We start from the raw sequence: 118,094 nt of genomic DNA, 5'->3' as shown, positions 1-118,094 counted from the left end.
GTTTGTAGTTCTCAACATAGTAATGGAAGTATCAAATGATTAATTAAATTTCAGTTAGGATTGAAATAGAATTTTGGTTCAAATTGATCACTAATTAAATGAATATGTTTTCTCCATTTTTGTAATGCGAAATTGAAGACTAAAATAAAATATTATGGCCTCTAAGTTTGAGTTTTGTGTATACTACAAAATTGAGACCATTATTTGATTTTCTATTTTAAAAATAAAATTCATACAATTTCAAAGATAAATCACATTAATATATTTCCAAAATTTTATCAAAATTTAAAGGTTTTTGTTATAGTTAATCATTTTATAAGTGACATTCATGTATGTTTGGGAGATTTTAAGATAGAAAAAAAAAAGAAGAAAGAAACAAACCATTCACACTTAATAGGAAAAAAAAAGGAAAAAATAAAGACAAAATTCGTTGAATAAGATAAACTTTGTAACCAATCACAAATTTTCACATAATTTACTAAAAATTGGTATGTGTCCAAGTTAAATTTAAAGACAATGTCTTTATTATGTCAATTGGATAAATTAATTATTTTGATTTAATTAAATATTATTTACTTGCACTAAAATTCAATTAAGTCCAAAATAAAATATGTCATGTGATTGAGCCCATGGGTATGGTTCATGGACCAAACCAGGTTCAAGTCCATAAAAGCGCAGCAAGTAATTCTATAAATAAATAGGGGAGTTCGAAGAGGAGAATATACAACTTCAGAAGGAAAATTTTTTACTTCAGAAGGAAAATTTTTTACTTCAGAAGGTCTAGAGAGAATTAGTCGAACACCCTTGAAGATGTCGAAGTCCGCTCCTTTGAAGATACAAGCTTCCTTCGAAAACTCTTGAACATTCTCGAAGATTAAAGCTACAGTCTTTCTTCCAAGATTCCAACTTCAAGAACACCCTCAAATATTAAAGTTTTTTTGAAGATACAAGCTTTCTACTCTAACTTAAACAGCCTCGAGGATTGAAGCAAAATCCAAACTTTCTTCCAAGACTCCAACTCCAAAAACATAAGCATCAGTCGAGAGAATCAGAATCAAATTCTAGAGATCGGACCAAATCAACGTAAATACAACATCAGAATTAAGTTTTTGGGTGAACATTCATTAATTAAATATCAAATTAATTCTCAAGTATTAAAATTGTATATTTTACTAAGTGATTTTAATAATTTAAAATCACTAAAAAGAATGCAATTAAGGAAGAAAGAGTGATTGTAAATATAATTTGTGATTAATGAATTTCTTTGTTTTTATTTTTTAAAAAAAGAAAACCAAACTTAAAATAATTATTGCAAATCGATATTGTATAATTCAATAAAATCAAAGGTTTAGGATTAAAATCAAATTCTGTAATCCTAAAAAAGAAAATAAAATAATTAAAAAAAGGAAAAGTTAACACTAACAAAATAAAATAAAATAAAATAAAGTAATATTTTATTTGCAGTCATCAAAACACTTAAAAGAACGTAAATAATAATAATAATTTTCTTTCCTAATCTAAAGAAAAGGAGATACTTGTACATCAAGCTATTATGATATCCTTGTCGGATTTTTATTTTCTTTCTTTCTTCTTCTTCCTAATGCATTAACCAAAATGAAATCTGTTTCACTTCGTTATTCTTCTGCTTTTCATCAAAATATGGATATCCACGACGACGATTATCATCCATCTATCAATACTAAGCGAAAAGCTCGGGAGTTCACTGTAATGGATGCTCCTCAGGCAGTAGTAGATTGGTACATGATTGCTCTCGACAAGAAAGCTGCAATCAAGAAATCGACAGTCAAAGACCTTGCCTTAGGTCATTTATTGAAGACGGGATGGGAATTTTTCTTTGCTCAAAAGAAAAATAGGCTGGAGTTGCGATACAGAGCCCCAAACGGTAGGGTTTATAATTCACTTAGAATGGCATGCAAAGCCTATATGGAAGAACAAGGTGTTGTAGTTTCCGATCACATGGCTCAAGTGAACGATCCACAACCAGAAAAAGAAACTCCGTCTGAGCAAGAATTGGGAAACGAGAAACCGCAGCCAAGAAAGGCGGCCAAAGGCACTTCACCGCGGAACCCACCAACGACGGATTTGTCAGTGCATTACAATGTAGCATCGAAGCCGGAAAAACAAACTCCGCCAGAAAAAGAAACTCCGGCGTCCTCATTTGAAAACCCTAAAGACGAATATGAACTCGTTACATCACCAGTACTACCGTCTGAGCAAGATCTGAGGAACGAGAAACCGCAGCCGTGGAAGGCGGTGAAGGGCAGTTCACGGCGGAATCAACGAATGGCTCTGTCATATTTAATGGATCATAAGTTAATTTCGCCTGGAGATAGAGTCCATTATAATGTGACGAGGGACGGTCGATTAGTGACTTGGCGAGGATCGATTACAAATGAAGGCTTTATTAAATGCGACTGTTGCTCTAATCTGTTCCCCATCAGTAAATTTGAGGCTCATACAGGTAGTACAAAGCATAGGCCGGCGGCCAATATCTTTTTGGAAGATGGGCGATCCTTACTTGACTGTCAAAAGCAATTGGTTCAAAATAATGATCAAACTCAGAAGGAGACAAAAGCCACTGAGAAAAAGGTAAACCATAATGACAATGCCGATTCTGACACTCACTGCCCGGACAAAAACGACTGCATCTGTTCCCTTTGTCATTTTGGGGGTGAATTGATTTTGTGCGATCTCTGTCCAGCTGCTTTTCATGGAAGTTGCCTTGGTATTAAAGGCATCCCATCTGGGAATTGGTACTGCCCTTCATGCTGCTGTAAAATTTGTGGTCAAGTTTCATATGATTTTGATGATCAGGTTTCTTCTTTTGATACATCTTTTGTTAAATGTGTACAATGTGAGCAAAACGTTCATATTGGTTGTGTAAAAAGCATTCAAGTTCTTGAAGGTTCAAATCAAATAACCATCGATAGAGAAAACTGGTTTTGCACAAGAAGATGTGAAGATATCCACATGGGTTTACAGAACCTCTTATGGAAACAAATCCCAGTTGGGGATGCTCGAGAAAACCTCACATGGACATTAATGAAATACTGTCCATATAAGGTGAGTGAACATAACAGGAAGAAGCTGAACGAAGCTCTTGGTGTAATGCACAAGAGTTTTCGTCCTGTGAAAGACCCCGTCACCAAAAACGACTTGATTGAAGATGTTTTCTTAAGCAAGAGATCAGAATCCAAAAGCTTGAACTTTGAAGGGTTTTACACAGTGGTTTTAGAGAGGAAAAACACGGTAGTCTCAGTAGCAACAGTGAGAGTATATGGAGATGAAGTGGCTGAAATTCCTTTAGTTGCTACACGTTTGAAATACCGCAGACATGGGATGTGCCGTAGATTGATGGAGGAGCTGCAGCATCAGCTTGTTGAAATGGGAGTGAAGAGGCTGACATTACCTGCTGTTCCTGAAGCCCTCAAGACATGGACAAAAGGATTTGGGTTCACCCAAATGACAGATTCTGATAGATTAGAGCTCATTAAGTACACATTCTTGGGATTTCAGCATACTGTGAGATGCCAAAAGGATTTATTAGAGAAGATAAGGGTCTCAAATAATAAAAAATGGTGGCTTTGTTTAGACCATGAGTTTTCTGATAACATGTGTTTAGATGATTGGAACTCGATTTCAGAGGCCTTTTGATTTTATTCAACTAATTAGTTATTTTGAATTGTGATATTCAATATTATTTTTTGTATAGATTGATGATTTTCCCATGCCTTTTTCTTTCTAGATCTAAATGTTAGAGTAGAGCATGATTGGGGAGCTGTATATTGATCACCTTGGGGCTATGCTGCCATTATAATTATATTTTACCTTGATCAAGTTGTGAGTTTCAATAATTAAATTACATGTGTATAATTAAAAGATCAAATGAACATGAATAAGTCCTTTAATAGTGTATTAGCTGTGTTTAATTTAGAGATCATTTTAACCCTGCATGAAATAATAAAATAAGTCCAGGTTTATACTCGATTTGTTCACAGTTTCCAAACTTTTATTAATCACTATGCTAATTTCAGTTCATATTTATTAATGACAAGGACCAAATACATTACAGGTTAAATTTTAGAAAAAATTTAATACTAACTTCTCTGTTAATTAATTTAAAAGAACTCTAGCTAATAAGTATGATTAAATAAGTTTCACCATTATATTTTTCAGGATATTTAAAATTAAATTCAAACTTTCATTTCATAAATATTTTCCATTATTTAATACACATATATTGAGGGAATATTTAATGACATATTGAAGTAGTTAAAAATGGTAAATTATTAATTAAACATATTAACAAACTTAAAACAAAGCTCAATTGTTATGGTTAAAATCGTAACTATTTCATTTGAATAACTAAAATTACAATATTTTAAAAATCAAGAAACAAACAAAAATAGATCCAAAAAAGTTTTATGGTTCCTACATCCATTTTTGTACTTTAACCTTCTATTTTTAAATTGGTTTAATGGATAAATTTGTTACTCATCTCTCTCTCTATATATATATAAATTGACATGACAATAGAATTGTGCATTTTTTTTCCTTTTTATGATTTATCCATATTTAAAATTAATTCTGAAATGTACGTAAGAAGAAAAATACAATAAGCAATGGGAAAAAAAATATTTGGCAGTCTGCTGTCTTTATAGGATCTGATTAGAGTGCAGGCCATAAATTTAAAAATAATTGGGGTAACCTAAGTTAACTCAAATTTTAAATTATAAATTTTGGCATGATAAACTTTTATTTTCTTAAAATGAACAAATTTCTTGAAACATTTTTTTTTTCTTTGTGATTAATGAATGTCATGAATTAAAAATTTGTAGTTTTAGTTCAACAAAATATTTGATTATCATAAAATTTTTCTGTTCTAAAGAGAGATAAAAAAAAAAAAAGGTAGAAATTCATATATTAATTCTTCATTTGCTATTTGAATATGATAGGTTATTATAATAATATAAAGATCAATATATCTTTGTCAAATTTTATGTACACGTAGCCAAGAATTTCATACCAATCAAAATTATCTGCATAATCCAAATTGTGAATTTTTTTTTTTGAAAGTAATGTTGATTATTCTAATTTAAACAAACGGAATTGATGGGATATTATCCAATAATTTAACATTAATTAAGTTATCTTATCTTTTTTTTTTAATAAGTATTATAAATCAACGTGCTTAAGGTTTTATTCTAAAATTATCATCATCCAATTAAACTATATAGAATATAACTCATCTTGGCTCTTTCTCAAAAATTTGATATCAAACATTATTTTAATTATATATATATATATATATATAATTATTCATTTTCTAAAAATATCTTTAAGAAAGAAATAATTTGAACAATATATTTTAGATGAGCCAAATGATAAGGACGTTGAGATTATGGAACTTAATTAAAAATTAAAATATATATGATTGCTTCTTCTTCATTCTATCGATTAATCTTTAATTTTGGTCTCAAGTTTGGGGCCATACTGATTAGGTGTTTGTATTTCTCAACATAATAATGGAATTCTTCAATGATTAATGAAATTTTCCGTTAAGATTAAAAAACTATTTTTTTTTTTTTTTTTCAAATTTTAGTTTTGACTATTGTTTCTAAAATTGATTAATTTTCGATTTCATTTTTTAAAAATGAGTACAGAGTGATTTTCAGATAGAATAAAGAAACAAATTATTTTTTTAAAAAAATACAAAATTCGTTAAACTTATTTTCTTTTTATGGGGTAAATATTTATGTTAATTTTTTTTTTTTATTTTTGATCATTTTCATAGATTAAATCACTTTGCTATTTTTAAATTTATTTTTAAACACATCTTTAGTTTTATTTAAAATTTATTTTTGATGATATACACTTAATATTATAAAATTAAATATTTAAATTAATTTTTCAACTTTTAAAATTCTATATTATAATGATTTTCTACTTAACTATGGTGATTCTAATAATTTAAAATCACTTGAAAAGAATGTACTTAAGGAAGAATGATTGTAAATATAATTTGTGATTAATGAATTTCTTTGTTTTTTTTTAGAAAAGAAAACAAAACTTAAATTAATTAATTATTGTAAATCGATACTATATAGTTGGATAAAATTAAAGGTTTAGAATTAAAATTGATATTTTGCATCAAAAATCAAATTCTCCCTTCCCTAAAATAAAATAATTAAGAAAAGGAAAAAATTAGCACTAACAAAATAGAATTTAATCATAATAAATCCAAATCATCCAAAGGTGAGAAGGAATCTAACACTTCCTTTTTTTTTTTTCCTTTTTTTCCTTTTTTGGGTGAGAATCAGTAATATTTTCTTTACATTCAAAACACCCAAAACCACATTCACAAAACAAAAAATAAAATAAAATAAGATAAAATAGGTTTGGTATTCATGTTTTTAAAAACCATTTCACAAAACAACACTCCTAAGTAATCTATTTTCGAAAACAATAAATTATCGTTTTTGTTTATTTTAAAAAATTGTAAAAATGAGATAGACAGTTGCATTTTTTAATCCACGACCAAACACAAATTTTGATTTTTGGATTCGAATTTCAAAACTTTAAATTAAAACCACCAAACGTGTTTTTTCGAATACAATGACAAAGTTGAAATTAGTTTTGTTTTTCATAAAATTCTTTGTTTTCCAACATAATTTTTGGAGCACGAACCAAAACGGGATCTTAAATTCTTTTCTACTCTTCCATTAAAAATTTCCAATTTATTGTTATTATATGTTTGATAGACATAATTTCCAACTTAAGTGCATTATCGTTGTGTTGTATATCCACGTATACATACACCCTTAAATCCTATATTGACCCAAAATTTTAAAGATGGTATTAGAATAAGTGGTTCACGGAGGTTCGTGTTCTAGTCTATGCATTGTTTCCTCTCTATTTAATATCGATCTTTCCATATTGAGTTTTTCTTCTAAGGAAAAATGTTAGATATTATATTAAATTTACCTTCACCTATTAACTAAAACTTTAATTTTAAGCCAATTAGTGATTTAAGATAAGATAAATCTAACATTATATCGTTTATAACCCCAAATATTTTGAAAGGTCTAACAAGTAAAAATCAACTTCTAACTGGAGAGAAAAATAACATTGTTGAGCTTAAAACACAACATAAACTTGACCATATACTCTAAAACCACTCATGTACCTTTAGAATCAACTTAATGTATTATGATAGGCATTAAATAATAGTTCATTGATAAACAATTATATTTTATAAATAATTTAGAGGTTTGAGCTTTACATATTTCTTAAAGGTTGAGAAGTTAGAGATGAGTACATATAGATGTTTCCGAATAATTTTTCAAAGAGAAAAAACATCAAAAACACGTTTGGAAGGGGAGGAGGAGAATCAAACAAGCAGGATGGTATCTAAGAGTGATGAAAACGAAGCAGATTTGACATTAATTACAAACCATTGAAAAAGTCATACTCAAAACTCTTAACTACTCATTGTCATTAATAATTAATCAACGCAATAGAGAGAAGCTTAATTAGTAAGCCCATGCTCATTCTTAACAATTCTAATTAATTTACATTAATGACCATTGATTGAAATGGATCGAAATTTGGACCCAAACCCATCAAAGATACAAAATTAACATGAACAAAAAACTTAACCCAGATTTTTGGTTTTTACAAATCTTCACCCAGTTTTACGATGAGCTTGAGTTGGAGATGAAGAAGAAGAAAGAACAGCGGATGCTTCTGGTTGTTTCTCCATCTTATTTGAAACGGAAATCCTTACCTTTCCCTTTCGTCTTGATTTTGATAAACTCTGTTTCAAAACAGGCACCAAATACCAAGCAATACAAGTGCATAAAATGGTTACCGATCTCCCAAAAATACTCAACAAAAACAGAACCAAAATCACCACTGCAGCAATATAATAAGATGGTTTGTTCAATCTCCTCAAATTTCTCGCTCGTACGAGGTTGTTGTTCTTGTTTGTCGTTGATTCTTTGCTATGTTTTGGCTTCTTAATCGCCGTGGCTTCTGAATCACTCGTGTTCTTCTCTTCTTTCTTGTCCTTCTGTTTCACAACAACAGGAACACATTCATCTGAATTCTTGTAAGCAAAACGAACCATAACTATTTCTTCAGGGTCAGTTTGAGAGTAAATTTTCTTCCTTTTTTCATCAAGATCCGTTAAAAGAGCAGAGAATTTGTCGAGGCCACGGTCAGAGTAAGGATTTTTCTTGTCTTTGTTATGGGTTTTGTGTCCATTTCTGGACTTTTGGGGTGTGGAATTTGGAGATACTGATTCATGAAGAGCCATTATTGATGGAGAAGAAGAAAAAAGAAAAGGTTGACTTGTTAAGAAAAAGAAAGGGGTTTGTACTTTGTGTCGAGTGAAAAATGGAGAAGAAAATTGTGGGTTTATATTGGGAAACTTTTTTGAGTAATTTATTCAAGATTTATAGAGGGGATGAGAAGACCAGATCCAAGCTAAAATGTTTGGTCAAATTAAAATCTTGATTTTAATAAATACAAATAGTGTAGAAGCTTCGTGAGGTGTTGATTTGTTTGACTTTGATGGAGAAGGGAGAATGGGTATGATGTTTGCTTAATTAAATAAATTGATATTGTTAGCTTGGAGAGGAGGTTTTAATTCGTCAACAAGCAAAGCAAAGCAAAGCAAAACATATGATATGATCATATAATAATTCGTAAGTCATGAGAAAAATAAAATATGTAGCACTAAAGTTCAACGCATAACTTGAAATCTTATTTTAAGATTTAATAATAGATTAACAAAGTTATGTGCAATTTTAAAAGAATATAAAGAATTTAGTTTTTGAATATTTGAAAATCGAATTTTGGGTATCTTGGAATGAATTTCATTATAAAAGAATTTGAAAAAGACAATTTTCTTTGGGAAATTATTGTTAATCCATTAGACTTTGATTTCATCAATAATGTACTGAATTCCCCATGGTAACGTTAGTCCTTTTGCCGTCAGAAATTTGGAGAGAGAGTTTATTATAATAATAACAATAATAATAAAATAACAAAACAAAAACAAAAACAAAAATTCAACCATTTTCAATATGTCATTTGTTGAATCTAATGATCGGGAGAAAAAAATAAAAGTCGTACAATCGACGAGGTTTGTCGATTTAGTAAATATTCAAATTGATTTCAATCGTAAAATTATTGGTCGATTTTAAAATTTCTATAAAAACATTGTCAATTAGACAAACCGTTCTAATCATGCTTATTATGGCATTAATTTTGTAATAAAACAAAACATTTAAAAACTTAGTTCAATTATTCTTTGGTTTTTATTATTTGTTTTTCCAAATGTTTTTAAAGCTAAACAAATTCAGAAACCTCATTTTTATTGTCTTAGTAATCATAAGTAGAAAAGTTACCTTCTTAACCAAAATTCAAAAATAAAAACAAATTTTTAAAACTGTTTTTGTTTGGCATTTCAAAATCAAGTAAAAACATGCCTAATTAATAGAGATTTGAAAGCAGACACGTTTTCAAATATATTGTGTTTGGTATAGGTTACAAAAATTGAGTTCCATTGCCCACCAAATATTGTTTTATAATATCATATAATTTATGAAGCATTATATGATGCATATTCTATAGTAAAAACAAAGAACCGATTGAGTTCAATGACATGAAATATCATATTTGTTAACATTTTTAAATTTCTTAACATAATTCTAGATTTTAAAATTCCAAATTCCATATGATTTTTAGAATTTACACTATTTGAATAAGAAAAAGAAATGTTTATTTGAAGAGAAGAAGAAGAAAAAAAAAAGATAACCATTGTTAGAAAAAAAAGAGGAAACAATAAAAAATTTCAAAAAAAAAAAAAAACAACGAAATCATTATCAAATGGAACTTTTAAGTATTTCTAATTGTAGAACTAGCATAAACCAAGAAATACTTTCTAAAAAGAAAAGCTAAATTAATGGAGTAGAAGAAGAAGAAACGATACAAATACCATAAAATAAAAGATAGAAAACGATGGTGATAGATTCTTAATTGAGCCGAAGGGGCAGGTGAGAGACTGAAAGAAGAGGCAGTACATGCATGTGTTGAAAAGATTATGAACGTAAAGACATTGACAAATAAAGAACGCAAACGCATAACCACCACATTCCAATAGATAACGACCATTCGCCATTAAAAACAAACTTCTCAATGAACCCACCAACTGAGCAATAAAAACACACATTCATAATTGACCTATGAAATAAGAGGGAGGGCAAATGCATTAATCATCTACTGTTTTGAAGTATGAGAGTTTGATGAATTGAATAAAAAACACAAAGTAAAAGAGAGGAAAAATCATAAATAGGTGCCAAAGGATTAGGCAATAGTTGTTCAACTCTGACACACACCATGGAGCATAACAGACAGAGATACTCAACAAGTGACAATATATAGTAGTCTGGATCACATGCTTTTAAAAGCTATCTGCAGGGTATTTGCACATTTATAATTCTCTCAACACCTTACCAGTTTGTCATTTAGCAAGCGGTCTACATGGCAATCCAGGCGCCATAGCTGAGAACTTGAGAGGAACATTAGCAGCTGCACAGCACAAGAGATTAGACACTAGACATTGCTGCAGTTCAACGGCCACCACTGGGAACTTGTGCACAATCAATGCAAGTGAATGCGGGGGTGACTGGTTTCACCAATACATGCACTTCTTCAGCAGAAAATCTTAATCTTAGTCATCAGTCATTGAAGTTGAGAGTTTCATCATCCATGTATTTCTCTTGCACTTCTGCAACTGTGAGATACTTAGTTAAGCAACCATTTCTTTAATCAACTCACGATGCATGACTTAGAGAAACAGAACAACCCTTGAGCAGTTGAGCCTATACCTACTTTAGAAAAATAACCAAGTTATGGTATATAGCAAAGAAAAGAAACCACCAAAATGCTAATGGGCCATGGCAATGGCCTTCAGAAATGAACATCTCCTTTTACATTACTTCATGATGTGGCTAGCTTGGCAAGAAAACATTCTCTTGGATCTGATTTTTAGATCAAAAAATAAATGTTATTTTACCAGCCAACTCAACCGGTGAGTAGATTGTGAAATTTTAGAGTGTGGGCAGGCAGGCAGGTTATTCAAGTAAATTTCAAAATCAACATTAACAAGAGAGGTGAAGAGCAAATAAGACGATCACAACCAATCGTGTGTTAGAGTAGGAGGTCGTGTTCGAATAGAATCCTTGTAAAACCATTTCATTCCTAATTAATATTTTTTTCACTTGTTGGGTTTAGGTCTACTACCAAATTTCAACACCCACAAGTGAGAGAATTGTTGAAGTTAACATAATTCAATGGCTCAAGCTTTTGGGTTAATTGATGATTTAACAAATTGAAAATAAAACGAATTATATAAAAAGAAATTGTAGGCAGAAAAGGATATCTGTAATAGTCCCAATCTGTAGCACCAACTGCAATCTTGCTAAACTCGACTGCACTTGCTTCCATACCAGCAAAAATGTACCCATTGGTCTTGTCTAATAGCTTAACAAGATTTCCTACACTCTCTTTATCCTGTGAATAAGAATCTGAGCAGTAAGCCCTAGGATAGACCCAATGATACGCTAAAAGTAAGGATGGAATGGCTTGCCTGGATATCTAAGGTCGTAAAATTGACTAAACCAAAATCTTCGATTACACCACAAAGCTCCTTAGTGAGTTTTCTGCAATAAAGAGAGAATAATTCATATAAGAATAGAGATACTAGATTTACAAGATCACTGAAATAAAGAGCCATTGATGTACATTGATTCTATAGATCAAATTAATATAAAATCTGCACACCACCTACTTTAATATTATTGAAAAGAAGAATACAAGATATATATGAAAAACCCTAGTACAATGAGAAAAAACTGCTCTTATTATTTTCTAATAATAAAAAGAATACAAGAGGGGAGAATATATATAGGCTATAATAAGCCCTAACAAAAGAGGAAATAAAACTAGGGTACAATATATTACACAAATATTCTTGGGCTATAAACACTCCACTAGCCCCTAATTTCCAACAATTATAATGTTTGTACAAGTTACAAGTTACCGCCCATTAACTTTCAACATGAATGATATAAAATATCAATAAGACCTGTGTTTGACAGTTTAAAAGCACTTGTGAAGCTTTGCAAGCTAATCTATCTTCCAGAGATTGGAGACATTTGTATCACAATATATTATGCTGAGACAATATGGAATTTGCAGTCATTAATGGTAGCTTTTATTTTGGAAGGAAAAGGATTAGAGGATAGATCGATAATAAACGTATCAGTATTATTTTGAAAGACAGGGACTACAATGAGGAAACAATTAGATCAGTGCTCTAGTTAGATAAAAGATCAATGAGACTGGCAGTTAAGATAACAGTTATACTTCAATTAATCATCAATTGTAAAGTGAAAAGATCCAAAATTTGGATAAAAATGCGGCAATCAACATCAAACCTGTACTTGGCAGAGCGAGGATCTTGGTCAAGATGATGTTGTAGATATGATAAGTCTTGCACATCCGTATAGAAGTCAAGGTTAAAAGCTGTAATATTAAAAGGAATAAGCAGCAATTACAATTATCAATGTGATCAGCCTTCACCTGGCACAAACGTATACAATAAAACATACCTAGTCTTCCATAGTTCTCAATTAAATCAATCTTAGATAAGACATTAACGTGTGGGAGCTCCAGATGCAACATGGTTGATAAAGAGAGTAGCAGTGCACTTACATACTTCCCAGGGTCACTGCAAAGATGAGCATCAACTAAATGCACTGCAGTCAACTGTAGAAGAAGGAAAATCTTATTAAGATGTTTTTTATAGCATTTTGCAACAAACTAGGGCCCATTTGACAACCATTCATTTCTGATTTTCTGTTTTTATAGTTTAGGCTTGTTAACCAATAAATATATTTGTTTTGTTTTTACTTGGGAAATAAAACTACTTTTTTGGTTTTTATAATTTAAAAGGATTTTAAATATGTTCTAAGCGAGAGAGATAAGCTCATTTTCTAATGACAGAAAAGTAGAAACCCAATGTTATTAAATGGACCCTAAAAATGAAAGAAAAGTTCAAAGAAACATATTTGATCAGAAGCCTGTACCCTCAGATTCAAATTCTTAATGAGTTTCATTATAACATTCTTGGCATTAGAGTGTAGGGAAAATAATTCAACTTGTCCTGGAAAATCGAATAGGAGGTAATGATCTGCAAAAATTTAATAATATTATCAGGTGGAATCCGAAATTCTGAGCCAAGATGCTAATTAATATAGTAAACCAATGGAAATGGAAAAGTCTAGACACAAACAAAAGACCAATTAAACAAGAAATCACCTGTACTAAACTTTAAAAATTCACAATCAAATGAATAATCACATTGTAAATGTATACACTTACATTGATGAGCAGCAGACAATTATTATGAGCAAAACAAATGAAAAAAAAAAGGTGCACTTAAAGATAACTATAATCGGTAATTCAATAACATATAAATCCTCAATCTTAATGTTCATGACACACATCACAGAATCGCATATGCAAAAAGCATAATCAAAATTCGTATATAACGTCATGTACACAGATTTCCTTGATATTTTGACAAGATTTTAAGGAAGGTGGAAAATGGATTGATCAACCCAGTTGTCAGGAAAAAAAACTGATGCACTATACCAACCTTTCAAAAGAGGTGCCAATCTAGCTTGCAACCAATCTATATTTTTCTCCAGATAATCCATGCAATAAACCAAGCCTGTAAAACATATAAATATGTAATTCCAACAACTATATAAAAAATAGGAATACGTTGGTCAATAGCTCATCATATAATCACCTACTACTATGTCTACGACACTTTACAGAAATCTCTCAGCCAAAAAATTTTCAACGTCAGAGAAGGACACTGTTTCCCCTTTTTTTTATATTAATGACCAAAGGTTTTTCATACAAGACAAGATTTTCTATGGTCCGTATCATGATCTCTCATCCATAACTTATCAAGTTTTACACAAGATGTTTTATTCACCATCCATTAATTAGACTTCTAGGGAATGTGGCATAATAATCTTAGAATAAAAATAGATGAACAAAGATTTTTGTCTACCTACCTCCATTTGGACCAAGAGAATGTTCCATCATCACATCACTTAACTTGATCAGATCCTCAATGTTTACAGCACATTCATAGCTACATTTACGTCAAGGATACCTTTCACTTAAAAAGGTTAGACTCAGAGAACAACAGATTGGGAAGAAAAGCCATTAGTGAGGATACGGTAACGAGTCATTAGCAGGATCCAAGTTGATAACAGCAACCTTCCTACAAGCAAGCAAGCAAGAAGTCAAGAACGTAATTGAAAGAGAAAATACTCAAATGCCATACAATGCCCTAAGTTCAATCAATGCATTACTACGCTAATAAAGTTGGTACCTTCCGATTAGTTGCAAAAACTGAGACATGCCATTACAGTAGGTAGTCTTTCCTGAACCAGGCGGACCGATTACAACTTGCCCAAACACCATCTTCGTTTTGCAACCCCTCTACCCTAAAAGAGACCAACTTACAGAGATACGCACGAATTGAATCAGAGTGAAAAGAGAATCACAAAAGAGACCAACCTTAGAGAGATACAAATGAATTGAATCAGTAGAAAATCACAAATACAACTTCTGTAATCACGCTTTCCCGGCGAAGCCCCGCCGATATTTGTCAGGTGGATGACCCCTTTAAATAGTTTCAAAAGTACAATAATATTTCCCTAATAAATTTTCAAAACAACAATTTTTATATAAATTTTCAAAAGTAACAAACCTTAAAAATAAATTGAAAAATTAAAAAAGAAATTGAATTTTTTTTTTATAAATTTGAAAATATAGAGGACACACCTTTTTAAATAACAATGAAATTGGAAGGTCTTTTAAGTTAGAGATAAAAAGATAAATTGTTATTATATTAAAAATTAAGAATTTGATTTACCTAAAATAAAATTTAAATTTAAATTTAAATTTAAATTGAATAAAAATTAAAATTTAAACAAAATTGAAAAAAAAGAAAAGAAAATTTTGGCTGAAAGAATAATAGACACCAAAAGCGAAAAGAATAGTTTTGATAAATAGTTTACTAAATTGTAATATTAATATAAATTTTGGTTTGAAGTTAATGGAAAGAGAGACGGAAAAAAAATAAAAAAAACTGTTATTAATTATTATTATGTTTGTTCCCAAACTCTTCTTGATCAAATAACTAAAAATAATTTTTTTAATTATTTATTTTGGTTTTAATGGTGATTTAGGTTATCAAATTGCAAAAATTGATGTTTTAAAATTATTTCTACTTTTATTATTTTTTATATTTGTTTTATTGTTAATTTTTTGTAAAGACTATTAATAAAATGGATTCATAATCAACTATACTTTAATCCTATTTTTGAGATTGGTTCTTATTTGGTCACTCCAACAAAAATCACTTAGAATGAAATGATTTGGGTAAAAAATGATTTTGTCAATTACAAAACTATAGAGTTAGTTTAGCAATGAACTAATAAGTATGCTTGAATTAATGTAAAAAATGATATGTCTGAATTGTCGTGAATTCAACTTATATATATAAATAATTATTCATTTATGTCCGACCTCGCCACCTCCAATTTACATCTCTATTAAGAGACAGACCCACCTCTCGAACTATCTACAAACTAATAATTACTAACAAACATCCAATCAAATTAGCATGATAACTAAGGCAAAGTTTCAAATCTTTTGACTTTCTATTCTTAAAAGATATGTGATTTCTTTCTATTTAAAAAAAAAACATAAATACTTGTCCAAACACCACATTCCTTTTACTATCTTTTCCTCTACCCTAAAAGAGACCAACCTTAAATACAATGAAGTGAATCATTATGATATTAGAGCAAAGGAGAGATTCACAAATATGACTTCGTTCGACCTTTGTATTCAACTATCCACTCTCAAAAATCGGTACCTATGATTTCTTTTACCAAAATTGGCGCTCTCCCAACGAATCCCTTCCAACGCTAATAGTAATAGCTAGAGATCGCGATAACATTGACGAGATGTCGGAGATACATCAATTTTTAAGTAAGAAAAATAAAATAGATGTCGTGCATTTAAACATATTATATAAAAGAATTCTAATTAAAAATATCAAAATAACAAGTTTAGAGCCATAAAACATATCAAGGGAAAATGGAAGAAGAGAGCGTGAAGAAATCTAATAATAATAAAAAAAACATATTAATTAGGAAAATTGCAATGACAAACAAAAAAAACTCATAACACCTAACGAGTAATAAGATATATCTAAGTGATATAGACGGTTATTCGACATGGGTCCTATTATCATAAAAAAAAAATTGTCATTTTTGCAAACGTCCGTATTAACTATTACCATTGGGCTGAATAATGGGTTGGATTATTTTCTCAGGTCATGTCTGGGCCGTGTAAAGGTTGTATCGGAGACATGTGCGAAATTAAAAAGAAAATCTACAGGAAAGTTGACGTGTTGGAGACGTGTCAAAGGTGTGTTGCTGTCGGAAATGTGTTACATTGATACTTTGCCATCTTAAGAACGTTTATTCTTGATAGGCAAGAATCATGGTTGGATTACAAGGTTGAATGTTATGAAATATGGATTCAAAATTAATGAATAAGATATGTGAGGACGGATGAGCAATTGAATGAAAAAGTTAGGAGAGTGATTGGAATGTATTGGTTGTGCCAACGCAATCATTCCATGGCTACCCCTTCTTCTTTCCTTTTAAATATTCCTCGACCAATTTTGAAATGGTGATGTCTAAAAATCATTCCAATTTTGCTGAAAATAAATAAATATATATTTAAATTAATAAATAAAATATCTATATATTTTAAATTAATAAATAAATATTTTACATTTAACCATTGATTAAAATATTGTTGTGCAGAAATAATCTTTCTAATTTTCAAAATTTGATTTGTTTTTTAAATTATTGATGACGTGTAGATAAGAAAACAAAAGATTAAAAGAAGAGAGTGGATTTGAAAGCTTGAATTAGTTTGATAACTATTTTTTTTTTTTTTTAATTTGACTAAAAATTTAACTTGGAATTTATAAATATACAAATTCTTGTATAAAAATGAGAAGAAACATAACTTAATTTTAAAAACCAAAACCAAATAATCAATGAACCAAATGGTTAGTCTAACTATTACTCTTAAAAATACCCAACATATGAAAATGATGAGAAAGAGCCAACACAGCACCAAATGAGATCAGCAAAATGGTTGGTTTTCCTAGAATCAATAGTCTCAGAAATCAAATCAAAAGCAATACCTCTCCCTCCCCACCCATGATTAATTCTTACAAACTTGTAAACAGGGAAGGAATCTTTCAATTCCATTTCAATTATTTTTTTCACCTCTCCACACTGTCATGGTCCCATCCAAATTCCTTCACGTACCTCTCCACATCACACCCTCTACAACACAAACAAATAGGCACTTGTTACGACATAAACATAGTTTAACCAATTTAGGTGGTATAATTATTATAAGGAGTAAGCTCAACTCAAAAAAGCAATGTAACTTGGAATAGCATAATGCATGGTTTTCTACATTATCTTGTTTAAGCCAGCAACATTAGGTCTATATTCACGTCAAGGTGAATTGACTCCTTTCTTTATAGAGGATGTGTAGTATAACTTTTATACCATAATTACAAGTATGGTTAATAAAAGACAGCTTCAATGTCACTAAGTGGTATTATCTAATGACTTAGCCCCGTGACAAACTTAGTTTTTACTCTGTAACATTGAAATGATACTCGATAGATTAGGTAATTTCAATAGAAGTAATAACAATTGAATTCAAAGAACTAAGGGGGGAAAGTGGGGGAAAAAATCAAAGAGGGAGAGAGAGGGGTGGTTGGTTGGGTTGGATGCTTGCAAGTCCAGACAAATTGATTACCTTTTATGCCCTTCAACTTTAGATTTGTCTATTTGAATCTCTCTACACACACCCATATCTTTTACATCCACAGCCCAACTTCTATCTCTCTGCCCTCTTCCTTATCTCCTTCACATTGTCTTCTTCTTCCTCCTAACACCGACTCAAATTTCAACACCAAGAAACTATAGGATTCTTTTGCAATTACCATGGCTTTTGCAGGAACCACCCAGAAATGCATGGCCTGCGACAAAACTGTCTATTTAGTAGACAAACTTACTGCTGACAATCGTGTCTACCACAAAGCTTGCTTCCGCTGTCACCACTGCAATGGAACCCTCAAGGTAATCAAATCTCTGATCTGTTATGTCGTTTCACTGTAATCAGATTTCAGATCGCTAACTGGAAAGATTAATTTTGGTGGGTTGTGGTTAAAATTAAACGATTCACTGATTACAGATCTGATTTGCAGTTAAGTAATTACAATTCGTTTGAAGGAGTGCTTTACTGTCGGCCACACTTTGATCAGCTCTTTAAAAGAACTGGAAGCTTAGACAAGAGCTTTGAAGGTATTCAAAATTATGCGAAAATTTCACTTTAAGTCATTTCTCATTAGATCAAACAACCAACATTCTTATCTTGATTTTAGGAACACCAAAGATTGGAAAACCGGAGAAACCGGGTGATTCTGAGGTAGCTAATTAATTGTATCATGCTCTCTGTTATGCTCTGTTTTGTATTAATTTCAACTTAAAATACATATTTGACAGAAACCAACGGCGACTAAAGTTGCAAGTATGTTCATCGGTACTAAAGATAAGTGTCTTGGCTGTAACAAGACTGTTTATCCAACTGAGAAGGTAAATTTGAGGTGGAATAAAATTTTGTCAATGAAGAAGCTCTGTTTCGAAGTGGGTAAAATTTAATATCATTTTTAAATGTTCATTTTTTCAGGTTTCAGTGAATGGAACTTCGTACCATAAGAGCTGTTTCAAGTGCTGCCATGGCGGATGTACAATCAGCCCATCAAACTACATTGCACATGAAGGACGACTTTACTGCAAACATCACCATACCCAACTCATCAAAGAGAAAGGAAACTTAAGCCAGCTGGAAGGAAGCCATTAAAGAACCTTACACTCGTAGGCCTTGTTTTTTTTTTTTTTTTTTTTTTTTTTTTTTTTTTTTTTTGTGGTTATGTCCTCTGCTTTCTTCCTTATTTTAGTCCTGCTTTTACGCTGTTCCCTTTTTGAACTTTAGCAACCCCTCTCTTTGAAATTTGAATTGTAAAACAAAAGAAGTAATCGTGTGGGTCTCCCTCTGGTTTTTGTTTTGGTTGGTGATTCAAATAAAACTTGCAAGTAAGAGGCCAACGTATTAATTGATCATCCGTTATTTAATCACACATCAACATGCTCCAAAAGAGGCCGTTTGTTAATTTGTCCATCTCTGGACGTCACAAATTACAAGACAACAACTGTTGAAATTTCAACCTTAAACAAACATTATGTATATATTTATGATTAATAGCTTCTAATAACACTAAGATATACATAAACATTTACCGATTATACGTTATTTCTACATATGGTTTCCCAAAACTAACTAAGCTAGGCTAAGACTAAAGGGTTCTTTTTTTCCTTCATCTTTGTACATCTTGATTTGATTATCAAACATTGATACAAATGGGGTTGGAAGCATTATTGTTATTGTTATGATTATTTTTTGTTTGAGTATGGAACCTCCACGTGAAGAGGTAATCTCGAGACACGCAAGAAAGTTTGATAACATCGCAAAAGGCGGTGACGGAATTTTTCTTTCCGTCACTGTTTCCCCATTCAATCCTCACCCAACAAGAGAACCCATTTGAGGAATGAGGCACAGCCGCCGCATCGGAGAGGTGGAGCATCACTTCACCGCCGATTCTTCTACCTTTGAGCCGTTCATCTCCGGTAACCATTGAATCGAGCCACAAGCACTCTGGTTGGCCAACCATTTCCTTATAAGCAGAATTTGCCATTCTCACTCTGTTATTCGAATCCGATATAACCGCTGGCAACACCTCGGATTCAACTTCCTTTTCCACTTCATCCGGTTTCTTCGGCAGCTGTGGAGTATTATTGGAGTGGACAGGGTTTTGAGCTTCATTGATACACCCAACGCGAATGCTGGAACCAACGGGACGAACAGGGTGCGGAGTTATAACATTTGAAACAGAAACCGGACATTGAAGTTGCTGCAACAAATCCTTCTCTTGAGGAATTTCAGAGACAACAGCACTATCAACATTGAATTCCACCCCCTTCTCTTCATCAAAAGACTTAATGAAATTAATCTCAGAAACAGGGGTGGTTTCAGTTTCATCAGAAACAGAAGGAAGAAGCGGAAGCGTGACAAGATTAGAATTAGAAGAGGAATCATGAAACCCAGAATTAATAGAAGGAAGAGAAAGATGAGGAAGTAAAGAAGAAGGAAAAGGATGATGGAGGGAGAAATTAGGAGGAGGGGTAATTCTTGCTCGTTTTAAGGAGTGAGGGGAAATGGGTGGAGGACGAGATCTCTTACGAGTACGAGTGGGTCTAGCTTGCAACTGAGGCCACACATTTCGAAGAAAAGAGGAAGAGGAAGAAGAAGAAGAGGAGGAATGGGGAATGTTGTTGAGAGAGTGATCGGAGGTGGGGAATGGGGATTCGGGTTTGGGGGCAATGGGGCGGTATCTGGACATGATCTCCGCCGTCTTGTCGGTGGAGGGGAAAGGAGGGAGAGTCTTGATCATGGCGATGGGGGTAGAGGGAGGGAGGGAGGGAGGGAAGGAGGGAGGGGAGGAGGAATGGAATGGAATTGGGGGGGAAGGGTTTAAGATGGAAGGGAAACGGTGGGGAGTGGCGAATAGGGGAAGGGCAAGGGAGTGACAGGTGGAAGAGGAATGTGGGGTACGTGGAAGAAAAAAGGACATGTGGGAAAGGGAGTGGGGCCATGCAAAAGCCAACGCATAACCAATCCAAGTTTAAGTTGAAGAGGAAGAGAGAAGAGTGGGAATGTGAATTCAATGGGCAGTGCCACCAATGAGAAGAGTGGAACGCGTGTGTGGTTGGCTCGCATGCGTTGATCCATCTATCACTATTGGTTTGGTAAATTCAATAACAAAAGAAAGAAAAATACGATTATTTAGGCCATCAAGTAACAACAATTCCACAACTAAGCGTTTGTTACTGCTTTTCTTAGAAGTATTAGAAAAGGGAAGAAGAAGTAGTTTAGTAGTATTGTAATAGTTGAGAAGGTGGGTGGGGGCACGTGTGAGGGGGGAGGGGGTTGCATGCAAAGAGGATTGGAGGAATGGAGGGGGAGACGTGGCGGGCGGCGGTGTGGGGGCGTTGGAAAAGGAGCCTCATGTCGAGGGTTTAAATTAGCAATAAGTATACACATAGGAGGGTATAACTGTAAAGGTAAAAGAGAAAAGAAAAAAAAAAAAAAAAAAGCACGCAAAGCAATGAAGAAGAAACTGAAAGTGAAAACCCCTGGGTTGTGGTTGTGGTTATTGTGTTGTGTTGTGTTGGACAAGAAAAATAAAAACAATTATTTGATTTGAGAGTGTGTTTGTTTCTTCTTTATTATTCCCATTGGAGTTTGGGGACTCCCAGTTACGATTCTACCATTCATCTCTCTCTCCCCCCCTCCTACCTTTTTCACTTTTCTTTCTTTTTAAGTTTAATATTTCCCCTTAGAATTATATTATTAAGCTCCAATTGCAAAATTATTGTTCAAATTTTAATAATTAAGCCACCAAATTAAAATCGGATAAAAAAAGTTATATGAGATTGAGAATTCAAATGCTGTAAATTTCAACGATTAAAAGATAAAATCTAATTGCATCAACATTGATCACACTATTTGCTCTTTAAACTTTCATAATTTTTTCTTCTATTTTATCTTTTTATTCAAATAGTTGAACACTATTTCATTCATAATAAATAAATAAATTTCATGTCCATCACTTAGATAATTGACTAAAATTTCAAATTAACTTCAATTTTGTTTGGAAAAAATGTTTTATTTTTTTTAAGTATCATCAAGTATATCGAATGTATAAGTGTATATCAATATTGTATCGAATGAACAGTGGGGATTTATTTTTATTACTTATAAAAGTAATAAATCTAATCTCTAAGTGTACATTTTAAAACTAATTTTCATAAATCCGGAGAAAGAAAAGAAACCATTTCATAATTTTGGTGAGAAAAAAAGGCGCGCTATTCGCGAAGATACAGAGTGAAGAACAGAACAGAGTGACGAGCAACCACCAAAGCTTATCAATCATTTTTTTCATTCCTTCATCGTGGGTCGTTCAGAATTTCCAACAAATTGTCCGTCCATGGCCGGAGCTTCTCGCTTGTTTTGTTGGCGGTGCTGCAACTACCATTACCCTACGGAGCAGAGAGGAAGAAGAACTTCACTCTGTAATAGAAGAAGTACTCTGTTTTTTTATTTTTTTTCCCTTTCCAACGCGATTTTTTACAAAACCCCTCTTTAATTTCATCAAATACGAAATGGTAAAATGATTTGATTTCGGTAATCAATTTTAGAATGATGGGTTTTAAATGTAATATTATAACGGTTTCATAGTTTGTAACTGTCCGATTTTGTTCAAATTTGGGCTGTTTCTCCTTTCTCTTTATATATAGTTTCCGTAATCCTATTGTTTTTAGTGGCGGAGAAATGACTAATAAACCTGCTGAAGATCCGCTTCAACCTCACCCAGTGAAAGAGCAGCTACCCGGAATTCAGTATTGCATCAACAGTCCTCCTCCATGGCGTTTGTGTTCCTACTTATATTCATTTATTGTTATTTTGTTCGATTTTTGTTGAATCTTTCACTGATTATGTTTAGTCCTTTATCGTGAATGTAGCGGAGGCCTTTGTGTTGGGTTTTCAGCATTATGTATTGACACTTGGTTTCAGTGTTCTGATTCCTAGTTTGATTGTTCCTCAAATGGGTGGTGGCGATGTAAGACGATCTTGAATTAGGTTTTTGGAATTTTTGAAATTTCTCAACATTTCATTAGCTTATTGGGTTTTTGGAACTCAGGTTGAGAAGGCCAAAGTGATTCAAACTTTGTTATTTGTTTCGGGATTGAACACATTATTTCAGTCTTTGTTTGGGACTAGATTACCAGTTGTGGTTGTGGGTTCACATGCTTATCTTATTCCTACAATCTCCATTGTTCTCGCTAAGAGATACGCTTCCTTGACAGATCCTCAAGATGTAATACTTTGTTACTTTTCTCATTATTGTATTGGTTCTAATGCTCCTGAAGGGATCTGAAACAATAATGTTTGGCATTTACTTGTCGTATATACTTTCAGAGATTCATTCAGACTATGCAAGGAATTCAAGGAGCTCTCATAGTGGCTTCATGTTTTCAAATGGTTATGGGTTTCCTTGGCTTTTGGAGGAATACTGTGAGGTGGGTAACTCTCAACTGTTTAGTTTATGTGTTTCTCAACCATGTTGAACTTGGTTATCTTAGACGAGTACATAATTTTTTGTAATGACTTTTGGATTAGGTTTTTTAGCCCTCTTTCTGTGGTTCCCTGTGTTACTTTCACTGGACTCGGTCTGTATCATCTGGGTTTTCCAATGGTAATGCAATCGATAGCCTTTTGCTCTTCAATCTTACCTTGCCTATTGATTTTTTTCATGTTATTCATACTGTTTTTTGCTATTTTTAGCTGGCAAAATGTGTAGAAATTGGACTTCCTGGATTGATTATTATAGTTTTCATCTCACAGGTAAGTAAAATCTCATATTTTAGCCTCACTTCACGGCTTCACTTTTTGCATTTGAGGGTATCACAAATTCTTCTTGATTGGTTTTGTGGTTTTGCAGTATCTTCCTCATTTATTGAAAACAAAAAAGCCAATCTATGATCGATATTCGGTGTTATTTTCAATTGTAATCATCTGGCTATATGCACAACTCTTAACTTCAAGCACTGTTTATAATCACAAGCCCGCAACAACCCAGAAAAGTTGTCGCACTGATCAAGCTGGACTTTTGAGTACTGCTCCTTGGTAAAACTATAGCTACTGAATCAGAATGTTCCTTTCAGAATTGTTGGAGAGTTCTTATATGGTTTATATTATCTCATTTCATTGCCTGCAGGATTTACATTCCCTATCCATTTCAATGGGGAGGTCCAACTTTCAATGCTGGAGAAGCCTTTGCAATGATGGCTGCTTCTGTTGTTTCCCTCTTTGAGGTCAAGTTCTTTGACTTCATATGTATTATATCTATCTTCTTTTCCATGAGCTATTTACCTCCTAGTCATCTTAGTTCTAATAATAAGATATTTCAGAGTACCGGAACATTTTTCGCTGCATCAAGATATGGCAGTGCGACTCCAGTGCCTGCATCCATCATCAGCCGAGGTAGCGGTTGGCTGGTAAGATGTGCCATGAATGTCTAATTTGTGCTAGAATTCTTCTTTGGCGTCTAATTTGTGCTAGAATTCTTCTTTTGTTCTTTACTTTTCTTATTAGCTATGAAATCTTATTTTCTCATCAATTCTTCTTTAATTTCAGGGAGTTGGAGTTTTGCTCAATGGCATGTTTGGTTCTGTCACTGGCACTTGTGCATCTGTGTAAGATTAGGATATATTTTACTATTTCGCATGATTTAAATATGGTATGGTTGAGAATGGTTGGAATCTAAGATTTTGTCCAAAATTCTTCAACAATATCACAAGATCAAGTTGGTTGGCTATTGCTGCTTGAAATACATTTTAGCATGTGCAAACCATCAGATACAGTAAAATTGGAAGTGGGACATTATATATGACAGGAAAATGGATTGGATTGGATTCTTGGTAAAAACCAGCCTCATTTATCACATGTTGTACTGTTCTTCTCTGATGTGTTTTAAAAAGTGTAGGGAAAATGCTGGTCTATTAGCTTTAACAAGAGTTGGTAGCAGAAGGGTCATCCAAATATCAGCTGGCTTCATGATTTTCTTCTCTGTATTTGGTAGGCTAGCATGATTGTGACTAAATATTGATATATAATTTTTTAGCCTTGGAGTTACTCTACTTTGCCTTCCTTTTTGCCTAACAAATTTGACTCCAATATCAGGGAAATTTGGAGCACTTTTTGCCTCAATTCCTCTTCCAATTATTGCTGCCTTGTATTGTGTCTTTTTCGGCTATGTCTGTACGTACTCCCATCTCTCTAACCATATGTGAAATCTGATTCTAAAATTAACAAGACTAGCTACATGGTTTGCAATTTGTCAACGGTTCATATCTTTCTAGGGTTATTTTGCCTCATTATAATCCGAGTGTTATTTTTTCTTTTAATTATCAATGAAAAGTGTTGTTTCCACTTTTCAAAAAATGATTGTTGAAGATTAGACACCGCTGACATTGATGTAATTTCCTACAGCCTCTTCTGGGCTTGGTTTTCTCCAATTCTGTAACTTGAACAGTTTCAGAACAAAATTCATCTTGGGCACCTCCTTCTTTTTGGGTTTGTCAATACCACAATACTTCAGAGAATATTATCACCAAGATTTGAATCCATCAGAGCACATTTACTCTGGCCAGGGATGGGTAAGCAAGCTGGAAGACACAAAACAAAGAATCAACTATTTGAATATTTTAACTTCATTCTGTTCGTCTATTGAATGCTTGTTCTTATTCTCATTGCAGTTTAATGATGTGATCATCGTGATCTTCATATCTCACGCAACAATAGCATCTCTGGTTGCTCTAATTTTGGATTGCACACTTTTTCGAGAAAACGATGCAACTCGGAAAGACAGTGGGTTACATTGGTGGGAAAAGTTTTGCTTATACAGTTTAGATGTAAGAAATGATGAATTCTATGCATTGCCATTCTGCTTGAATAAGCTATTCCCATCGGTATAAGGCCTTGGATTGTACTACTAGGAAGTTAATATTTTTTCATTCAAAATTAACAAAAGAAATTTGGAGATCAGTGGAAGATTTAGTTCATTATCAACTGAGTTATTGTATTCCCTATCAACTTCATTTGCAAAGCTTGGATTTTCTGCAACTATTAAATCAATCCAATCCATAACAACACAACTTCCAAGAAAGAAGCTTTCCAAAATTCAAAACCAACTTTCTGATTTTGGAGCTATGATTAAGAAAATGACAGATGAATGGAGATTTAACTCTACTAATCTAACAAAGCATTAATGGATTCCATTATTAGCAGCAAGGACTTTTTAACATCAAGTAATTAATGCAAAAGCAAAAAAAGGGATGTTTGACTTTAACTAAGCTAACACATACGGATGTCGGATTGTTTGTCTTTGCCTTGAAAGGGAAAGAAAGGAATGGAAGTATGTGAAGGAAAGAATCTTTGAAAAGGTGAAATAATGAGAAGAAATGGTGATTTAGAAGGCAACTGGCCAATGTTTGACCTTTACTTTTCTCCCATTGCTTTTAGGGACCATCTTCTTTGCAACCAAAGTCCATACTTCTCTTAACCTTTAAAATCTCAATAGCAAGAATTTGGTGGGGTTTTGGGTGACTCTATAACACTCAGACCACTCACCTGCAAGGCCGTTTTGCTTGTCATGGGAACTAAACTGTGACACATAACAGAGAGAGAGAAGGAGAAGAAGGATTATGAAAATGGATGAGATTTTTCAGTCAGCATAAACATGGTCCAATGGAAAACGGTGACCAAAATCGATCTCCAATGCAAGAGAGTTCAACGACAAAAAAGGAGTCAATAATTTGGCAATGAGAGGCTTCCACTCGTGGGGACTGCAGAATCTTAGCTTTTTGAGCGATTTTTCAATAAAGACGAAACCTTTTGGCTTTTCAGAAGATATATAAATGAGATTGGAGGCTTAAAAGAGAAGTATAAACAAATAGCAAATGCAGTAAATTCCTTCAAAAAAGTGAACTCCATAACATTTCAAGCTCTCCATTGTACCGTTCCTAACCCAGTGAAGAAGTAGAAGAAGAAACCAAGGCGATAGGATAAGACAAAACAGGAATTTGTTAACTGGGATTTGCAAGATACATAATTATACGGTTGTCTGTCGGTTGTTTAACAATAAATAGAAGTCTAAATTCTACTTTAACATTCAATATCAAACAGCTGGTAAAAAACAAGAAAGATAAGAGAAAACAAAGGATACCCAGAAGAGGATAATATGAAAAAGGGAATTGTTTTTATCATCTTCTTTTCCTGATTGAGAGAAAAAAGGCAGCAATGATGGGTCAACAAAGTGAGATATAAAGGAACTGATGAAGAATAGTCAAAGAAAAGGTAAAACCCCAAGCTTAATCAAAAGCACTTAAGCTTAATAAAAAGGAAAAATGAAAGGTGAGTTTGTTCCAAAGTAGGGTTGAATTTTAATAGAAATGACAGCACCACCATTGTACACATTTGCAGGGGGGCCTACTGTTGTTGCACATCCAAACGTTTGTCGCTTTTGATATCATCATTGTTGTTGATTTGCCCATTGTTCTTGCCAACTGGCATCTCTGATGTGTCCACAAACAGATAAAGAAAGGAAAGGCCAAAAGATAAAACGAGGGATAAACTAAGTCCAGGATTTTAAGTGTCATTGTTTTGATCCCTTTTTCCCCTTCAATAGAAATCCCACAACTCAGAGAAATTGGACAGGGACTTTTTCTTTTCTTTTTTTTTATAAACATTTCAATCTTCATAATCTCTTCTATTACCTGAAACCAAAAATTCCCTCAAAACTTAACCACTTTATTGCCACCATGAATGATTGGTCTGCTACACATTATTGCAGTGGAAGTGAATCAGGTTGGACTATGTACTTAGACCAATCCTATACTTCAGACCACCGTTTCAACGGCGGCAGTGGCGGCAGTGAAAATTATAAGGCAAAAGAAGCAAAAGCGAGAACAGAGGAGGAGGAGGATGAAGAAGAGGATTTATCAATGGTGTCTGATGCTTCTTCAGGTCCACCGCATTACATTGAAGACAATGAAGAATTGTTTTACAACAATGGGTATTCTTCTTATGCCATTTCAGCTTCAGAATTAGAGAGAAAGAAGAGCCAAAAAGGCAAACGAAATGGGAGAAATCAGCAACATTCTTACCTTGATGATACTGCTAGCTCCCCTGTTTATGGCTACACCAAAGCAAATGTAAAAGAGCAGTTCCATCATATTCTTCTTTTTAAATTCAAGAAAATATATATCGTTCTTATGTTCGTTGAATGTTTATTGTGCAGAAAATCAATACAGCAACAAGCAACAAAGCTTTGGAGGAGAATCCAGTTGATTTTTCACAGGGATTCTCAGCAACCCATTTTAAGGTAAATTCATGATCATCTTCTTCTTCATTTCTAATTCAGTAATTTGGGAGATCATAAAATTAACCAAAAATTGAAACTTTTAAAAACAGAGAAAATCTGCATTGAGGAAACACCTGGGCTTTTATCGCTCGGAAAAATCAGCACCGGAAGAATGAGGCTATAAGCGATTCCGCCGCAACTTCCAACCTTATTTTTTTGGGGACGTCAAGTAAATGATAACGACATGTTGTTATTATATATATCAGAGGGATATTGTTCCTTTTGTTATTATTATTATTGTTTCCAATTTAATTTTCCCCACGAATGTTTTCGGCTCTGTGCCCTTCTCTTTTCCACGTTCTTGTCAATGCAATGGGAAACAGGAAACGCTAAAAATGGACCAAAAGATAGTGAGAAAAAAAGTTTATAGCATATATCTTAGATCCTAGCTACTATAAACAGAAAATCCCACTCAATGAATATATCAAAATTTTGTATTATTATTATTATTATTATTATTTTAGTACAAATATGAGAGTGGAGATTTAAATCATCAAGTTTCAAAGAAAAAAGAAAAAGATAGATGTTATGCTCATTAGATTAAAAAATCTTTTTTCAACTATAAAAAGCAAGTCATCCTAATTTCAACAATTTCCCTCCTATTTACTATTGGCTTTGATAAATTTGAATTTCAAACACTTCACACAAAATTATAAATATTATTTTTTATATATATACACTCGTGAGCGTCCCTCAAACACTTCACGCAAAAACTAGAAAATTAATTCTAAAGTGGTAGATTCTGTCTTGTAGTTATGAAATTATAAATATTAATTAAAGAGAAAAATAAGAAGGGAAGTGGCTAGAAAACAAGGGAGGTGGCACCATATTTCCCACAAATAGAGAAAGGAATAAAGAAAGAAAAGGAGATGATTGAGCAATTATAACCAATAAAAAGGGCCACAACTCAAAAGAGAAACTTTAGTTTGAGGGCAATGGAAGAAGACAGGCTAGCCAGCCTGCTTAAGTGACCAAACAACATTTGATAATTGAAGAGAAAATGGGAAAGAAAAAAGCAAAATGAATTCGAAAGAGACAAAGGTGTTGGAAGGAAGTCGAAAACGAAGCTTCATTTCAATTCAAAACAGAAACGGACAACAAATAAAACAACCCCACCACTCTTTCGGACAGCTACCGACTAGGAGGAATATGATCCATTAAATGAAACAGCTGCAATTATTGATTTCTGTTTTCTTTTTCTTTCTTCTTTCTTTTCTATAATAATATTAAAACAAAAATTGTTCCCACATCTTGGAAAAAAAGATATGGATTCTAGGTAACAGACCAACTCTTTTCCTCATTCTTCGTTGATTGTTTACATTAGCAAACCCTTCAAATTCCATATAAATGGAGAAAAACAATCTAAGATGTGATATTACACTGTACAGAGAGAAGAAAAGCAATGTTAATGTGCAATTTTATCTAAAATAAGTTTCAAAGCTCTGTACCTTTGTCCAGGAGTCTTTAATTGAATAGGGGCCAATTGGACCATTGCAAGCTTCTTGGGCCAAGAGCTATGGTCACACATGAACAGTTGGTTTCACTTATTGGGAATTACATTTCTGCATAATATCGTTCTCACCACACTACCATTTCAGCTTAAATGTTAAACAAACACAATTAATACTTTTCGCGGGAACATCAAGAATTTATATGTGCTTAGCTGTAATTGTTAGTACACAAGAAATCAGCAGCATGTAGCATTAGGACTTTCACCTGCCTGACTGAGACTGCAAGCAAGCCAGATCAATTTTCCATTGAAACTCCACACTAGTATATATTATTATAAAAGATAAAACCTGGAAAGTTGTATTAATGCTCCACCAACTGTTCTTCATACTGAATTAGCATCTGCACTACTAATAGTAATAACACAAGTATGACACACTGTTTTGATTGGGGTATTTTTTTTCTACTATTATTATTTGTTAGGAAAGGGGAGGGGAGGGGGTATTCAAGAGCTTTGTAGACTAAAAGAACTACTTTTAAGTTCAAGAAAAAAATTCAATAATACAATACAACACTGCTGCTTTAGACGCTCAGATTACCCCTCTCCCGAACAAAATTGTAGAAATCGAAGAGATGTCATAGAAAGAATGGTGGATTCCAACATTCAAAAAAAACCTAGAAAACTCCTTTAATATGAAGACTTAAGTCCCATATATATGTCTGTGCACAGGTGCGGTATCGAAAGTGTTGGCCACTTCTAACCATGGTTTTTCTATAATCAATAGCGAAGTTTTGGAGAGGTGTCCAATAAGTAAAACAGGATCTCTAAAAGGAAAAATTTCAAAATTCTTTCTACCGTGTGGTTTACCCTCTATTTGGCAGTCTCTTAACTTACGTTTCAATTTCTCATTTATTGGAGTACCCCATAAACTCTTCACCGTTGAATCTTGTCCACTTATCATGACATATTCATCATCTTGATCCACTGACATCTTGAAGTCAATCAAGCACATTGCCCTACAAATTAAAAGAGATTTTTTCAGTCCAGCTTCAAAAATTTATAGTAAAGGGAATGCTAGATCAAACAGAACTAAACATGAGCAAAGCGCCAAGATTTCCTAACAAGAAATACAGATCAATAATTCTAGAACCAACAAATGACGAGAACATGCTAAAGAGTGAAATGTGTTTTCAAGACCCACAAGGACAATGATTGATATCAGAAATATTAGGAAGGATAATGAATAACCACATCATCAAACAAATTTCAGCAAGCTGTGAATCAGCACATGCTCACAACTAACTGCCAGCCGGAAAAACGAGCTAGTAATGAAAACCCACACTAAAAAGGAAAAAAAGAAAATGACTTGCAAGTTGCAAGAATGAAAGTATCCGTAGTAGTTTAGACTTAGAGCACCACACTTCTTTCAACATGCTGCCGGGGTATATAATAATAATGGCATCAAAATTGGTCACAGTAAACTAAAGTACATCTATAGCACTTTGCGATATACAAATTCAAAGAAACAATTTTATTGAGGATGAGAATGGCTTAGTCATAACGTAATATCATGAAATGCACGGTCACGAGAACAAGGATTTGATAACATCATAGTATATACCCAAGTACAGTACCCATTCCTGGAAAGTCCAGAAAGGATACAAAAGAACCAAAAGCTCAATAACGTAGTAACTAACCACATGACCGTGGAAGTCTTATCAATTTCTATTCAATAAACCAAATTTCAATCTTAGAAGGGAATAGTTGTTCAAGTACATTTCACTTCAGCACATAAAACAGAAATGTAGAGCAATACCTGGAACTATACACAATAACAGGCAACGAAGTGGCAGATGGTGGGAAAGAGAGACCAATAACCTCCCCTGGAAATTCTTGGAATCTCTTAGGGAGAGCTTGTGTATGTCGCATTGACCAGTCTCCTAATTGTTTGGCCTCAACATCAAAGGCATAAACCTGATTTGAAGAAGTAGTGACTACGAGCACATTGTTGTTCCATTGAGGAAAGCCTCCAGCTGTAATCGAGGCACCATCTAGTCTTGAAATGAACCAGTGTTGCCTGTTACAAGAGAACAATAGCTCATGCATAACTTTCTTGGAAACTATAATAATGTAGAAAGGGCAAAGATAAGCTGTGATTATGATGAAACAATATATCAACACAAGATAACAAACCTCATAATCTCCATATTAAATACGTATATATCTCCAAAGCAGTTGACTGCAGCTAACCACTGCCCATCTGAACTTGTAAATATTTTTGTTATAGGAGGTTCAGTGGGTGGCAATGTATCATCCTGCAGCTCCCGGAAAGGCGTAAAACTATGTAAAACTTCCAAACTACCCACATCAACAACCTGTTGCCAAAAGAAAATACATTCATACAGATCAGGCACTGTATCATAGATAAAGAAGTCAAGTCTAAGCAAGCACAATTTCAAGCATATCAGAAGGTGAAGCTGGAGGGTGAATGCATTTTATAAAAAATACAGAAAACTAAACTCAATGACATTGTACCAGTAAAGCAACTTACATATATCCTTTTATCATGTCCTGCTATGATTAGTCGGGAAGAATCAAAACTGAAGACCATAGAATGGGCAAATGGTAGCTCATTTGGAAGTTTTCTTCTACCAACAGTCCAAGAACCTTTGCTTCCTCCAGATTTCTTCAGTTCAAATAAGTTGGGCTTGGTATGATCAGAATATGCAAATAGCTTCCCGGAGTTAGAAATGGTACTGCAGATAATCTTTCGAGATGCCTTGCTCTTAACTCGAACCAATAAATCTGCCCTTGTATGTCCCTTAGAAGGGCCACAGGCCTTATCTCCAAAGGAACCACTTTTTGGGCGAATACACAGGATGTCCAGAGAATGGGCACCCTGAACAAGTAATAACGGTGCTTGGTTAAAAACTGTATTAAGTACAAGTTGCATAGGTACCCTTTGAGGCGCAGGACAAATATCATGGGGAGAAAATTTGGTAAATTCCAGAGCAGAGTATGCAAACAGCTTCGTATCATCACCGCCAGACATTAGCATTGGAACTCCCAGATGGGCCCACTTACGATAGCTAAAATCATTAGGTTTCTTCTTATGACGGATTCTTTTTACAACATCATCTTGCAACGGCTCTGCCAATAAGAAAAGTAAAATTTAAAAAGTCAAGAAAACAAAAAGGCCCATACAAAAACAAAAACGAATAACGAATAAATTCAATCTTGATTATAAACTTAAGCTTTAACCCGAGTTCTCCCCCAGATACATCTGATGAAAAAAACTCAACTTTCGTATTGACAAAAATAACAGTGAACAATAACTAACAAAAGTACCTTCTCGACAAATTGGTACTGCAACAGTCAAAGCCCTGATATCGTGAGTATGAGCCCTCACATGACCAACATAAATCCATTTCTTCATCATTTCAGAAGAACACTTGTCTTCACTAGACCCAACATTCTCGTTAGAGAGCTTATAGAGGATAACCTATAGACAAAATATATTCACAAAAGACAAGCATTATGGAATTTGATTAACCATATAGATAGATCATGCAAAAACTAACTTCATTCCTAAGCAACTAAGTCTGTAATTTAGGTCAACCATGACTCCATATATTGGTTAGGACAATGTGATGACTTGTACAATTCGAAGGCATTATTCTAAACAAGTTTGAATTTAACCAAAAGCTACAATAAGGAAGCCAAATTTAGACAAGCTATCAACTGATAAGCCATAAAAATAGTTAAGTAACAAACTAACCGTTCCTTGTTCACACAAACAAATTTCAACAGCTCATAAAACTACAACACAACTACTGAAACCTACAGGCTTCCACAATATACAGAAGTTATGAAATCCTTTAGCAACATGAACTACCTACATGATCAACCTCTAAGAGTTTTAAATTTCAACTCTAAGCACACGGTCTCATTGGCCCTCATCTCCCAGTCACAATCACAGTAACAAGCTACAGGGTAGACCATATCTTGGGGCATAAATATTTCATTTCTTTTGTTCAATAATCTGAAAACTCGAGAATAAAGAAAAGAATTTGTGATAAAGACATGAGAGCTAGGTGGTGTACATGCATGAAAATGTACACAAGGGCTATCATGACTGAGGAACATGCATGAGTTGTACAAAAGCACAAATATGAAACCATAAGAATGACCAAAATCAGTACCTGACCATCAGAGCCAGCAGAATATACTCGATTGTGATTAGGGGTAGCTGCAAGTGCGTTCACATCACCCTTATGTAGGGTGTGTGCTTGCAAAAGAGTTCCATGATTACTGTCCCAAAACTGGACACTGCCAGTACTATCTGCACTGACGAGGGTACCACACCTGCAGTTACAAGAAATACCAAATGCCTTCAGAACAGAAAAGAATAATTATTAATGGTAGAAAATAATCACCTAACAACTATGTGATCACAAGAGGTACGTGATTCATTACCTAAGGGAAAGCAATGACCATACACAAAGTTCTGGTCCACTGCCCAAACCTCCAAGTCCTGCAGTAATCCTATAGATCTCATGCCCGAGACTAGCATTCCAGCATCGAATAAACCTGACAGTAGTATATATGGAAAAAAAGGTGTGGGGAAAGCAGAGTGAGGAACGCACAAACGTGGGGTAACTGTAATTTAGCAACGAAATTGGAGAAGATTATGTTCATAGTAATTAGTACATTATATAGATTTTCATTGCAAGTAACAATTGGTGGTACATGTACATACCCATCACTGCTCCCTGAAAATATACGTTCTGCATCGTTACTCCATGTTACACTTAAAACCCTGCCTGTGGTTAGCAGCAAGACAAATAGTGTTTAATTATCCAGCTAATGGCAAAATAAAAAAATGGCATATCAGCAACATATCTAGGAATAGATTCTCACCACTGACCCTAGACAACGATCTTTTGTAAATAAACTCTTCTTCGTCACCTATATTGTAAATACGCACACAACCATCATCACAAGCAATTGCTAGAGAGGTATGGCTAGATTGGACATGAAGCTCAGATAAATCAGAATCATCTTCACTCTCACTACAATCTTGACAATCACTTTCATCCTCAGTTACGTGCCCATTTTCAGTGTCTTGTGGCTTTACCTCCTCCCTGTGAACCTCACGACTACTAAAGGATGCTGCAGCAATTTGCCAGATGGAGACACCAATTGACTCTAACACAGACTGCAAAAACAATAACCATCAATCAAAAACAAACTTCTTAGGATAACGACAAAGCAAAGGGTTGCTTCTCAAACTATATACAGTACTCCACAAAGACCCAAAGTCACATTGAGATATGTTACTAACCGCAAATTTCACCATTCTGGCAATAATTTTCGTACCAATATTCAAATATCTTCAGTGAATTTAAATCCTACACTCATTGTGTTTCAGATAGCATTTAAAGAAGAATGAATATTACATAAACGTCACTGCAACATTTAAATGGACATAGATGCTTTGTTGAACATTAGAAACAACACATTAACCCATTAACGTGAAGTCCGGAAGACTAGGACAAATGAACAGAATTTCTTTGAGGAAACAAGAGTGTATACCTTCTGCGTTAAATCAAACAAATCCCACTCCGAAATTGAACCATCAATGCTGGATGAAAATAAACGACCAGAAGGCCTATCTTTTGAACCGGCAGAACACCAAACAAGTGATGAAACCCTAGAAGTAGGGTCTCCACTAATGGTCTGCATAAAAAGCACAATTGAATCAGACTTCAAAATCAGTTAGTTGAACCAAGAATCCAATAAAGAATAGTGCGACCATACCAACTGACAGTGCCACCCAACAGAACCAGGAGAGACCAGCCAAATCTCAAGCGAGCCGTCTTCTCGGGCAGCTGCCACCTGAGAATCATCGGCACTGGAGGCTAACGCAACTACAGGAGAGGGCTTCCATTCAATTGAAGAATTCCGATAAAATTCAATCATTTTTTCTTCCCAACAAAAATAAAAACTAAAAAAAAGTTAGTAGATTGGTGTCTGAACCGACCAAGTAAGAACTTGGCGGAGGAAATAGGGCATCGAAAGGGAGGCAAGGGGAAGGAAATCGATGAGGAAGAGGAAGAGGAAGACGAAGTGGCGTCTAGGTTTAAGGGTTTAAGAGTATATATCACCGGTTCATGTTTCTGGTTCTTTCCCACTTCAATGAACCGGGTTTTATATTATTGTATTCTTCATACAAAAATAATAATCTATCTTCCTAAAATAAATACTTTTATTTGAACTTTAAACCTTTTTCCTTAATAGAGTTGTTCAATAAACTCCAAATACTCTATAATTTTCACAATTTCACATTTCCACTTATTTCACGTGGAAACTTTGTAAAATTTTGAGAGGTCTTCAGACCATTTTAAACCCTAATCTTCCGTTTGTTTTTCTGTAAGCCTTCGTACCTTATGTTCCCTTTAGGCGATTTCATCCCTTCAGCATTCGTTCAGCGTTCCTTCTTCACACCATTTTGAACCCTAATCTTCGGTTTGTTCTTTGCAACCCTTCATACCTTATGTTCCCTTGAGGTGAATTCGTCCCTTCAGCATTCGTTCAGCGTTCTTTTGTCCCTTAAGCATTCAATTGATCGGGGAATAAAGTTGGTTTTGCAAAGCCATTAAAAATTAATTCAAAACATTTAAAAATAATTAACTAAAAACAATTATTGTAAATATTATTAAATCGGGAAGATTTTAGGAGAATGATAAACTTCAATTTAAGTTGATTTTGGGAAGCGAAATAAAAATAAATTCAAAATGTGTGAAAGAAATAAAGTGAAAACTGTTATACTAAATTATCATTAAACAATCACGATTTTAGGAGAATGAATGAGCCGAAAATTCAAATGATTATCTTTAGAATCATTTTAGGATAAGGTATGATATTTGAATTCAAAATAACTATTTGAGTTTAGCCTCATTTTAAGGATAATAAGTCTCAAATATGTATTATGTATTATTTGTAAAATTATTATTATGTATGAAATTTATTGTTATTTTGCCATTATTTTAGGTATATGAGATAAAATTTGAATTCAAATTGACAATTTTAAGAAGGATATAAAATCTAAATTTAATTTTATATTAAAAATATGTATTATGTATTATGTGTTATGATATTGTTTAATAAAGTTTTGATAAATACTATGAAATATAAAGAATTCGAAGGTATTGAATTTGTATTTGCTATTATTATGTATTATTTTAGTGGTATTATCTAAAATTTAAATTCAAATCGTTTATGAATTATAAAAATATAAAAAAAATTGTTAATTAATTGATTTAAATCTTAATAATTCGTAAATTTAGTTGAAACATTCTTTTAGAGATATTGGTAGGGTATATTTATTTCAATTAATTGGTATTATTTTAGGGGAGGATCTAAAATTTGTAATAAATAGTTTGGAATATAAAGGGTATGTGAATTTATCTCTGCCATTATCTTATTATCTTAGGGATATGATCTAAAGTTCGGATTCAAATTTTAATTGATCATGTATATTTATGAATTATCAAACTAAATTGTTAGTTAATTGTTTGAAATATAAACAATCTGGAAATCTGGAGAAAATATTTGCATTATTTTGGAGGTTGTTGGTGCAATATTCTTTAGTAAAGAATAGCCGATTTAGTTAAGATTTATCAAATCTAAATCTTGTTTGAAAAATATACTGTCTTTGCGACTCTGTGATATTCTGCTTCATTTTTTGAAATATTGAAACACATTGTATATGAAATAAATGGATTATCGTATATTATGACTATAATGAAAATAAACGTGTATTAACGTTACCGAAAACACATCTCAAAATAATTAACTGACTATGTATATAATTAAATATTATTATGCTAAAATATTATTAATTTGACAATATTTAATTTTCAGCACAATTGTAGGACAATTACATAATCAATTTGAATAATTATCTTAAATTATTATTTCATAAATAATGCAATAGAAGTCGTAGGTCATCTTTAGAATATAGTTTGTTATTTTTAGCATTTGAATCATCCCAATCAATTAATTATATGTAGCATCATTTTAGGGATAACGTATAAAATTTGAATTCAAAATAACAATAGTGATTATATATTATTTATGAAATTATCGTTAAATCAACATAATTTTGGGAAGAATATGTTGTAAATGAAGTTTGTTATTTTTGCATTAGATCATATAATTCAAATTTAAATTTGGTATTTTTGTTATAAATTTAGGGATTCAAACTAATGCGTAAAATTTAGATTTAAAAGTAATGTTAACATTTTGTATTAAAACTAACATCGTGAGGTGAGATATATATTAGAAATATATCGAATATTATTATGCATTATTTAAGCTCAAAACTCAAAAGGTTAATAAATATCAAATATGTATTATGCAATACTTTTGTCTATATTTTAATAAATATTTTGAAGAATTAAAAAATACAAATGGTTCAATTTATCTTTGGACTTATTTTAGGGATACGAGGTAAAGTTTGAATTCAAATTGAAAATTTTATCAAGTTTAGGGGATGATATAAAATGTAGATTGAATTTGTTATTAAAAGTGTGTAACATGTATTATTTAATAAATTTTTGATAAATAATATGAAATATAAAAAATGGTGAATTAATTAAAGAGTGAGGAGTCGGAAGAATATGCAAGAGATTTAAGTTTTGAAGAAAAAGAACAAAACTTAGTTTTTAATTTAGGTTTATTTAATTAAAATGTGTTAATTATATTTCATTTCCATGTTTGCATGAAAGATTTATAAAATAAATTAGCAAGATTTACTAATTATTTATCGTTTTAATTAATAAAAGATGAATCTAGAAGTTAGTCATTCAAATATAGAAAGTCAAGCCATTATTCCGTTAAAGAGTTAACTGAATTTTAACAATAAGAAAGAACCACAGACATAAATATTGAAATTTACTTCATGAAACTTCGTTAACACACAAAGGAAACATTAGTGTCTAAAATTGTAATCCTTGGTGGCAGCAAACTTTGAAAATTTAAGTAGAAATAGATATTCTTGGATACTTATGAATATGAAGTTCACAAGGATTCTCCCACTATCCATCTCTTAAAAAATATGCTAAATTCTTCTCGTGAATATTCTGGTGTATGTCCTCCACCCTACAAATTTTACGAAAAAATAGCAAACAAAATCCGTCATTCGTTATACAACTAATTGCTAAAATCATTATTTTCTCCAGAACTTAGGGTTAAAAAAAAGTTCGATTCAAAACAAATATTTTTCTTACTTTTACAGTTACAAATGTCATATTGTTTGCAAAACTTCTCGTGTACCTGCACGCAAAAAAGTTGCTACTAAGTTTTTTCAAAATTTAAATTATCATACATTATAATACAAATAATAATTACCCGCCAACTTCATCCTCGATGAACCAAGGCCTCCAATCATCTACTATAGAATAATTTAAAGCTTTGATCCATGCTTGAGTTTCCATATGCGCCACTCCCATATCATGATCTCCGCTATATTCAAAACCACCATATTACACAATAATTTATTAGAATATAGTAATTATAACATCGTATCATATTTAACATACAATTATGTATTACCTATAGATTAATGATCGATAACCTTTAGAACTAAGGTTCACGTGATAAGGAAAAACACTGGTCAACTCATAATTGTAATGGTCATTGTCACGACATCTAATCCATTCTTCGATACTTCCCTGATAAAAACAAATAATTACTTTTGGTACTCCTTTTTTTTAATTTCCTAAAATAATTTAACCATCCTCTTGAAATATTTTGTTATTGTACCTCATGTATATGAAGTGCTTTTTGAACTTGGTCATTGTTGGCCCAATAGTAAGCAAGTAGGTAATCATATTGCTGTTTAAACCAACGAGAACATCATATTTGTGAATCTTCTCAATAAAGGAATAAGTTGTCCTTAATCATTATATAAGTGAAATAATTAAGAACTGACGTGTTTAATTATTTCATAAAGTAATATAAAACGGTACAAAATTAACATATTTTATGATAAGGAGAAGAGAAATTACACGACATTTTCGGATGACAGAAATGCTCTTGAGAGATCTTCGATTGGATATCATTTTTGGTTCTTCGAAAGATGGGCATTTGGGCCATAATATACATCCTACTCCAACCGCAGAAGTACACTTAAAAGAAAAGACAAATTGGAAATAATAATTAATGTTCATAAAAAAATAAGCGAGCGTCAAAACAATACATAGTTATCATGATAATCATTGGTATACAAATTACCTTTGTATATGTATCGTAATGTTTTAAGCACTCCACATTGTTAGGATCGATGTTTACATATTCTCCTTGACAACTACTTTCCAACGACTGTAAATGACGAATTAGTTGAAGGTCTCCTTGTCGATTTGATGTGTAATTTTTCTTTAATATATTTTGTTTGTTTCATTACCTCATACAATTCATCTGAGATGAGGGCCATCTTATGAGCAAATGGAATTTCAAAATTTTTATTTGCATTAGGAGTAGTGATAGGATTCCCCAATATGTATCCCTAACATGAAAACAAAAACTACCTATTAATATACTAACTTATCAAATAGTAAAGATAAGTGTACTAATTGATGAAATCACTAACCTGGAAATTTATAAATGAAAAAATATGTTTGTAAGTTCCTGTCACCTTAAATGAATTAGGAATAAACATAGCAATTTATCTAATTCTATCGTTACTTTTATCAACAAAAAATAAGATTATATACCTTCTAACATTGCAAGAGCAACCACCGGAACAATCATACCAGCATAAGAATTTCCAGCAACATAAAATGGATTAGATATAAATTCTGGATGATCGTCGAACCACTACAAATTCCAATTCATTAAACATTTTATTAATTACTCACAAAAGGAAATACCAAGAAAAAGAAGAATGCATGTATGTATATATTACCTTTTTCAGAAATTGAAGGCAATGTTGAGCTTGTTCGTGATCTCCTGATTTATGATTTTTTGAGGTTTTAGCATACGAAAAACCCGTGCCCGCCGGTAAATCTAGATATATTATACTGGAGTTCTATTGATCATGACATTCACCATGTATGATTGAAGATAATTAGTAGTATAGAATTAAAGTAGTAAATATATATATATAAAAGAATGACACAAGAAAGTGTGCAGAGAAGAGTAGTAATTAATTATATTGTTCACCTGAGTCCATGAGTAAGGGTTTATGAGTACTTGAGGAAGGCTCCCCTCCTTCAGCTCTCCCTCAAAATTGATTGGACCTTTACATATATATCAATAAATCAGAGATTAATAATAATCACACAATTAAACTTATATTATTTTTGCTCATATCATATGTTTAAAATCAAATTTTGGCATTTTTAAAATGTTATAAATTAAGAGTATTTTCAAATTATTTTTCTGTACATTTATTCTAACTATTCATTATCTTTTAAAATATAAAATTAATAATATAAGTTATGGTAGTATTTGACCAATAATTATATTTTTCATATTTTTATAAAAGTTTTACATAATTTTGAAATTAAGAGAGAACTTCATCTCATGATTTTTGTTACTTCTACTTGGAATTAATATTTTTCTGTTAATTATAATTAATGATAAAAACGTTTTAAAATTAATTTCTATAAAAAAGTGGATACAACTTTTTATGTTCCTATTATTATTATTATTATTATTAAAGTTGACGGTTAAATTTGTAACATGTAAGTTTAAGATGTTAAGGAATGGAATTTGAATTGTGCAAACAAATCAAATTCAAAGATACATTCAAAAGATGACACAATTGTCTCTTTAATGAATAAATTTATTTTTCACTCATTACGATGTGAATATAAAAAGAATATAATATAAAAACATTGAAATAATTGTTTCAAGTTTATAAAGTTAAGTTAAAACTATAATTTTTTCAGGTGTGATTTTTACATGTATCGTACGTGTTGTTTACTAGTATATATATAAAGCAAACTAAAAACTTTTAAAGATATCCATAAACCACTTGCTATTCATTTAAAATTACATTAATTACTTTAAAAAAAAATGTTAATTTAATTACTAACTTTTCTCATTGTAACTACAATTTACAATGATATTCATTATACCCATTTTTAATTTAATTACAATCGTCTAATCATGATAATAAATAAAGTGATCATAAAGTGAGAATCCTACAAAATTGCATTTAATTTAAATAATTCCACTATTTTCACTCAATTTCAATTATAATTAAAGAGTTACACTCTTTAATAACATCCTATATAGTTTTATTGATTCTAATGTTATGTTTAAAATTTTTTAAAATAAAATTTAAAATAATTATTCAATTTAATTAAATGCATCAAAATAATATTTAATTTACATTAATCTTTATTAAATTTCAGAACAAATCTAATGAATAGCATCTTATCTAGATTATCTGAGGAAAATTGTCCTGGCTGATAAAAAGACAAAACAATTTACTCAAAAGAAAATTTAAATGATACAATTCGATAAATTTAGTGGATTTTTCTATATTTGTTTGTTTTCTAAAAATATCTTATTATTCAAAACTACTTTATATATTTAAAAAAAAAAAAAAAAAAAGCACACATGCATGGCACGTGGTAAAAGTCATATAAAAAGTAATTAAAGTAAGTCATTATCATTATTGAATGTCTGTACTAAACTAAATTTGTCTAAATTAATTTACAAGTTAATTTAAGTTTTTTTTTTTTTTTTTTTTTTTTTTTGCTATAGATTATTTATAAGTTATTAGAGAATTAACTAATAATGTATGTTAAAAATGGTAATAATTTGATTCATTTAACAGTTTTCGAGTGTTCAGAAAATAAGTACTCTAAATTTATAAGAACTCACTGAATATGAACAAACGAAGAGAGAAGGATGAAGAGGAAGTGAAGATAAGAGGGAATTAAATAGAGAAAAGAAAATACCACTTTCAAAGGCGAGACCGGAGAGAGCAGAGCAACGAGGGCCTCCGGTGAGCCACAGAATGAGAGGATCCGTTTTGGGATTTGAATATGACTTTATAAAATAATAAAACAACTGAAATTCCTCCCGATCTCCCACTCCTACATATCTGTTTTGTTCATTAATATCATTACATATTAATTTCAATCTTCTCAATAAAGTACAATAATAAATCAATGAACATTGTAAAACCAACCCAGTTTCCAGCGAGAAAGGAAGTTCTCCTCCTGAGAATCCCGGCAAAGACTTCACCGTCCAGTGGGAATCGGCGGCGGCGGCGGCGGCGGAGAATGCATGAAGAAGAACAAGAATGGAAAAAGAGAGGCGGAAGTAAAGGACCATTTGCTCCTCCTGCTGTTTACTGTTTAGTGGTCAAGGGAGAAATCATAAATGGAATTACCAATTAAACCAATGGATGATGGGTTTAGATTAGATCCATTTTTGGGTTTATAGGATTTTTGTTGCACTCCTATCTCCAAAATTAAACACTGGTGGAGATATTTCCAATCCTGTGCTTATCTCTGACTGTCTTCTATACATTGAAATATGCAAAGAAAGAAAAGAAAAAAAACGTGTAACAAAGTAATGTATATATGGACAAAAATTGCTCCACGTCCTTCTAATAGATAAACCTTTCTATCAAGCTGTCTATATATATATATTATTACAAAAGTCGAAATCCAACCAACCAAGGGATCCACATCTTAAAAAACATCATACGGTGCCTCCTCGTCTTTTCTGGTAGAAATTTCACGATTGATTTGATATGTATGTATGAAGGGCATCTCTTAATGTGAATTATTCGAACAGTAGATGTGAATAATTGAATATTACAATGATATCGTACAACATGAAAACAATAAAATAGAAAATCTAGGTTGAGAAATTGTTGAGATTGCAATCTTATTACAAATCACCGAATTGAAATGAATTTTGTATCACAAATTGAATTAAAAAAAAAATGCTCAATTCGAACTCATCTCATTACAAAAATCACCAAACACTCCAAAGAGTAAATCAACGTCCTTTTAAAATAATATATGAGTGCAAATCAGTGTTTTTATGCATTTCACTTTTAACAAATACATGCTATACAAAATATAAAATATTTCAAGAAAAAAAAAAAAAAAACGAATGATATTCGTCTACGATAACATTAGGATTAAGATTTTCCTAATTCTAATATTATGATAATACTTGTTCTCACTCCGGTTTTCCTCTTCCTCACACCCTTCTCTCAGTAAGCTCCAAATATTTACCAAGTAAAAATAGAAGACTAAGCAAAAGCGGAAATTTCAATAATTATAGCCACCAATCATAATTGTATAATTTAATTGCGTGGGATGCATAAAAATAAATGATACCAAAAATACATTTTAAAAAAACTTCACTAATAAAAAGTACAATATAGATGGTAATAAACATTTTAACTTTTTTTTTTTTAAATTTATATTTATAAAATTCTTTGAAATCGATATTTTGTCGATATTTTTATAAAATTATTTTGTTACTACGAACATTGCACTCGATGTGTGAAGCTTAAAAAGAGAACCAAATTATATAATAAATACATTAATTGCCTATGAACTTTTAGGAGCTATTTGCCTTTAGGATTAGAGAGGAGTTAGTCCACTCCATGTTTGGCCTAGTAAAGCAACGCCGACATAAACTGAGATAATAGTTGGCACCCAAATGCATATTATTATAATCCCTAGACTATTATAAGTTAATCCTTGCTACAAATGCACCTTTATTGTTTATTGTTATTCTTCAAGGCTTTATTTTAAAAATATTAAAGAAAGAAAGTATGCCTTTGGAGACTTTTCAACTGCTTTATTATCTTTAGTTGAGAAAAAGAAGAGAATTAAATAAGTTGAAGATAATCAATTAAACATTCAGTTAATACTAAAGCTAATGACTGTCGTGATAGCTAGAGGGACAACAGAAGAGAAAAACACAAGAAACTTTGGTAACCCAGTTCGGCCAATGTTGTCTACATCTGGGGAGCTGTGCATAGCCTTGATGAGTAATTTTATTAAGATTCACTTTAATCAATATACATTTCAACTATATGACAAAATAACATGCTTATTAGCTTCAGACTCCAGACTCCCTCGAATGCATAAATAACTGTGCATAATGATGTTTGACTTCAGGCTCCCCTGAATGAATGAGTGAATGTCTTCAACGATATCTTTATATACTTCTAAAGATTACTGTGACCACACAGACTATTGTCTCGTCCCTTTCATTACTCATCAACAATTTCAACTTAGATCAACATGCTGATCTTATAGACATAAGATCATACTACATTTTCGTTCTTGTAGCTTCTGCATTCAGTTCTTCGTTAACTTTTAGCCGTGAATAATTTTTTTTAATGTTTTTCCGCACACATACCCTATCTTCGAAAGTCCTATTTATAGACATAAGATCTGTATGTATAAATCTTATTTCTTAAAAAATAATTAACAAGTTTCCTAAAATAAAGAAGAATATTTTTATCATTTAATTATTTTATCTTTTAAAAAAATAATCTCATGATACAATATTTGTAGACAAAATCTTCAAACATAGTCTTTTCATTTCTTTCTTTGTCGCCATGCAACCAGAAGCTTTCTTCCCCCACAAAAATGTTATAATTCTCTCTCTTTATTCAAAAGAAGCAATCGCAGAAAATTTCAAGCAAAAGAAAGATAAAATCACAGAGATTTAAGGGAGAAGAAGATACACACACAGATTCAAGTGTTTTGGGCCAAAGAAGAAGCCTACGTCCACTGTGAAATCGGCCATTGAATGACGTTCTTTCATTCAAGGAGACTTTCAAGAAGAAGATGGATCTTCTAATAATCGGTACAATTTCTCCTCTCTTTTCACTCTAATCTTCCCTCACTCATACATGTAAAATAAATTACAGCTCAATCAATTTATACATTTCTGAAAACACAAACAAATTACTTAAGTTATTGTCAACAGAAATTAATTAACAATCTCTGTTTTCTTGATGTTGAGCAGTTTGGAGTGGTCTCAGAGGAGAGGCTTCAACTAGTTAAATATATCAAAGTTTCGATTGACCATATAAGTAATTGATTAGAGAGAATTATAGTGTCCCAAACATCAAGCTTTATGGAGGGTAGCATGACCTTATTATTCCCTATAACATAATATATATGCATGTGTATGCATATATAATTAATTACCTTTCTCAAAAATTGATGAGAATGATGAACTTGAGTAAGATCTCCTGAGTTGAGAGCTTGTAAAGTTTTACCATAAGAAAATTCAGTGCTCACAGGAGAATCTAGAAAATACTGTACTGCAATTCTAATATCCATGATGATCACAACAACAAATGAAAACACAGAAATGAGTTTATGAACAAAGCCAATAAAAAATGTTTAAGAGTTAGATAATTCTGTAACCTTGGTCCTGCAGAGTAAGGGTTTAACTGTAGTTAAGGTAAACTCCCATTATATGTATATTCCTCTACCAAACAGTTAACCCTGTTTCGAGTGAGAAAGGTATTGGCATATGCAGCGATGTGTATCTTTTCAGAGATGGAAGGAATACCGCAATCATCCTAGAGAAGGAAGAGAATATCACATATTCAATTTTATTCTATATTTAGCAATGTATAGGATACAGAATATAGTGTGACAGATGTAATTTATTTTTTCCTAAGATAGCTACCATAGCTGATAAATAAGTGATAGAACATGAGAAGAAATGATCTGAATATTGTAATAGGTTTTAACCTCTGATCAATAATATCTGGGCGGGAGGGGAGATTCTTGGGAGTCTTGTGTTTTGTATTTACTATTCTGATTTTTGACATGGTATCAGAGCCAAGTTCGAAGGGCTCCATATCCGTTCCTCTCTCTAAACGATAACCATGGCAGAAGAGACGAATAACCAGCAACTCATTGTGGATGGCAATACTGTGTCGTCCAAGTTCATTGAAGATCTCACCGAGAAATTAACCAAGGCGATGTTTCGAAACTTTCAACCGCCGCTTGGTCCAGCCACAGGACCTGAGGGAGGGCTACCACCAATGACGATAGTGTTCAACGGCCGTAACTATGGTGTATGGTCGCAAATGGTGGAGGTGCTCCTTGCATCTAAGGACAAACTCGGCCATATCAATGGCGAACGAACTCAACCTGCGTCTAATGACACAGGCTACAAGCGATGGATGTCTGACAACTCCATGGTAAAAGGTTGGATTCTCAGCTCCCTTGACCCTAATTTGATTGGGAATTTCATACGGTTTTCTACTGCCAAGGAGGTATGGGATAGCATCAAATTAACCTTTTTTGATGGTAATGACAACACCCAGATCTATGATCTTGAAGTAAAGGTTTATGGGTTAAAACAAACCGGTACACTAGAAGATTATTTCTATACTCTGCAAGGACTTTGGAAGGAGATTGAGTTTAGAAAACCAAACCCTATGACCTGTCCCATAGATATTGAGAAATATAACAGAGTAGAGCAAGATAGAAAGGTGTATATTTTCCTTGGGGGTCTTGAGGACAGATTCGATGGCATTCGGGCCGAGATCCTTAGGATGACACCATTACCAACTGTTGAAGAGACGTATGGACATGTGCGTCGTGAAGATGTGCGTCAATCTGTTATGGTTGGCAAGAGCACGGATTTGTCTAACTCAGTGGCAATGATTGTGCAAGGTGCAAAACAGGTTGCTGGTGTTCCTCACATCAGTACTAACTCAACCCATGGGAACAGTAACAACTCGGTTCCAGGAGATCCACTGTCTCTGTCATCGCAGGTACAGGGAAAGGAATCCAGTTCTAATCAAGGTGCTGTACACTTTACAACACGATACAACAAAACTGAAGCAGTTCTCAAGTGCACCCACTGTGGCGGCAAAGGCCATAGTAAAGACACCTGTTTTAAAATCCATGGGTACCCAGATTGGTACAAGGAGTTGAAAAAGAAGCAAGCTGAGGCAAAAAGAGGCAAGGTCTCCATTGCAGTATCGGGTAAGAATGGTGATGATTCTCCAAGTGAAGGTATAATCTTTCTCTCCTCCAACTTGTCTAATGATAACAGTACATGGATAGTTGATTCCGGTGCATCTGATCACATGACATTCACTAAAACTGATCTTACTGCTGAGTGTGTTACAAAGAAAACTGAGATATTAAATGCTAACAGAATCTCCTATCCAGTGAAATGTGCAGGAAGTATTAAAGTAACCTTTCAGTTAAACTTATCAAATGTACTGGCCGTAGTACCATCTCTGGCTACGAGGCTAATGTCAGTCAGTAAATTGACAAAGGACAGAAATTGTGTGGTAAAGATGTATTCTGACTATTTTATAATCCAGGACATCCTCACGAAGGAGATCATTGGGCGTGGTATTGAAAGAGATGGGTTGTATCATCTTGAAGATCTTAAAGCTGGAAGAGCAAATTTAGTGGTTGATCAAACGGAAGTGCAGAATAAAATTTGGACATGGCACCGACGTTTGGGTCATCCTTCTCTTGGGTATATGAAGAAACTTCTGCCTCGTTTATTCAAGAATAACAATCTTACTGTGTTTAATTGTGATACTTGCATAAAAGCAAAGAGTCATCGTGTGTCGTACGTACCAAGTTCAAATAAAAGTAATAGTCCTTTTGATTTGATTCACTCAGACGTGTGGGGACCCGCTCCTGTAAGCTCTATAGATGGAAATAAATGGTTTGTGTTATTTATCGATGACTGTACAAGAATGACATGGGTTTACCTGTTAAAGAGTAAAGATGAAGTGCCAAGTGTTTTTAAAAAATTTTATACCATGATTAAAACACAGTTTGGAAAAGGGATTAAATTTTTTCGGAGTGATAACGGCGGGGAGTTCATTGGAAAAGTACTTAAAGATTTCTTTGTTCAAATGGGAATTGTACATGAGACCTCGTGTGTAGGGACACCGCAACAAAATGGGGTCGCCGAACGGAAAAATAGACACATCTTGGAAATGTCACGAGCACTGTTGTTTGAATATCATGTTCCGACAAAATTCTGGGATAAATCAATCCTTATGGCAGTATATGTATTAAATCGATTACCCACAAAGATCAATAATTTCCAAACTCCTCTAAAAACATTAGAAAAGCATCACTCCATTCCATCGGTTCTTAGTCTGACACCAAAAATATTCGGGTGTGTTGCATATGTCCACGTACCAAAAACACAACGCTCAAAACTTTCACCTTGTGCTGTACGGTGTGTGTTTCTCGGTTTTGGGCAGAATCAAAAAGGGTATAAGTGCTTTGATGTAGACTCTCGAAAATGGTACGTTACGATGGATGTTACGTTCATGGAACATGAGGCATTCTTTAAACCCACCATACAATCGGATCAGGGGGAGAACAGTAGTGAATCCGATGTATGGAAGAACAAGGATTTATTAAGTTTTCAGGGATGGACCCCTGGTTGCGAACAGTATGGCCAGGATGGCGTTTCTGGTACTGATGAATCAGATGGAAATGGTAATGGAACTGATGAATCGGATGGAGATGGTAATGGGGCTACGGATGGAAATAAACCACTAGAAATGTACTCTAGAAACAAAAACAGAGCAGTCTTTGGAATGGAAAGTGAAAATGAAGAAGTGATACAACCCAATGAAGAACCACAAGGCCCAATGTCTCCTGAGGATCAGCTTCAGGTAAGTCTTCCTACCTCTAAGTATACGTTACCAGTCAGATGCAATAGGGGTATACCACCTAAACGGTATGAACCAGATGAAGATAGGCATAAAAAGAGCAAATACCCCATTGCAAATTTCGTAGATACCAAATCTTTATCTGGACCTGTAAAAAGGTTTAATGAGAACTTATTGTCCTGTAAGATACCAGAAAATGTAGATGAGGCAAAATCTGATCCGAATTGGTCACAAGCTATGGAAGCTGAAATGAGTGCATTATATAACAACAAAACTTGGACTTTGGTGGAACTACCACAAGGGAAAATACCTGTAGGGTGCAGATGGGTGTTTTCAATTAAGTACAATGCTAATGGGGAGATTGACAGATACAAAGCGAGACTGGTTGCGAAAGGGTATACACAAACACAGGGTATAGATTTTCAAGAAACTTTCTCACCCGTAGCTAAACTAAATACCATTCGAGTTTTGTTGTCTCTTGCAGCTAATTTAGACTGGCCTTTGCACCAATTTGATGTGAAGAATGCTTTTTTACATGGAGAGCTGAAAGAAGAAGTGTACATGGAGCAACCCCCAGGATACAAAAGTACAAATGCCAAGCCGATGGTGTGTAAATTGAACAAAGCGCTGTACGGATTGAAGCAATCCCCACGTGCCTGGTTCGGCAGATTTTGTAGAGCAATGCAAAGTTACGGATTCAAACAATGTGACTCTGACCACACATTGTTCCTGAAAAGAAACCAGGAGAAGTTGACAGCCTTAATCATTTATGTCGATGACATGATAGTGACGGGAAATGACACACAAGAAATTGCAACTCTGGAAAAGAAACTCTCAGGTGAATTCGAGATGAAGAATTTGGGAGGATTGAAGTATTTTCTTGGAATTGAGGTAATGCGATCAAAACAAGGTATTGTATTATCTCAAAGAAAATACATTTTGGATCTACTCGCAGAGATTGGAATGCTGGACTGTAGACCAGCTGATACACCTGTAGTTCAAGGGGTTAAATTAGGAGAATTTCCAGACCAAGTACCAGCTAACAAAGAGAGGTACCAAAGGTTGGTAGGAAAGTTGATCTATCTAGCACATACAAGGCCGGATATAGCCTATGGGGTTAGTGTGGTAAGTCAGTTTATGCACAACCCAAGTGAAGACCACATGGACGCAGTCATGCGAATAATACGATATCTGAAGGGATGCCCAGGCAAGGGTATAACTTTCAAGAAGAATGGACACCTTGATGTTTCAGGTTTCACTGATGCTGATTGGGCAGGGAGTGTAAGTGATAGAAGGTCCACAGCAGGTTACTTTACCTTTGTCGGAGGTAATCTAGTAACTTGGAGAAGTAAGAAACAAAGTGTTGTAGCACTCTCTAGTGCAGAAGCTGAATTCAGAGGAGTTGCGAAGGGAATATGTGAATTATTGTGGTTGAGGAGGTTACTCGGAGAATTGGGATTCGCACCTACTCAGGCAATGGACTTATATTGTGACAGTCGACCTGTGATTGATATCTCTCACAACCCGGTACAGCATGACAGAACTAAACATGTGGAGATAGATCGACATTTTATAAAGGAGAAACTGGAATCAAATGTCATTCAGATGGTGCATGTGAGATCAGGGGAGCAACTCGCAGACATATTAACGAAGGCTGTCATGAGCAAAACGTTCACCAGCATAATTGACAAGTTAGGTATGCAAGACGCTTACATACCAACTTGAGGGGGAGTATTGGCATATGCAGCGATGTGTATCTTTTCAGAGATGGAAGGAATACCGCAATCATCCTAGAGAAGGAAGAGAATATCACATATTCAATTTTATTCTATATTTAGCAATGTATAGGATACAGAATATAGTGTGACAGATGTAATTTATTTTTTCCTAAGATAGCTACCATAGCTGATAAATAAGTGATAGAACATGAGAAGAAATGATCTGAATATTGTAATAGGTTTTAACCTCTGATCAATAATATCTGGGCGGGAGGGGAGATTCTTGGGAGTCTTGTGTTTTGTATTTACTATTCTGATTTTTGACAAAAGGCAGAAGACATGAAAAGCAGGCAGAAACTTCACAGGCAATGAAAATGTCTGAAAAAAGGAAAAGGAAGAAAAGAGAGAGGGTGGTCGAGAAGTAGATCCATGGGGAGGAAAATGGTGTCAAACCAAACATTTGGCGTTGGACTGAAATTATTGTGTGTTATTTCTTTTGCCACTGTTTATTAACGAAATAGAGTCGAGAAGGAAAGGCAAAATAACTTTGGTGGTGATTTGGATTACTTGTAAAATTTTTCATCCAAACAAATTAACAATGAGTAAGAACCACAAACATAAACATTGAAAATTCCTTCATAGAACTTCATTGACACACAAAGGAAATATTAGTTTCTAAAATTGTAATCCTTTGTGGCAATCGTTGAAAATTTAAGTGGAAATAAATATTGTGGGATACTTATGAATATGAAGTTCATAAGGATTCTCCCACTATCCATCTCTTAAAAAGTATGCTGGATTCTTCTCGTGTATATTCTGGTGTATGTCCTCCACCCTACAAATTTTAGGAAAAAAAATAGCAAACAAGAACCAGTCATCCCTTGTACAACTAATTGCTAAAATCATTCTTTTCTTTAGAATTTAGGGTTCAGAAAAGTTCCAAAAACAAATATTTTTCTTACTTTTACAGTTGCAAATGTCATATTATTTGCAAAACTTCTGGTGTACCTACAAACAAAAAAATTGATACTAAGTTTTTAAAAAAATTAATAAGCATACATTATAGTACAAATAATAATTACCCGCCAACTTCATCCTCAATGAACCAAGGTCTCCAATCATCTACTATAGAGTAATTTAAAGCTTTGATCCATGCATGAGTTTCCATATGTGCCACTATCATATCATGATCTCCGCTGTATTTGAATCATCACTTTGAACAATTAATCGAGGAGGCATCAATTATTAACAATGAGTCATTTAACATACAATTATATATCACCTATAGATTAACGATCGATAACCTTTAGAACTAAGGTTCACGTGATAAGGAAAAACACTGGTCAACTCATAATTGTAATAGTCATTGTCACGACATCTAATCCATTCTTCGATACTTCCCTGATAAAAACAAATAATTACTTTTGGTACTCCTTTTTTTAATTTTCCTAAAATAATTTAACCATCCTCTTGAAATATTTTGTTATTGTACCTCATGTATATGAAGTGCTTTTTGAACTTGGTCATTGTTGGCCCAATAGTAAGCAAGTAAGGAGTCATATTGCTGTATAAACCAACACATTCATCATATATGTGAATTTTCTTATAAAATGGAATAAGTTGTCTTAACCATTTTACAAGTGAAATAATTGGGAACTAACGTGTTTAATTATTTCACAAAGTAATATAAATGGGATAAAATTAACATATTTTATGATAAGGAGAAGAGAAATTACACGACATCTTCGGATAACAGAAATACTGTTGAGAGATCTTCGATTGGACATTGTTGTTGGTTCTTTGAAAGATGGACAGTTGGGCCACAAAATACATCCAACTTTAACTGCAGAAGTACACTTAGGAAAAAAAAAAAAACTGGATATAACAATTAATATTTGGAAAAAAAATAAGTGAACGATTAAAACAATATACATAGTTATCGTGAAGCATTGGTACAAATTACCTTTGTATATGTATCGTAATGTTTTAAGCACTCCACATTGTTAGGATCGATGTTTACATATTCTCCTTGACAACTACTTTCCAACGACTGTAAATGACGAATTAGTTGAAGGTCTCCTTGTCGATTTGATGTGTAATTTTTCTTTAATATATTTTGTTTGTTTCATTACCTCATACAATTCATCTGAGATGAGGGCCATATTATGAGCAAATGGAATTTTAAAATTTTTATTTGCATTAGGAGTAGTGATAGGATTCCCCAATATGTATCCCTAACATGAAAACAAAAACTACATGTTAATATGCTCTATTTGAATCATTTAGTTTAACTAACTTATCAAAATAGTAAAGATAAGTGTACTAATTGATGAAATCACTAACCTGGAAATTTATAAATGAAAAAATATGTTTGTAGGTTCCTGTCACCTTAAATGAATTAGGAATAAACATAGCAATTTATCTAATTCTATCGATACTTTTATCAACAAAAAATAAGATTATATACCTTCTAACATTGCAAGAGCAACCACCGGAACAATCATACCAGCATAAGAATTTCCAGCAACATAAAATGGATTAGATATAAATTCTGGATGATCGTCGAACCACTACAAATTCCAATTCATTAAACATTTTATTAATTACTCACAAAAGGAAATACCAAGAAAAAGAAGAATGCATGTATGTATATATTACCTTTTTCAGAAATTGAAGGCAATGTTGAGCTTGTTCGTGATCTCCTGATTTATGATTTTTTGAGGTTTTAGCATACGAAAAACCCGTGCCCGCCGGTAAATCTAGATATATTATACTGGAGTTCTATTGATCATGACATTCACCATGTATGATTGAAGATAATTAGTAGTATAGAATTAAAGTAGTAAATATATATATATAAAAGAATGACACAAGAAAGTGTGCAGAGAAGAGTAGTAATTAATTATATTGTTCACCTGAGTCCATGAGTAAGGGTTTATGAGTACTTGAGGAAGGCTCCCCTCCTTCAGCTCTCCCTCAAAATTTATTGGACCTTTACATATATATCAACAAATCAGAGATTAATAATAATCACACAATTAAACTTATATTATTTTTGCTCATACCATATGTTTAAAATCAAATTTTGGCATTTTCAAAATGTTATAAATTAAAAGGTTTTCATTTTCAAATTATTTTTCTTCTCACACATTTTTATTGTATTTGCTCCAACAATACTTTTCGTATTTGCTCCAACAACATTATTTATTGTTTTATGTTTCTTGGTGTTTTATAGGATACAACTGTACAATTTCCTTTATAATTTCAGTATTTCAAATTGGAGGTTTAAGATGAGCCTTTGGGAGTGACAAAGGAGCAGACCTTGAAGGGAGAAAGTCTCAACAGAAATTGCTTAATCTTCTATATTTTCTTTCTTAACTTACTTTCACAAAAGGTCACAAGGTGTCTCTATATTATAAATGACTAATAAAAACAAAATTTAAAAACGTTACTGTAATTAAAATAGAACTTCCAAAGTTGCACTAATTCTTGACCTTTCACTACTCAAACTGCCATAACATTTTCTAGATAACTTCAACCATTAGAAACTACACATTCCAGGGATTGAAATCCATAGGTCATACATTTAATTTAAATATCGTTGGACCTCTCAAATACCTGCTCCGAACAACTGTTCAATAAACTGATATTTTCGAGTTTAATGCTCAACAGGGAGCAACGGATGAGGGAGGTTGAAGAGTAGAGTCAATCTCAGCCATGGGATTGAGAGAAAATTAATTCTCAACTGATACCATATATAGGGCAGAGAGTAAATAAATCCTTTCTTGACTTATTGAACTATAATATGTTATTAGAGAATTAATTAATAATCTATGCAAAAAAAAATGGTAAATTTGTGAAAGTTCAGAAAATGAGTTCGCTAAATTAATAGGAACTCAGTAAATATAAATAAAATGAAGAGAAGGATGAAGAGGAAGTGAAGATAAGAGGGAATTAAATAGAGAAAAGAAAATACCACTTTCAAAGGCGAGACCGGAGAGAGCAGAGCAACGAGGACCTCCGGTAAGCCACAGAATGAGAGGATCCGTTTTGGGATTTGAATATGATTTTATAAAATAATAAAACAACTGAAATTCCTCCCAATCTCCCACTCCTACATATCTGTTGTGTTCATTAATATCATTACAAATTAATTTCAATCTTCTCAATAAAGTAAAATAAAATAATGAATATTGTAAAACCAACCCAGTTTCCAGCGAGAAAGGAAGTTCTCCTCCTGAGAATCCCGGCAAAGACTTCACCGTCCAGTGGGAATCAGCGGCGGCGGGGGAGAATACATGAAGAAGAACAAGAACGGAAACGGAGAGGCGGAAGGAAAGGACCATTGCCTCCTGCTGGTTAGCGGTCACGGGAGAAATAACAAACGGAACCCAATGGTACAGTTTAGATTATTGGGCTTTTTTGGATTTTTCTTGCACTTCTGTCAATATCTCTACTTAAAATATTTGTTAGTTGAAATGAGCTCATGTTGTTGTGTGAACCAAATTCCTTGTATTTGACTATCTCAGTAGGATCAGAAAAAAAAGAAAAAACGTGGAACAAAACAAAGTGTATGGATAAAAATTGCTCCAAATCTTCCTAATAAATAAACCTTCCTACAGCTGTATGTATGAATATTGTGGGTCCGTGATATTTGTTTAGAATTGTACTTGCATACGAAGCCGTGAAATATGTTATATTGGAAGAGTTGAAGATATTATTTTATTCCGACATCCCTTTCCGTCGTGGTTATGTAAATAATAAAATATTCTTGTTAATCGAATAATCTTATTATGGTTATTTAAGAATTATGTTTATGGAAGACATTATTTTAAAAAGATTTGCATCTGTTTAACTTTGCTTATCATCGCATTATATGTAACGCCCAAAAAATTTAGATAATTTTGGAGTCAGTTATCTTAATTTTGTTTATCTAGATTTAATTTATTGGGCGTTATTTTGAATCCAATTAATGAGAATTATTTGACTTATGTGAGAATTGAAATTAATTAAATATTTCTTGAATGAATATTTAATTAATTAAATGAATATTTAATTAATTAAAGGTTTTGGCATGTGGAGTTTGTTGAGTTTTATTAAATGGTAGGTTAAGAGGATTAAGTAAAGTTGTGGATTTTTAGTGTTGTTGAAGTTGAATTTAATTAAATAATTATGGACGTTATTTAATTAAACCGTAGGGTGGAAAGTTTGTTGGAGATTTGATAATTATATGTATACGTGGAAATATATATATAATTATTATGTTAAAGGAAAAGATAATTATATTTATTGAAATATAATTATTTAAGGAAAAGATAGTTGTATTTTGGAGAAAGGATATTTATTAAAGGAGAAAAAGTAAAATAATTATATTTTGGGAAAATATAATTATTTGTAAAAGGATAATTAATTACTTTGGAGAAGATAAATAATAATTAATTATTGTGGAAGATAATTATTTTGGAGAAAGATAAATAACAATTAATTATTGTAGAAGATAATTAATTATTTTGGAGAAAGATAAATAATAATTAATTATTGTGGGAAATAATTAATTATTCTGTAGAAAGATAAATCTTGATTATGGAGTGGAGTTACTATGGTTGGGTTAAGATAATTCATGTTGAAAGTTATATATATATAATTATTATGTTAAAGGAAAAGATAATTATATTTGTTAAAATATAATTATTTAAGGAAAAGGTAATTGTATTTTGGAGAAAAGATATTTGGAAAGGGAGAAAAAGTAAAATAATTATATTTTGGGAAAATATAATTATTTGTAAAAGGATAATTATTTTGGAGAAAGATAAATAATAATTAATTATTGTGGAAGATAATTAATAATTATTTTGGAGAAAGATAAATAATAATTAATTATTGTGGAAGATAATTAATAATTATTTTTGGAGAAAGATAAATAATAATTAATTATTGTGGAAGATAATTAATTATTTTGGAAGAAAGGTAAGTAATAATTAATTATTGTGGATGATAATTAATTATTCTGCAGAAAGATAAATATTGATTCTGGAGTAAAGTTGTTATGGTTGGGTTAAGATAATTCATGTTGGAAGTTATAAGTGATTTATTGGAAAAGATTTGATTGATTAAATTAATTGAGGACTTAAGTTAATTTGAGATTTTGGAGGGAAAAGTTAGTTTTGGTGGAATTGTAATTAATTGAGTATATATATATGGATATATATATTTAATTAATAATTTGGAAAAGTGTAGTTAATTATATTATGGAATATAATTATATTTATTTGGAAAAGAAAATAATTCATGAAGAGAGAGATGATTGATTTTGATTGGACGAAAAAGATATATATTTATAAGAGAGAATAATGGTTTAAATAAATATATATTTATTGTAGATTTTGGTGAGAGAAAAATAATAATAATAATAAAGAAGTATTATTATTATTACTAATGGTTATAAATGCCTAAGATTAAGGCATTGATTTAGGAAAGATAATGGGAATAAAGATATATGTATATTTTTTTGGTATTATATATATATATCCTAAAAGGAAAAGGAAAAGGAAATAATAATAATAATTATTATTATTGTTATTATTTGGGTCTATAAATAGCATTGGAATGCTTAAGATGGAATTAAAGGAAAAAGAAAAAGGTTCTTTATCTTCTTCTCTAAAATAACCCTCTGCTGTCGCCGCCTCAGTTAAAGTTAAGATTGGTCTCTTTGGAAGCTTGAGGATTTAAAGTGATGAATTAAGAGGATTTTTCGACCTCCATTTGAGTAACCTTGGTAAGCAAATAAAATTAAATTAATATTTTATTAATTTAATTTTGGATCTATTTGAGGTTTTTTTAAAGGTTCAATTGGCTAAACTTTTTAAGATCTAAATCTTGGATTTTTCCCAATCAAGGTTGAATTGGTTTCAACCCCAATTTTTAGAAAGTTAATTAATTTGGGAGGATTTTTGGATGTTAGCCAATTGCTAATTTCATTAATTAAGATACTAAGTGTTCCTTTTATGATTAGGATCAAGTTAATTGGAGAATTTTACTGTCAACTAGGGAGTACCTTTGTTTGGCTAAAATCTTCAGGTAAGAGATTCTCCTACTAGACCTTCGAACTGAATTCAAGAGACCGCATGTAATTATGATTATGCATTGATGGTAGCTAAAATGCATAACTTGATGCTACCGATAATGACTGTCATTGTATTGATGTTAATGATGATGACTGAGATTATTATGTTGATGATTGATGATGATGACTGATGTTATGTTAATGACTGGTAGATTGATGTTGATGATTGTTAATGCATGATATATTAATCACATGATTAAGGACGTTAAGATTAATATTCATGCCATGTTATGATGTTATGTTATGCTACATGCTATGGATAGGGTGTTCTGTTAACTTTGTCTATTAGAGTCGTACCTGCATGGATGTCCTTCGGGATCACCACCTATTTAGGACTGAGTGGTCCGACGGGACGCCAGTCTAGCATGGATATAGATATGATTCGAGTGATTCGACGGGGTCCTCGCATCTCGATTGTCTTAGTGTTACCCCCGGGTTCACTACAGACCAGCATGTCCTAGGTGCTCCCTCGGGACACCGAAGACCAGATTTTCGTTCCTATGGGAGCGCATGTTGCACGTGTTCGGGAACGTGTCAGAGATTGGGTACCATTTTCAGGACTCTAATGGGAAGTTAACAGTTAACAGACACCTAGCGGGACTAGTAGTAGGTCCCTTACTGAGTATATGTTTATACTCACTCTTTCTATGTTTAACATTTCAGGCGAAGGTAAAGGTAGAGGAAAGCTGGTGAGCGACAGAGAAGGATCCGTGACATGCCATATGGGGACTCAATTTTGCTTCCGCGTTTATGTTTCAGTGTTTTAATATTCCATTTTTAATGAAAAATTTATTTTTCCCTCGTTTCAAAAAGTGTCTCTTGTCATTGTTTCATTTTAGTAACGACCTCAGCTTAGTATAAAGAGTTGGGTCGTTACATATACATTATTACGAAAACATGATTCGAGATCAAGATCATAGGAGAGGTTCTGAAAACGAAAAAGAAAGAAAGGAGTTAGAGAAGAAGAAATTTAATTACTTGACAGTCAAGAGCATAGTGAGGTAAGGTTCTTTGAGGAAAGCTGAAGCAATTGTTGATCATCAAAGCTGTTATAGAGACGTTGAAGTCTATCCCTTGGGGCTTGGCAAAAACGACGCAAAATACACCAAACATTGATTCTACTCACACACTACAATAATTAAATTCATTAAGGAGATCATTGAGTCCATTACACAAATAATTTATTAGAAGCAAGTGCTGGTTCATTGAGTCCTTCATCCTTTGTGTTCATTTATATATGGATGTGATCGATATAAAAGACAATTTATCGAATTTAGTTTTTACTGCACGCGATCTCAAGATCATTCTTCGTATTTTCACTTATTAAAATATATTTACTAAACGTAAAAGTAAAATTTGACCTTGAATAAGTATACATTTGGAATCTTTGAATCGATTACTAACTTTGCATTTTTTTTTAATTCTTAGAAATAGATTTTTGATGTCATATACATTTATCAAGTATAGAGTAGTAAAAATTATTTAAATATACTAAATAGAGAAATGAATTTTCAACATTCACCAAAAACCTTTAAAACATACAAAATTAAATAATTGTCCATGATTTTATTTATTTGTAATAAATACTTCAAACTACCAAAAGAAAGAAAAAAAAGGATGAAAAGCAAAATTTTGGAACCATTAATTTACAATGAGTTATTGGTTATCCAACGGCGGAAAACAACGCTACATGGTTCTGGTGCATAATCTGCTGTGTGCCCTCCACCCTAAATAATGTTTCATAGAAAAACAAATGTTAATTAATTATATAACATGTACAAAAAATAAAAAGATTAATTATATTCTATATCAACTAAATTTCCTCTGACCTTTATAGTGGCAAATGTCATTCCATTGGCATAGGTTCTTGTGTACCTATTAAGAATTAAATTACGATTGAGCTAAAGAATCACACCTTCTACTTAATGTTATATATATACAAACAAAATAATTAATTACCCTCCAACTTGGTCTTTGATAAACCATGGCCTCCAATCTTTCACGATGGGATAGTTTAATGATTTAATCCATGTTAGAGTGTTTAAAGTTGGTACCATGAAATCATGATCTCCGCTGTGGTTAGACCAACCAAAATATTAATTAGTATATATACAAAATATTGTTGGGCAGTAAGGATTAATAATTTTGATTCGAGTTATACATTACCTATAAATCAAAGATCGACAACCTCGAGAGCTGAGGTTCGCATGATAAGGGACAGAATTTGTAATATCATAAGTATATTCACCTTGAAGGTTACATCTAATCCATTCTCCAATGGTTCCCTATTAAAAAGTAGATTGAATATGTTCATTCAATCACAAAACCCAAATCTGTCTTCTTATATATTTTCCATGCTCCAGTTCTACACTTGTCTGTAATTCGATATCAATAATCTTCTTTGCGAAAAACTTAAAAACTTACCTCACGTATGTGTAGTGCTTCTCGAACTTGATTATCGTTAAGCCAATAGGAACCAAGTACATATGGATATGTCTGCATAAAAACAAAAGATATATATGATTTTGTTTTTAAATATAACAAAATATATCTCTAATCAGGAGAGGAATTACTGGACAGCCAAGAGTTGGAAGGGGTGGCTTCGGTTCTTCAAGTACTTGATTACTGTTGTAAAGAGATCTTCTTCTTCGACTAAATCCTTGTGGTTTTGCAGAGTCCGGTGGACAGTGCCGGAACAAAATGTGGCCAATATTAATTTCCGAAATGGTCTATGATTATGGTAAAAAATAAAGACAAAGAAATTAGATGTCAATTCATTGAAAGTAATAACATCAGTGGAAAAAAAAAGAAAAAAACTTAGCAAAATAATCTAATATGTTATTATATTACAAACCTTTTCATAGGTATCATAATGTCTTAAGCACTCTGTATTAGAGGGATCAATATTCATATATTCTCCTTTGCAACTACTTGTTAATGACTGCAAACCATGGCGAACTATATGTTATAATCGAAATGATTTTCTACGAATAATATTCATCCATTTATATTATATATTACCTCAAATAATTCATCGGAAATGAGTGTCATGCTATGAGCAAATGGGATTGCGTAATTATCATTTGTATTAGTGTCCGTGACAGGATTCCCCAAGATATACCCCTAATGTATAAACAGAGACAAGTTATGAAAAGGACTAGTTACATATATGTTCTACAAATAGTGTTACCAGAGAGAATTATACAATCTCAAACCTGAAGATTTATTGCAGGTAAGATGTGCTTATTTCCTATAACATAAATAAAGATAATAAGAAGAAGACAGAAAAAATGGAAACCTATCCCATTTACAATTGATATGTCATCAAGAAAGAAAGAAGAATGCATACCTTCTAATATTTCATAAGCAATCGCTGGAACAGTAATACCAGAATATGAGTCTCCACCAACGTAAAATGGATTTGATGTAAACTCAGGATGTTCGACCAGCCACTACAGATTTCATATAATTACCATTGTTGTTCCTAACTGATAATAGTTTTTCTATAGTTGAATATAGGACGAGAAAGGGCCCGTTTAATCTAAATATTGAAAATTCAAAATTAAATTGAACATATAAATATGAAAAATTAAGAGAGAAAAAAAATAAAACGAGTTAACAAAGATTGAAAAAGATAAAGAAATACAAAAAAATCATCAATAATTTTCGTGGACATACACATGTTTCCCGACCAATGAACTAATTAAAGATTTTAAAACATAAAAGAAATAGAATCAAATAAAATGTTAAACAGAGCTGGATGAAACATGAACATCACTAGAGCTCTAAGATGATACACTATGGTAAACTACTATGAGTAAGTGATTGAGGACAGACACAAACATTTTGCTATATTTAAACAAACCGTAAGAAAAAAGAAAATTAGGAGCAGGGTTGTGTACATGTATGTATTTATGTGTCAAATATATAATTAACTATACCTTCCTCAAAAATTGATGAATATGATGAACTTGAGTAAGATCTCCTGAGTTGAGAGATTGTAAAGTTTTACCATAGGAAAAACCAGAGCCCACAGGTGAATCCAGAAATATTATACTACAATTCTGATATCCATGATCACAGCAACAAAAACGAGAGAAAAACAAATACAAAAAAAAAAAATGTCAATCATTTTTTGAAATATAACAAAATGAATCAAAATATTTACAAAGTATAAAATTATAAATCTTTCTATGACAAGGAAAGTTAAAAGTAGAGTAGACAGATGTGTAACCTTTGTCCATGAATAAGGGTTTAACTGTAGTTGAGGTAAACTCCCATTATATTCCTCTATCTTGAAATTTAGAGGACCTTAAAAGGAATAAAGTTAAATCTAAGAGTTAAAAAGATTTGGAAAGTCAAGGTCGAAATTAATTACAATCTTGGTATAGAAAAAAAAAAAAAAAGATTTGGTTTTGTACCATTTTCAAAGGCAAATCCTGAAACAGAAGAGCAACCTGGGCCTCCAGTTAACCAGACAATGAGGGGATCATTTTTAGGATTTCCTTCTGATTTTACAAAATAGTAAAATAGTTGGATTTCCTCTCTTTCGCCCACACCCACATATCTGTCAAAATTAAACACACACACATATATAAATATAAATGTACAATGGGTTTTTGGTGTTAAACTTATGACTGATTGAAAACAAAGATGATGATTTTTTTTTAAAAAATGTATATATATAAAAGAAAAATTGGAGAAGAAGAAAAGAAGAAAGAAGATGGAAGTGAAAAGAAAAATCGAAGAGCAGAAAGAAGATGAAAAGGAAGAAAGAAGAAATAGAAGCGGTGCGAAATTCAAAATCCAACCCTCATTATCAAACATGTTTTAGCAGAGGTATATGGTTAAGTATTGGATGGTTTTGTTTTTGGAAAGCAAAAAATAGAATAAAGATCAATGAGAGAAAGGAGCTGTAAAAGTGTAAATTAACTAACCCGGTTTCGAGTTCGAACGGAAGAGGACCTGAGAACCCAGGAAGATGCTTAACTGACCTAGATGAGACGCCGGCGGAGGAGGAAGGAAGCTGAAAAAGAAGAAGGAGGAAGAAAACTGCGGACCTGAAAAGGAGAGTGGCCATGGGAGATAGATCAATGTTGGCATATGTTACGTAGATCCCTGTTGGCCTATATAAAAACACACCCATAAGGTTAGTTATAATTCCTTTTCTAATGTCATTGTCGAAGAAATAACATCTTGGATAATACACCCAACACAATGTTTAGCTTTTGGGATAATCTTAACCCTCCAAATTTGGAATTTCCACCACTGTTCCCGTTGCTTAAATTTGAAGATGAACTTTTTTTTTAACACGTTTCTAACACTGTCCCTACTAATAAGACACCAATCAATGTTGCCCATGACGATTAAAGCGCCATCTAATCCCAATGCCCATGACGATTACAGAGACATGGATGGAGGAAAACGTGTCCACGTTTTGTGGCTAATGAATTCGTTCAATAACGTACAAGTAGAGACACATCTTCTCTTTTTTACTTTTTAGGTGCAAAATTTCGAAAGACAAATTTTTTTAGCACATCAAGTTATCGAAAAATGTTTTAAAAAACTCAACTATGTGACAACTTTTAGTAAGGGTGTTTAATGAGTCGTGATGAGATCTTATGTCCCTTGTTGGAGTTGCAGTTAGAAGATAAACCCGATCCCAATTTCAAATGAAGTGGTTGTGGTGTGTGGTGACAGTAATGAAAAGCCACATTATTGCAGGAAGTCAAATTAAATCTGATCCCAATTCAAACGAAAGTGGTTGTAGCGTGTGTTGATAGTAAAGCCACATTGCAGGAAGTCAAATCTGATCCCAATTCAAATGAAGTTAGTGTTGTGTGTGGTGATGGTAAAGCCACACTGCAAATGATTGATAAAATAAGAGTAGAAAGTAACTTTTCCTTTCTAACTCAATTAATTTTGTGTAATACTTTTCAGAAGATGAAAATACTTTCTTTCTCTCTCTCTCTCTCTAAACTTCTCACTTAATTTCTCTCAAACCTTGTTGAAATGTATCTTCAAAAATATAAAACAATTGAGCCTAACAATTATGAAAAATAATATCAGGTTTAGGCTGCTAGTGTAACAAGGTATATTAAATTAGGTTAGTATTACGGTACAAACCCCGTAATTTTTTTTTTTTATATATAATTTTTTAGTTGATTTTTTTTTTCAAAATTTTAAATTTTGATGTCGATAAAAATAAAATACCCAAATCTTATTTTTATAAAACTTTTTATGGACATATAAAGAAAATATCGATTTCAACTGATATTTACGAAAAATTATACAAACAGAAAATTCAAAAAATAAGTTTAAATAAGTAAATACATTTTTTGGTTGCTTTAAAATAAATAAAAATGTCTGTTAGAATATTTTTTTAATAATATATTTTTTAAGAATAATGTTAAAAATATGTAGAAGCCAAACTACAGACAAAAATAATACAATGTGGGTAAAGTCGTGTACTTGACCGTCGAATTTTCTTTTTTCACGTTATTTACTATATATATATATATATTAATATTTAATATATCGTGTCCACTACACTTTTTAAAAATATTTAATATATATAAATTTATATTTAATATATTGTGGACCCACATTTTTTAAAAATAATTAATATATATATATTTACTTTTTTTTTTTATACTTTTGAAAAGACACCTATTTAATATATATATTAATTATTTAAAAAAAGCATGGCATCCACGATATATTAAATATTAAAAAACATATAAAAATATTCAAAAGAAAATGTAGAGTCTACAGATTGAAGTCGTGGACCCTATTTGATAAAAACAACTTTTAGTCAAATATAAACGATCGTCTACTAAAAATTTTTGAAAAAAATAAATAATCATATAAATAATTTTAAACGAATGAATGTAAACGATCGTATACCAAATTTTGAAAAAAAAATCGTTTAGCAATCGTATAATCAAATTTAAACGATCAAATTTAAGAGATAATCTTAACGATCATATATCAAGCAATAGCCAAATCTAAACGATTGTATACCAAACAATAATCAAACTTAAACGATTTTATAACAAATATATTACACGCGTTATTGACGACATGATGGTGATTCCAAAATTCTCTATTTATATTTGGAATATTTGAATCAATTACTAATTTTACTGTTTTTTTTTAACATTTATCCAAGTATATAGTAGAAATTATTTAAATTAAATACATCATCTTTCTACTAAATACTATCAATGATGTACCTTGATTATCCATGATTTTATTTATTTTACTTCAAACTACCAAAAGAGAGAAGAAAAAAAAAAAAAAAAGGATTTCGTCTCTTTCGTCCACACCAACACATATCTGTCAAATTTAAACATATATGTATATATACAAATTTATGTATAATGGGGTTTTTGCTATTAAATTTAGCAAAAACTCAAGCAAATAATGTAGTTTCTAGAGTAAATAAAGAGAACCAACCCAGTTTCGAGTGAGAAAGGAAGATGAAAAAGAAGGAAAATAGAGAAGGTGTAGAGACGTAAGCCCATGGAGGAAATGGCTTCTGTCAATCGAACTTTGGGTGTGCATGGGACTGAAATTACTAGATAATCAATTGAGAATGGGGCCATAGTATCAAATTTACTTTTTTGTTCTTATAATTCTTTTAAAAAACAACCAAATAACTGAGTTCAAATATGGTAAAATTACTACCTTCTATCAAACTAATCCCAAAGGCCAAGCAAAGAAAGAGAGCGACATGGATGGAGAAAAAGGTGTCCACGTTTCATGGTTAATAGTCACGAATTCGTACAATAGATTTAAAATATGAATTCGTACATTTCTGGGGATACATCCTCTCTTTCAAAGAGACATTATTTTTAAGCACATCAAGTTTTAGAAAAATAAATATTTGAAAAACTCAACTATGTGATAACTTTCAATAGGTAGGTATTTAATGAGGAGATAAGAGGTTGTCGTGTGTGGTGATAGTAAACTCACTTTTCCTTTCTAACTCAATTAATTTTGTGTACTATTTGAATAGAGTAAGTAACTTTTCCCTTCTAACTCAATTCATTTTGTGTAATATTGGAAATTTTGGTTTATAGAGAAATCAGAGTGATTAGGTGAAGATGAAGTTGATAAGTTTTACCCTACCAATTAAGACAAAAAGAATGCTGTCTGACTGTCTTTTTTGTATAACGTTGCCATGACAAATAGACACACACACAAAGGCAACTATGAGTTGGACTAAATCATTTAGACTTTGTTTAATATTAGATATTATATTAACTTTATCTTTGTCGCCACGTATCCGAGACGAGGCGGAGCGGCCGATATTCTTAAGAAGGGTTTAATTTTAAAAACGAAAAAAGAGGAGTCGTCACCATTTTTTTTACGGTGTGATTGGATACCGAAATAAAGTAAATCATTTTAAACAAAATAAAAACTGGTCTACGAAAAAAAATAGAGTTGAGTTTGGAAGTCATTTGTATACATGGAAGGTGTTAGCACCGGTATCACTCGTTTTAGAAAACGGTGACCAGATTTAATGTGTTGAATAAAATTCATTTTTTTAAAAGAACTAGTCTTATTTCATTGCTCACTATTCCAATATTTGGAGTAATAATCCCATAAAATAAGTGGGATACACCTATTAATTAGACTATATTGAGGAAAAATTCCTCACCTTAAGAATGAGAAATTATTACAAATTCTCAAATTTTATCATAGACTAGTCTTTGAATAAAGTTTTTTTTAAAACATTGATTAAATTTGTTTTTTATTGGGATCAAATCTCGGACTCCCAAATCCCTCATCTCAAGAATCTAGAAATAACGGACTCCCAGAAATTTCGTTATTTCTAGATTCCATCGTAGGATTTTTTTTTATCGAAATCGGTGTGGGTTATTATAAAAAAATGTAGATTAGGAAAACCTTATGAAGTATCTATTTAATTTTGAGTTTTAAAATAAATTAATTTTAAAAAAATCTAAATAGTTTAAAAATGGAGATTTAAGAAAGTTTTCAAGATCACGTGTAATTAGGGCTAAAAATATCTTTAAAAAAACTTCCACAAACTCTTAATGATCATCAAATAGGAATTATGCATCATAAGTCAAATCAAGTACACCAATAATAAATTATGCAAATAACACGAGAGATCAATGCATACATATATGTATTTAAAGTAATATACATAATAATTATCATTATGGTGGTAATGAGAATAAGTTAAAAGAAAAAGAAACGAAAGACACATAATAACGATAAATAAAATAAGAGAAAAAATGAAAAAGGACTTAAATGAAATAATAAATAAATAAATATGTAAAAAAAGAAATTAAATAAATAAGTGAAGAAAAGAGGACATAGGAATGATAATAAGTTAAAAAATAAAAAATAAAAATTATGGAAAATAATAATAATAATATAATAGTAAAAATAATAAAAAGTTTTTTTTAAAAAAAAATCACACATATAGAAGATTAAATAAATAAATAAATAAAAGTTATATATATAAAATAAAAAACAAACAGAAGGTTAAAAAAAATATGTATAAAAGTAATATTTACAATAATAATAAAATTATATAAAAAATTAAATTTAAATAAGTGAATAAATAAATTATAAAAAAAAAAAGAAGAAGAAAAAAAAAAAAGAAACAGATGCCGCCACCGTAAAAATATATATATATTTATATAATAAATACAATAATAATAAAAAGTAATAATAATAATTAATAAAAAGATTTTTGCTTATAACTTTTTATTTTTTCTCGATTTTCTAGAGAGAAGAAAAATGTTAAAAGACCTTTTTTTTAGGGTAGCGATAAAAAAGTAGCAAAACGAAAAGAATTTCTTTCGTAGAGATTCTTTCTAATATTTTTTTTCTCCTGTAAAATTTCTCTAAAACAATTTTTTCTCTCCTTTTTCCAAATGTCAAAGAACCCTATTTATAGATGTGAGGTGTGTCACAAATTAGGAAAATTTAGTAAGTATAAAATCAAATTAGATATTATGTAATTTTATTAATTTTTTTTCTAAAATACTAAAAATATGATATTGAAAGATTTTGTCCAAAATAAATTTTTTGCTTTTTTTCAAGTGATAAAGATAAATCAAATATAGTATTAAAAGAATTTTGTATAAAATAAATTATTTTGCTTTTCCTAATATCATAAATCAAAAGAAATTTTGTATAAATAAATTAATTTGCTTCTTTTCCTAAAGCGATAAGTAAAAGATGATTTGATTTTTTTAAATAACAAATATTCTCATTAACGACTTTATTTTCCATTTTAATAAAAGATTAAAAAAACATGAAATTTCATATTATTACAAAAAGATTTTACATTTTTCTCTTTTAACAAAAATAAATGAATAAAATATCTTAAACATGACTACAATTAATATTTTAAAAAATAATAAAAAATATGTATGATAAAATTAGGTGGCTACAATCTTGGTCTACTGTTACCATATGACAAAAATGCATGGAAACAAACTTTATATATATAATTTTTCCAATCAATTTATAATATTAGTTTTGTCATATTGTTCCAACGAAGTATCGTTAAATTCGTGGTGTTCTTTATATTCACTGCCACAAAACACAACCCCACCGTAAGCAAGCGGTTGCTTCGACATCTTCGCCTCCATTGACTGAAGCAATCCCACCATGCCCACCCCCGTCTTCCGCCTCTCTATTTTATTGGTCTCTGTTTTTCAAATCATATCCGCCGCAGCGTCGCATTGGACGGTGGAGTTTCTGCCCGGATTTCCAGGTCGTCTCCCCTTCGAATTGGAAACAGGGTAGGTAAGTGATACTTTGTCTGGGAATTGAATTGGAAAAAAAAAAGGATTTAGATATGGATTGATTGGTTGAATGATTTGGGAGTAATGGAATGGAAAACAGTTATGTGGGTGTTGGGGATTTGGAGGAAGTTCAATTGTTCTATTACTTTGTGAAATCGGAAGGAAATCCGAAGACGGATCCTCTGCTTTTTTGGCTCACCGGAGGCCCTGGTTGCTCTGCTTTAACTGCACTTGCCTTTGAAGTTGGTATATTTTTTACTAATCTAAATTTCCCAATCTTTTGAGTACTAATTTATTCGCATCAGGATTACAATTTCTATGCCACAAAGAAAAACCCCTATTATTAAGAATACTTGTTTTCATATAGATCACATAATTAATTTTAACTTTCTTCCAATTAGATTAGGAATCAATTTTGCAATTCAACTTTTCTTTTTCTTTCCTTTTAATGTTCTACTTCTCTTTACTCTCTAACAATAATAGATGAATCTATAACTCGACAAATTATAAAAAATAGAACATTCGACAAAATATTCACATTTCTATATAATTAAGTTTTATTGTGTACAAATAATTTGTCAATTTTGATTAAAAAAAATCCTTATAAAATTATGAATAAAATACAAAATTATAATTTAAAGATTAAAGAACTATTGTTGTGATTAATTATCTCATAATGGATAAGATATAAGACAAGCCAAGCGTATCAAATAAAGAATATATTCTTACTTGTGTTTCAATGATTCCAAAGTGTTTTGATTGTTATAATTATTTTATAATGTGTTTATTGAAAGGTCCCATAAATTTTAAGATCGAGGAATACAATGGGAGCTTACCTCAAATAATCTTGAACCCTTATTCATGGACAAAGGTGTGAAATTTAGTTTCTAAGTTTTGGTAAAAAAGAAAAAAAATAATAAAAATAATCGTGTTCTTCGTGTCATGAACTAAAACTTCAACTAACATTTGTATGTATTATGTATGTATATGCTAGAAAGCGAGTATATTATTTGTAGATTTGCCGGTGGGAACAGGATTTTCATATGGTACAACACCACGATCTCTTAAGAAAGGAGACTTTAGTCAAGTTCATCATTCTATTCAATTTTTTAAAAAGGTAAACATTAGTTAAATATACAATGCTAGTTCTTTTTTATGATTTATATGATAAGAAGCATAATCAATTTTATTTTCTAGTGGTTAATTCGTCATCCAGAATTTTTATCTAATCCATTTTACGTGGGTGGAGATTCTTATTCTGGTATTCTCATTCCAGTTATTGCTCAAAAAATTTTGGAAGGTATATATAGAAATTTGATTTTTTCTTATTCACATAAATAATCTCGTTGAAAAAAAATTAGTGATCTTTTCTTTTTCTTTTTCTCATAGAAAACGAGCATGCTCCCTATATAAATCTACAGGTTTGTGATGAAAATTCTCTCAATATTATATGTTACTTGCCCTTTGATTATGTATGTATGCTAACGTTTTTCAATGTTAGGGATACATATTGGGAAATCCTGTCACCATTCGTACCACATATCGGAATTTTGCAATTCCGTTTGCTCATAGAATGACTCTTATTTCTGATGAACTATTTGAGGTAATAAAAAAAGTGGTTTGTTTATCGTATAAAGAAAAAGATGTGATTTCAGAATTAATTTGGGTTTACAGTCATTGGTCTCTAGTTGCAAGGGAGAATACGTAAATATTGATCCGAGCAATGTGGATTGCTTGAGACATTATAATACATACCAACAGGTATATATATATGCAAGCACTTAATTTTTCTTTTTTAGTATTTTAATTATAAATACTAATAATGAAATGAAATAGATTTTTGATTAAATTTTCTTTGTTCTTCATCACTAGTGTATTTCAAAAGTCCAGAAAGCAAATATTTTGTTGCCAAAATGTTCGTTTCATTCTCCAAAGAGACAAGAAGATGCAATATTTGAACGAAGATCTCTTTACAATACCCCCAAAGTGCTTCTTGATCCCGAGCCATCAATTCCTTCTATTGATTGTCCTGTAAATTCTTGTTCTCTCTCTCTATAACATCCATAATTATATGCTCATTGAAATATATTATCAACTCGTGTTAATTGATAGTTAGCTATGTTTTGTTACGTAGACCTATAAATTCCTACTTTCTTCTTATTGGATGAACGATGATCAAGTTCGAAAAGCACTTCATGTACGGGAGGTAAATTGTTATTTGGTTTTTTTCAAAGTATTATTGGCTGTGAGAAGATATATTGTTGAATAATGGAAGCTACATTTTTTAGGGAAGCGTAGGAGAATGGACAAGATGCAGTGACAAACAAGATTACAATTATGATATTGAGAATGTTTTTCCTTATCATGTGAACCTTAGTTCTAAAGGTTACCGGTCTTTGATCTATAGGTGATGTGCAATACTCTACGTTAAATGATTGTTTGCAGATATATTTTATATCATTCCACTATGTATTAATTTTATTGACACAATAAACAGTGGAGATCATGATATGGTTGTTCCACATTTGGACACTCAAGCATGGATTAAATCTTTAAACTATTCCATTGTTGAGGATTGGAGACCTTGGTTCATTGCGAATCAAGTAGCGGGGTAAATTTTTATTTATGCACACACCAGGTTATGGGGTAATAACTATCTTGACGTGTGATTTTTTTTCTTTTTTGTATAGATATACAAGAAGCTATGCAAATAATATGACATTTGCCACAATAAAGGTAAGGGATACATGCATGTGTAAAATGATTAATTGTTCTTATTATAGATAATATATATATATATATATATATGTTCATGTGATTGAGTAGTGATGCCCTTAGTAATTCTCTTTTTAATACTTGTAGGGTGGAGGGCACACAGCAGAATATACACTAAAAGAATGCAGTGTAATATTTAGCAGATGGATAGCTAGAGAATCTTTATAAAAAGTGTTATATATAATTAAGTGAAACCCTCATTGTTTTTATGGGTTCTTTTATATAGATGGACATTTGGACCATAATAATTAATATTTGAAAGGAAAAAAAACCAAGTGAACGTTAAAACAATAATAGTTATTGTAAATCATTGTTACAACTTTAACTTACCTTTGTCTATGTATCATAATATCATAATAGAAAATTTTTCAATTGCATTAAATTCAATGTTAATTAAAAACGATCGTTTAGTTTCAAGTTATTATGTATGACATTTCATAGTGAAACTTTTAGTTTTAAATTTTAGGTACATGAGATATGTATATCATGACATATATGTATTAGGATAAGTATATATATATTTAAACCTAAATTCTATTTGAATTATATGTATTTACTCTTTTACGTCATAGACAATTTTTATTATATCGTGACACCCATCATCATGTGTATATAACTTTTCCCCATGTAAATCACTCTATTTGTTAATAACAATTAATATAATGTATACACACCAATGTCTTCTCTTTTTAATTAGTTTTTAGTTGGATTTTTTGAAAGCCATGAATGTTAACAATATTGCTACAAAAAGTTAACTAACATTTGTTCCCATAAATTTACCTCAACGTAACAAATTTCTAAAACCTAACAATATCTTTTGAATCCAAATTAAAGAGCAAAGGTTACCTAACTTTCATCTTAATACGTGTTCGTGTGATTGATCTATCGATGAAGAAGTATACGTTAGAATTATTCACCTTTATTGAGTTCATAAACATTAAAAATATTTTTAAAACAATGTATTCATTTTAGAGAAGTTGTTTAATAACAATAACAATGAGGGTTTCACTTAATTATATAAAACATTTTATAAGGGTTCTCTAGCGATCCATCTACTAAATACGACACTACATTCCTTTAGTGTATATTCCGCTGTGTGCCCTCCACCCTACAAGTATTAAAAAGAAAGTTGCCAAGGGCATCACTACTCAATCACATGAACATATATATATATATATAATTAAGAATAATTAATCATTTTATATATGCATGTATCCCTTACCTTTATTGTGGCAAATGTCATATTATTTGCATAGCTTCTTGTATATCTATACAAAAAAGAAAAAAAATCATACGTCAAGATAGTTATTACCCCATAACCTGGTGTGTGTATAAATAAAAATTTACCCCGCTACTTGATCCGCAATGAACCAAGGTCTCCAATCCTCGACAATGGAATAGTTTAAAGATTTAATCCATGCTTGAGTGTCCAAATGCGATACAACCATATCATGATCCCCGCTGTGTATTGTATCAATAAAATTAGTACTTATTAGGATGATATAAAATATATATGCAAACAATCATTTAATGTAGAGTATTGCACGTCACCTATAGATCAAAGACCGGTAACCTTTAGAACTAAGATGTACGTGATAAGGAAAAGCATTCTCAATATCATAATTGTAATTTTGTCCATCACTGCATCTTGTCCATTCTCCTATGCTTCCCTAAAAGATACAGCTTCCATTATTGAACATATCTTCTCCCAACCAATACTTAAAAAAAAAAAGATAAATAACAATTTACCTTCCGTATGTGAAGTGCTTTTCGAACTTGATCATTGTTCGCCCAATAAGAAGAAAGTAGAAATTTATAGGTCTACATAACAAAACATAGCTAACTATCGATTAACACGAGTTGATAATATATTTTAATGAGCATATAATTATGGATGTTATAGAGAGAGAGATCAAGAATGTACAGGACAATCAAGGGAAGGAATTGATGGCTCGGGATCAAGAAGCACTTTGGGAGTATTGTAAAGAGATCTTCGATCAAATATTGCATCTTCTTGTCTCTTTGGAGAATGGAACGAACATTTTGGCAACAAAATATTTGCTTTGTGGATTTTTGATATACACTAGTGATGAAGAACAAAAGAAATGTAATCAAAAGTCTATTTCATTTCATTTTTAGTGTTTATAATTAATAATAACAAAGAGAAAGTGATTACATATACATACCTTTTGGTATGTATTATAATGTCTTAAACAATCCACATTGCTCGGATCAATATTTACATATTCTCCCTTGCAACTAGAGGTCAATGACTGTAAACCCAAATTAATTCTGAAATTACATCTCTTTCTTTATACGATAAACAAGAGAACGTTATTAAACTAACCGTTCTTTTATTATTACCTCAAATAGTTCATCAGGAATAAGAGTCATTCTATGAGCAAAAGGAATTGCAAAATTCTGATATGTGGTACGAACAGTGACCGGATTTCCCAATATGTATCCCTAAAACATTGAAAAAAAGTTAGCATATAACATAATCAAAGGACAAGCAACATATAATATTAAAGAGAATTTTCATCACAAACCTGCAGATTTATATATGGAGCATGCTTATTTTCTGTGAAAAGAAAAACAATAAAATAAAATAAAAGATCACCAATTTTTTCCAATAAGATTATTTATGTAAATTAAAAAAAAAAATTCTTTTACACCTTCCAAAATTTCTTGAGCAATAACTGGAATGACAATACCAGAATAAGAATCTCCACCGACGTAAAATGGATTAGATAAAAATTCTGGATGACGAATTAACCACTACAAAATGAAATTGGTTATGTTTCTTTATCATATAAATCATAAAAAAGAACTAGAATTGTATATTTAATTAATGTTTACCTTTTTTAAAAATTGAACAGAATGATGAACTTGACTAAAATCTCCAGTTTTAATAGATTGTGGTGTTGTACCATATGAAAATCCTGTTCCCACTGGCAAATCTACAAATAATATACTTGATTTCTAGCATATACATACATCATCAAAAATGTTAATTAAAGTTAGCTCATAACACAAAGATCACCATTATCTTTTTCAACAAAAACTTAGAAACTAAGGGTTCGTTTGGTAACGTTCCTATTCTCTGTTTCTTGTTTCTTGTTCCTTGTTCCCTGTTTCCTGTTTCTTCTTTTTTTAGAACAAGAAACAGTAATGCGTTTGATAACTGTTTCTATTTCTTGTTTCTTGAAAAAAAAAAAACAGAAACAAAAAATGTGTTTGATAACTGTTTCTTGTTTATTAATTTTCATCTAGATTTATTTTTTATTTTTCACATCTACTTCAATTAAACATTAACAAAAATATAGGTCTATCCATCAAACATAACAAATAAAATTATCAAAAGTTTATTCATTTAATACGAAGAAGTATCAATGCACAAATAAAAATAATAACATAAACATAAAATTATATTTATCCTTCAAATGTTGCCAAATTTGATTGGCAATATCATCTCTTACTCAGACAATTTCTCTTTTTAATCCATCAATTTCGATAATCTCATCGTTATTTCGTGACATCTAGAATTTAATATTAATTTTAAAGTAAGTTATTATGTCTTCAATATTCAGAATTGAAAGAAACAAAACAAAATTTAACCTTTAACTCTTAACCTATGATGCTTTAGAGAAAAATCCAGATTTACACAAAGAGGAAGATGAAAACTATGGATCCGACGAAGAGGAACAATCAGAAAAAAACTATGGATCCGACGAAGAGGAAGAGTTCGGGTTGTCGAGGAAGACGATGAGAGATGAAGAGGAAGACAGTGTGTAGAGAAAAACGATGAGTGAAAGAGGAAGAGGAATGATTATTTGGAGAAGAGGAAAAGTAAACCAATAAAAATAATTGAAAAAAGAAAAATGAACCAATAAAAATAATTGAGAAAAAGGAAAAGAAAAGAAATAAAAATAATTGAGAAAAATGAAAAGGAAACCAATAAAAATAATTGAGAAAAAGAAAAAAAAACCAATAAAAATAATTGAAAAAATGAAAGGAAAAAAATAAAAATAATTGAGAAAAAGGAAAACGAAACAAATAGAAATAAATTGAGAAAAAGAAAACCAATAGAAGCAATTGAGAAACAGAACAGAAGAAACTACTTTTTTTGGTTCCCAATAATTCCTTATAAAATGGGAAACGTTTCTACTTTTTTTTGAGAACGAGAAACAAGGAACGTTATCAAACACCTCCGTTTCTTAAAAAATGGAAACAGAAACAAGAAACAGGGAACAAGAACGTTACCAAACGGGCCCTAAATTTCACACCTTCGTCCATGAATAAGGGTTCAAGATTACTTCAGGTAAGCTCCCATCGTATTCCTTGATCTTAAAATTTATGGGACCTTTCAATAAACACATTATAAAATAATTATAACAATCGAAACACTTTGGAATAATCGAAACATGTATAATAATATGATGTCTATTATTTATTCTAACAATAATTCTTTAATCTTTAAATTATAATTTTTTTTATTTCATTTTTAAAGAATTTTTTCAAAAATTTGACAGTTTTCCGATTTTTCCAAATTTTTAAACTAGAAAAATTATATATAATAGCTTAAGGTCTACTAATTAATTAAGATAATTAAACTTATTTTGGCAGTAAAGCCCAAATAATTATCAAATAAGAGGGCTTAATTCATATAATATGTTTTCAAATGTTATTATTACAATTTATAGATCCACCAAATATTAGAGAGTAAAGAGAAGAGTAGAACATTAAAAGGAAAGAAGAAAAAAAAAGTTGAATTGCAAAAATTGATTCCTAATCTAATTGGAAGAAATTTATGAGATTTATATGAATACAATTGTTCTTAATAATATGGGTTTTTCTTTCTAAAATAAAAATTGAAATCCTAATGAAGATAAGGATATGAATAAATTTGGATTAGTTAAGAGAAAAAGGAAGCAATTAAGAGTAGAAAATATACCAACTTCAAAGGCAAGTGCAGTTAAAGCAGAGCAACCAGGGCCTCCGGTGAGCCAAAAAAGCAGAGGATCCGTCTTCGGATTTCCTTCCGATTTCACAAAGTAATAGAACAATTGAACTTCCTCCAAATCCCCAACACCCACATAACTGTTTTCCATTCCATTACTCCCAAATCATTCAACCAATCAATCCATATCTAAATCCTTTTTTTTTTCCAATTCAATTCCCAGACAAAGTATCACTTACCTACCCTGTTTCCAATTCGAAGGGGAGACGACCTGGAAATCCGGGCAGAAACTCCACCGTCCAATGCGACGCTGCGGCGGATATGATTTGAAAAACAGAGACCAATAAAATATAGAGGCAGAAGACGGGGGTGGGCATGGTGGGATTGCTTCAGTCAACGGAGGCGAAGATGTCGAAGCAACCGCTTGCTTAGGGTGGGGTTGTGTTTCGTGGTAGAGAATATAAAGAACACAGAGAATTTAACGACACTTTGTAGAAACAATATGACAAAACTGATGATTATAAAATGATTAGATAGAGTGTGTAGTGGACAATTTTTTAAATATGAAAAGGAAAATCATACACATAAATCACACTTGAAAATCACTTCATAATTGATTGGATCACTTCCTCCTCATTGTCAAACATCATCATGTTAGAAGGAAGCGATTCTATACCCAATCTTAAAAATCACTTCTCTAAGCAATTCATTATTTCCAAGTTACAAAGACCTTCAAGGTGCACATTAACATGCATAAAAATTATCCATTATATTTACTTCTTTTTTTCTTGTCCCGCCGGCCCATAATTTAAAATTTTCCGAGACTAAAGTAGCATTTAAGGGGAGCAAAACACATTGTTCGTCCCTATTTCTTTAATAAAGCTTCTCCTGCTATCCATCTATTGAACATTATGTCGCTCTAGTATAGTATGTATTTTGGTGTGTGCCCTCTACCTGGAAAATTTCATCAAACGAACAAACAAATCAAATACAATCATCTTTCACCATTTGGAATACAATATAACCAATTTTTTACATTGTATCTTTTTATATTAGTGTCTATAATTGATTTTTTCTACGTAATACTAATCGATAGGGCCTCGTTGATAAGTGCTACAAAATCTTGTACATTGAAATTCATATTTATATGGAATCGAATCCATTATTAGTAGATATATCTAACTTTCCAATAAGTTAGAAGTCTCCTTGTATAATATGTATGTGCACCTCAACTATATTTATGAAACAATTGAACCATACCTTACAATATATTTTGATATAAAAAAAAGTTGTAGGATATTATTGATAGCGCAAATAATAACGGGTCATCTTAATCCTGCTTAATTCAAGATTGTTCAAGAATTTTATGTTACTATTTGACTATTTGTAGGTTTGAGCATATTAAGGATAAAATTAAGTGTTCATGACAAAATGGAGCTAAAATAGGCGAAAACATGGCCAAATTGCATCGATCATGATCAAAAGTCGAAGCAGTGGTCATATTACTATTGACGCGACACTAAGAGTGATATAAGAATTTTTAATCACAAACTTTGGAATGTTTTTATGGCCAAAATGTCCATCCATAGAAGAACCAGGAAAAATGTCCAGTCGAAGATTTCTCAACAGTATTTTTGTTAATCGTATATGTCGTGTAATTTCTCTTCTCTCCTTATCATAAATTATGTTAACTTTACTCTCGTTTATATTACTTTATTTCGCTCATCTAATGATTAAGACAACTTATTCCATTTTATGAGAAAATTCACATGTATATAGGATGAATGTGTTGGTTTATACAATCATATGATTGCTTACTTGCCTACTATTGGGCCAACAATGACAAAGTTCAAAAAGCACTTTCATATACATGAGGTACATTAACAAAATATTTCAAGAGAATAGTTAATTTATTTTAGAAGGAAAGAGTGTACCAAGAATAATTATTTGTTTTAGAACTTTTTTGAATCCTAAAAAATCTTTTTTTTTTTTTTTAAAGAAAATGATTTTACCAATTAATTTAATAACCAATGACGGATTTTAAGAAATGGATAGTGGGAGAATCCTTATGAACTTCATATTAATAAGTATCTTATGATATCTATTTCTACTTAAATTTTGGATTACAATTTTAGACACTAAATATTCCTTTAAATTTGTGTGTTAATTAAGTTCCACCAAGGAAATTCCACCAACGGGATCACTTTCCCGTCATTGTCAAACATCATCATGTTACAAGGAAGGGATTTTATGAATATCTTTTTAATAATGTAATTTTAAAAATATTGTCGATAGAAAGCAAACTATTAACAAAAATAAAGCAATTTGTGTAAAGTCGTGTATCGAGTCCACGATTTCAATGCCTGGACCCCGCTTTTTCTTTCTTCTCATTATTTAATTTTTTAATATATATATATATATTAATATTTAATATATCATGAATCCCACACCCTTTTAAAATATTTTTTGTATATATATTTAATATTTAATATATCGTGGATCCCATATTTTATTTTTAATATAATTAATATATATATATATATATATATATATAATAATTAATATATATGTATTAAATATTCAAATATTCAAATTTCAATTTTAAAAAATATCTTTCTTATTGAATATTTTTTCAAATTCCAATTTTCAACTTTTAAAAATACATTTTCTTATTTAATATCTTTTCAAATTTTAAATACCAATTTTCAACTTTTAAAAATACATTTTTTTTATTTAATATCTTTCCAAATTTTAAATACCAATTTTCAATTTTTTTTTAAAAAAAGATATATATTAACAAAATATGTTTTTAAATATTTAAATCTCCAAATTTCAATTTTCAAAAATATATTTAGAGATCGAAAATATATAAGAATTTATAGAGATTAGAATTTGAAAATTAGAAAAACCATTTTTTAAAATTGAAAATTAGAATTTTGAAATATTTAATTAGGAGAGATATTTTTTAAAATTGAAAATTGGAAATTTAAATATTTAATAACATATTTGTTAATATATATTTTTTAAAAAAATTGAAGGTTGCTATTTGAAATTTGGAAAGATAATTAATGAGAAAATTGAAATTTGAAAAAATATTTAATAAGAAAGATATTTTTTAATTTGAAAATTGAAAATTTGAATATTTATTATATATATTAATTATTAAATATATAAATATATATTAATTATCTTATTAAGGTATGGGGTCTACAATATATTAAATATTATATATATATATTAAATAGATTAAAAAGGTGTGGGATCCACACTATATTAAATGTTAAAATATATATATATATATATATATATATATATATATATATATATATATATATATATATATATATATATATATATATATAAAATAATGTGAGAAAACAAAAGCGTAAAGCAAAGTCGTGTACCGGGTAGACGATTCTGTCCAAATTGCTCTATTTTTGTCAATAGTTTACCTTCTACCCTATTTTTGACAATATTTTTTAAAAATACATTATTAAAAATAAATGTCCCGATTTTATTCACATCAAAAATGGAATTCAAGTTTTAAAAATCACTTCTCTAAACATGCTTTGAAAAATATGTTTTAATTTTAAACACAATAAAAAAAATATTTTAAACATTTCAAATTGATTATTTTCAAGTCATGAAAAAGACCTTCAAGGTACACATTAACATACATAAAAATTATCCTTTTTTTTTCTTTTTTTTTTTTCTTGTTGTCCCGCCAACCCATAATTTAAAATTTTCCGAGGACTAAAGTAGTTTTTAGAGGGAGTAAGAAGGACACATTATTCACCCCTATTTCTTTTATAAAGCTTCTCCTACTATCCATCTATTGAACATTATTCCGCTTTGGTACGCAGTGTATTGTGGTGTGTGTCCTCCACCCTGAAAATTTCATAAAACAAACAAATAAATCAATACAATATTCATCTTTCACCAATTGGAACACAATATAATCAATTTTTTACATTGTATTTTTTTCTTACTTTAATGGTTGCAAATGTCATGTTATTTGCATATGTCATTGTGTAGCTGTAGAAAAAAAAATGAAATAACCATTAGATCGATAGATTAAATGATACCTCTAGTAATAAAAATAGAGAAATAATAATTACCCGAGTACTTGATCATCTAAAATAAACCAAGGTCTCCAATCATCAACAATTGAATAATTTAGAGAATCGACCCATTCTTTAGTGTCTATGGTCGGAACTCTCATGTCATGATCTCCACTGTATATATATATATTCTCAATCAGAAGAAATGATAAGAGAAAATATAAAATGTGAATTTAATTTGATAGAGTTATTGCATAGTACCTAAAAACCAAAGACCGATAACCTTTAAGACTGAGGTTTGCATGATAAGGAACGACATTCGAAATTTCATACTCATAATCATCAGTAGTATTGCATCTATCCCATTCTGGAATTGTCCCCTGTTAAAATAAAATATACAATAATATACCTTCAATAATATTACATCACTTAATACTTTCACGTACTTGAATTGGACTCGATATACGAAGAAAACATTACAAGTGGAAATCAACTGAGGAGGAAATAATATTGAAAGGGCAGGACATCCTTAATCAACATACTCTGATATCATCTTAATTAGTTGCTGATTGATTGCTTAAGGTAACGAGTGAAGTAAACTTAACATCATATATATGATCACTTAACATTTATTACCTTACGAATATGAAGTGCTTCTTGAACTCGATCATCATTAGCCCAGTAGTAACCGAGATTGCCTTTATACTCCTATACATTATTACGTCAACATGATTCAAGATCAAGATCGTCAAAGGAGAGTTTTCGAAAAAGAAAAAGAAAGAAAAAATAGTTGGAGAAGAAGAAATTTAATTACTTCACAATCAATAGCATATTGAGGTAAGGTTTTCTGAGGAAGCTGAAGCAATTGTTGATCATCAAAGCTGTTATAGAGAGATCTTCGAGGTTCAGGTCTTTCACTTGGGGGTTTGCAAAAACGACGCAAAATACACCAAACATTGATTCTACTCACACACTACAATAATTAAATTCATTAAGGAGATCATGAACAAACACAAAAACAAGAATTAATCATTACGTCTTGAAGATCAAAAAGAAAATTAAATTTCCACAAAATTTCCATGAATATACTACGAGTTTACAAACCTTTTTGTAGGTTGATACATGTTTTATGCAGTCCACGTTATTTGGATCAACCTTCACATATTCTCCTTTGCAACTACTGGTCAATGACTATATATATATGTATGTGTGCACAAATTATCATTATTAGTTACATACATATATATATAAATAGTCCTATATTGAACCAAATTGCATCATGAACACCCTAAGTTAACAAACTCTGATACTACCTCATACAATTGAGTAGGGATGAGGTTCATGCCATGAGCAAAAGGAATCGCTAAATTTTCATTTCTTCCACGTACGCTAACTGGGTTTCCAACTATATATCCCTATATAGTGAAAAATATTTTAAAAGAAAAAAGTTAAAAAAACTGCATTACATGAATAAAAGTACTCAAAAGAGAACCTACTGACAAACCTGAAGGTTTATAACTGGGACACCATATTTATTTCCTTAAAAGAAAAAAAAAAGGTTTAGAAATTTAAAGATCTCAATTATCGATAATAAAAGATAATCTACACATATATATGCGTACCTTCTGAGATAGCTTGAGTAATAGGTGGAACAATCATACCAGCATAAGAGACTCCACCAACATAAAATGGATTAGATATGAATTCAGGATGAGCTGCAAGCCACTGTATGTACAGTTTCAATTTATTTCCTTCTACAAATATCGGGGAAGTAATAAATAATTATAATGAGATTTTTAGACTTACAAAATCATATATAATATAATGCATACCTTTCTCAAAAATTGGTGACTTTGATTGATTTGTATGAAGTCTCCTTTTTTAGCTCCATGTGGGGTTCGAGGATACGAAAATCCAGAGTACACAACCGAATCTACGAATAGTATACTTGTGTTCTTGTATATCCAAATGATCACCAACCAAATTAAAGTTAGTCTTAAATAACAAATGAGGTACCAAATTACAAAGAAAAAAGAAGTCTACTTTTTTCAATAGGATTAAAACCTAAATAAATAATTTTGTTTACCTTAGTCCATGTATGAGGATTTAAGATTATCTGAGGTAGGCTTCCATTGTATGGCTCTACCTTCAAATTTAGGGGACCTTCAAACAAATACTAATAACATATTACAATTATCACAATAATAATAAGTAATAGTAATTAAGTCTTCATATATATATATTGCCAATATGTCTAGCATTAACAATTTAGTTTCATTACTTCATACTTCTTAATGATCTAGCTACTATCGAATATCTATAACTTATTTTTTAAACTTCATATCTCTTTGATAAACTAACTATATACATAATATATGTATCACACACATTCAAAATAACTTTGGAAGTTTCAAGAAGGAATTCATCATGATAAATTATGGTTAGATCATTTGGTGCAATTGCTTCTGCTCAAAATAATACTCCAATATATATATATATAAGGGGTTTTCTAAAAAATATAACAAACCGGTAAAATATTTACACTGTATATAACAATTCTAAAAACGAAAAAAAACAATAGACTCACAATGAAAAATATAAAAAATGTCACAGTCAACACGCGATTAATCGATCACACACTCGCGCGAGTAATCTTCTTCTAAACGATCGTGTATTACAGTATAAATGAATAATCTACTATCATTTAGGCTATGATATACGATCATGTAGTTCTATTTTAACGATGGAAAAAAAGACTTTAAATTTGAACGATTATGTTGATCATGCTAAACGATCGTGTTGATCATGAAAAACGATCGTGTTGGTTAGGTAAGCCATCGTGTAGTCCAATGTAAATTATCATTAAAAACTTCAAATCTAGCGATCGTGTTGACAATTATTCTAAACGATCGTGTTGGCAATGGTAAACGATCGTCTAGATCATGTCAAAATAATATTTAGACGATTTTAATATTCTCGTATACGAGAAAGATGAGTAATTTCAAAGAATCTGTCGAAAACAGTGAAGATGAAATAGGAGATTTAAACATAATAATGAATTATCTAAAAATAGAAAAAAGAAAAGATGAAGAAATCAAAAGAGAAAATGAATAAATCGCAAAGAATAAGAAGAAGAGAGAGAAGAGAACAATATTCAAAGGCAAATCTAGAATTTATGAAAATATTGTACCGATTTCATGGTGTTTTACTTTTTGTTACACGATCGTAAATGTCTTTATCTTTTGTTACATTTATGAAAATTAACCTAATTTTAAACTAAATATATATCGATCAATTAAAGTCATGATCTAATCATCATATTTATTTTTATTTCTTAACAAACCTCTCTTCGAATAAATATTCTTGTGAATTGAAAAAAAAATGAGAGTAGTAAAAATGGATTAGGTTTATTAACCAATTTCAAGGAAGAGTCCACACTGAAGTAACAACACTCAGGATAGAAGATTGTATTAATAACAAATACAATCAGTGTTGAATACATAGTTATGACTAAAGTAACAACGCTTAGACACATTTGTTACTGTACTGTACTAGAACTGTTTTAACAAAACTTGATTATGATATAACATCAAAATCATAACTAATAGACGAAGCTCCCCTTAATTATAGCATTAATCAATGATGTATTCAACTTCAATTTACTGGAAGTTTTCTTCTATCAATCTTCTTTGCTTTCTTCTCGCAAGCCACACCAAAGGTTGAGCTAGATATCTTTTTCTTGATTTTTCCTCCACACGACTATCTTCGAGCATAACCAATATATAGGTTAAGATCTTAACTACTTTGAGGCGGAAAGAATCTTAACCAATATCTTAATGGATTTGTTGAGTAAAATAATATAGAGAAATAAAAAGATGGGACCATTCTATTAATAAAAATGAAGTATATAATACTAACAATAAAACACTTAATGGAAAAATTCATTTTTAAACTTGAAGTTTCGAAGATATTCAATGTTTTGTAAATATTTTTCAACAGTTTATAATTTGCAATAATGGGTGATATTAAACTTAATTATATCATAATTATCTTTAATTAATCAAATGAGATCTAAGCCAACTTGCAAGATAAATAGTATTTGCCGATGAATGATAATGATAAATATATTTTAATAGAATTTTGGTGTTAGGTGTGATTTGACTTTATTTCTTTTTTTATTTGAATCATGAATACAAAATGTTACCATCAATTTAGATATTAAATTTATTTACAATGCAGTCACAATCTAATAATTACAATGATTCTCCCAATATCCATCTGTTGAACATTACGCTGCATTCTTTTTTCGTGTATTCTGCTGTGTGCCCTCCACCCTACAAATTTGATTTGAGAAAGAGTGTATACTTAATAATTGTACAAAGAAAGAAAGAAACAAACAAACAAATGGCTAAACTTAATCGACATCCCTTTGTTTTTTCTTACTTACTTTTATAGTTGCAAAAGTCATATTATTTGCATAGTATCTTGTATATCTGTCCAAAAACAGTATCCTTATTAAGTTAAATATATATATATATATATATATATATATATATATATATATATATATATATCATGAATTACATAAATAAGAATAAAAATAAGATATATACCCGGCTACTTGATCCGAGATAAGCCATGGTCTCCAATCCTCAATAATTGAGTAATTTAAAGCTTTGATCCACGCTTGAGTGTCCAAATGCGGTATCAACATATCATGATCTCCACTACATTTCGCAGTAAACAAAAAGAACTAAGTTGAAGAAGTTATTATTATACATTGCAAACAATCATTTTTAACATAAAAAAAAAAATTACTCATCACCTGTAGATCAAAGATCGGTATCCTTTAGAACTAAGGATCATGTGATAATCAAAAACACTGTTGATTTCAAAATTATACATCTTTTTATCCTTACATCTTATCCACTCTCCAATACTTCCCTAGAGAATAAAAAATAATCACTGTTTCAATATCTATATATTATATATATCTTTCTAATTAATATTTAAAAGTATAATTTTTTTACGTAACTTGTATTCTTACCTCACGTATGTTAAGTGCTTTTTGAACTTGATCGGTGTTAGCCCATTTTGTAGAAAGTTTGTATTTAAACTCCTTCATAACAAAAAAGAAAAAAGACGATTCAAGGTAATTAAAGATATGTTTGTTCCGATGAAGGTATTTATATTAACTACTAGAAGGAGAAAAAGTTACAGGGCAACGAAGGGAAGAGAGTTGTGAGTTTTGATGAAGCAGCAATGTTGGAATGCTACTGAGAGATCTTCGTTCATTATATACATCGTACTGTTGCTTTGAAGACTTAAATACACATGTTGGATATATAATGCATGCTGGCTCCACCTTCGAAATACACTGTCGTCGCAGAATACCAAAATGACATTAATTAATGTCTCTATATGTATATATGTCTCATTTGATATGATATAATATAACGTAATAATGTCACAAAACTAACCTCTTCATATATCTTGTAATGTCTCAAGCACTCCACATTGCTTGGATCAATGTTCACATAATTTCCTTTACAACTTGTTTCCAATGACTGTAAACAAATCCAATAGGTTAACTGAAACCAATTCCATCACTCTCTTTTTTTTTCTTTTTTATGTTTATTTTCTTTATACTTTCTTTGATTAGAAAGGTATTAGATTATATTAATGAAAAATGTATTTTTACGTTCTCGAGTTTTAGATCTAGTTTTTGTTTAGTTTTTATGTTTCTAAATGTTACAAATATGGCCTTTTAGATTTTGAGTTTTATTTCAATTTAGCATATAAGTTTAAAATGATACAAACTTACTTTCAAAATTGAGTTTTGATTTAATTTAATCTTTAGATATTTAATATTTATATTTTTAACCTCAAATTTTTACTAAATACTTTATTAATGTTTGAGATTAAAAATAAAAATCTTAAAATATATAAACCAAATTGAAACAAAACTCAAATAAGTGTAAGACAGTAGCATTTTGATACTCAATCATGGATTAAATTGAAATCAAGATCAAAACTTAATAACTAATGTGTGACATTTTAAAACGAGGTATGGATTATATTGAAATTAGACCAAATATGTACATATTTTTTTCATTATATTACCTCAAACAATTCATCAGAGATGAGGGTCATCCTATGAGCAAAAGGAATTGTAAAGTTTTTACTTGAACCACGAATAGTATAAGGATTTCCCAATATATAACCCTAACATACACAGCACAATAATAAGAAAAATGAGTATATGAACTCATAAAGTTTGTCAACTCAAACAACAAAATAATTAACTCACCACATGTTTTTTTAAAAAATAATAATTACAAACCTGGAAATTTATAAATGGAAATTCATCATGTATGGTATTTCCTGTTGAATGAAAATAAAAATTAACAAAAAATAGCAATTAATTTATCTCGTTTGATAATTAAAAAATCACTAAAATGAACTTCATACCTTCAACAATTCTTTGTGCAAGAACAGGAACAATCATACCAGAGTATGAATCTCCACCAACATAGAAGGGATTTGTTATAAACTCTGGATGATCAACCAACCACTATAAATCCAGATTATTGAATATTTCACAAATTTGATAAAAGAAATTAAAAAAAAATTGGTGTATTATATATATATATACCTTTCTGAAAAATTGAAGATAATGTTGAATTTGACTAAAATCTCCTGGCTTAAAAGAGGAAGGAATAATTGTATCATATGAAAATCCAGTCCCCACAGGTAAATCTACAAATAATATGCTAGAATTCTAGCATTTCATTAACATTAATGAAAATATGTCAAAAACTTTAATTAAAATTAATAATCATCATGCATTATATTATAATTATTAATTACCTTGGTCCATGAGTAAGGGTTTAAGATTAGTTGAGGAATGCTCTCCTTTGCTTCTTCTTCCTTAAAACTTATGGGACCTTTAATTTACATACAAATAATGCATATTTAAAAAAATTTAAGACCCTTAGTTTGATTTTAAAAAAAAAAAAAAAAAAAAAAAAAAAATCTATCTTGATAAAACAATTTCAATATTTAAATGGTGATCTATTATATATAAAAAGGAAGAAAAAACAAAACAAAATGATTTAACTTTTATGAGAGTGCATGGATAATTGAATAATAAGAAAATGATGAAAATAATTAATTTGAATAAAAAAAATTTCACGTCGTTTACTTAAAAGACAAATAGTATTAAATTATAATCGAATTAATTGAGCACAAGTAATTAAATAAAAATGAATATAATATATAATGACCCCTGAAAATAAAAGTGTTTAAAAAATGAATGAATAAATAAATAAATAAAGCAATTATAATTGAATACCAATTTCAAAGACAAGTCCGGAGAGGGCAGAGCAACCGGGGCCGCCGGTGAGCCAAAGAAGAAGAGGATCCGTTTTGGGATTTTGATCGGATTTAACAAAGTAATGAAATATCTGAAACTCATCTGAATCTCCCACACCCACATATCTGTTTCATTCCAAAATTTCATATATATATATATATATTTCAAAAGTTATAAGAAAATTAAAGAGGAATAATAATTAAGTTGCAAATTAAAATTGCAATAACAAAACCAACCCAGTTTCTAGTTGGAATGGAAGAGGTCCTGGAAATCCAGGGAGATGGTTGACTGTGGAGTATGATCCTGCGGTGGAGAAGAACTGAGAAAGGAGGAGGAAAAGGAGGGTGGCGAAGGCCATTGAAATTATGGAGCGGCGACAGAGAAATTAGTCACTAATATTATTGTTTATTTTATAATGGAAGGAAGAAATTATTATTTAAATCGAGGTACATTATTCTTTATATGTCTCGTGCCACATGGGATTGAAATAAAATACAAGTTAATTTAAAAGCCTAGTTTTGTTCTAATATAAATAAGAATGATAAGAGGAGTAATTATTTCTTAGTCATCGCCATGGGATTGAAATGTAAAACACACATATTTCCATGTCCGATGCTCTGTTTCCTCCTCCTGCATGTGTTGTTGTTAATGAAATTGTAGGGTGAGGGTTACACTGCGGAATACAACATAATATTGTTTAGCAGTTGGAGATGGATATCCAAACAATCCTTATAAGATAAATTCATTTGTTTTTGTTTTTGTCTTTGTGTTTCTTTTTACATGAAATTCATTTCATGGTTAGATTGGATTGGTCCTAATCAAACAATGTTTTAAGTTTACTTGTGTTTTTTTTTAAAAAAAATATTATTATTATTATTATTATTATTATTCGAAAAGATAAAGAGCAAAATTTGTTTGACTTGTAGCCTAATTGGAAAAATTGAAAACTTTTTGTCATCCTATTTTAGTTTACCCCTCTAGCCTAAATCGAGACGTGAATTAAGATTCCATAGAAACTTTGATCTAATTTTCCATTAAAAAAAAAAAAAAAAACTAGCCAATCCTGAAAAATTAAAAATACACTCCAATAGGTATTATGTGCCAATCAACTACAGTAGAACATACTAAATACATCTTCGATATCTCTGCTCCTAGCTATGTATACATAGAGCCAAGTCAGTGGGTTAATCTAGGTTTGAAGCCAAAATCACAACCTCCATCAATATCCTCACCTAGGCTCAAGTTCTTGGATCTTCGATTACGACATCTTTTAGCTTCGGAATCCACTAACAATCATAGGTGGTGTTACAAAAACAAATTCAAATCATCAACTTTCTTTCATAAAAATCACCTAATTCAAGCTTAAGGCCAAATATAATCTTAAGCACATTTTCATGAAATCATTTTGAATGAATAGAAATAAAAAGTAAAAAATAAAAAATACATACTTTATGGACAAACATTACCGTCAAACCATCCAAACTCACATAACATGTATTCAATGATAAATTAAAGAATACTTTGAAATCACTAATTACGTCTTAATTAAACTACTTCTTTTCGGTGATCAGCAACTAATTCCTTTTCGAAAACTTGTATATCTAACATTGGAATGTAATGGGTATCGTTAAATTCAAGCCTAGACATTAATTATAGGTATTTGAAGACCACTTCAAGAACAACCAATCAATCAATCCTTACTTGAATCCAACATCTGGCAACACATTAGTGCTCAGTCTTCTTCTTCTTTCTATTTTTTTCTATTTAAGAGGAAAAAATAGAGGAAATGACCATTATGCCCTCACTTATTTAACTTCCCTTTTGCCCTTAATATCCATTCTTATAAACATTTACCTAATTTTCCAAAATTCTTCACCAGAAAAATTCAACCTTCAAGAATAAAAATGTATTTCAAACTTGATTTTTGCAACTCAAAACCATTAGTATGAAATAAAAGGAGAAGGGGATAAGAGCTTACATTTTTCAAAATAGAAAAAGAAAAAAGAAAAAAAAAAAAAAAAACAAAGATGTTTAATTTTTTTGGATTAGATTTTTAGATAATTTTAATTTGTGAAAATTTAAATTTTCTATTTGTATTAATTTCAATATCGTTCAATGTTTTTTTTTTTAAAGAAAAACAACCTTAATTTTCAAACATACTCATCTTTCTATATTAACAATTTAGATATTAACAATTTAGATTTGAATTAGGGAGTTGATCTTTTTTTTTCCTTAATTTCATCATTATTTTGTATAAAAGAAAAAAAGAACAATTAAAAAAAAAAAGCATTCTCCATTTGTTTGTGATTGAGAGAATAGTAGTTGCAAATATAACAATTATATTCAGAATATATACATACAACAACTTAAAAGTTCTAGAAAAAATGATAGTGAGAAAATTTGGGAACTTCCTGTTCCAATCGAAGCATATAGATCCATAAGTGGATTTGTATGCATAATATCATGAAAAATGGATACAAACTTTTGGCTGCTACTTAGTATCGTCAATGGGTTTGAAAAAGTATCTAAAAATAGCAAATTTAGATATTTGTACCCTGTCGAAGTAAGGAATAATTAAGCAATCGTCTCTTTCGAATATCTGTTTCCAATTTCCAACCAACAACAGGGAGATCAACCAAAATCAAATCTATGGAAGCATTGGTTTATACATTCCTCTTAGTCTCGACTCTAGGAATAATTTTTTTCGGGAATAATGGAAAATATAAATATTTTGGAATTCAAGAAAACAACGTATGATGAGTCATTAGAATCATGATAGATTATTTGAATCTATTCTAGACCATATTGAAAATATTGATTTGTCATTGATATACTCTAATCTATCATTATCAACGAAGTATATCACTCATAAATTTTGTTATTTTTGTAATATTTTAAATATTGTGATGTTTTATATTATTATTGTTAAAATTTATTCGACTAGTAAAAATGCAATATATCCTATATTTTGGACCAAGAAGCCCATTTAAGAAAAAAATTGCTTTCACTCACTTGGGCCATTAAGCCCAACAGTTTTTCTGTTGATTTACTAGAGTGGATTTAGCCCCATATTCTACCCTTTCTCAATGGTTATATATGTCAAAATCGTCATTAATGTATAAATCGAAAAATTATTTAAAATATTTACAAAAATTCGATGTCTATCAGTAACATTAATAAACACCCGATATATATTATTTACATGTAATGAATTGTTTTCTTTCCTTTATTTTTTCTCACAACCAAATCAACGTGCCATGGACTCCAATAGATTATAATAATATATATCACTCTAGTCGATATATATATATATAAACAACTAACAAGGTTCGTCCTTTAGTTATTTAAAAAAAAACACGCTCGTATTCCTAGATAGATTTAAAGATTAAATTTAAAATACTATCATGATTTTCGGAGTTGTTTAATCTTACTGATTATATTATTTTTTTTACTTGAATTTAGTCTGTCATATGGTGTTTTAAACCATCGAATGGGGTTGTTCGTTGCACTTTGCTCAAACATTTTAAATTACATGCCTCGCTTGTACAAGAAAAGTTAATTAGAAAACAATCGTCTTTTGACATGCTAGAATTTAATCAAGATTAATATCATAAGTTTTTTTTTCTTTTCAATTCTTTAAATTCATAATATTTGTATAGATGTATAAACTAAAATATTAGCAACCATAGGAAACTAAAAACAAATGCTTAATAGGAGATGGAGTTGAGAACATTATATTGTGTGACAAATGAAGAAAAGAAAATCTACATCTACTTTTATTATTTATTTCTTCTTTTCAAATTTTCAAGTGTATGAATAAGGAGGACCCAATTTCCACCCTAACAAAAAATATAATAAATAGAGTTAGGTTGTTGTCAACATTATGGTTTAAATACAAACTTGACTTGTGTTTTTTTTTTTTTTTTAATTCATGGTTTTTTAAAATATTTATTTTTGTCCTAATATTTTCAACTTCATATTTGTACTTTTAAAATATTCATTTTAGTTCGTATTATTTTCTTAAAAAGAAAAATCATTTTGGTGTTTAAAAAATGAATCTGTGTGTGATATTAGCAGCTCAAGCAAGTAATGTTTAAAAAATGAATTGTTTTTTATTTTATTAAGTTTGAAAAAAAAGGATGAATATGATTTAAGATACAATCCTAAACTGCATGTAACAAGTAATAATCACTATTTTAAAAATCACATTAAGTAAAATAAAAATTTTAGGTACACAAAGTAAATATTAGGAGGATTAATCTTGTTCCAGGTGGATTTTATAATCGAGGGTAAACCCATACAATGAATAGGAGAAAGAAATTGGGCAAGCTAGAGAATGAAGTGGGCATAAAAAAAACGGTTAATTGGGTTTTAAATTAGTAAAACCCGATCATCCTCGACCAAGTATGAGGCTGAGTCCAATTCTCTCTTCGTAAGATGAGTAAAGTATATAAGGGTCTTCCTTCGAAAAGAGAATGGTTTGTATCAAAAGCCCAAGCCAATTTCTTCGGTGTTCAACCTCAACCAAGTATGAGATCGAGGCCAAGCCTCAAAAGTTGAAGAATGGGGTGTGTCAAGTGTAAAATCGTGTCTCATTTACCAAAAAGACAATCTAAATATGACTAGGAAATACGAATAAAAGACGTTCTTAGGTCAGAATTCTTTTACCTTTGTAAATACATCATCGTGACACTTCAATGGAAATAAGTTTGCTCTAATATTCAACCTCTCATACTTATTACACAAAACACGCTTTTTGACATAGGCATCCGTGTAACAAGTACCAACTAGTGGTGCAAATATGTTCATTTTATCGATCGCATTCTTCTCCAAATTACAAATTTACCATTATTAACACATGAAGGTAAAATCCATTTTCGTTTCATCAAAATTTGGTATCTAACCATTCATAGATATTTGAAAATTGAAAATTTGAGAAACATTTATTTGGATATTTTAATTAATTTGGAGGTATATCACATTTTTTTGAAAAAAGGGGTGTTTGAAGGCACGTGATTCGAATTCCTAGGAGTTTGAATGTCGAGGGCATCTTATTCAAATACACACAAATCAACATCCCTTTCCTTCCCACCTTAGATTACAATAAAAACCTATTGGAGTTTCAAAACTTCATCTTCATTTAATTCCTCAAAATTAATGCTAACTCATACATGAACAAACTATATATATATATATAGAAAAAATAGTTATTATATTTTTTTCAATTAAGTGAGATAAAGTTTAGGTGTATATATGTAACCTGTGACGTAAAGTCAATCTTAACCAACCAAAATAAAAAGAAATTAAAATTAAGAAAATGACATTTTAAAAAATTGAAATTGGTTTTAGTTTGACTAGTCTAATGATAAGTGCGTGCCCTCATGCAGTTGCTTCCCTCACAGCCAACAAAATACTGACACGTAACCATGGGAACCGTGCGGCTCTGTCACCCTCACACTATTCTAAATCACCCGCACTGCAATTACCATTATTTTTTTCCTCATAATAATATTTTTATTGCTATTAAATTTAAAATTTTAATTAATTAATTAATTAAAGTTGGGGAAATGGGAAAAGGCAAAACCATTTGACTGATGACTAGTAATAAATAATAATGATGTTTTGAATCCAAAGTACAAAATAGGGCCGTAGGGTTACTGTGGACTCTCTGCCTCTATTTAACTTTATTTAATATTTTGTTATATAAACACAAAATCATTTCTAGTTGTATGTGTGTGTGGGTGTGTATATATATATATATATATATATATATAGAGAGAGAGAGAGAGAGAGAGAGAGAGAGAGAGAGAGTCTCGTGGGGATTATTTAATAAAATAACATATTCAATAATTTCTTTTTATTTTTGGTTGACCATTTGACCATCCATCCACAAGTCCAACCGAGGGACCAGCCCAGACCGGATGGCCACAACAAAGAAAAAGAAGAAAAAGGAAACCCCACAAACACAATTAATTAAAGAAAACACTTTATGAAAAAAGAAAAAAGGAAACCGGCGATTACGGTGATAAGGAGGGGGAAAAGGTACAGCTACACGTGTGACTTCCGGTAATACTACGGGCTATAGCCAGTAACTAGCAGTAAAAGAAAAGAAAAAATCTGGACTAATTTATGGGTAATTAGAGAAGCAAAAAAGAAAAAAAGAAAAAAAAAAAGAAAAAGAGGGTTTGGAATGGAATTCCGATTTGCATTCATTCACCCAAATGATAGAATAGGAATTATAGAAGAGACTCCGTGAAGTAGAGCTCGGTTTTTTTTTTTATTTTCTTTTTCTTTCTAAGTTTTATTGTTGTTATTTTTTTTTTTTTAATTTTCCTCTTTCTCAGTGCCTCCCATTCTTTCGTGTCTTAGATCCTCCAAAATTTCTTCTGACATTTTTTTTTTAATTTTTTGAGGGAGGAAAGTTCACTGTTTTCAAGTATGAGTGATTTACATTCGTGGAATCGCTTTTGATTGCTTATTATTTTGGTGGGTTTTTGATGATTTGGTTCTTTTTTTGGAGATTGAAGAGGAATTGAGGTTCTTTTATGGTTTACTACTGATGATGATTGGGGCGATGGTGAAGAAGAAGAAGAAGGTGTTCTTTCTTTTGACTAATGAAAGGGTTCAGTTAATGGAAGAAAATGATATCCTCATTCCCCATTTTTGCTGCTGCTTGTGATTGTCAATGAGGCAAAGGATTGCTGTATGGTAAAAAGATTGTGGAACAACGAGAAAGTAAGAGAGAACCCTCCTTTTTTCTTTTCTTTTTTTTGAAATTTTAGCACGTATTTTTCTGTCATTGTGTTTGAATGATTGAATCTTGGGTTGCTGAAAGTGAATTCAATAGTTCGTGTTTTTTTTTTTTTTTTCTGTTCCAGGGATTTGGGGTTAATTTTCTTCTCGCTTTTGAGCTTGTTTTCTTCTTTTGAGGGTTTTGGAAAATGCCGATGTACCAGCCTTCCGGTCGGAGAAGGGAGGATGATACGGAGCTGGGTTTAGGTGGTGGTGGGCAAGTTCTTGATGTAGAAACCGCCGTGAAAGATGGTATTCTCGGTGGCGGCGGTGGAGGCGGTGGGTTAATTTGTGAGGGTGGAATGACTGAGAAATTGGATCTGAAGGAGATAGTGGAGGAGCTTGAGAACATTGAGGTTCCTTCGGTGTTTATTTGCCCAATTTCATTAGAGCCAATGCGAGATCCTGTGACCCTTTGTACTGGACAGACCTATGAACGATCTAATATCTTGAAATGGTTTTCTCTTGGCCATATAACATGTCCCACCACAATGCAAGAGCTTTGGGATGATTCGATCACTCCCAATAACACTCTTCACCAACTCATTTACAGTTGGTTTTCCCAGAAGTATTTGGCTATGAAGAAGAGGTCTGAGGATGTGCAGGGGAGGGCTCTTGAGCTCTTAGATACATTGAAGAAGGTCAAGGGCCAAGCTAGAGTCCGAGCTTTGAAGGATCTTCGCCAAGTTGTAGCTTTGAATTCGGCAAAGAGCACTGTGGAAGACAATGGTGGTGTTGCTTTGATTTCATCTTTGTTGGGTCCTTTCACATCCCACGCGGTTGGCTCTGAAGCACTTGGGATTTTGGTGAACTTGGATCTTGATGCCGAGTCAAGGAGAAACCTTGTTCAACCTGCTAAGATTTCATTAATGGTGGACATGTTAAACGAGGGATCCACAGATACCAAAATCAACTGCACCAGATTGATCGAAACATTGCTCAATGGGGACGATTGTGGAACGGACACTGTCTCGAGTTTAAGTCTCTTGGTTGGATTGTTGAGATTAATCAAAGAAAAGAAACACCAAAATGGTGTTCTCGCTGGATTAAGATTGCTAAAAGCTCTGTGCTCCCAAGAACCAGTGAGGAACTCATTAGTGAGCATTGGCGCAATCCCTCAGTTGATCGAAATTCTCCCCAATTTCGACCCTGAATGTTTGGAACTAGCCCTTCACGTATTGGACTCACTCTCATCTCTCTCGGAGGGCAGGGTGGCCTTGAAAGATTGCCCCAACACCATTCCAAACTTAGTCAAATTATTAATGAGAATCTCAGAGAGCTGCACTCAGCTGGCTTTATCAATTCTATGGTCAGTTTGTAAACTTGCCCCTGAAGAATGTGCATCCCAAGCTGTGGAAGCAGGGTTAGCAGCCAAGCTTCTTCTGGTGATTCAGAGTGGTTGCAACCCTATTCTTAAACAACGCTCCGCCGAGCTTCTAAAGCTCTGCAGCTTAAATTACACAGCAACCCTCTTCATATCCAAGTGTAAGCTTACAAGAACAATACAATAAGGAAGAAGAAAAAAAGAAAAAAGGCAAAAACCAGCCAAATTGGAATACAGAACCACCATCGCTATAGAGCTCCATTTCCAGTTGAAGAAAAGAAAAACAAAAAACAAAAGCTTATCATAAGGAGCAGTGGGCATTTTGACATTTTTCAAGAATAAGCCTGAGCAAAAATGGCCATTTAAAATCTGAAAGCACAGACTAGAACATGGCTTCTCAGTAATAGATTCTTATGTGGATAAGATAAGATAAGATTCTTGTTAGCTTGAGTTTTGAAGAAAGAATGAAAGTCTGTTTTTCCTGCATTTAGGGTGCTCTTCTTCTTCTCCTTCTTTCTTCTTCCATCTGGGGATGAATCAATCAAAGTGGGGAAGAGGTGAGTTTTGAAGTCTCACCTTTGTAAATTTTTGTAGAGCTTTTTGTTGACCTATCAAATCAAATCTTTGTAAGATGATGATGAAGAACAATTTATGATCAATATTACTATCATTATTATTTTTTTTCCTTGTTTCAGTTACTAAATGAATCAGACATGATCAAGGAGTAGAATGATTGCATCGTTGAAACAATTTTCATGGACAATGGAACAGTTTTTGGTCATTATTCTGTTTTTTAAAGTATGAAAATTGTAGTCTGCAAATGAGATGGGAATTAATTGAGTTTAGTTGTAAGATCAGAAGATTATGGTTTAGAATTAAAGTAAAGAAAAAACAAACAAATAAATAAAAGTACAATTCGGATGAAGGGTCCCTCAAAGATTGAAAGGCTTTTTGATGGTTGTGTGAGAGAAAAAAAAAAAAAAAAGAAAAGAAAAGGGTTGATTGAGAGTTTGGATATGATTGGTCATGAATGGCCAGAAAATTGGTCGGAAACTGTCTACCATCGAAAAAGGTAAAAGAGGATAAGGATCATCTCCATAATATTCTATTATATTACTTCTTAATACTTATTTCCTTTCAAAATCCCTTTTATGCCACAATTATTATTTTCTCTTTTCCTTTTTCTTTCTTACCTCCTTGATGATATTTTTTCTGGCAACTTTTTCTTTTTCTTATGAAGATACAAAAATATCAACACTTAGCAGTATTGTGATTCAAATAATATGAAAGATAAGTTCTTTGTCTTATAAAAACTTTGAGATGAACTTGTTTTAGCGTAGTGTTAGTTTTCCATGCATCGAAAAACTACTTTTTAATCTTTGAAAAGCACTAAACTTATCCAATATTAATTTACATTTTTGATTTTATTAACCACAGCTTGTTATCCCAATTTAGCTACCGTCAACACTTATTTTTATCACGAAAAAGTGGTAGGACAAGAGAGAGAGAAAACGGGTCGTTTTCATGGTATATTTAGGTAATTTATTTATTATTTTCTATTAGGTGTTGGGTTAATAATAACAATTCTTATCATTGGATGGAGGGTAGATGGGTATTTGGCTATAGTGTTTTGATATTGTGGGGTTCCTTTTGGCTCTCCTTTTGTTCTCACAAATGGGTGCACACGGTCAACTCTTTTCTCCCATTTGCAAAAAGGAAAAACAAAAAAGAAAATCCCAAAAAAAAAAAAACCAATACAAATTATTTGAATAACATCATATGAAATTAATCCATTTTCAAACCCCCTCCCCCCTAAAGAAAAAAAGGGAAATTTTTGGTGGGGAATTCGAAAAAATTTGAAAGATGACATTAATGGAGAAAAATAAAGAGATGTCGCTATTGAGATGGGTGTGTGTGGGCACATGGACATGGTGTTAATATTATCAAATCATAGGCACGTTAATATATATTATATGGCAATGGCAAATCTCTCAATATTTCTCTTTCTTTTTTGAGGGCTCCAACCAATCAGATTGGCACCCACTTCTGGTTGGTCTCTTCTTTGTCCCAAATGATAGCTTCAGAATTTCCTATGAAATATTTTGAAACAAACAAACCACACCCTTTTCTTTCTTTCTTTTTTTTTTCTTTTCTTTTTCTTGTCCTAACTAAAATAACGAAACAGTATATAAGAGAGGTGTTTGTTAAGGAAAACTTCCATATCCCACCTAACCTAATTATAAGAAATAAATGAAATCAACTGATTAGTAAGAAGGCATGTATGCATGGTCTAAGTTTCTAAAGAAAGAATACATATATAATAAGTTGTGAAAGTAATATTAATGAAAAGAATGCTATAAATAATTATAAGAAAGATATGATCAGGACAAGAGAGTCAATGCATATTTATCATTTTTGTTAACTACTCTTCCCTCCAAGGGATCACTTGGGACCACTATTTTGTCCTTTATTATATTAATGGTTTATATTTTAAAAAACAGTTTTTTTAAAAAAGAAAAAGTAAAAATGAATCACTATAAGAAAGTAATTTTGATTTAATGTGGTTTTTTTTTTTTTTTGTTTTTTTTTAATTTGAGTTTCTTTGAGTAGTACCACTATAAGTAATATTTTATTTACTCATAGTAAATAATTTTGAACCCAATAGTATAGAGCTATTAATTTGAATCTGACTTAGTTGTTTAATAATAAATAAATAAATAAACACTTTTTTCAAAATTTTAAGAATATTTTAAATTCCAATGGATTGGGCCGGAGAACAGTGAAATCAGAGGAAATGTGGGCCGTGGTATTGTTTGGGATTGGACCGATTTGAAAATGGGCTACACGTTGATAAGATGGCCCAGTCATAACCTAAGCCACAAACCCAAGTTTTCACATTTGCATTTCGCCCCTACCCAGTTTCAATTTGGAACGGTGTGTGTGGAAGTAATACATTTCTTAATTTTAAAATACTTTTAACATTATTTCAATTCTCTTTTTTTGCTGCTATAACTAAAACTAAAATAATCTACTTTTCAAAACTCAAACTATACTATTGTATCTATCAATGTATGGGTAAAATTAAAATCTTTGTATCATATTAAATAATCCTTCTTCATAAGGTAGAAAATGAAATTAAAAAAAAAAAAAAAGAAGAAAAAAAAGGTAAAAACATGAATAGTAATAACAATAATAATAATTAAGAGGCGAAGCGATGAAGTAAGAAAGGGTAGGGATGGAATGGCATATTAAGAGAGCGAAGTCTAAAACAGTCACTTTCTTCACCGTCCGAATCGGATACAATGTCATGGTTGGCTCGCTCCATTGCCAACTCCCTTCGCCTTGAAGACGAAGATCACCAACACAACGACGCCGTTTCCCCCATTCCCTCCCATCCTCCTTCTCCCTCCACCACTCAACGCAACCTCATGGATTCCCAATCCCAACTCGACGATGAAGCATTATCTCGCGGTGTCAAAGACGACTTGACCGAATTCAAACAAACCCTAACCCGCCAATTCTGGGGCGTCGCCTCTTTCCTTGCCCCGCCCCCGCCTCATCCTCGCCCTGATGGGGATCTACCTGCCCTTTCTGATTGGAAGCCCTCCGACCCCTCTAATCACTCTGATCCCTCCATCTCCGGGGACGAAGAGGACGAAGAATACGAAGACGACCCCTCCGATCCGGTTGAGGTATTGAAGATGCGTTCGAATTATGATGCGTGTGCGAAATCAGGGAATTTACAGGGGGAATGCTATGAGGAGGTGGATTGGGGGGATGCTGTTGGGATCACTGATGAAGTGCTGACGTTTGCCACGAACATTGCAATGCATCCTGAGACTTGGATTGATTTCCCAATTGATGAGGAGGAGGACAACGATGGTATGTTTCTTTTCCTAATTTTGCCACCCAATTCTTTAGAAGCTTGTTGATTGAACTCCCTACGAAGAAGAATACGCTATCTTGTCTTCATTTCATTCGTTTTTATCGTATATAGGATGAAGGTTATTCAATGGTTGCTAATGATCTTAAGCATCATCGTTCTCTGATGAAATGTTTACTTGATGCTGGAATTGTTTTTGAAATGGGGACTTCAATGAAATGAGATAATTGACTATCTGAGTGGTTCCATTCTTTTTGGATCTACAGCTTCCGGGGTGCTAGTAATTTATCTTGGGGTACGCCGCAGTTATCACCGCAATTAGCACAAAAAGCTTAAAGCTGTATCCTAATTAGGCGACCATTTTTTTAAAATAGGTTTGGTATCTTTATTTGGCGTCTTTGTGGTCATCCTCATACAATAGATGGGTATCGTTCTTTTTAGATTTAACTTAGTTTTTGGGCTTCAGGATAGTATTTTTGGTTCTTGCCTCAGCTTTTGTATTGTTGGCCACCTGACTTATTATAACACAGGGGCTTACTTAAAGCTGCAAGATCATGTGCAATGCAATCTAGAAGTTTTGGACCTCAATTTTAAATCGTTCCATTATATCTCCTTTTTTCTGCTTCTTGATGTCAAATACTTTTTCTTATTTTTTGTTTTTCTGTGGTCATAAGTTGTAATATTTTAGTCTCGGTGTAGATTCACGTATTCCATTTATGTGTACTTTCCAAATCATTCATTCAATGTGTCGATGCATTTACTTTGTGATACGAAGGATAAACCCCCTATTCAGTTCACTTACACTTTGCGAAAGGTTCGAGAGTTTTAGTGATAGTTTTGCTATTTAATATGTCAATTTGTCACCTGTTAGAGAATGTCCATGTGTAGCTTGTATTGTGCATGGATCCTTTACGTGATGTGGAATACCTTTTCTGTATATTGACTAGTATGAAGTGTAGAATTCACATAGGTGGAGATAGCAAAATGTTGTGCACGAGGGAGAGACTTACGCTGCTTCAAAACCTGGGAACCTGTTGGTTTTACTTCATCTATCAATATAAAATCATATCATATATTGCATTAGAGGCAATTATGTTCATCATTTATAGTGCAAATATATGCAATTCTTTTTTATACAATCAAGTATCACCAACTCTTTTGTACTACAAAATACACCTTATACTGAATTCAATCATAATTCCATCTCTTGTTCCTGGATGTGTAAGATGACTGAGAAAGAAATGATATATGGTGATCCAATTATATGATTATATACAGACTTTTTCATGGAAAATTTGGACTTTGGTGTTCTTTTTCTGTTTCTATGATGTTTTTTCACATCGTTCAACCTTGTATATTTACTTCTTTAGACCCTTCTTTTTCTTTTTTTTTTCTTAGATTTTGAAATGTCTGATGCCCAAAAAGAGCATGCTTTCACTATTGAACGTCTTGCTCCTAGATTAGCTGCTCTCAGAATTGAGCTCTGTCCTTGCCATATGAGCGAGAGTTACTTTTGGAAAGTCTATTTTGTGCTCCTGCATTCAAGGCTCAATAAGCATGATGCAGAGATTTTATCTACTCCACAGGTTGACTACTCTTTCTTTCTTCTCTTTTTTTTTTTTAACATTGCAATGGAACCTCTCTATAGTTGAACTATATTTTCTATGTCGTGGTTGGCATGGTGGAGCAAATTATTAACTTAGGGTCCCATGGGCCATTTGTAGTTAACATGTACCAAAATGACTGTTTTAATCTAGAATTAATTGATTCCTTTGATTGAAGTTATGATTGCAGTGTAATAAGGATTCCTCAAAACTTGTAGGTAGCAGCAGCAAGATCAATGTGGATGCAGGAATTACAAAAGCAGACCAAGCCAGAGTCTTACTGGGGTGACAGAGACACTTTTGAATTGAAAGACAGGTCAGATGTGCTGCAGGAAGACAGTAGTCCCATGGCATTCCATGATACTCATTCTGGATCGACGTTGCCTTGGACATTTACATCCGAGCCAAGCATGTCATCTGTGTCGAGCAATTATGAGACAGAAAAATATCAAATGGAGAGTTCTGAAACACAATTCATTGACAAGTCTGTTATTGTTGAAAAACCTCTAATTAAGAATGAGGATAAAAACTCGACAGTTGGGTCTTCTTCAAAATTCCTTGCTCGAAACTATGAGGAGGAGTCAGATAATGACTGGCTAGAGGAAGACTCTGAGTTAGGTGGTTGTAATGGGACCATTCTCCCTCTGGAGAACGAAGAAGATATTTCTTTCAGCGATCTGGATGATGATGATATGGTTCTGCCAGCTAAATTCAAGATTGCTTCGAAAGAATAGGGAAGCTCAACAATAAGAACCAAAAATTCAAGGTGTTGCTTCCGATTGTGTATGTTTTGCTGATGAGGCTAAAAGAATTACAAAGTCAGTCCGACAAGATTGTTGGGTTTCAGATACCGATATTGAAATTGCTTTTAGTGGGTTGGGTGCAATTGTAAATGATACGAATGATCATTCTGATTTGGAAGAGTGTATTTTCATAATGTGTTTCTATTTGGTTTCTAGTTTGGGAATTGTGTAAAGAATGTACCAGTAAATAGACAAAGGGAAAAGATATAAGATTCTTTTTGTTCCATACCATATCATACCTACGATGATTGTCCTCATCCTTTTGGTCTGTCAGGCATTCCCATATACTTAAAAAATCTTCCCTGCCAGGAATGGAGATTCATTTGAAGCTGTCTGACATGAAGTAACCGCTAAAAACAGCCAAAGGAGCCATCGAATTAGCCAAGGCAGTTGAGAAAGAAGGTTCTGTTGGATTTCTATATTTGTATTTTGAAGTAAAGGGGGATAAGTTACGTCTCTGTCTCGTCCATAACAGGTACCTACTTTACGACCTTAATGGACCATTTTTTTTATTTCATTGCTGTATTTTTTACCTCTATACTTCATGAAGATATATAGCTTTAGTTATCATATATTCACAGATAGGGCTTTGTTCCAATCCTGTTGCCGTAGGAATGGAATTGGCAAGTTGGTCAATTATTTTAATATTTGAATATTAGCTAGTTTGTTTGTTTGTTTGTTTAAAAGTGATACCAGAAATTGAACCGAAACGTACTGACCACAATCACTTTGGATGAGATTTGTTGTTGAGTGTGAGAAAGAAGACAAACAGGATAAATAATTGTAGGATAATAGAAAAGGAAGAAAGGAGGAGAGGAAAGTTTGATGAAAATATATGGCGAAATGGGTTTTTTCAAGGAAAATTATTGTCAGCCACTCACTAATTCAAGAGTTAACGAAGGTCTTGATGACGTGGATGAAAGTAAAGGATATGACCCTGACCGTTTCCTAGAAATTCATCAACAAAATATATAGAACTTTTGGGTCTCAACAGTGGAATTACATGTCTTTCTTACCGTTAAGTTATATTCACTTTAACAAATTGCTATGATATTTAATCAAAGTTGGACATTTTTATAAGGCTGAGTTTACAATGGAAGTCCTATTAGTAATGATTAAAATTTGCATCCAACTTTAAGTAAATTATACAAAATGCTGTAGTCTTTGTAATTTTGTTTGAATTTCAATTTGTCCTAAATGTCTGGCCTTCATTTATTATTTTTTATGAAAACATTTGAGTTTTGAAGAGATTATTGAGGATGAAATGGATGTCGAAAAACGTGAGTAATTGAAGTCAAACAAAATGAGATTGTAAAGTCTAGAAATAGAGTAGATTGAAAATTGGTGAAATGAATGAGTTTTGTATTACAAATTATACTACAAGATAAACTATAAAAGTTAAAAATTAGTTGATTCATTTGAGTAATCAAAATACAGTTAGTTAAGTAGCAGTTGAATCTAAATGACATTAAATGTAATTCAATTTTATGGTTAGCTTACTTAATTTTGTGAGTGTTCAAGCTCATTTCAGCACATGTCACATTAAAATGGACAATGTTTACTTTTCTTTTTTTCTTTAAACATTTATTGCAATTCTTTCTCAAATTATATTCAAATTTTACTAAATAATTGTACAAAAATGACATTTGAATAAGATTCGTAAGACAGTGCAAATTTCAACAAAAATGTAAGTAAGCTTCAATTTTGGATAAATGCATATAAAATTAATCCTACCATGTCCTGAGCAAAAATTGATAGAAAATAAATTATTGTAAAAAAACATATTCCATTTTTAGATGTTTCACAATGTTCTAAACCAAAATTTGCAGCTTATGTATTGTAATTTATAACTAAAGTTGGAAATGTTGATCGAGATTCAAGTTCTTATTGACAAATTGAGATCAATGAACATCTCTAAAAAAATTATAAAAACAAAATATATAAATCAGTGAATAAAGAATTAATTGTAAATGTTTTAAAAATTAGTTAAAAGATTTATTTAACTTACGTGGACTTTGAATCTATCAAAAATGTGAAGAAGTATAAAATAATAATACCATAATTTAAACCCAATGGTTCGTTTTGTGGGGAAGTTGAATTCAATCTGATTGGCCATTTCATTCCCATCTGCGATTTTGTTGTTTCCGTGTAGTAATGGGAAAACCGACCCGAACATGAACTCCTCTTCCTCCTTCCATTCATTCATTCTTCTTCTTTAAATTTCTCTTCTTTCGTAATCAGATTCCTTTGTTATCGTATCATATTCGTTAATCGTAACGAGGATCCCGAACTCCAACGCTCGTTCAACCCATCATCACTTCTTCCGTGTCTCTTCCCACTTGTCACCTAATAACATTTTCTTAGAAATTTTGTTAAATCTTCCACCTTTGACCCCTTAATCTTCATTGACTTCCAACAATTTCTCCGAAAAGGTTTGCGATTCTGTTTTTTTATTGGGTTTCTTCTGTTTCGTTCATCGAGTGGGAAAACCCAACAAGTTTTCTCCTCCCTCTTTGTTCTGTGTTGCGCCCTTTTCAATTTCATATCTGGGGTTCGGTTTGATTTGGGATTTAGGGTTTTTTTGAGTCTTGCTATGGATTTTGAACTGGTTAGAAGGGGTTTGGGATTCTCTCAGAGAAAAAAGAAGTGGCTTATTCTATTGGCTCTCATGGGGGTTTCGGGTTATGGTGCTTACAAGGTCTATCATTTGCCTTCTGTCGAGAGGAAGAGGAGGAGACTGATGAAGCTCTTTGGCGCCATGATTTCTGTTGCTGAAATGGTTGCGGATTCTTCTGAAGCTATTGGAGTAATTTCTAAGGACTTGAAGGAGTTTCTGAAATCTGATTCTGACCAAATTCCCAACAGCTTGAAGCAAATTTCCAAAATTGCCAAGTCTGGGGAGTTTTCGGAGTCTCTGGAAAAGGTTACTGAGGCTTTCACGGTTGGGATGATGAGAGGTTATAAATCTGTGACAAAGAATCAACAAAATTCCGAGGCGGACTCGGCAAATTCGGGTTTTTCTTCTGGTATTGTTGAGAAGCTATTTTCTACTACTGGGACTGGTTTTGCTTCTGTTGTGGTTGGAAGCTTTGCAAGGAATTTGGTCATGGGATATTACTCGATCTCTGGATCAGTTGATGATGCAAGTGGGAATCCACAGAAAATTGACAATTCTGGATCTGAATTTCCAGACGTGCCCAGATGGGTAACTGTGGCCTCCAATGAGAAATGCAAAAATGTTATTGCAGATTGCATACAAGTTTTTGTTAGCACTGCAGTTGGTGTGTATCTTGATAAAACAATGGATGTTAATGTGTACAATGACCTGTTTAGTGGATTGACCAATCCCACCCATCAGGACAAGGTGAAGGACATGCTTGTTTCTGTTTGTAATGGTGCTGTGGAAACTCTGGTAAAATCATCTCATCAGGTATTGACAAGCTCGCGATCGACTTCAAATTTGAGTTCGGTTTCACCTTGTAATGGAGTGTCGAAGATAGGAGATGTACCCTTTTCTGAAGGAACCTATCCAAAGAAAATAGCTTTGGCCAGCTCAACTGAGGGTAGCCAAAATGGATGGGTTGACACGGTTTCATCTACTCTGGCAGTTCCTAGAAATAGGAAGTTTGTGCTTGATTTAACTGGTAGGGTGACCTTTGAAACAACAAGATCTGTTGTCGAATATTTCTTGTGGAAACTAATGGATGGTCTGAAGAGAAGTCTTGATACAGTGCACGATGAAGTTGTGGGTAGGGGATTGGAAGTTATCAGATACTTTTGTGCAAAGTCTTCTGTTATTGTTACAATATGTTTGGCATTATATCTACATGTATTTGGTGGCACTAGACTTCTGGTTCCTGCATAATATAAGAGCCGGATGTAGTTTAAGCCACTTAGATCAGAAAGTATATACCATTGTTGCATTTAGGGAAGGTTTTGTACTTCTCCAATATCATTCAAATTTTAATGATAATGATAAACAAATGCATATATTGATGCATAAGTAACTTCCACCATCTTCTCTCTATTTTTCTCTCGTTTGTGTGTGATGTATTGTGTCTTAAAATTTCTGAGATATGTAGCTCTATGTAATATCTGAGATTTAAGCAATCAGTGTGCCTAAACCTTCTTGTTGGAGCAATGACCATCGAATTACTGACAATGAAATTACTTGCATCTTTTCTGTCGATGATTTATTTAGTTTGAAGTTTTGAAGGTCATTTCTGTCATGGGGGACAATTTTACACTTTTTCTTAGCTAGTTTGCTTTGTTGCAATAATATCAAATGTCTGGTCTTTCTTATTAAAATGTCTTAAATCTGCTATCTACCGCATCAAATGACCAATGATGCATATTTCTCTCTGTTTCTCTCAACTTAATATAGCTACTTTAGTATATAGACAAGCTTCATGTGACTTTTATTTCTATTCCGCATAATACCTGTACAAGTCTCTTTTGTCCTTTGAGCAGTACACAACACATTGTTTCTTCTATTCCAATTATAGACGTTCTATTGATTCACATAATAACTCCGCAGGATTGATTTCACCCATTACCCCACTCCTTCAATTACCTTACTATTATATTCTACAATTCTATCATGTTCTTGCATTTGCCATCTGGCTGATGAATATGGTTACCAACTTTATGTTTAGCCATACATGATACATGACAGGGTACTTGCAAAAAAGTCGATTACTAATTAACATTCTTCACTATCGCACAGATTTTTTTTGTCATCGGCATGTTTCTGATCTCATAAGCTTTTCTTACAGAACTGTTTTGCAGATCACAAGGTAAATCTTTTTCAGTAACTAAATGAGATGTTCACAAATCAAGGCTTGTGGATACCATCTTGGATATATCCTTTGTGATGTTCTGAATTTTTTACGGATACTGTGGGGTGAGTGTGGGGGGGGGGGGGGGGGGGGGGGGGGGGGTGTGGGGAGGCTTTGCTGGAAAGTTGAAACTTCTATTTACTTCAACTTCCTCAATTTACTCTACAAAATCGATGAATCACTTTCTTTCTGGTTGGAAAGTAAGCAGTAAGTCCACATTGACATTTCATGAGCAAATAAGATTGCTTTTCCAGAGCGGGTTTAATAGAATTCTCTCTTTGTTAAAGAGATTATTTACTCAGTAGGTTTGCTTATAGGTGAGGAGGAGGGTGTTAACCCCATGATGATATGCATTTTTAACACTTGGGTCTCATCATTACAATCATCTCATTCTTTTATCTTTAATTTGCACTTCCTTTACCTTCAATTTGCTGTAACATTTGTTTATGTCAAGTTGGTCTTCAGAATCATGCCTTCTAGTACTAGAGAAGCCAATGGATTATGATTCCTTTTGCTTGTCGTCTCTCCTAGAAACTGCATCCATGTTCCTCCTCCTACTAACCTCAAATATATTGAAATACTCCATTGTCTTCACTTTTTAAAGTTAAATATGCAGTACTTTAGCTTCATTTTCCAATCTCTTGAAACTTTCTGGTATTTTGACTGATAATATTATTCATATCTCTATCATATTTTGATTGAATTATGAAGAGAGAGAGAGTAAAAGCTGAAGTGAGAAGGAAGAATGCTAGGGCAGCTGCCAGCTATAAGCGGCGGCAAATACATTCATGCAGGCCCCATAGGACCATTGGAGAGTATGGCATAATCTTATAAGTTGCTTTCAAATTTGTTTTTGTTTTTTGTTTACATGACCCCTAATTTTGAATATGTCTTTTGTAATTGTTGATGATTTTTTTTAACAAGGCCCAAATCATGATTGGCTCTTTGCACGCTTTGTTAGCAACTTTTGTTATTTTATTTTTATTTTTTCTTCCCTTTTGTAAAAATCTTTGTTTAGTGATTTATCTTCCACCGTCTTTTACAAGATTTATACTGACCTTTCGGTAATTTTAACAGTATGAAAGGGCATGCTTCAAAAATTCAACCCTTAATTATTAAAACAGGATCTATAGAAGATGCTTCTTTAGAATTTATAAACTGCTATAGGTTTAGAGCTTTCATAACTTTGTCCCTGTTTTTCTCTCTCTGTTTCTGACTCACAGCTAAAGAAAGAGCTTAAAATTTCCTTTTTCATGGCTGCCATTACTTCCACTTGCAGTAGCTTCTTCTCCATCAGATCAAATTCTATGGAGCCAAGAGTTAGAACTTCTTCACCAAGCCATGGCTCTCCATCATGTGGGAAGCTTGATGGGGTGGCAACTTGGCTCATCAATGGCTTTGTTACAGCTTTCTTTGGATCGTTGGAACGATGCTCTTGTATCCGTATTGCAACGGCTGAGGACGATGGCGATGAGGGGAACGACATCCCGTTGATTCCGAACGACGGAAATCTTCGACAGGATGGCACTGCAGCTGGTCGGAGAAGGGCTGGGAAAGGCAAGAAGTAAATGCAATCTAATGAGTTTGCTTCTGATGTTGTATAATCCAATTCCAAATCAAAAAAGCTCCTCTTTTTCTTTGGTAAGTGATATAAAGGAGCTTCTGAATCTGAAATATTTACTACTCTTTTTTTTTTTTTTCATTTTAATTTAGTTTTGTGGTGATGAAATCAACCAAATTACTTATAATATTTGTTCAGTGCTTTTAGAATCTATGAATCAAGAACTCAAATGAAATGTTCAATCTCAATCTCAATTAATTATTTGATTAACAAATTCAAGATTTTATCTTGTAATGAATGAATATGGTGTTAGGATATGATATCTATGTAGAAAAATGAAAACAGAGGGTTTTGTTATTCAATATTAAAGAAAATATATATCAAAAAAGAGATTTAGAAAGAAGAAAAGAGGGTTGAGGGGATGGGGCCATGATTTCAAATAATGTCGTAAAAATGAGAGTGATAATGTTATGCATTAATTAAATAAAGTTAATGGCTTTTACTTTTATCCCAAGAAAAAACCAACGGGGAATCCAAAGCAAAACCAAAGCGACATTACTTATATACTTTCTTTATATAATAAATACTAATAACAAAATGGAATTATCAAATAATATCTATAATTAACTCCCAAATTAAATTTGTTTATTCTACTTTCAAATGTTCATTATGAGTTTGTGTTATTATAATTATTCTTAAATTTGGTTAATTTTTTATTAAAATTATTGAAATAATCACCATAATTTTCTTAGGAAAAAACCCAATATGTAAATCATTTAAAATATATTGAACTAAAATTGAATAAACTCTAAAGTATAGAAACTAAAATGATATTTTAACATAATAAAATCTACCCCAAGTTTTGTTGGTTTGATTTCCGTTACATTTTCTTCATTTCTCCTCCTTTTTCCTTCGCTTTTCCCTCTGCTTTTTGAATTTTGGTTGTCTTGTCAAAATATGAAATTTGATTTGTTTTGTGAAATAAAAATTCATAATTAAATGACAATCATCATCTAAATTTCAGGCAATCACATAGTAAAAGAACAAAAAAAGTTTGGGCATAGCATTTGAAAGTCCACGTATTTGATGCAACGTCATCAACCGAAATGGTCAAAGGTTTGAGTTCTCAACTTTACATGTTATTGAATTTAACAATATGAACAACACACAATGATAATTGGTATGCGTTTGTTCTCTTTAATGTTAAAGGTTAAAATTTTCATTTCTCACTTTTATTCTTTTTAACTATATATGAACAAAGCACAATGCAAATTTCAATGACCACCATTGCATTTCAATGTCGTGTTATGACAACCATTACGTTTCAATGACTAAAGTCAATCTGGATTGAAGTTGAAAGCGATCGATAATTAACAACATATACTTTGGAACAAATTTTAGTCCTTTTGATTTATTTCTTAATTTTCTATGTGAACATGTGTCAATGGTTTAGGACATTCGAGTTTGGCTCAACTCATGTTTAGTTCGATAAGTTGTATTAATCCTTTTTTATTATTTAGTTTGGCCTTCTATGTCAACCATGGAAAAGCTAATTGTCTCTTCAATGTCTTTGGTAAGTTTTGAGTTTGTCAAGGGCACATCAATAATCTTGGTTCCATACTTTTAAGTTTGTTTCATTTTGGTCTACATACTTTCAAAGCATCTTAAATTTAATCCTCAAAATTAACTTATATGCAAAATTGATTAAATAATAAAAATATTAATTTTCATGCAAGAAAATAAAAATAAAGTCATTGTAAATGATAAAACTGGTGAAAATATTTACAAAACTATAGTAAAATTTTAAAATCTATCGTTGATAAGTATAAATACATACTGATTCTATCAATGATATATTTTAGATTTTTATTATATTATGCAAATATTATTCACTTTGCTATATTTAAAAACTTCTACAAACAATATGTATTTATGTTTCTAAAATTTATAGATAACAAAAGACTTTTAAATAAATCAACTTTGACATTTACTATAGATAACTACTTTTAAGATTTGTTGAAATTACAAACACTAAAATTAGAAAACTTAAAGTATGTGAACAAAAAAAAAAAAAAAATAGAAGGATTAAAAATACTATTATAAAGTTAAATGATGATCTAATATTATAATATTTTTAAAAGTATATATTTGTGGATAACATTGCAATCCCATTTGGGCCTAAATGGTAGCTTGTACCCAAGCCCAATACAATAAGCCCATTATATTTTAATGTAAAAGTTATATAGATAGTTATGCAAAATATGTCAATTAGATTTAAAATAGTTGCTCCGCCATGGATAGCAAAATATTAAAACTATTTACAAGATGGGACAAAAAACTTAAATATATTATATAGAGTTGATGAATTTTGCTATTTTTTAAAATCTCTCAAAATAATTAAGTATATAATAACATCTTAAAAAAATTACAGATATAGCAAAATCTGTCAAAGTCGATCAATGATAGAAGTCTTATCATCGATAGATCATATTGCAAATATTGGTCGTCTATCACTGATAAACCATAAAAGTCTATCAAGCAATAAGAATATATTATTGATAGACATTGTTATATTTGCAATGTTTTAAAAAATATTGCTATATACTTAATTATTGCCCCTAAAATTGTCATCTATTATAATTACCTAAAATACGATATAATAAATGGAATGAAATGTAAAGGTGATGCAACTCATTTAATTGTTCAATCATATCGTATCAACGTGATATACCCTTCTTTATATGATTATTTTAGAAACTTTGATTGTATAGTTAAAGTGATGTACAAAGAGATGGATAAAAACTAATACTAAATTATTGTTCATATATATACACATACAATCAATACCAATAGTGTGTAGTTAGCACTAAGATACAAAAATCTTCAAAGCATGTTGTTTTTGTTTGAGAACCATTATTTTTCAAAATAATACATAAAAGAAACCCTATCCAAAAATTGCAATATTATTTACAAAGACTTTTTAAGCACATGAAGCCGACTGATAAAAAAAGAAGGAACAACAAAACAACAGCAACAACAATAATAATAATAAGGGGGAAAAAAGGCAATGGTTTTGTTACAAAGTATTTCACCTAAAAAACAACACAAAACCAACTTTCCTCTGCATGCATGTTTGCCTCCACTCATGTTTACACACTCACACTATATTTAAATTGAACCCCAAATAAATTAGTGTATATTTTGTTTATACTGATTAATTCCACTATGGAAATTCTCGGGACACATCACTCCATTACTCGATCTATATTTGTCATAAAAAAAACTTTTGTTATATATACATATATATGAACGTTGTGTCAATACTACTAAGTCATACTCATTTTGACAATATATATATATATTGATCACATTTTGTAGCTATATAGTTAAATAAAATGCTTCATGTGTTAGTGAGTTCGTAACAACAACCCTTCTAAATATATCTACAATAATATGATGTTGTTCACTTTTGATTTCGATGAAGATATTTTTACTTGTATATATAATCATAATCATCTCTTTACATGGTTTTATCTCCAACATAAACATGGAAGCATACTGAAATTAAAAAAAAAAATAATAATAGAAAGCAGCAAGAAGAAATGATTCTTCATATATATATATATATAACCGTCCAACGTCAAATTTAACTAAAAAAACCGCCCAAGTTTATATTTTAAATTTATTGTCTGTACTGTCACCAGAGCTCTATAGGAAAAGAGAACAACTTCCCGACATTTAACTACTAAACTGTGGGTAGCTGCTTTGCCTTACCTTACATTTCAATCACTATATATAACTTTTTCAATATATAATTTAATTAAATCTCTCCCATAACAAAAAAGAATTATTCTTAAAAATTCAAACTTTTGCATGTGATCAGTTTGAGGCCGATCATGGGCACAATATTGCCTAATTTATTCCTAATATATTAAACTTAGTTCTTGTGTTTCACATATATTTATATATATATATATATATATGAACCACCAGTACTCCCTTTTTTCCCATTTCTTAAAAAGCTTATTTATTTATTTTGTCTAATCTGTCGTTTTATCCTATCCTTCATGGTTAAGCTAAGACCTCATCTTCTAACTCTCTCTCTTTTTTTCTTTTCTTTTCACACACATGAGAAAACCAAAAAATAACTAAATTAAATGTAAAAAAAAAAGAGAGAAATGGGAGACCCCACTACTAAATATAATATCTCACTTTTTTCCACCAGCAAGCATATAAATAAAAGGAAGAAGATAAACAAATCGGCTCTGCCTTTCTTTTGGACAAATGTGCGTTCGTCCTCTAAAGTTTCCACCTTTTTTATTTTTTCTATTTTGTCTTTTAAATTTTAATTTCATGGGTCCTATTTGTTACTGAAGAAGGATATAAGAGATAATCGGAAAAATTATATAAATAATGATGTTTGGATTATTATTTATATGATTTTTACGGAGATGATCGACCGACTAATTGGTTAATTAAATCCATTAATTACGACATATTTTTATTATATAAACTTTGTAGTTGTTCTTCTTTCACTGTGTCTACCTCTACACTTTTTGAATAAAAGGATTATTAGATTAATATATATAAATATACACACACACTAACTTTTATACGAGCCATATGTGAGAGCTCCTAGATTCTACTACAACTTTTGAGCAATATTTTAAATTAAATACTTGTCAAAAAGTCAATAAATTACTTTTTCAAAGGAATTGCGTATACAATTTCTTAGAATGTAAAGTGTTTATACATTTTATTTATTTATTTTATGGTTTTTTGGTGTATTTTTAGTATGGTTTATTTATTTATTAAATGTTGTAATTGAAATTAAATCTTTTGCAGTAGATCATAAAGTCAATTGAATAATGTTGTTTAAGAAATTAACAAAAAAAAAAAAAAGGAAAAACCACATAAAAGTATAAAAATTTAGAAAAGTTGAGCTAGAGATTTATGGAATTCACTGACAAAAAAAATAAATATTTAGTTATGTGCTAAATATAAATGGAAAAGGAAAATGTATATCTTTATTGCCCTTTCATGGGTCCTAGGGTGCCTCCCCCACTCTTCTTTATATACCCAACTTCTCCTCTTCCTTCCTTCCCTTTTCCCTTTCTTTCTCTTCTATAACCTTCCTTTCTTGAGCTTCAACTAATTTTCTTCTTTCTCTCTTTCCTAATGTTCTATCCCGAAGGAGAAATCGTCAAGTTTTGTAGGCCGATTCAAGAACCCGGGTTCACGACGGCCGAAATCCAAGAGCTTTGGTCTCTACTAGAAGATCCAGCTAGGTCGAACTCTGGTTCACAAGACTCATCTCAAGCCGTATCTTTGATCGACGAAGAGAGGAGGCGTAAGCGAATGATATCGAACCGAGAGTCAGCGAGACGGTCGAGGTTGAGGAAGAAGAGACATTTGGAGAATCTAGCGGTCCAAACGGACCGGTTGAAGATGAAGAATCAGGAGCTGAAAAGGCAGCTGAATTTAGTGGTGAACCGTTATTATATGGTAAGAAGACAAAATGAAGGACTGTGGTCGGAATTTGTAGCACTTCATGCACGATTGTCGGACCTTTATCGGATTTCTGTTCCCATGCAGGAGAAGGAGAATTCCTGCATGCAAATATCATTCAATTATTTCTCTTAAAAATTTTCATGGAAAAATTTTACGTACGGAAGTCATTAGAATGAAATAATAATAATAATTATTGGCTTCAATTAAAATAGGATATTCTCATTTTAGTTAAAGTTATATATATATATATATATATATATATATATATATATATTAGTCTTTGTTGGGTATATCAAAACATATAACATGTGACATAATTATGTGACATGGAGATGTAATATATATTATTCACCTTATTAATCTCCAAATTAATTAATTAATTAATCCCTTCTTTCCTTTTTTGAGTTTGAATCTATGTAGATGTAGAATTTTGGATATGTTCATGTTAGCCCATCTCATAATAATCTTATCTTATATATTAAAATATATCTTTTAATGATTGAATTGACAAAAAGATTACCTCTAAATCTAAACGTGTTTTTGTTTTCTTTTTATTTTCATAAAAGATTTTGGCATTATTTCTTTTATTTGATTTCATATTTCGTGATGGTATCTTTTATATAATGTAACTCAATAGATAAGATATGATGTATTATAATGACAAATCCTGCAGTAATATTTGACAACAAATGTTAGTGTTGGGTCAACAACGGTAAAAGATGTAAATAAAACAGAAAAAGGGTTTGAAAAAATCAACTCTTCAACCATGAAAGGGGAAAATGTAGAGAGAAAAGTGACATAAGCACATGAGAGAGATTGATCAAATAATAAATTTAACTTTCTATTTTGGAATATTCGTAATTTGTAATATGACGAAGTCTTTTTCATTTTTCTTTGAACTATATTTTAATTCTTCTATTTGTGACAGAGAGTGAAAAGCATAGAGATGTGTAGGTCTTGTACGTTCAAGTATAGTATATATTGCTCTCATTTATGTTTTATTGAAAACTTTCTATGTTAACTAAAAATAATGAGTCTAACAAACAATATATGCGAACTTGCTAGAAGATTTTGAAAATGAGATGTTATGGGGTACGTCATTGGAGTGATAAAGAGAAATAGTGAAGTATTCTCAGATGTAAATTATCTTTGTGCATGTTTTCTCATCCCTTACATAGAAAGATATTAAAATATTTCATAAACGAAAAAAAGCAAAATTTACTAGAGAGCCGGTTAGGATTGTATTAGCAGAATGTGCAAAAAAAATATGTGCTACCTGAAATGTAACTAAGTATTTGTCTGTTCATAAATAATAACAATTCGGGCACATGCCCTCAAATTCAAAATTTTGTGTGCTTCAAAAACTCTCTTATTGATAAAAATTAAAGAGCTTGGAAACTTAGAGTCTGTCTTGATTATCTACGTAAAATAATGTTTTTCAAGAATACATTTTCTTTTAAACACTCATTTTAAAACGAGTTTAAAATTTAAACACTTATATGTTTGGTTAGATTTTTTTACAAGTGTTTGTATTCATAATTTTTTTAAAAAACTTATTTTCTCCAAATTTGGTATCAACTGTTTTCTTATAGATTATTTTTCAAACTTATTTTTTAAAAATGCATCATAAAAAGTTATCAAACACCTCAACTTTTTAAAATGATTTTTTCTTCAAATTTAAACATTTTAAAAGGTAATCCAAACACACCATTAATATATTGTGTGCTTCTTCAAACAACCAACTATTTGATAATTATTTAATTTTTTTTCTAAGCACCATATTTTCACCTCGAATTTGAGTATAATTGTTTAAATATTTACTTGATTAAGATAAAGAGTTCAATCCACAATGATCACTTATCTAAAATTTAATATTTTATAGATTTTTTTAGACTTAAAAGTATCATAAAGTCGTCTTGAATTGTACATACTTAAAAAAGCTTAGAAAAAATGAAAACTCGTATAATTAATAAATTATAAGAAAATAAGCACACTTTTGAAAAAAGAAAATAACTAAAAATGGTTATGGAACGATCTCTCTCTCTGTATATATATATATTAACATTCCAATATATCAACGTTATATAATTTTAGATCATATGTGATATATATAGAATAAATTTGAAAGCTTAGGAGATGAGAAAGGGGGGAAATTAAAAAGGGAAATGAATGAATTGTTACACTCAGCAAACAATAAGATTCAATGTGTCGTCCAATATATATATATATATATATATATATATATATATATATATATATTAAAAGTTGGGGAGAAGACATATGTAATCCAAATTCAAGGTATATCTAAAATGACAGCTAGTTTAGACAGCCAAATACATGGGAGAACATCAAAGTTAGATCACACACATCCAAATTTTATCAAACAAAAATAAAACTATAATATATAAAAAGAGCAAAGACTTGATTTTCCACCAACAACATAAAAGGAAGAACAAAAGAAAAAGTTGTGATATGAAGTTTCTCTGCCTATTATTTAAAAACAAAAATAAAAAGACAACCATTTTTATTATTTAGCCATTCCTTTTAGGAAATAACTTATGGGATATGCCGACTGATGTTGAAGGTATGAATATATACACACACATATATAAAAGACTAGTCTTTTTTCATCGTGTCTTTTTTTTCTTTTATATCATTCCTTTTTTTCCATGTTTTTTCGATAATTTTAACGGGTAACAACTTTAGGGATAATAATTAAATGATATTTAAAAATATAACAAAATCTATCAACGATAAACTAACTTGTATGAAAAACTACCAACGATATGACGTATCATTGATAGACCACTATATCTCTTATTTCAGTTTCTATCAATGTCACTAATAATATCGATAAACACTGATAAAATTCTATTAGTATCTATCGTTATTTGTGTATTGTGATTTGGAATTTGGAATTTGGAATTTTTATTTATTGATCAATACGGGGAGAGTGGGAAAAAGAGAGGGGAAATAAAAAGGAGAAGAGATAAGGAAGAGAGAAAAGGGGTGGGTGTGTGTGGAAATTACAATGAAGCAACCAACCACATTATAAAGGTATAAAAAGTTCATAGATTTTCTTTTGACTAAGAAATCTCTCTAAGGTCTCTCCCTTTTGGATCATGCAATATTAAGAGAGAATTATAAAGTGAAAGCTAAAGTTTGTCTCTTTGATCATTATGATTTGAGCTCTTTACTTTGCAAGAAGTTATGAGAAGATAGTATATATATATATATATATATATATATAAAACATACTAAACTTTTAGGGAATAATTAAGTGCATTTTGCTTACTTAAAAGTTGTTGGAAACATATACTAAACTCTCTAATGGACACAATTCAAGAAATAAGGTCAAAAAATTGATCTCATATACTTACACTAATTTAGGAGAAACAACTTTAATATTCACTTTCTTTTAAATGAAACGATCGAACAAATTATTATTT

At 31.4% G+C, this 118,094-nt stretch overlaps 18 protein-coding genes and 1 long non-coding RNA gene across 25 annotated transcripts; 11 read left to right on the top strand and 8 right to left on the bottom strand.

Annotated features, from left to right (window-relative positions):
* Positions 1–1,614: 1,614 nt before the first annotated feature.
* Positions 1,615–3,675, top strand: LOC103493895 (increased DNA methylation 1-like). The gene has a single exon (XM_008454849.2). The coding sequence runs from the start codon at positions 1,615–1,617 to the stop codon at positions 3,673–3,675; it is 2,061 nt and encodes a 686-aa protein (XP_008453071.2).
* A 3,814-nt stretch (positions 3,676–7,489) lies between these two features.
* On the bottom strand, positions 7,490–8,440 carry LOC103493605 (uncharacterized). The gene has a single exon (XM_008454424.2). The coding sequence runs from the start codon at positions 8,336–8,338 to the stop codon at positions 7,706–7,708; it is 633 nt and encodes a 210-aa protein (XP_008452646.2). The 5' UTR covers positions 8,339–8,440; the 3' UTR covers positions 7,490–7,705.
* Positions 8,441–10,238: 1,798 nt separating this feature from the next.
* Positions 10,239–14,850, bottom strand: LOC103493606 (GPN-loop GTPase QQT1). 4 transcript variants are annotated; one of them, XM_008454425.2, is made up of 11 exons: positions 14,692–14,850; positions 14,504–14,618; positions 14,348–14,392; positions 14,181–14,260; positions 13,751–13,825; positions 13,179–13,282; positions 12,702–12,858; positions 12,528–12,615; positions 11,678–11,750; positions 11,471–11,601; positions 10,239–10,824 (listed from the first exon to the last, which is right to left on the bottom strand). In XM_008454425.2, the coding sequence occupies exons 2-11, from the start codon at positions 14,593–14,595 to the stop codon at positions 10,767–10,769; spliced, it is 903 nt and encodes a 300-aa protein (XP_008452647.1). In that variant the 5' UTR covers positions 14,596–14,618; positions 14,692–14,850; the 3' UTR covers positions 10,239–10,766. The 4 variants fall into 4 exon arrangements, with proteins under 4 accessions (XP_008452647.1, XP_050943823.1, XP_050943824.1 ...); XM_051087866.1 differs by having other exon boundaries at positions 10,239–11,601; XM_051087867.1 differs by having other exon boundaries at positions 10,239–11,601; positions 14,504–14,613; positions 14,692–14,847.
* Positions 14,851–18,079: 3,229 nt separating this feature from the next.
* Positions 18,080–19,406, top strand: LOC103493607 (LIM domain-containing protein WLIM1). Its single transcript, XM_008454427.3, has 5 exons — positions 18,080–18,362; positions 18,491–18,587; positions 18,668–18,711; positions 18,789–18,878; positions 18,973–19,406. The coding sequence occupies exons 1-5, from the start codon at positions 18,228–18,230 to the stop codon at positions 19,144–19,146; spliced, it is 540 nt and encodes a 179-aa protein (XP_008452649.1). The 5' UTR covers positions 18,080–18,227; the 3' UTR covers positions 19,147–19,406.
* Positions 19,168–20,849, bottom strand: LOC103493608 (uncharacterized). The gene has a single exon (XM_008454429.3). The coding sequence runs from the start codon at positions 20,792–20,794 to the stop codon at positions 19,688–19,690; it is 1,107 nt and encodes a 368-aa protein (XP_008452651.1). The 5' UTR covers positions 20,795–20,849; the 3' UTR covers positions 19,168–19,687.
* A 1,372-nt stretch (positions 20,850–22,221) lies between these two features.
* LOC103493896 (putative nucleobase-ascorbate transporter 10) lies at positions 22,222–26,034 on the top strand. Of its 2 annotated transcripts, none has more exons than XM_051087864.1 (15): positions 22,222–22,475; positions 22,725–22,831; positions 22,926–23,023; positions 23,105–23,281; positions 23,383–23,483; positions 23,584–23,659; positions 23,749–23,808; positions 23,906–24,090; positions 24,182–24,278; positions 24,375–24,461; positions 24,601–24,659; positions 24,950–25,041; positions 25,147–25,224; positions 25,456–25,622; positions 25,722–26,034. In XM_051087864.1, the coding sequence occupies exons 2-15, from the start codon at positions 22,735–22,737 to the stop codon at positions 25,938–25,940; spliced, it is 1,593 nt and encodes a 530-aa protein (XP_050943821.1). In that variant the 5' UTR covers positions 22,222–22,475; positions 22,725–22,734; the 3' UTR covers positions 25,941–26,034. The 2 variants fall into 2 exon arrangements, with proteins under 2 accessions (XP_050943821.1, XP_050943822.1); XM_051087865.1 differs by having other exon boundaries at positions 22,222–22,487.
* A 1,451-nt stretch (positions 26,035–27,485) lies between these two features.
* LOC103493609 (protein SOB FIVE-LIKE 5-like) lies at positions 27,486–28,681 on the top strand. Its single transcript, XM_008454431.3, has 3 exons — positions 27,486–28,178; positions 28,265–28,348; positions 28,438–28,681. Exons 1-3 carry the CDS (start codon positions 27,786–27,788, stop codon positions 28,501–28,503), a joined length of 543 nt encoding a protein of 180 aa, XP_008452653.1. The 5' UTR covers positions 27,486–27,785; the 3' UTR covers positions 28,504–28,681.
* A 1,596-nt stretch (positions 28,682–30,277) lies between these two features.
* On the bottom strand, positions 30,278–35,977 carry LOC103493610 (WD repeat-containing protein PCN). The gene is made up of 11 exons (XM_008454432.2): positions 35,658–35,977; positions 35,433–35,576; positions 34,758–35,055; positions 34,597–34,660; positions 34,314–34,427; positions 34,040–34,202; positions 33,186–33,339; positions 32,389–32,987; positions 32,031–32,212; positions 31,654–31,914; positions 30,278–30,853 (listed from the first exon to the last, which is right to left on the bottom strand). The coding sequence occupies exons 1-11, from the start codon at positions 35,817–35,819 to the stop codon at positions 30,538–30,540; spliced, it is 2,457 nt and encodes an 818-aa protein (XP_008452654.2). The 5' UTR covers positions 35,820–35,977; the 3' UTR covers positions 30,278–30,537.
* A 2,788-nt stretch (positions 35,978–38,765) lies between these two features.
* On the bottom strand, positions 38,766–55,784 carry LOC103493617 (uncharacterized). The gene is made up of 33 exons (XM_051087699.1): positions 55,449–55,784; positions 55,219–55,364; positions 54,158–54,234; positions 53,901–54,023; positions 53,710–53,812; positions 53,586–53,623; positions 53,375–53,476; positions 53,206–53,292; positions 52,979–53,098; positions 52,735–52,806; positions 52,525–52,643; positions 52,325–52,438; positions 52,205–52,250; positions 52,003–52,077; positions 51,242–51,314; positions 50,841–50,989; positions 50,461–50,515; positions 49,715–49,834; positions 49,542–49,672; positions 43,048–43,217; positions 42,815–42,960; positions 41,064–41,140; positions 40,807–40,929; positions 40,616–40,718; positions 40,492–40,529; positions 40,306–40,407; positions 40,137–40,223; positions 39,911–40,030; positions 39,666–39,737; positions 39,456–39,574; positions 39,252–39,365; positions 39,131–39,176; positions 38,766–39,002 (listed from the first exon to the last, which is right to left on the bottom strand). The coding sequence occupies exons 1-33, from the start codon at positions 55,586–55,588 to the stop codon at positions 38,922–38,924; spliced, it is 3,288 nt and encodes a 1,095-aa protein (XP_050943656.1). The 5' UTR covers positions 55,589–55,784; the 3' UTR covers positions 38,766–38,921.
* Positions 46,719–48,348, top strand: LOC127150328 (uncharacterized). Its single transcript, XM_051087863.1, has 2 exons — positions 46,719–47,884; positions 48,202–48,348. Exons 1-2 carry the CDS (start codon positions 46,744–46,746, stop codon positions 48,237–48,239), a joined length of 1,179 nt encoding a protein of 392 aa, XP_050943820.1. The 5' UTR covers positions 46,719–46,743; the 3' UTR covers positions 48,240–48,348.
* Positions 55,785–59,911: 4,127 nt separating the features above from the next.
* LOC103493615 (serine carboxypeptidase-like 2) lies at positions 59,912–63,928 on the bottom strand. Its single transcript, XM_008454442.3, has 14 exons — positions 63,303–63,928; positions 62,787–62,932; positions 62,600–62,676; positions 62,307–62,429; positions 61,715–61,817; positions 61,581–61,615; positions 61,387–61,488; positions 61,220–61,306; positions 60,939–61,094; positions 60,790–60,861; positions 60,532–60,650; positions 60,325–60,438; positions 60,195–60,240; positions 59,912–60,092 (listed from the first exon to the last, which is right to left on the bottom strand). The coding sequence occupies exons 1-14, from the start codon at positions 63,509–63,511 to the stop codon at positions 60,012–60,014; spliced, it is 1,470 nt and encodes a 489-aa protein (XP_008452664.2). The 5' UTR covers positions 63,512–63,928; the 3' UTR covers positions 59,912–60,011.
* A 4,972-nt stretch (positions 63,929–68,900) lies between these two features.
* LOC103493614 (serine carboxypeptidase-like 13) lies at positions 68,901–72,315 on the top strand. 3 transcript variants are annotated; one of them, XM_008454441.2, is made up of 14 exons: positions 68,901–69,155; positions 69,259–69,404; positions 69,953–70,029; positions 70,153–70,275; positions 70,356–70,458; positions 70,548–70,579; positions 70,660–70,761; positions 70,833–70,919; positions 71,031–71,189; positions 71,293–71,364; positions 71,447–71,565; positions 71,656–71,769; positions 71,849–71,894; positions 72,021–72,315. In XM_008454441.2, exons 1-14 carry the CDS (start codon positions 69,022–69,024, stop codon positions 72,099–72,101), a joined length of 1,395 nt encoding a protein of 464 aa, XP_008452663.2. In that variant the 5' UTR covers positions 68,901–69,021; the 3' UTR covers positions 72,102–72,315. The 3 variants fall into 3 exon arrangements, with proteins under 3 accessions (XP_008452663.2, XP_050943818.1, XP_050943819.1); XM_051087861.1 differs by having other exon boundaries at positions 68,902–69,155; positions 71,293–71,355; XM_051087862.1 differs by lacking the exon at positions 71,656–71,769 and having other exon boundaries at positions 68,903–69,155.
* Positions 72,316–72,877: 562 nt separating this feature from the next.
* LOC103493613 (serine carboxypeptidase-like 13) lies at positions 72,878–77,318 on the bottom strand. Its single transcript, XM_008454440.3, has 14 exons — positions 77,137–77,318; positions 76,888–77,033; positions 76,220–76,296; positions 74,793–74,915; positions 74,609–74,711; positions 74,483–74,514; positions 74,298–74,399; positions 74,120–74,206; positions 73,858–74,016; positions 73,683–73,754; positions 73,485–73,603; positions 73,281–73,394; positions 73,156–73,201; positions 72,878–73,041 (listed from the first exon to the last, which is right to left on the bottom strand). The coding sequence occupies exons 1-14, from the start codon at positions 77,268–77,270 to the stop codon at positions 72,961–72,963; spliced, it is 1,395 nt and encodes a 464-aa protein (XP_008452662.2). The 5' UTR covers positions 77,271–77,318; the 3' UTR covers positions 72,878–72,960.
* Positions 77,319–80,503: 3,185 nt separating this feature from the next.
* Positions 80,504–88,687, bottom strand: LOC103493611 (serine carboxypeptidase-like 7). Its single transcript, XM_051087698.1, has 27 exons — positions 88,566–88,687; positions 88,309–88,454; positions 87,825–87,901; positions 87,610–87,735; positions 87,426–87,528; positions 87,298–87,338; positions 87,078–87,179; positions 86,435–86,521; positions 86,173–86,331; positions 86,002–86,073; positions 85,780–85,898; positions 85,568–85,681; positions 85,402–85,447; positions 85,212–85,288; positions 84,370–84,391; positions 83,041–83,130; positions 82,787–82,909; positions 82,577–82,679; positions 82,459–82,493; positions 82,268–82,369; positions 82,059–82,145; positions 81,769–81,927; positions 81,591–81,662; positions 81,216–81,334; positions 81,012–81,128; positions 80,883–80,928; positions 80,504–80,781 (listed from the first exon to the last, which is right to left on the bottom strand). Exons 1-27 carry the CDS (start codon positions 88,685–88,687, stop codon positions 80,701–80,703), a joined length of 2,547 nt encoding a protein of 848 aa, XP_050943655.1. The 3' UTR covers positions 80,504–80,700.
* Positions 88,688–94,473: 5,786 nt separating this feature from the next.
* LOC103493618 (U-box domain-containing protein 30-like) lies at positions 94,474–97,126 on the top strand. The gene is made up of 2 exons (XM_008454448.3): positions 94,474–95,064; positions 95,208–97,126. Exon 2 carries the CDS (start codon positions 95,271–95,273, stop codon positions 96,630–96,632), a length of 1,362 nt encoding a protein of 453 aa, XP_008452670.1. The 5' UTR covers positions 94,474–95,064; positions 95,208–95,270; the 3' UTR covers positions 96,633–97,126.
* A 2,542-nt stretch (positions 97,127–99,668) lies between these two features.
* LOC103493619 (uncharacterized) lies at positions 99,669–102,966 on the top strand. Its single transcript, XM_008454449.3, has 3 exons — positions 99,669–100,327; positions 101,727–101,914; positions 102,151–102,966. The coding sequence occupies exons 1-3, from the start codon at positions 99,748–99,750 to the stop codon at positions 102,664–102,666; spliced, it is 1,284 nt and encodes a 427-aa protein (XP_008452671.1). The 5' UTR covers positions 99,669–99,747; the 3' UTR covers positions 102,667–102,966.
* A 1,852-nt stretch (positions 102,967–104,818) lies between these two features.
* Positions 104,819–106,738, top strand: LOC103493620 (protein PHLOEM PROTEIN 2-LIKE A10). The gene has a single exon (XM_008454450.3). It carries the CDS (start codon positions 105,329–105,331, stop codon positions 106,598–106,600), a length of 1,272 nt encoding a protein of 423 aa, XP_008452672.1. The 5' UTR covers positions 104,819–105,328; the 3' UTR covers positions 106,601–106,738.
* A 965-nt stretch (positions 106,739–107,703) lies between these two features.
* On the top strand, positions 107,704–110,363 carry LOC127150327 (uncharacterized). Its single transcript, XR_007822582.1, has 2 exons — positions 107,704–109,214; positions 110,159–110,363. It is a non-coding gene; the product is annotated as an uncharacterized LOC127150327 (long non-coding RNA).
* Positions 110,364–114,187: 3,824 nt separating this feature from the next.
* LOC103493621 (basic leucine zipper 4-like) lies at positions 114,188–114,938 on the top strand. The gene has a single exon (XM_017045812.2). The coding sequence runs from the start codon at positions 114,313–114,315 to the stop codon at positions 114,775–114,777; it is 465 nt and encodes a 154-aa protein (XP_016901301.1). The 5' UTR covers positions 114,188–114,312; the 3' UTR covers positions 114,778–114,938.
* Positions 114,939–118,094: the final 3,156 nt, after the last annotated feature.

The sequence above is a fragment of the Cucumis melo genome, chromosome 7, assembly GCF_025177605.1.
Source record: "Cucumis melo cultivar AY chromosome 7, USDA_Cmelo_AY_1.0, whole genome shotgun sequence".
Taxonomy (NCBI): Eukaryota; Viridiplantae; Streptophyta; class Magnoliopsida; order Cucurbitales; family Cucurbitaceae; genus Cucumis; species Cucumis melo.
The sequence above is the reverse complement of the archived record's forward strand: the minus strand, read 5'-3'. Positions and strand labels throughout refer to the sequence as shown.

Bases quoted from the DNA above. Each gene is read 5' to 3' on its own strand.
- LOC103493613 (XM_008454440.3), bottom strand. From the start codon at position 77,270: ATGCCCACCCCCGTCTTCTGCCTCTATATTTTATTGGTCTCTGTTTTT. The intron at 73,755-73,857 runs GTACATTCTTGA...TTTGTTATGTAG, and splicing joins TTCCTTCCCTTGATTGTCCT to ACCTATAAATTTCTACTTTC. The intron at 73,042-73,155 runs GTAAGGGATACA...TAATACTTGTAG, and splicing joins TGACATTTGCCACAATAAAG to GGTGGAGGGCACACAGCGGA.
- LOC103493617 (XM_051087699.1), bottom strand. From the start codon at position 55,588: ATGGTCCTTTCCTTCCGCCTCTCCGTTTCCGTTCTTGTTCTTCTTCAT. The intron at 53,293-53,374 runs GTAATGAAACAA...CGTCATTTACAG, and splicing joins TCTCAGATGAATTGTATGAG to TCGTTGGAAAGTAGTTGTCA. The intron at 52,439-52,524 runs GTGATATATAAT...ATTCAAATACAG, and splicing joins TATCGATCGTTAATCTATAG to CGGAGATCATGATATGATAG.
- LOC103493618 (XM_008454448.3), top strand. From the start codon at position 95,271: ATGCCGATGTACCAGCCTTCCGGTCGGAGAAGGGAGGATGATACGGAG.
- LOC103493620 (XM_008454450.3), top strand. From the start codon at position 105,329: ATGGATTTTGAACTGGTTAGAAGGGGTTTGGGATTCTCTCAGAGAAAA.
- LOC103493896 (XM_051087864.1), top strand. From the start codon at position 22,735: ATGACTAATAAACCTGCTGAAGATCCGCTTCAACCTCACCCAGTGAAA. The intron at 23,282-23,382 runs GTAATACTTTGT...ATATACTTTCAG, and splicing joins CCTTGACAGATCCTCAAGAT to AGATTCATTCAGACTATGCA. The intron at 23,809-23,905 runs GTAAGTAAAATC...GTGGTTTTGCAG, and splicing joins TTATAGTTTTCATCTCACAG to TATCTTCCTCATTTATTGAA.
- LOC103493607 (XM_008454427.3), top strand. From the start codon at position 18,228: ATGGCTTTTGCAGGAACCACCCAGAAATGCATGGCCTGCGACAAAACT. The intron at 18,588-18,667 runs GTATTCAAAATT...TCTTGATTTTAG, and splicing joins CTTAGACAAGAGCTTTGAAG to GAACACCAAAGATTGGAAAA. The intron at 18,879-18,972 runs GTAAATTTGAGG...TCATTTTTTCAG, and splicing joins CTGTTTATCCAACTGAGAAG to GTTTCAGTGAATGGAACTTC.
- LOC127150328 (XM_051087863.1), top strand. From the start codon at position 46,744: ATGGCAGAAGAGACGAATAACCAGCAACTCATTGTGGATGGCAATACT. The intron at 47,885-48,201 runs GTATAATCTTTC...TTTATAATCCAG, and splicing joins TGATGATTCTCCAAGTGAAG to GACATCCTCACGAAGGAGAT.
- LOC103493895 (XM_008454849.2), top strand. From the start codon at position 1,615: ATGAAATCTGTTTCACTTCGTTATTCTTCTGCTTTTCATCAAAATATG.
- LOC103493621 (XM_017045812.2), top strand. From the start codon at position 114,313: ATGTTCTATCCCGAAGGAGAAATCGTCAAGTTTTGTAGGCCGATTCAA.
- LOC103493611 (XM_051087698.1), bottom strand. From the start codon at position 88,687: ATGGCCTTCGCCACCCTCCTTTTCCTCCTCCTTTCTCAGTTCTTCTCC. The intron at 82,910-83,040 runs GTAAACAAAATT...TGGATATACAAG, and splicing joins ATCCTCATACATGGACTAAG to AACACAAGTATACTATTCGT. The intron at 81,129-81,215 runs GTACTATGCAAT...ATATATATACAG, and splicing joins TATCGGTCTTTGGTTTTTAG to TGGAGATCATGACATGAGAG.
- LOC103493610 (XM_008454432.2), bottom strand. From the start codon at position 35,819: ATGATTGAATTTTATCGGAATTCTTCAATTGAATGGAAGCCCTCTCCT. The intron at 34,203-34,313 runs GTAATGAATCAC...TTGTAACTGCAG, and splicing joins TGGTCATTGCTTTCCCTTAG to GTGTGGTACCCTCGTCAGTG. The intron at 32,213-32,388 runs GTAAGTTGCTTT...TTTTGGCAACAG, and splicing joins GACATGATAAAAGGATATAT to GTTGTTGATGTGGGTAGTTT.
- LOC103493615 (XM_008454442.3), bottom strand. From the start codon at position 63,511: ATGGGTGTGTTTTTATATAGGCCAACAGGGATCTACGTAACATATGCC. The intron at 60,241-60,324 runs GTAATTAATTAT...AATTCTTAATAG, and splicing joins ATCAAAGACCAAGTTGGAGG to GTACACAAGAACCTATGCCA. The intron at 60,093-60,194 runs GTCAGAGGAAAT...AACATTATTTAG, and splicing joins TGACATTTGCCACTATAAAG to GGTGGAGGGCACACAGCAGA.
- LOC103493619 (XM_008454449.3), top strand. From the start codon at position 99,748: ATGTCATGGTTGGCTCGCTCCATTGCCAACTCCCTTCGCCTTGAAGAC. The intron at 100,328-101,726 runs GTATGTTTCTTT...TTTTTTTCTTAG, and splicing joins TGAGGAGGAGGACAACGATG to ATTTTGAAATGTCTGATGCC. The intron at 101,915-102,150 runs GTTGACTACTCT...CAAAACTTGTAG, and splicing joins AGATTTTATCTACTCCACAG to GTAGCAGCAGCAAGATCAAT.
- LOC103493608 (XM_008454429.3), bottom strand. From the start codon at position 20,794: ATGATCAAGACTCTCCCTCCTTTCCCCTCCACCGACAAGACGGCGGAG.
- LOC103493606 (XM_051087866.1), bottom strand. From the start codon at position 14,595: ATGGTGTTTGGGCAAGTTGTAATCGGTCCGCCTGGTTCAGGAAAGACT. The intron at 13,826-14,180 runs GTAGGTAGACAA...TATGTTTTACAG, and splicing joins TTCTCTTGGTCCAAATGGAG to GCTTGGTTTATTGCATGGAT. The intron at 11,602-11,677 runs GCAAGCCATTCC...TCTTATTCACAG, and splicing joins TTACGACCTTAGATATCCAG to GATAAAGAGAGTGTAGGAAA.
- LOC103493605 (XM_008454424.2), bottom strand. From the start codon at position 8,338: ATGGCTCTTCATGAATCAGTATCTCCAAATTCCACACCCCAAAAGTCC.
- LOC103493614 (XM_008454441.2), top strand. From the start codon at position 69,022: ATGCCCACCCCCGTCTTCCGCCTCTCTATTTTATTGGTCTCTGTTTTT. The intron at 70,459-70,547 runs GTATATATAGAA...TTTTTCTCATAG, and splicing joins TGCTCAAAAAATTTTGGAAG to AAAACGAGCATGCTCCCTAT. The intron at 70,920-71,030 runs GTATATATATAT...CTTCATCACTAG, and splicing joins ATTATAATACATACCAACAG to TGTATTTCAAAAGTCCAGAA.
- LOC103493609 (XM_008454431.3), top strand. From the start codon at position 27,786: ATGAATGATTGGTCTGCTACACATTATTGCAGTGGAAGTGAATCAGGT. The intron at 28,179-28,264 runs GTAAAAGAGCAG...TTTATTGTGCAG, and splicing joins ATGGCTACACCAAAGCAAAT to AAAATCAATACAGCAACAAG. The intron at 28,349-28,437 runs GTAAATTCATGA...TTTTAAAAACAG, and splicing joins TCTCAGCAACCCATTTTAAG to AGAAAATCTGCATTGAGGAA.